Source organism: Capricornis sumatraensis, chromosome 9, assembly GCF_032405125.1.
Source record: "Capricornis sumatraensis isolate serow.1 chromosome 9, serow.2, whole genome shotgun sequence".
NCBI classification, from domain to species: domain Eukaryota; kingdom Metazoa; phylum Chordata; class Mammalia; order Artiodactyla; family Bovidae; genus Capricornis; species Capricornis sumatraensis.
In genome coordinates this window covers 61,198,438-61,333,062 of record NC_091077.1, presented here as the reverse complement: position 1 = coordinate 61,333,062, position 134,625 = coordinate 61,198,438, and the positions used below count along the sequence as shown (strand labels likewise).

The 134,625-nt window shown below is 51.3% G+C and overlaps 2 protein-coding genes and 1 non-coding gene across 5 annotated transcripts; 2 read left to right on the top strand and 1 right to left on the bottom strand.

Moving 5' to 3' along the window:
• Window positions 1-55,148: 55,148 nt before the first annotated feature.
• On the top strand, window positions 55,149-61,663 carry ARSI (arylsulfatase family member I). Its single transcript, XM_068981331.1, has 2 exons — window positions 55,149-55,468; window positions 60,259-61,663. The coding sequence occupies exons 1-2, from the start codon at window positions 55,149-55,151 to the stop codon at window positions 61,661-61,663; spliced, it is 1,725 nt and encodes a 574-aa protein (XP_068837432.1).
• Window positions 61,664-68,857: 7,194 nt separating this feature from the next.
• CAMK2A (calcium/calmodulin dependent protein kinase II alpha) lies at window positions 68,858-130,864 on the top strand. Of its 3 annotated transcripts, XM_068981139.1 has the most exons (18): window positions 68,858-68,919; window positions 84,726-84,820; window positions 92,018-92,077; window positions 100,312-100,366; window positions 101,196-101,261; window positions 101,368-101,440; window positions 104,220-104,322; window positions 105,870-105,953; window positions 106,094-106,188; window positions 107,176-107,298; window positions 107,668-107,751; window positions 109,233-109,275; window positions 111,797-111,837; window positions 116,399-116,431; window positions 117,419-117,467; window positions 124,058-124,133; window positions 126,709-126,803; window positions 130,632-130,864. In XM_068981139.1, exons 1-18 carry the CDS (start codon window positions 68,858-68,860, stop codon window positions 130,862-130,864), a joined length of 1,470 nt encoding a protein of 489 aa, XP_068837240.1. The 3 variants fall into 3 exon arrangements, with proteins under 3 accessions (XP_068837240.1, XP_068837241.1, XP_068837242.1); XM_068981140.1 differs by lacking the exon at window positions 116,399-116,431; XM_068981141.1 differs by lacking the exons at window positions 68,858-68,919; window positions 84,726-84,820; window positions 92,018-92,077; ... (1 more) ...; window positions 101,196-101,261; window positions 116,399-116,431 and having other exon boundaries at window positions 101,414-101,440; window positions 109,233-109,279; window positions 111,807-111,837.
• TRNAC-ACA (transfer RNA cysteine (anticodon ACA)) lies at window positions 83,781-83,852 on the bottom strand. The gene has a single exon. It is a non-coding gene; the product is annotated as a tRNA-Cys (tRNA).
• Window positions 130,865-134,625: the final 3,761 nt, after the last annotated feature.

Genomic DNA, 134,625 nt, shown 5'->3' with positions numbered 1-134,625 from the left:
CTGCGGGGTATATAAGATGTGGCAGCTGCCCTCAACGCTCACAGGGAAGAGAGAGGCTGGTAATCAAGCAACTATGGTTCAATGTCTTCTGCACATGGTCTGGGGCAAGCACAGCCTATGGGAGAAAGGAGGGGCCCCTAACCCCAACAGCGTATCTAAGCTGAGGCTTAAAGACAGAATAGGAGTTTCTAGGTGCAGAGGAGAGGGCTGGCATCCCAGGCAGAGGGCACTGCATGAATATAGACAGGAGAAACCACTCCGGTACAGGCCAGGAAACCCAAACACAAAACGCGGTCTGTGCCGCTGGACTGTTGAGTTGGAGGGCTGAGGGAACCAGTGTGGACACAGAAGGATGGACAAGTTAACAGGGCCTTCAACACCCGCTCCACCTGGTCAGAGTTTGCACTTTGCTCCAAGGGCAATAGCCAGTCTATGCAGGAGGGTGACTTGGGTTTGTGTTTTTTAAAGATTGCAATGGGGACTTCCCTGGTGGTCCAGCAGCTAAGACTCTGTACTCCCAATGCAGGGGGGCTGGGTTTGATTCCTGGTCAGAGAACTAGAACCTGCATGCCACAACTAAATAGTCCACATGCCTCAACGAAGATTGACGATCCTTCGTGCTACAAAGACCCAGCACAGCCAAAAAAAAAAAAAAAAAGATTGCTATGACCAACGCATAGAGGATAGATTTGTGGAGAACAAAACTGGATGAGAGGGTGCTGCAGTTGTGGAGAGGAGATTGGCAGGGAGAGGGTGAGTTAGGCTGGGGAATATTTGAATCAGCTATTCTTTTTTTTTCTTTTAACATATATTTAAAATTTTTATTTGGCTGTTCATTTATTTATCTATTTGGGTCTCCTTATTTATTTGGTCTTCTGCGCTAGGCCATCATTGCTACCGCAGCCTTTCTTTAGTTGTAGTGCTTGGGCCTCTCACTGTGGCGACAGCTTCTCTTCCTGCAGATCAGGGGCTCTAGGGCACTCTAGGGCGTCAGAGGTTATGGTATGTGGGATCTAGAGCATGGGCTCCGTAGCTGTTGGTACACGGGCTTAGTTGCTCCCCCAAAACAGGGATCGAATTCATGCCTCCTGCATTGGCAGTTGGATTCTTAACCACTGGACCAACAAGGAAGTCCTGAATCAGCCGTTCTTAACTTCATGTGTCCATCGAGAAAATGAAGAGAGCAAGAAGCACCTAACGTTTGCTGTAGAAAATCCTAAAGGTGTACAGACACATAACGTTTTCCGTCCAATTTTAGGATACGGGGTAAGCACATACCTGACCACCCTAGGCTTAGGAACGATTGCTCCAGGAAGAAATAGGGACAGGACCAGGTAACTGATGGAATATGGTAAGTGAGGAAGAGGGGGCAGACTAATCTACATTCAGCTATTTAGCAAATATTTATTGAACAACTACTGTTGGAAATAAAACTGTCTCTATGCCAATGGAGCTTATAGTCTAACGGGGAGATGTAACCTAACAAATACATATAATTTGTTACATGTATTTTGTTATTTATATGTTTTTGTTATTTAACAAAAACAAACACATACAAATACATTGATACAAGTGGTGAGTAAGTGTAGAAAAGAAAAGGATAGAGTTTTTTTCTTATGGAAGAGGAGTATTTAAAAGCTATGCTGGAGTCATTCTGCCCAGGTTCAAACTCCTGCTTTGTCTCTTATTAACTAGGTGACCTTCGCTAAGTTACATAACTTCTTGGTGCCTCAGTTTCTTCACTCATAAGATAGAGGTAATTATAATTTCTACCGGATAGGGTTGCCATGAGGAGTAAATGAGTTCTAAGCAGAAACGCACAGAAAATTTCCAAGAATAGTACTGCACTTGTGTGTCCATTAGCCATCACCATGAAATCATCTGACAGGATGACAGGATCTATCTCTGCTTGGGGGTCAGGGAAGGATTCCCTGAGGAAGTGATCTTTGTGAGGACCTCTGAACTATGTGCAGGGGAGAGTGGGGTAGCGGGAAGAATCCTAGGCAGAATAACGGACCTGTGCAAAGGGCCTGAGGTGGAAGGTACCACTGAGAGAAGAGGTGAGAAAATGCCTTCGTGACAGGGCCCAGAGGGAGCGCAGGGGAATTGGGGAGTTTAGAAGGAGGGCAGAGGCAGGTTCTGTATTGAGGATCTTTCTCTTCATCCTCAGAGGTTTAGGAAGCCACTGACAGTGTAGGTCCAAGAAGGATAGGATGACATTTGCATTTTAATGGGATCCCTGTAGGCAGAGAGTGGAATGGGGTATGTGTGTGTGTGAGTAGCTGCAAGATGACAGGTTAGGGTTAGGAGGGCAGGCAGGCATCCGGGGAGACTATCACAGGGGTGGTGCTGGTGGCAGTACAGATGGAGGGCTGTGGAAGGTTCCAGGTATCAGGAAGTAAAATCATCATAGAGATGTGTGGGAAAGGAGGGGATGGAGAGTGAGTGTCAGGATGACCTCTGAGGTTTCCTTGAAAACAGGCAGTGGTTTTTCACTGAGATGGGGAAACCTGAAGGTGAACTGGGAGGAGTTGCTTGGGTGAGTGATGATGGGAGGCTGTGGAGGGGGTCATGAAAAATGCAAGTTCCACTTGAGACGTGTTGAGCTTGAAAGACCTTTGGGACCCTGGAGGTAGATGTTGAATAGGCCTGGGTTTGGAAGCACACGAGGATGGGAAGTTGTCAGGAGACAGATGATCAGGTGGCTGTGGGTGAGGCCCAGACTGGCCAGAGAGAAGAGAAGCTGCCCCAGGATGGAGCTGTGAGGCACACCCACAGGTTGTGGCTGTGAAAATGAGGGTGTACCTGCAGAGGCTGCGAAGGAGGGCCCAAGAGGTGGGAGAAAACCCAGGAGAGTGGGCATAGGGAAGGAAGCCAAGGGAAGGAAGCTGAGAGTTTTGGGAAAGTGGGGAGAGTCAAGGGGCAATGCTCTGAGAGGTCAGAAGGATGAGGATGGGACCAGTGGCTTCAGTTACTGACAGTCATGGGGGACTGTTGGTGGTGGTTTTAGGGAATACTGTTTGTGCAAAGTGCTGGAGAGGGTCAGATGGCACCGATCTGATGAGTGAAGGAGGGGTGAGGGAGGCAGTGGGTCTTTTGAGAAGTATTTGTGTGAAGGGGAGGAGAGAGAGGTTCTGACGGCTCCATGTGTGTGTACGTGTGTGTGTGTGTGTGTGTGTGTGTGTGTGTGTTGGGGGAAGTGAAGTGAAGTCGCTCAGTCGTGCCCGACTCTTTGTGACCCCATCGACTGTAGCCTAGGGCTCCTCTGTCCATGGGATTTTCCAGGCAATAGTCCTGGAGTGGATTGCCATTTCCTTCTCCAGGGGATCTTCCTAACCCAGGGATCGAACCCGGGTCTCCCGCATTGTAGACAGACGCTTTACCGTCTGAGCCACCAGGGAAGTCTCATGTGTTGGGGGAGGGGAAGTATGTCAGAAGGTGGAAGAGACCTGAGTTTGTTTTTAGGCTGATGGCAGATTGAGGGGAGAGATTAATTAAGGGTGTGGAAAAGAGGGGAGGCAAGCAGTAAGCGATGTTCACAAGCATGCGCGAGGGGATGGGATCAGGCACGTAGGTGGAAGGGCTGGTCTTGGAAAGAAGGAGGGATGACTTCTCTAAAACCAAAAGAGGGAACAAAGAGAGGATGGGTGCAGATGTAGATGTAGGTTTGTAGTGGGATGTTAAGGGAGATTTCATCTTCAGCTTCTATTTTTTCTGCAAAGTGGGAGGCAAGGTCTGCTGAGAGCGAGGGAGAGAAGTGGTGAGACGTTTGAAGGAAGGAGGAGAGTGTGCATTCAGAAGAGCAAACTTGCCCACAAAATTTCAAATGCCTGACAGTGTTGACAACCCCAGTGTGTCCTGTCCTGTTGGCTGGGGGATTTCCCCACTGTGGCTCACCAACCCACGTACAAGCAGGGGAAAGTCCTGGGTGAGGTTTATCCAGGCCCAGGGCTGTGTCGGATGGGTGGAGAAAAGGGCATAGGGGTCTAAAATGTTGGCAAAATAGATGCCTAACCTTTGGGCCCTGGCGTCTAGGCTGGGCAATGTGGAAAGTGAAGACAGATACAGTCCATTTTCAGGGAAAGAGTGGAAGCCTTCATGGACTGGGCAGCCACAAGGTCAATTACCAGGAGCCTGAGCTCAGAGAGGATTGGCAACTCAAACTGATGACTATGCCCTGGCCACTGACTGGGTGGCTGGTGGGGCTTCTCACTGAGATGGCAAACAGGGTGATAAACATGTAAATCATTAGGAAGATCAACGTTTTTTTTTTTAACCCTTCCAAGAACCAGTTTCAGCCCCTTGGGGCATTATGGCCCCAGTTAAGAATGCCTGCCTTAGTAGAATGTAAACTTCTTGAAGGCAAACTGGTGGTTCTCTCCTTGGCTGCATTATTCCCAACCTTAATCTATAAATACTGGCCAATGAGAGGGTGGTTACAGCCTGCCTCCTGAGGAAGAGAGGAGGGCAGAGCAGATGGGGCACACATTAGTATAGACCGAGAAGCGGAAATGTGGGAGGCTTCTACAAGTCAGTGGAGAAGAAACTGAGTCTTCTGTCCTTGTATGACCTTGGGAGAAATGGAGAATTGTTATTAAATTAAATAAAAACCAAACCAAGACAGTCTAATACCTTTTGTCTGGCAACAGGTTGTTTGTTTTTGTTTTGTTCCTAATAAAATTCATTTTAGGCACTTATGCTTTGTCCTTGGCTCCTGGGAGGCTGCCTCATCTGTGGACAATTTCTTTATTTCCTTGATTTTCCAAATCATACCCTTCACTGAATTGCCTTGGGGGCCCAAGCATAAAATCAAAACATTAAACTGATAAAATATAACATGGCAATAATTAAGGCAGCAACAAACAAAACAGTGCATTAAAAAGAAAAGAAAAAAAGAAAAAAACAAAATACACACAAAACTGGCCTCAGAGCATTTTTCTTCCACTTAGAAAAAGATGTCTTTCTTAGTGTTAGAAGCCAGAAGCTTCCAGACCACTCAACTGTGAGTGACTCTTGGGTAGGGTAAGCAGTATGCCTGGGTTATCTTGACTTCTTGAGCAGGGCACTCAGGAAATGAGCGAAGGAAGGAATGTTAATAGAAGGGAAGGAAGCTAAACAGGTAGGACTCTACTCCCTTATTTTCCCAGCAAAAGTGGCTCCTGCACAGAGGTGGGAGGTAGCTCAATATAAGGAAGAGGATCCTGGGCCAGGAGTCAGGAAACTGCTTTTTTTGACCTGGCACTGCTGTGTGACCTTGGGCTAATCTCTTGCCCTCTCTGATCTTCAAATTTTCTTTTCTTCTTTGGAGAAACTGGACTAAAACCAACACAAACACTCTCCAGAGAGGCTCCCTTTGCCTCCAGCACCCAAAGTTGGCCCCCTTATCCACTGTGACCATGGGTTCTCCCTAGGCCAAGACACTTGGGCCAGCTGGTTTCCCACAGCTTTCTTCTCTCTTCTAGGATGACAGTTTCTCTGTTTCTTTTTTCCTTCAGTCTCATTGGAGTTTTTAAAGCTTATAAAAGATTGAAAAGTTATTACTGAAGTAACAAGTCAAACAGTTCATAGATATATAAAGACTGAGTTAATCTTCTCTCTTTCATTCATTCCCAGCACACTTCCCCCCATCTAAGTACTAACCAGGCCTGACCCTGCTTAACTTCTGAGATCAGACACAATCAGGCACCTTTTGGATGGTATGGCCATAGACCCATCCCATTTCCTGACACCCAAGTGAGGCCCTGTGGGGCTCCCAGGTACAAAGTCCCTTTTGTCTCCTGTTTCTTATAGACCAGACTCCAGCTTCCATGACTTTCCCTGAGTTCCAAAGGGGGGAATTGAATGGCTGCCAATTAAGAGAGGAGCAGCAAAGTTCAAGGGACCAGAGAATCTCATCAAGATTGGAGGCCAACAGATCAGATTAAGCCCTGCTCACATGTCAGAGACTTCACCTTTGAACCATTGGTATATCACCTTCATCACTTCCTCCCAGGCTGGGGACTTCCCTGGCCATCTAGTGGTTAAAACTCTGTGCTTCAAGTGCAGGGGGTGTGAATTTGATCCCTGGTCTCGGAACTACACGTGCTGGATGGCACGGCCAAAAAAAAAAAAATCCTCCTGGGTTGGAACACATAGTCTTTCAAGGCAGAAACCTGTGTGTCTCCTTTTGCTTGGCAAAGCAATAAAGCTGTCCTTTTCTGCTTCACCCAAAGCTGTCTCTGAGATTTGATTCGGCACCAGTGTACAGAGAGGCTGAGCTTTCAGTAATTTTTGCTATACTCAGCCCACTTCAACCAGTTCAGGGGCCTGGCCTCATGTACTTCCTTGCAGACAGACCCAGGCATCCTTGGCTTCAGTTCCCTAGTCCACTCTCTCTTTTTTGTTTTACACAAGCGGTCATGCTAAACACAAAATCCACAACTTGCTTTTTCAGTTAATAACATATCGGAGCTGTTTCTCCAGATGCTTGGCTCGGCCACGGGCTTTTGAGTAATAGTAGCAGCTCACATTTGTAGAGTGGGTACCAGAAGCCTATGGGATGCACCGTAGGAAGCATAGAGCTAGTTATCAGCCCCTTTTTTGTTCTCGTTTTGTTCACTGCACAGCATGAAGGATCTTAGTTCCCTGACCAAGGAACGAACCCATACCCCCTGCAGTGGAAATATGGAGCCCTAACCACTAGACCACCAATGAAGTCCCTAACAGCCCTCAGGTAAGAAAACTGAGGTTCAGTGAGGTCAAGGGCTCAGCCACACAGCCAGGGAGTGGCACGCCTTGGACAGGCTCTGGCTGCCAGAGTGCCCTAGCCAGCCCCCAGAGGGGCAATTGACAGAGGCAGGAGACAGCATGATACAGTTTAGTGCCTTCTAGTTGTTTGGCTGAGACAACGGTGCCACTCAAAACAGCCTAGTAAATACGTTTGTACAGACTGGAGCTTCAGTTTTTGTAGGATGGAATCAAAAGTGGGCCAGAGGAGATGCATGGGTTTATTTTAATAGCTAAAGCCAGATTAACTGCCCAAAGGCTTGTAACAAACCGCAGTCTCATCGGCATAATTTCTTCTTTATGTGATTTTCTTTCTCAGAGCTGAAAGTGTCCTTGGAGAGCAAGGAATCCAGTTGTCTCTTCTTGCCCATAAAAGTACAAGCCCAGTGGTAGGGACCGACTTGGAGGGGTCCCCAGTGGGATAGGGGCAGAGGTAGGCCCCATCCCTCTTGGCTTGGACCACTGCTACACTGTTCTTCCCTCCAGGCAGTCTCTGCCCTCGTGCTCTTCTCCCCTGTCATTCTCTTCTTGCCTTTCCTTTTATTTATCTTTTAAAACAATATTTATTTATTTGGCTGCAGCAGGGATCTCAGATATGGCATGGGGGACCTAGTTCCCTGACCTGGGATTGAACCCAGGCTCCTTGCACTGGGAACATAGACCAGTGCCACCAGGGAAGTTCCCCTTCCTTGTCTGTTCTTCACACCACATTTGGCATGACACTACTCCTCTGCTTACCAAACCTCCCCCAGATGAACCGCTGACCATGGGACCTATCACAGCTTCCTAATAGACATTCAAGCTCATCCCAGTCCGTTCAGCCTTCAAAGCCAAAGGCAAATTCCACCTCCTCAGTGATGCCTTCCCTGACTATCCCAGCTTCTCATCTTGGCATCGTTAAATGCAGCTAGGCCCGCCCTCCAGGTGGCTCCGTCCAGGTGGAGCCACATCACAGAAGGACCGGCCAGGAGGGGGCAGTGCACAACCAAAGGAAGGTCTCTCTGAAGGTCAAGGTCACCAGGGTGCCTGGAGCCCGTGCCATCCCCCACTGTGGGGTGTACCCCTTAGTCTCTCCAGTGTGTATGCCTGTAGGAATATGAGGTTCCATCCGGTGGTGCGAACAGTGGCAAACGCCACCTCTCCCTGCGTCTCCCTGCATCTCTGTAAAACAACAGGGATGGACTGGTTTGATGTTTCTGAAAAGTGGAGAGAAATAAATGGACATTTAAAAATGGAAATCATTATGTATTTATTTTAAAGTGTATTAGACCAAAAAAAATAACTAGCACATCAAACCTGTTATTTCACAGATATTATTGCTTAAAGTGGGGCTAAAGTAGGCATTCAAGTAAAAAAAAAAAACAAAAAACAGTGAGTCAATGCAAAAGAAGGTATCAATTAAATAATAGTACAGGTAGTAAGATGACGGTGAATGGCTACAATTGGGAAAACACTGGTCTGCCTCTGATGTTCTAGAATTCTGTGATTTGCAGTGACTCCTGTCCTCGCTGGGGGTGGAGGCGGGGAAGAGAGGAAGGAGCTGCTCTAGGAGCTGGGGTGCGGGGTCTTGGAGTGGAGGGGCAGGAATTCGGCAGATGGGCCGGGTCCCCACCACCAGCCCTTCCTTTCCCCGGGGAGGGTAGGGTTCTTGCCCTCCTCCCCGCCTGCTTTCTCAGCTTCCCTGCAGTTACTAAGGAGTGGGAGGCTGCGAGGGGCTGTGTTCTGAGAGCTCATCTGCTCCCTCATTCTCACCCAGCACCCTGTTTTGGCATAAACTATTCAGGGTGATGATTAACAAGGATGCGGGAAGGCACTGGGGATGGGAGAAAAAGCAAGGTGGTGTGGTTAGCGTTTGCTCACAGACGTGGATGTCCAACCTGGAATGACCATCTAAGGATTCCCAGACTTGCCCAGGCATCAGCATCACCGGAAAATTCTTCAGAAAGACGATTCTAGGGCCCCACCTTAGGCATTTCTGATTCTGGGGCCCCAGCGTCCGTGTGTTACAAAGCTCCTCAGTCCCTGCTGAAGCTCCTAGGTTTGCTTCTCCCTCAGTGTACCTGGGGAGACACCAAGGCTCAGAGAAGTTGTGTCACTTACCCAGAGTCACACAGCAACTCAGCAACAGATGTCCTGATGACTCCTAGCTCATTGCTCCCACTCAGTATCCCTTACTGAGCCTGGTCCAGAGTCTGCAGAGAGAATGCCACTGGCAAACATAATTTTTTTGAGCCTCCTTTGCCTCTGGGCTTCTTAAGGATTTTCCACAGAAAAGAACATGCTGTGTGAGCAGCCATCTGCTGAGAGGGCTGGAAGGGTTGATGAGGGGTGGAGGAAGGTGGCAATGGAAGGGGTGGCTGGGAGATGCGGGTTTCTCTCTGCAGTTGCCAGCCTGCACAATTAGCCTGCTGAGGGCAGGAGCCAATTTGGATGATGCCATCAATAGTTGGGTTTTCACATGGGATCCTGAAGGAGCAGAATTAGGAGCAGTGACTAGGATACATTTCAGATGGGATTTTCTAACAGAAATTAGTGACCTGGGAGACAGTTGACCCTGGAGCAACTTCCAGCTCCCTGTTTTTCTTTATTATAAAACATTTAACATGAAGAAATACAGGGCCAAATACATACCATGTTCCCAGGGACCTAGATTGTGAAGCATGACATCACAAATAAACCGGGGCTTCCCAGCCCATTTCCCCAACCCTGCCCACCGCCTCAGCCCGGAGGGTCACCACTGCATTCCCTGAGGTTGCTGTGAATCATTCCTGTACACATTTTCATATTTATGCTATGTATGTATGTATTCATAAAACACATAAAGTTTTGCTTTGCAGATTTTTCAAGTTTTTGTAAATGATATAATACTGTACTTGCCTTCTGCAATGTGTTTTTGTTCAACATTTTGTTTGAAATTTATCCACGTTAATGTGCAGAGCTCTGCAGAGTACATTATCACTGTTCTAATCCTTTTCACTCTAGGTACCACAATTTAGTAATCTTTTTTTTGGCTGATGGGCATTTGTTTCCAGTTTTGGGCCGTACAAACCACACGGCTGTGGACATCCTAGAATCTGAGAGTCTGGCTAGTTTCTCCCATGCCCCATCTAGGCTGAAACTGCGATCTTCAGACTTTGGAATTTATGTCAGTCTGAGAGGGGCCAAATGCCTCTCCTTTATATTTTTTAATTTGTATGTCTCTGATCATTGGAGCTGAAAGATTTTCATCGTTTTATGGGTCTTCTGGATTTCCTCTCCTGTGAATTGCCTTTGTATCCCAGGCTGTGTTTCCTTGGGTTGTTTGTGTCGTTCTTATTGATCTGTGACGGCTCTAATCCTGGGTCTGCTGTCACTGTCTTATGCCAGTCAGTGGCTTGTTTTTTGCTTTATTTATGGAGTCCTGATGCACGAGGGTTTTACATTTTAATATAAGCAGCAGGATCAATCTCTTCCTCTGTGGTCTGGGCTTCTGTTGGTTGTAGAAGCCGAGCCTGTTTCTCCAGTGTAGTGTTCCCTCGGGAGGCCTTGTGGTGGAGTGAGAGGTGGGTGGCTTTTCCAGCTGGGCCGACCTGGGCTGAATTCACCCTGAGAGGTTTATGGGCTAGGGGAACTTGGGCGCAAGTTACTTTACCTCTGGGTTCCAGCTTCCTCACTTTTAAAACTGGGATGAAGGGGAATTCAATCCTAAAGAAAATCAACCCTGAGTATTCATAGGACTGATGCTGAAGCTGAAGCTCCAATCCTCTGGCCACCTGAAGTGAAGAACCTACTCATTGGAAAAGATCCTGATGCTGGGAAAGATTGAAGGCAAGAGGAGAAGGGAGTGACAGAGGATGACATGGTTGGAGTGCATCGCCGACTCAATGGGCATGAGTTTGAGCAAACTCTGGGAGATAGCGAAGGACAGGGAAGCCTGGCGTGCTGCAGTCCACGGGCTTGCAAAGAGTTGGACAATTTAGTGACTGAACAACAACAACAAGTGGTTAGGACTCGGTACTTTCACTGCCATGGGCAGGGTTCAATCCCTGGTTGGGGAACTGAGATCCTGCAAGACTCACAGGGCAGCCAAAAATAAAAATAAATAAATAAATAACAAACTAGGGATGAGGACAGTCTCCAGTTCTTTGGAGGTGGTAGGGGGGAGGGCAGTGGCACGCAGTACTGAGGCCCCCAAGGAGGACTCACTGAGAAAAGTCTCTGGAGAAGTTGACCCCTGAGACCCATCCAGTGTGTCTTCCCCTGCTTTGTCTGGCCCAAAGGGATCAACACAGTCTCCTCCAGTCTAAGTACTGGTACATCTCAGAGTGGGGCTGCACCTTTGGAGGAACTGGACCATGGGGAATCCAGATCTACCACCCCTGGGCCCTGGGCCATGCTCAGCAGCTCTGGAGGCAGGGACGCAAGTGAGTGGCATTCCTGGTTCTGGCAGGAGAGGAGGGAGCACGCACACCACACCGGCCGAAAGCAGCCCATTCAGCGTGCCAGCAGACTTGGGAGGGCATCTGATGGTTCCAAGGGAAATATTTGTTGGGGAAAAAAAGGGGCACACGGGCTGGGTGACTTTCACTCACATGTGACCACATGACGCCCACACAAATGGGTCTCTTGAGGCCACAGCAGAGGGGTTACCCCTGTTACCTCCATCCTGGGTACAGCACCCTGTGGGGGTGGGATCAAGCTGGGAGTGGGTGGACAGAGCCCTCTCAGGTCAGCAGCCTCTTTGATGAGGCCACAGAGCTGTAGTCAACAAGGCCAGAAGATGCCTATTTATTCGTCCTACTTACTGACCCCGAAGCACTACCACTGACACCATTACCGCCAAGGATGGAGGTTTCAGCCTGAGATGACCAGAGCACTGGGATGGCAGTCAGGAACACTTTTTACCTTGAAACTGATTTCTGGAGTAGGCAGTATATACTCATGATGCAAAATTGTAAAGGTGCAAAAAGGATGCAGGGAAAAGTAAATCTCGCAGCTTCCCACCCCTCCCTTAGATTCCTAGCAGGAAGCAACATTACTGCTGAGTATATACATATATGTGTTTACATGACATTGATAGTGGCGCATTATACACACAGTGGTAAACCTTCTTTTTGTTTTCCTACCTTATCTTGTCTCTCCAAATTTCAGGACCTGGAATGTAACAGGCAGGAGTGAAGGTTCTAAGAATGATGGATTAGTGAATGGAGGGTGGTGGATGAGTGAATGATATCCACCCAGGTTTAGGCCTCTTGTACTCGGTATTTTGAGACATATATCCCTACCTTTGGAAGGTTTCCTCTTCCCTTGGCATGTTGCTGCAGGTGGATAAATTCAGGCCTTCTTGACCCTGGCACAGAGCCATAATGGGGGAACTAAGTGAACAAGGCTGCTGAACAGCTTAATTGTCATTTCCACCAGCAGATGGTTACCAGGGAGACTCAAAGAATGTTAGAACCGGGAGGGGTGTTTCAGTGACGTGGAGGCAGCCTGACAAAATCTCCGAATTGGGGTGGGTCATTCCACCAGTTCTGCATGACTTTTTAAATGTTCATCCCAGTGATAATCTAAAACAATTAAAAATTATGTTTTTGGACCATCTGATTGTCTGTCCAGTAATGTTGCGTGGCCATGTGACTATACCCGTGCTGGTGTTTGTGTTTACGATCATATGGGCACTGGGAGAATCAAGGATTCCACAGCCCACTGAATAAAACAAGGATTTCATATAGATCAAACTGAGCAGGTTCTTATATTCTGTGTCTGCAGAGCCCCACGGTCAAGATCCCTTGACATATTCTTAGGATCTTTAAAGGCATCTGGACGTTACTCTAGTACCAGAAACTTGGTGAAGAAAAGAGGATGCCAGGCAAGGGTTGGGAGCCTGGATGTGAGTCCTGTCTCTGCCTCTGATTGATTAGGTCACCTGGACTCTCCTGTCTCTTCTGTTTTAATTTCTCCATCAATAAAACAGGGATCAAAATGCCTTCCTCACAGGATATTACAAAGGCAAAATGAGAGAGTAAATGTGAAAGTTCAGTCTTTATGAGCGTGTTCAGCCCTCTCATTTCATGAAGGAGGGAGATGAGGCGGGAGGAGGTGAAATGACTTTTTCAACATCAATTACTGGCAGAGCTAGGCCAGGAACCCAGGCTCGTAACTTCACCTGGTTCTCCTCCATTGCCCCAGGCACCTAGGCCATTAGCAGTGATGGTGTGATTCTAATTCTGGAAAGTGTAATAATAACATCTCAGAGGGGACCTGCCACTGTTGGGGCAAACACACTATCTTTATCTTTATTTGTTAAAGAGATTGAATTAAGGAAACCAAAACAAATAAATGAGCACACTGAACTCCCCACAACCACACTACTCTTCCTGGAGCAAAAGCAAATTCTTCCTTAGGCAAAAGGTCAGACGGGAGACAGAACACCCAAACCAGCCCTGTAGTGCTTGACACTTTGATTTACCAGTTGGCTGCAGTGAAGGGCCACGGAGCTGGGTGTGTGTTTCATTTTCAGCACCTGCTACTCTGGGAGATGTGGTTTCAGGGTCAGGGTCATCCAGGGCAGGCTTTGAGCTTCAGAAATCAGGGACCATGACTAGTCATTGTTGTTTCCTCCAAGCTCAGCTCAGGGCTTTGCATACAGTAGGTGCTCAATCAGTGTTTTGAGAATGAAGGCATGTGTGGCTAGCATCACATTCTTTGTTTTTAAAGATTTGGAAGTATGGGACTTCCCTGGTGGTCCAGTGGTTAAGAATTCACCTTCCGATGCAGGGGGACACCTGTTTGAGGGGCTTCTCTGGTGGCTCAGATGGTGAAGAATCTGTTTACAATGCAGAAGACCTGGGTTCGATCTCTGGATCAGGAAGATTCCCTGGAGAAGGGAATGGCTACCCACTCCAGTCAGTATTCTTGAGCAACTAACACTTTCACTTTTTTCTTCACAGGGAACTAAGATCCCACATGCTGTGGAGCAACTAAGCCCTCGCATCCCAACTAAAACTCGACATAGCCAAATAAATAAATATATTAAAAAAAAAAAAGATTCAGAGAGGCATCTCAGTGAAGACATGTCTCACAACTCCCTGTTCAAAACTAGGAGGTCAGGAAGCAAAGGAGTCAGGGCAGAAATGGCTTGAATTTGAGGGACCCGGCAAGTGGTAAGCAAAGAGTGAAGCCCAGCCCAGAGGCTGAGGTCAGACACAACAGGATGATTGATTGATCAATTGATTGATTATATTGAGTCTCTGTGCTGAGTATATTCCATATGTCAGGCTCTGGGCTGGATGCGAGGGATCCCCAGTGGAGAATATCTTACATCCCAGGAACCTCCAGTCTGCGGTGATGAGCACGCAATAGTGAAGAAGAGTTTGGGCTCAAGGTCCTACTGTCCAGCACAGGGGACTCTGGTCAGTGTTTCATGGCAGCCTGGACAGGAGGGGAGTTTGGGGGAGAATGGATACCCGTATATGTATGGCTGAGCTTCTTTGAGTCCCTATCAAAACATTGTTAATTGGCTATACTCCAATATAAATAAAAGGTTTTTTTTTTTTTTTTTTTAAGAAGAGTTTGGGCTTTGGAATCAAACAGACAAGAGCACAAACCACAGCTCCACACTGTGTGACCTTGGACAAGCACCTTACCTCTTCTCTACATGTTGGTTTCCCTCCTTGTAAAATGGGATGCAGACTAGTAACTGCCTCCTCCGCTGGTAAATAAGATACAATCCAAAGGCACAGAGCACCTGGCCCAGAGAGATTGCTTCACACCTGCTATCCAGCATGGCCATCTGATGGGGCCTGGACCCGACTAAGCGTGGGCCCAGCTCCTTTTTCTGCCTGAGCCCCCAGCAGCTTCTCTGACCCAGCTGGAGGAAGAAGCTCTGATGGGCATCTCCTGTCCGTGTGCATCAAGTTATTTATAGTTGATTTGTTATTGTGGTTGTTGTGGTTGTTATTTCTACTAAGAACATTGAGCTATGAATAAACTGTGCGTTTCTCTTGATGAATGTGGAAAAGAGTTTCTCTAGGGTGTACATAATAATAATAATAAACAACTGGAAAAATAAGGGCATTGAGTAATCAGGATGAATGCCATGGACCTGGAACCTGGTCTTGGAGGTGTTCTGAGAGGCCAGGTGTTACCCTGGTAGTTGCTGGATCCTGGAGAGGTTGGCGGGGGTGGGGGGGTGGGGTCCCCCAGGGTAGGAGCTGGAGTAGCCAGTGCACAGAGCATCACGTGGTCAAGGGATTGGGGAGAGACTCAGAGTAGTAGCTATTTATCAGTCAATATTGGTTGGTTATTAATAGCAACATGGAATTATTTCAAAATTTTAATAATCAGTGGGGTCAGAATGGTAAGCATTGGTGAATAAATACCTGGGAGTATATATCTCTAAGAGTAGACTTGCTAGGTTGTAGAGAAAGTGACTGTTCAACTTTATGAAATATAATAACAGATCATTTTCCAAATCACTTATCCCCACAGACATTTCTTCTAGCAGAAAGCATCAGGTTGATCCCCATCCTTGCCAATATTTGGCATTGTCGGGTTCCTTTTTTTTTTTTTTTGCCAATCTAATGGATGTAAAATTATATCTCATAAAGGTCTCAATTTGTATTTTTCTGAATCCTAATAAGGATAAATATCTTTTCATATGTTTATGGGCCTAGAGTTGTTTGCTTAAAGGACCTGGGTCTGTGACACCACAGAGAACATTCTGCTTCCTGCCTTGATCAACAGCCAGGTGGAATAGTAAGAGTATAGGGTGGCAAGCCAGGAGACCTAGGCTCCAGCCTCACTATGGCCACACACCCACTCTGTGACCTTAGGCAAAGTAGCTGCCTTTTCTGAGCCTCAATTTTACCATCAGCCATGTTGCTGCTGCTGCTAAGTCACTTCAGTCATGTCCGACTCTGTGCGACCCCATGGACTGTAGCCTACCAGGCTCCTCCGTCCATGAGATTCTCCAGGCAAGAACACTGGAGTGCCGTTTCCTTCTCCAATGCATGAAAGTGAAAAGTGAAAGTGAAGTCTCTCAGTCATGTCTGACTCTTAGCGACCCCCATGGACTGCAGCCTACCAGGCTCCTCCATCCGTGGGATTTTCCAGGCAAGAGTACCGGAGTGGGGTGCCATTGCCTTCTCTGCAGCCATGTTGGGGAGACCCTTATTCTGCTCACAGTTTGGGCAACTGAGAGATCAAGTGAGATCATCTAAGTAAATGTGCTTCGGGGACTGAAAACTCCTGCACCACGCAGGGATACGTATGCATTCCCTCTTTGAAGATGGTTTAAGAAGGCTGTGAAGCCCAGCAGAGCAGGAGCAACCAGCCAGCCTCCTGGAAGCAGAGAGCGCTAGCTCCAAGGCTTGAATGAATGCCTCCTTCCTTCTTCTTGCCTCTACCCCACCCCAGGCACCTCTCTACCCCCATCAAGCAGAGAAGAAACAAATCCCTTCAACTCCTGGCACAAACATGCCTTAGGTACCCCAAGGGGCTTTGGGAATCCAAACTCATGCTCAGGCTGCTCGAATGTGAAGACTGTGGGCCCTCTGGGGCCTGGGGCTAACCTGGGAGGGTTGATGAACAGGCTGCTGGGCCATCAGGTGGCCACGCACTTGGCTGCGCAGGCTGAGACTCAGATGCAGACACACCCCTGCGTCTCACTGAGGGTCACAGCTCTTTCTTCTGCTCCTTCTGGCCTCTCCTCCCTCACTTGTTCAACAGGAGGAGGGTCAGCCAAGGCAGGCACGTCTCAATGTGTGTGCTATGCAACACCAGCCATCATAGGCAATTACTCGCTCGGTCATGTCTGACTGCAAACCCATGGGCTGTAGCCCGCCATCATAGACAGTGGTTAATGAGGGGAGGAAAGGTTCTGTGGTGAATGGAGCATTGAGTTCAGTTATTTTTGCAGCTAACAACATTTGCTGAACGTACCAGGCACTGGGTTCAGCACTTTACAAGCATTTTCTCATTGACCTGTTACAATTACTCTGAGGCCCTATGGCTGGCTGCATTTTACCGATGAGGAAACGAAGGCTTAGCAAGGTTAGATGTACCCAAGGTCTCTCAATTGGTAAGCGGCAGAGTCATGATTCAAACCCAGGTGGCCCATGTCCAGATCTCTTGTTCTCTATCAGGTTGAATTAACAGGGTGTGGTGATGGGTGACATTGTCGGGGGAGAAAGGGGAAGGAAGCATTCACATGCCCCCCCTCCTTCTTTTTTATTCAGCTCAGTGTCATATAGTGTCCTGGTGGGTGGTGGAGAAATACAATGAAAAACAACAACAACAACAAACCACCCACTCTACCCCTTAGAACTTCAGACAAGGAGAAAGATTTAGCAGAGCACGAAGCATACTGAGTTGGGTATGGGGAAACAAGTCTTCCTGAAGTGGTCTCTTTTTAGGCCAAGACTTAAGGGACCATTAAGCATGGGAAGAGGGCAGGAGAAATGGCATGTGCAAAGGCCAGGAGCTGAGGCAGAGCATGGAGGTTCACAGACACAGTGGACTGAAGGGGCCTAGGCCTGGGAGGTGAGAGCCTGGATGTCAGCAGAGGCAGTCACTCGAGGTCTTGACTCGGAGGCTTCTAGATTGGGACTGGGACAAGGGAGGGGAGAGAATTTGAGGAAATACTGGGGGAACAGTGGTCTGCTGGCTGGAGCTGGGATCATGGCTGAGGGCAAAGGAAATGGTGGTAATGAGCTTGGTTTTGGCCTCCCGAGTGCTGAGAGGGGGTCACCGTTAAGGTCTTTTCCACTGCTGACCTTCTCAACTTCCCTGGAAGGAAGGAACATCTCCCTGCGGCCCCTCCACCCCCAAATATTCTGGGCAGGAAGAAGCGGGATCTGTTTTGTCAACGCAGCTTGCAATAAAGAGTCTCATTCAGGGAGGCAAACAGCTGCTTGACTATTAATAGGCAGGGCCTCAGCCACAGCCTGCTGGGAGGGCTCGGCATGCAGTTCTGGAAAGGTGAATCTCTTCCTTCTGCCTGTCTGGAGTTTGCACCCCGTGGTGGAACAATAGGCTGGGTGCTCGCTTCTCGGAAGGTCAGTCACCCTCAGATTTGGCTGGGGCAGCTCCAACACATGTGGCCAGGCCCTGCTTGGATGCTGACCTTCCCCTCGCTTCATATTGGATGCAACTAGAGGGAGAGGGAGCCCCGAGAACCTGGAGCTGACCCAAGAAACAGACATCCATGTGGAAGGGGGAATGTCTGGTTGGGGTCTCCACAGATGCTCTTGTGGCAGATCAGGCACCCGTTCTGGAGGGGGGTTGTGGAGAAATCAGAGTTGGGGCGGCTGGAAGGGAAGGGGGGTGTCAGCCTAGAAACAAGAGAACTGATGAGGGGATTTCCCTGGTGGTCCAGTGGTTAAGACTCCATGCTCCCAATATAGGGGGCCCAGATTTGATTCCTGGTCAGGGAACTAGATCCCACATACCCAAAGTACAAATTCACATGCCACAACCAAAGATTCCTCAGGCTGCAACAAAGATCGAAGATCCGGCGTGCCACAGCTAGGACAGGTGCAGCCAAATAAATACATTTTTTTTTTTAATTTAAGAAAAAGAATTAAAAGAGAGAGAGAGAAAGAGAGAACTGATGAAAGGAACTGGAGGATACAGGAGGTGGAGGTTGAGCCAGGGGTCAGAGTGAGCCCACTCTCAGGGCATCTCTTGTCATAATCTGGGCCAGGGTTCAGAGGAGTCTGGAAGTCCAGACCTCAGAAGGTGAGGCCCAGAGAAGGCCACAGGTCCCTTCTGGCTGTCACCATCGTAATGCATGACCTCATGTGCGGCCAGCCAGGTCGCCCCTCCGAATGAGCCTATGGAGAGGGCGGCTGGGAGCGAGCTAATGGAAACCCGAAGGGCATCCTGGGCCACACAGAGGCCAAGTCCTGCCGTGTGAGCAGCCCCATGGCGCCAGCCCGAGCGGGCGCAGGCCTCACAGGCTGGCTTTGTTCCCACTCTCTCAGGTGGCTGCTTCAGGTGGTGGCCACTTCAAAGAAGCCCCATTTAAAAACAGGGCCTCGCCTCAAGTTTCCTAAGGGTCTTGTCTGGGCTAATGAGATCATTAAGAGGCTCCTTGTTAAATGGGTTTAAATAGGGTTTGCCTGTACGGCCTCTGGCTGAGCCCTACGCTCTGGGTGCAGTTGTTTTAAAAAATTTTTTTTAGTTAATTTTAACATATGTGCATTTCTATCTGCGGATGTACTTAGCAATGAGCTTGAAAGTATAGGCTCAGGCCTTGGACTGCTGGGCCCCTCACTTTCTAGTAGTGTGACCTTAGGCCAGTGACCTACCAACCTTCACGGGCTAGGTTTCCGCATTTGTAAAGGGGGCTGGTAGCTGTACTGCTGGATCATACTGCAGAACCATCCGCTGACTCCCCGTTGCCCCCAGGAGAGTGACAGGCTCCTTAGAGTGGTCAAACTTTCACAGCCTGTGCGTGGCCCCATTCCTTAGCACACCCCCTTCCTCACCCTCCTCATGAGAGGCACATGGACCAGCCCTTACCTATGCTGTTTCCCATCGTGGAAGTTTCTTTGCCTTCATCCTTCCCTGCCTCACCTTCCTGCTCCTTGAAGTCCCCACTAAAGGTCTGCTTTGGTCATTCACCAATTCTGTGTGTCCCCCATGATGGGGCCCACTGCCTTGTACTGAAACGCCCGGCCATTTGGGTGGTTTTCTTCCCTAGACTGTAAGCTCCATCAGGGCAGGGACTCAGCCATGCTCCTCATGGTGTCTTCAGGGCCCAGAGCTGCACATGATGGTTTCTTAAATAGCCTCTGTCCTGTATTTGCAGTTCATTTAAAGGCTAAGGCTGCCTCTGGCTATCCTGTCATTGGCTGCTCCTTGAAGTTGCCCCGCGTCTTCTCACTGGCCTTGACTCAACCCCACTGTAGTGAAGGCTGTGTCAGGTAAAAGGCACAGGGTGGGGCCCTGAAAGCCAGGCCCCCTGGATGTGGCTGTCATTCTTTCATTACCTACCTGAACTCCAACCTCTTGGTTAGGCCTATCTGGCTCTGCTGGGCCTTCCCCTGAGGATAGCATGCAGATTTCCAGAGCATTCTGAATCTTTGTACTTTCCCCGCTCCGAACCCTGCAACACTGGTGTCTAGATTGACAGGGAGGTCCATGTGGGGGGTGCCTGGCTCCAAATGGGAGCTCTCAGGCTGTCTGGCTGGCACAGCAAGAGTGAAGTCAGGATCCTTACTGAGGCGAAATAGGATTTCTCAAGTCAAAGAGGTGAGCAAAGAACAGAGAAATGGGAAGCAGAGTAGGGAAACTAAAGTTGGGGGTGGGACAGTCAAGAGAGCCAGGGCCAGCTTGGAGGACTGAGTGGAGTCTGGTGGTTCAGGACCAAGGACATGAGCAGAGTAAACCCACTTCTATCTAACTTGCGCTGCTGGGCAGAGTTGGGCGGCTTACAGGTGCCACTCAGGCTAAATGCTTATCTTCCCACTAAACCAGGAAGTCCTCAAGGAGACAGACCATGTACTCTTCACATCTCTGTCCCCAGGATAGCAGAATGAATCTCAAATCCTTTCAAGCAGTGAGCATTTAACAGAAGAGTTCTCTTTCCTGGGCACGTGAAATTGATGATACCTCTCCTCTGGTAAAAATAGATGTAATTTGTTGAGCTCTTACCATGTACCAGGCACGATGCTGAGTCCTTCACATCCATCATCTCCAGTGCTGTCAGCTCCATGAGAGCAGGAACTGAGCCTGTATTATCTCACCACTGCGTCCCCAGGGCCCAGCACAAGCCTGACACAGAGCTGCTGCCAAATGTATATTTGTTGAATGAAGGAAATACTCCTTATAACCTGTATTTCACAGATAAAGAGCTGAATCTCAAACAAGCTGAGTAACTAAGGTTACTCAGCTAAGTGAGATGGAGAAGTTAGAATTTGCATTTAGGTTTGTCTGACTGCAAAGTTCACAGGCTTAGCATGCTTGGCAGTCACAGCTGTTACCTGAGACCTCGCCAGCAAAATGTGGCCTGAGAACCAGCATCAGTGGCATCACCTGGTAGCTTAATGGAATTGCAGAATCTCAGTTGCATGCCAGGTCTATTGAATCAGAATCTTCATTGTAACAAGGTACCCAGGCAACTCAGATACAAACTGAAGTGTGAGAAACCTGTTCTCAGTGGTACATACTTCTTCCCTCCTCCCCAGCCAACCCACCCCCAGAGCCACTCAGGGGGTCTATGCCCTTGATTGCCAAACAGCCTCAATCAAACTGCACTTGGCCATTGGGTCCTTTGTCCTTTGCCACGAGACTGCTGGGTGTAATAGTAGTGCTGGCAGCTTTGGACATGACTTTTAAAATGATTACCACTGAAGGATCAAAAGCATATTTTCACCTTTTAAATCTTGTATGCCCATCAAGATTCTAGCACCTGGAGGTCCATGTTCATGAAAATGGAAAAAGAGTTTTTCAGCTGGGGGTCTTGCCTCTGAACAGGGGGTCTCGTCTGGACAGGGGCCCTTCTTGATACTCTGCTGTTCTATATCCAATCACAGAGGCTGTAGATTTTCAGTCCAGTCTCTGTTTATTATGAAGACAATTTAATCCAATAATTATGTTCATAAACAATTCCCCAGTGATTTAAGAGGCTCTGCTCATTTATGTTTTGAAGCTTGTGAGTTTGGTCTTTCAAAACAGCGGACAGAATTGCTTTGTCTAACAAAAGGAACAGGAGAAGAGGGCTCATGGTTTACTTCACCCAGGCTTCCCCCTTCCTTCTCTCTGGCCCCTCAGGTCCCTAAGCCATTGTCCCTGATGCGTCTCTAGCCTCTCCAATAAGTCCTGTGCTGCTCTTGTTCCAGAATTCAATGTAGGAATTTTCTCTAGAGTCACCTGCCTTCTGCTTACAGGCTTATCTAAATCAAGAGTTCTTATCCTCTGGTCTGTCAAATGAACTAGGAGGCCCTTGATCACCAAGAAACTATATATGAGGACTTCCCTGCCAGTGATTAAGACTCCACCCCCCCCCCCCGCCCCCACCCAATACATGGGGCACAGTTTCGATCCCTGGTCAGGGAACTAGATCCCACAAGCCACAACTAAAAAGCCCACATGCCCCAGTGAAGAGTCCACATACTGCAGCTGAGACCGGTGCAGCCAAACTCAGTTTTTTAAAAAAGAAATTGTGTATGAAATTTGGTGCTGGCACGCATTTTCACAGGGGAAGAGTCAGTACTTTTCTCAGATTCCCAGTGGGGTCTGTGGCTTCCAGAAGATCACTGGTCTCTCTGTCTCTGGACTTTCAGGACCTGCGTCTGTTTCTCTCCTTGTCCTCAAGTGACTTGGAGTTTATTTTAATGTAAAACTGCAAATCTCATGTGAGTCAGGACTAGAGCCTGTGCCATTCACATCAGAGGTTCTACCTTTTAACATATGAAGCCCTTTTGCAAAGTGTCTTTTTCTCCTTAATCCAACACATGTGAAGGAGTTGTAACTTCATGTGTTTAGTTTGCAGACAATTCCTGATGCACTGATGACTTCCCAGATCTCTTTAAAAAAAAAAAACAAACTCTGCCCTCCTCCCCATCCTCCTCACCAAGGAATCTGTAGCTCACAGGTTGAGACTTTGGTTATAGATAATAAGAAAGGAAAGAGTCTTAGTTATTATCAAGTCTGCTGCTGCTAAGTCACTTCCGTCGTGTCCGACTCTGTGCAACCCCATAGACAGCAGCCCATTAAGCTCCTCCGTCCCTGGGATTCTCCAGGCAAGAATACTGGAGTGGGTTGCCATTTCTTTCTCCAATGCATGAAAGTGAAAAGTGAAAGAGAAGTCGCTCAGTCGTGTCTGACTCTTAGCAACCCCGTGGACTGCAGCCTACCAGGTTCCTCCCTCCATGGGGTTTTCCAGGTAAGAGTACTGGAGTGGGTTGCTATTGCCTTCTCCGATTATCAAGTCTAATCCGCCCCTCCCCCCCCCATCACCATTTTACAGATAAGAACACTCAGGTTACTAAGAGGAGAAACTACCAGCTTATGGTCAGAGTGCCTGTCAGAGCTGGGACTAAGAATCAAGTGTTCTGACTTACCGAACTCCACATCTGTCCTCCACTGAGGTTTGCATAGCTCCAACTACACAGACATTCTCAAGAAATCTTTGTGAAATAGATGAATGAATAGTGAGCAGGATAAGGAGGCCTGTAGATCTGATTTTCTCTGTATGTTAGTCACTCAGTCATGTCCAACTCTTTGCAGGCCCATGGCTTGTAGCCTGCCAGGCTGCTCTGTCCATGGAACTCTTCCAGGCAAGAATACTGGAGTGGGTTGCCATTCCCTACTCCACGGGATCTTCCTGACGCAGGGATCGAACCCAGGTCTCTTGCATTGCAGGCAGATTCTTTACCGTCTAAGGCACCTGGGAAGTGAGTCTTCTCTACTTAGCTAAAATAAGTTAATAGTCTTTCTCTCCCTCCCTTCTACCCTCCTCGCCGCACCCTCCACAACCTGCCCCCCCCCCCAACACAACAGATGCCTGGAGTGGGCTGATGTAGCAGTTTGAGCCTAGAGGAAAAGCCAGAAGGAATGAGGGGCTTCTCTCCTTGGAACTTAAAGTTAAGGAGCCCTAACTTGATTTCATTTGACTCCAACTGCAGTTTCTAATAATAACCTTATGCCACTTTTCAAGCATACATGCATTCATTTGACTATTATTCACAAAACAATTTTTATGTATTGGGCTCAGCACAACAACACTGTTCTGGGCTGAGGATGTGAGGGTAAATACAGGCACGGCCATGTCCTCTGGATGCCTGCAGAGGTGATGGCTACAAACCTTTGGAGGCCATAGAGTTGATTGTCCCCATTCTCCTGATTGCAAGTCTGATAGATCTTCGTTGATCCAAGGGGGTAAGAGTAGCCAGGATCACTTTCTTCTTGTGGTGGGCACTGCTGCATATTCCAACTCCCTGTGCATGACCAAAAGGGACCTAGAGAACACTGAGCTCAATGCTTTGCTTCATATGGGGACACTGAGGCCCAGAGCAGCCATGGGACTTCCCTAAGGTAATCAGAGAGTCAGGTGTCCACCCAGGACCCTTATGTTAGTCTCGGTGACTGGTCCTGAGGGCTGGATTAAGCCAGGGGCAGAGACGAGGGTAAAGGCACGAGCAAAGGCAGGGGACCAGAGGCGGGAACACACACAGGGTGAAGGGAGCGGGGAGGAAGGCCACCCTGGCTTTTCATTTATTGCTCTGAAGTTGGAGAGAGGTTGCTTTGGATGTGAGGTCAAGGTCACCATCACAGAGAACTTGTCATGCTGCCAGCTGCAGAAGCCGAGCCCAGTTCAGAGACAGATGCTGTCCTCAGGAACCAGGGGGCCCAGCAGGAAAGCATAATTGTTACCAAATTTATGAAGCACTTCCCTGTACCAGAACATTTATATGTTTCAGCACATTGACCTTTTCAATGAGAAAGTTGCTGCTCAACCCAAAGAATTCTTCCCCAAAGAATCAAGAGGATCAAATAATCATTATTGTTATAGCAGTAATGTCAGGAGCCATTTACTTGAGATGCAAACAGCTGGGAGCCAGCAAGCAGCCAGACACAATGGTCAGAGGCAGTGTATCCATCCTGATTTTACAAGGCGGAAGTGACTCCACTGAGGAGGAGAGATTTGCTCAAGGTCCCACTGCGGTCCTCCCCAGAGGTCAGGACTTGCCAGGTGGCGCAGTGGTAAAGAATTTGCCTGCTTATGTAGGAGACACAAGAGACGTGGGTTTGATCTCTGGATTGGGAAGATCCCCTGGAGAAGGGAATGGCTACCCACGCTAGCATTCTTGCCTAGAGAATCTCATGGACAGAGGAGCCTAGCGGGCTCAAAGAGTCTGACACTACTGAGCCACTGAGCATGTGTGCAGTCCTAGAGGTCAGGGTCTGGCCTGATGCCCCTAGCTCTGCAGACAGCCTCAGGGAAGGGGAGCACAGGCTTGAACAGGCCAGGCAGTTCCCACAGCCCCTCACCCTCCCTGACTCTGGGGGTGCAGCCCTACTGGGTCAGTGCCTGCCCTCCCTGCACCCTCTTGGCAAAGTCATTACCCACAAGCCTGGCCAGCTGTCTTCAGCCCTGTACTGAAGCTGGCACACTTCTGCTTGGCTGAGTCCTGCCACCAGTTTCGGGGCCACAGACGTCTCAAGCAGTCTCCAGGTAGCTCACTTTGAGGGTTTCTGGTCTCCCCCTACTTAGCCAGAGGGAGACGAGCAGAGAAAGCCCCAGGCCTAAAGCTGAGGGCCTGGTTTTGCAGTAATGTAGAGGGGACCTCGCATAAAGCTCATAAAGAAACCAACAGGAAAAGTGAGGGCAATTATCTCCAGATGATATATGTGTGTGGCCAGGGAGATGAGGGTTCCCAGTATCTTCATCCACAGAGCAGGGCCAGGAGATCTGAACAGTAAAGGGACTCACTCCTGCGATGAACAGAGGTGATGTCCAGAGACGGTGCTGCACACTGAATCCCTTAATGAGAATGAAATGAAAAATTCCATTATATTTTCAGGCCTTCTCATTATACCATTTTAATTTGATGCTAACATGTCTTTAATACCTCTCTAAGCTTTGCTAGCCTCTCTGTGTGTGTGTGTGTGTGTGTGTGTGTGTGTGTGTATACACATACTAAAATCTTTTTTTTTTTTTTTAAAGCAGGCCTTGGGCTTGGAGCCTTTGGCAGGCAACAGTATCTAGTTAGAATTTAATAACATTGTTTTTATGGTATTTATTTTTACTTTTAGCTCCTATTTATGGCAGGTGAGACTGGTTTTCCATTTGCAGTAGTGATCTAAAGTTTCCATTTTAAAGACATTTAAGTTAAAAAGAGCCTATTTAAAGAAAAATACTAAATGAATAATAATACAGGTGGCTTGCAGACATAACCTACATAGTCAAGGTGGTATGGGTATCCATGAAATTTGGGAAATACTGACTCATGAAATCGTGGAAAAGAAGTCACATATTCTCAGAATCAAAGACCATTGAATTTTAGAAGCCCAGGATTATAGAATCCCAGGACACAGAATCTTAGAACCATAAACCCTAAAATGAATAATATAGTATATGAGATACTATAAAACATAGTCTCTCACAAAATCTTTGCATGTGGAGGAGAGAGCCTTGAAGCCATCTGTTGGTTCAATTCCCTCATTTTGATGTGGGGAAACTGAGGTCCCTAGAGATTAAGGATAGAATGAAATAACATATGTGAAAGAGCCTTGTAAAACACAACATGTTCTTCAAACATTAAGAATATTTGGAAAAGGGTCCCCTAAAGTCATAGGACTTTCTAGCAGGGAACTGGGATTGAAATCAGCTCTCTTAACTCCTGCCCCTGCATCTGGGACTTTCTTTTCCTTCTCAGCTATGACGAATTTCTTTCTCTTTAAATTTACATTTTATTTTTTACATATAAGCACTTCTATATTTATTTGTTTGCTTGGTTTTGACTTTGCTGGGTCTTCATTGCTGCATACAGGCTTTCTCCACTCGCGGTGCTCAAGCTTCTCACTGCGGGGGCTTCTCTTGTCTCAGAGCACAGGCTCTAGGGCGCGTGCGCTTCAGTAGCTGCAGCATGGGAGCTCATTAGCCACGGCATTTGGGCTTAGCTGCTCTGCAGCATGTGGAATCTCCCTGGCCCAGGGATCGAACCCATGTCCCCTGCATTGGCAGGGGGATTCTTAAACACTGTGCCACTAGGGAAGTCTTATGATGAATTTCTTGAGGCTCCACTGGCCCAGGCCCGGCTTCTGCTGGGAGCTGGGGGGACATCTGCACAGGGCTGGGGTGCTGGTACCCCTTCAGAGGTGGGAGCAGAGGAAAGGGAGGCCATGTTCAGGGATCCCATGCAGTGCAGTGGGGTGTAGGTGGGGGAATCGGGGCATATTTAGTCCTCTCCATTCTCTGAGCTGCAGAGGCCTCACCTGCCAGACCAGAATGCTGCCAAATGCCTGCCAAGGGAAAATCCATTTTATGATTCTAGCTCAGCTTTTTTCTGGGGCCTCAATTTCTTCTTCTGCCCAATAGTTAGGAAACCAACCAACACTCTTCCTGATGCCCAGAGCTGCAAGCATAGTTCCCAGGGTCTTATCTGGAAAAGGAAGGGCTCCATCACAAGGGTGTCTTGGAGGATCTCAGTGGGAACCAGGATGTCAACAAAGCAAGATCTTGAGAGCTGTGATTCATCACTTTGTTGAGAAAGACCCCTACACCCCAGCTTCTGCCAGAGTGACCTTCCTTTCTCCCAGGACTGGAAATTTATGGGCTCTCCTTGGCTTGGGGCCAACTGCCCTGAAAACTGGGGCTTCAAGCTACAGCAACAGGCTGGACCACATGGGAGGTCAGACGTGATGACTCAACCTAGTGCCTCTGGGTGCCCTGCTTTTAGAATTGCCTACTGAGCCATGGGCACTAAGTGCGGTGTCATCCAGGTCCCAGCCCTTCCTCACACAGTAGGGAGAGGAGGGTCTCTGGTAGGGATAATGGAGGCAGCCGTTTCCTCTAACCATACAGCCAATGAGCCCTTTTCTCCTGATGACCAGACTGCAGGGAACTCCTTCAGGCTAATTTCCAGGAGATCCAAGGCCACAGTGCTGCCCCCTTCTCATGGGGGGCACCTCATCTGCCAGCCCTACATTTTCACACCCACTTCTGAAGTACGTTCTCTCTCCCTCTCCCCGGGAACTGTTTCATGTGGCTCGTGGGAGGGGAAATGCCATGGGCAGTTGCTTCTCTGTAGCTGCCCGACTGGGGCTGCAGCATCTCTTCTTCCTGAGGTGGCCCGCAGCCCACCTCCTGGGGGCCAGGTGCCCTGGGTGTTCCGTGATGTGGATTCCTGCCCAAGTTCCAGGTGACCCAGTAGCAGCCCCCAGCGACACGCCTGAGCCTTTCTGGCCTCCACCGTCTTCCAGACAGGCGCCTGAAGAGGAGGAAAAAAGGACCACTTCTCCTCACCGTCGGCCCTCAGGAGTATCTAAGCCATTCTCCCTACATTAATCATGGAAAAGACAGCATGCCCCAGCCCCGGAGAGAAAAAGTGCCTTTTTCATCTGTCTGGCTACATGGGTCTCGACATGAAAGTTCAGCTCTGGCTAAGCTCTCACTCTTGACAGCCGTCCCGCCGCCCCTGACCCCTCTCAGGCTCTTTCAACCACACCCGCAAAAGGTAACAGGATTAAGTCAACTTCACTCTGCCGAGAAATCCTTCCATAGCCTGTCTTGTCCACTGTCCCATGGAGGCCAGTTCAGGCTCCTTGGCACCCAGCAGCAGGGTCCCCGCCCTCTCTGGCCGTTACCCTGAGTTGGGACTGTTAAGTATTTCCCCATTAAAGACCTGGCAGCTCAGCTCAGGTCTTCAAGCCAACACCAATAGTTACAACCGCCCCAGAATGTTTGGACAGATTTCTGCAGTTACGAGTTTATGAAGTTAAAAGGTTTTTATAGATGGGGGACCATATTGGCGTTAAGGGAGACTATTTCTCCGGGAGGGGCGGGGGGGGGGGTAGGTGGGTGGGTGCTGGCCCTGAGCCTGCTGCCTTAAGATCCTCGCGGCAGGAAGAGGAGACGAAAGGGCCAGAAGGAACCAGGGAGGCCAACCAAAGAGCAAGCATAATGAGCCCGCACTGCCAGGAGGTGGAGGCAAGAGAGGGGACACTGAGGGGCACTTTCGCCTCCAAATGAGGAAATAAAAACCCCATAGAAGGCAAGCACCAAATCCTGAATGCCTTTTGCAACCAGAGGAAGAGCTGTTTGATCTTCATTATTTTCTCTTCCCAAACTGAAAACCTCAGCAAGATCAGGGAGTCTGGGGTAGCTATCAGAGATACTGAGGACCCCTCTCCCCAAAGCTGTTGCAAATTATTGTGAATGCGCTTTCTTGGGGAGAGGATCCCTAAGCTGCGTTATGTTCGAAAAGACGTCTGTGGCCAGAACTCCTGAGATATACCTACCCTCCCATTATGTTGATAGGAAAATCGAGGCCCATTCTAGTTGATCATCCACCCATTCATCAAATATTTATTGGCTGTCTAAGCACTGAGGCCACAGTTGGAATCAGACAGAAGGTCTCTCTTGGCTCAGTGCTGATTGTCATGGGGAGGGAGAAGGGGAGGGATGCAGACATGGGCTGATAGGATGGGGCTGGAGTTTGGGGAACGCTCTCTGAGAAGTGGCATGTCATTTGGGGTTGTAGATTCAAGGAGGCAGCCATGTGAAGGTATAAGGAAAAGTGTTCTGGGCAGAGGAAATAGCCAGCTCAAAGGCCCTGAGGGTATAGGAGCTTGGTGGAAAGGCAGGGGCCAGTGAGCAGAAGTGGGAGCAGAGGAGGCGAGTGAGATGGGTCATGCAGGAACATGGCGAGGAACTAGGGGTTTATTCTCAGGGCAGTTGGAAGCCACAGAGAATCTGGAGTAGAATACTCTAGATTCTATCCACATGGAGAACCTCCAACTTAGAATTCCAGAAGGCAAGCCCAGCATTCCTCCTGCTGTACCCCACTGCCTTTCCCCAGACTGCCCTGCATCATTCCCTCTCTGCTCTTGGTGGAAAAGAAGGAAACTCAGGACAGGATCTGGTGGGTGGGGTTGCCTCCCTGACCATTGCACTAATTCTGCTGTAGGCCACTCTGTATGAAAGGGCCCCACTGTAACATCAGAACCAGAGAGGGAAAGGGGCTTGTCCTAGGCAACACAGCACATTCCCGGCAGAGCAGGAAGTAGACCTAGTTCCTGTCCTAGAACTGCGGTCTCCCCACTGGTCTACAGGTTCTGCTTTATCACAACACAACTGTGGTCCTGATGGCTAATCATACGCCAGGGCCAGGCTGGGGCCCTGTAAGGGGGCTGGAAAGGGTCTGGAGCCAGAGGGAAGGACAGACAAAGAGGAGCCAAGCTATCCTGGAAGGGAAGCTCAGAGAATGGCCAGGAAACTCCATAAACCTTCTTGTCCTACTGGTAAAACCACCAAAACAGTGAAGCAAAGCACCCACCTCTTTTCTATTTTAAAGAAATTCACACTTATATTAAAAATGAGCTATGGGACTTCCCTGGTGGGCCAGTGGTTAAGACTCTGCGCTTCCATTGCAGGGGGCATGGGTTTGATCCCTGGTCAAGGATGTAAGATCCCACGTGCTGCACAGAATAAAAACCTTAAAAAAAAATTAAAATTTACTATAATTAAAGCTGTTCACATGTCATTATTATTATTATCATTTTTAAAAAGAGTTATACAGAACCTATGGTGTCATCTCCCAGGTAAATCATTGATGAACAATTTGGTATACTGTAGATCTGAATTTTGCTTTCTCTTAACTCCACCATGGAATAGAAAGCAAAAGCATAGCAAGGAAAGAGCTAGACTCTCAGGCCACCTTGCATGTGACCTTAACCTTGCTGTGCCTTCCTTTCCTGAGGGGTCAGATGAGGATACCTGGAGTACCCAGCTGGCAGGCTTGTCGTGAGGAGTACACAAGGTCAGCTACTTGGGGGGCCCGTGGCTGGGCAGGTGTCCTCTCAGGGCCTTTCTGCTCCTTCCTCTGTGGTTCTGGTCCTTCTGTGCCCTCTCTCGGCCCTGAGTGTGTGGTGGTCCCTGCCCTTCCTGGCCTAGGCCAGTGTCCACTCCTCCAAGAAGCCTTCCCTAGAATCTACATCTGGAGAGACCTCCCCTGAACCTCCTCAACACTTGGCCAGTGTCTTGTGAGGTCTCTGTTTCCAGGGTCTCACAAACGTTTTTTCTGTTGCTCTTTTTTCTCTCTTTTTGGCCTCGTGGCACGTGGGATCCTAATTCCTCAACCGGAATCCAACCCACGCCCCCTGCATTGGAAGCTCAGAGTCTGAACCACTGGACCATCACAGAGGTCCCTAAGAGGTTTACACTTCATACTGTGACTGCTTGCTTCCAGATCTTCCTCTCTCCTCAGACCTAGGATTTCATAGACCAGACACATTTCAAAAAACATTTTTAATTAAAAACTGGGAGGCTGAGTCCCTTCACGGTTCGCTTGAAACTATCACAACATTGTTGATCGGCTACACCCTGATACAAAATAAAAAGCTTTTAAAACTCAAACTGGGGTTCTGTACCAACCTAGAGGGGTGGGATGGGGAGGGAGATGGGAAGGAGGTTAAAAAGGGAGGGAACCTGGGTCGGGAAGATCCCCTGGAGAAGGAAATGGCAACCCACTCCAGTATTCTTGCTTGGAAAATCCCATGGACGGAGGAGCCTGGTGGGCTACAATCCATGGGGTTGCAAAGAGTTGGACATGACTGAGCAACTTCACTTTCACTTTCATGGCTGATTCAAGTTAAGATTTGACAGAAAACAACAAAATTCTGTAAAGCAATTGTCCTTTAATAAAAATAATTTTAAAAACACACACAAAAAGCTTTTTTTTTTAAAAAAAAAAAAGAGACTGAAATAGGATTGCCAGCTATTTTCTTTTACAAAATACACTATTAGAAGACTATCGTTTAAGATAGCCATGATTTCCACAAAGAACTTTTTGATACCAGACAAAGCAGGAAGAGCATAACTCCTGAATAAAAGACAATTCTTTAAATTGAGTGACTGAAGCTTTAGGGAAAACTACATTGTTCTTACTCTCATTTTGCTGTAGACCTATGACATCTTCCCCTGGGACCAGATTTGGAGCCGTTCTTCATCAGATTCTGCCTCATTCTGCCTAAAAACATACTTGGCACTGCTCTCTGTCCCAGCGGGGTTTTCCCCCAGACCCTGACAGCTGAGATATTCAAGAGGTTATTTATTTATTTATTTATTCACTTTGAAGGAGCAGCAGGGTTTGTGGATTCCAAAAACTGTCATTAATCCCTTAAAAAATACCATGTTCCAACCCAAATGTGGACATGCTTTTAAATGTTTGGAGTGCGTCCCTCTCCCTGTCAGCTTTCAAGAAGTAAGGACTTCAAAGGCCATTTCCTTGCTGAAATAAACAGTGGGGCTAGAGGTAAGGGAGAGAAACACGGGCTTGTTGAGTGGAAAAGAAAACTGTGTTTTCCTTCTAAAAGGCATCCAGACCCATCACAGAGAAAACAGCCTCTGGTCTGGAGGACAAACGATCAGAAGGCTGAGGACAAGGCCTGGAGGTGTCTGTGCTGTGATGACTGGTCCCTCTACCCTCGTGTGTTTCAGTGTGGAGTGGGGATGAGCCTAGGAGATTCTGTGTGCAAGGGCCACGTTGGTGCCTGAGAAATACTATCAGTTGAGCTAAGAATTCGACTCTGGAGCCTCTTAGTTTTACTTACAACACAATCACTTAATAGCTGTGTGGATAAAACTTTTTCTCTCCTCGGTTTCTTCATTTGCAAAGTGGCAGTAATAATTTTTTTTTTTCAATATTTATTTACTTGGTTGCTCCAGGTCTTTAGTTGCAGCATACAAACTCTTTAGTTGCAGCGTGTGGGATCTAGTTCCTGACCAGTGATTGAACCTGGGCCCCCTGTGTTGGGAGGGTGGAGTCTTAGACACTGAACCACCAGGGAAGTCCTGGGATAGTCGTTTTTGTGACAATCAAGCCAGATGATGCATGTGTAATTGCTTAGGGTAGTGCCTGCCCTAGATACATGGTAGCTGTTGTAAGTGTTATTCATGAAAATGTCCAGAGAGCGGGCTGGCCGCCTAATTCCCTTCCCAGAGGTTTTACCCAAACTTGACTAGTTCTATGGTTCTGTTCACCTTTCAGCCTTATCCCACTCCCTCATCAGGGGAAACAGCTCGATTCCCTGGAGAAGCTTCAGGCCCTTGGCTCACTTGGCAGGTCAGGCAAGCCCCACCATGGGGGTGCAGATTGGGTGGACTCTGCCCTTCTGAAAGGCACGAGGGAAAGGTGGCACAGAGGACTTGGGTGCCGGCACCATGGCTTAGAGCCCCTGCTCAACCACCTACTAAGGTAAGGCCAATGTTGCAGGCCTTCGTCTGTACAATGGGACTGCCAAGAGAGCTCTTGTGAGATGCAGTGAGATGATGCTTGGACAGGGTGCAGGGGAGCGCTTCTCCTCTTCCTCTTCTTTAAACACTTTTTACCTATTCATTCAATTTTTGGCCTGTTTGCTTGCTGTGGCTGTGCTGGATTTTCACTGCTGCCTGGGCTTCCCTCTAGCTGCGGGAGCAGGCGCCACTGCCTCGCTGTGGTGCATGGGCTTTTCTTGTTTCGGAGCATGGGCTCTAGGGTGCTTGGGTTTCAGTAGCTGCAGCTGCCGGGCTCTAGAGCACAGGCGCAGTAGTTGTGGCCCACAGCCTTAGTTGCTCCCTGGCATCTTCCCGGATCAGGGATCGAACCTGTGCTTCCTGCATTGGCAGGAGGATTCTTTACCACTGAGCCACCAGGGCAGCCCCTCTCTTCCTCTTCCTGTCTGTCTCCTTCTTTTCCTGTTCCATCTTTGCCTTCTTCTTCCTCTTTTTCCTGCATGCAATGGCCTCCTTATATATCCTTCAACATAACCTGGGGCCGGTCAGGTCTAGACTCTGGGAAGAAACGTGGGCCTGCACCTGAGACTCAGGGGAAGGGAAGAGATGAGTAAGGAGAGAAAAGAGCAGAAAGGAATCAGAGAGATGACACCCCAGAGGTGAAGCTGGAGAGAGAGGGGCCCAGTCTGAAAGCTGTAGCAGTGCCGAGGTCAGGGAGAGGGTCTAGAGCCTGAACCCCCTGTGTGTCAAATGAGAGAGAGGAGGAAGCGCTCCATGGAGTGGGGGCGGGTCAGGCAGCTGCCAGTCCACCATGAGACAGGAACAGCTCAGAAAGGACCTGGCCACCGTGTGTGCAGAGTAGAGAGAGGGCCTGGTCTTGGTTGCGGGGCAGGAAGGTCCAATCAGGCAGCCAGGGAGACAGGATTCTCAGGAACACAGGTAGAGGAGGCCCAGGCTGGGACGGCTGAGCACTGTCCCTGGATGCCATGGTCCGCACGGGGGACCCAGCCCCCGGCCTTCCTCCCCATCCCCTGTGTGACCAGGCGGGTCCCAAGTCCCTTTCTCTGAGAAGCTTCTCTCTGGCTCCCCTCTGCCCCACGCCTGACCTCAGTCCTCTGTCGCCTGGCGCTCTGTTCTCTGCTTTCGCACTGACTGCAAGCCGAGTTTATTGTTTGGCTCTTCCTCACAGCATGTACGATCTGGGAGTGGACGCCCTGGAGCATCAAGTTCACCTCCATATCCCCTGGGCTCGGCTCCACGCTTTGGGCATAGTCAGCCGGCAGTAAATATTGGTTGAACAGATAAAAACAAGCTAAAAAATATTGCTTAGCAACAGCAATGGTGAGGAAGAAAAGGTTTCTTCGGTGGTCTTGACTACCCCTCCCTCTCTTCCTTCCACCATATATCAAGCAGCTACAATGTGCATAGTGCTATGTTAGGCCCTGGGGTGCGGTGTCGAATGCAATGGAGAAGGTCTCTGTCATTATAAGGCTTGTATTCTAGAGGGGGAACTGGGGAAACAGCAAGCTACAAGTAAGGGTACAATGTCTGGTAAGGATAAATGTTTTAGGGAACAACTGTCAGGGCAGTGTGTACGCATGTGGTCTTAGGCTGGGAAGGAGACACTTTGCTGACTCCTGGAGATGGGAATGAAGTGAAGTGGTGTGTCACACTTACATGGGGGAATGGAGCTACTGGTGGCGGGCATGGCAGGTATTAAGGCTGGGTGGCAAGGACAACTTTGGCATATTCCAAAGTGGTTGGTTGTTAAGCTGTAGAAAGACAGACTTAAAGGGCTTCCATCCCAGCCAGCCTCATCTGTGATGAAGGAGGAAAGACCCTCAAAGAGGGGAAGGCATTGCCCCAGCATGCCAGTGGCAGGGCAGGAAGCAGAAGCAGGAGTCCCGGCCTTTGAACCCCTGCTGCTGTGCCCATCCTCAACTGCTCCTGGTCAGTGTCAGTACCCTCAAGGACCACTTCAGGCTGGAATCACCCAACAGGAAAGCAGGTGGGGTCTCCCAGAGCCTGCACAGCCTCAAACCCTCATTGTGCAGGTGAGAAGACTGAGAACCAGAGAGACGGGAGTCGTTCCCCAGGCCTCTCAGAAAGCCCAGCCAGCACGATTTCCAAACACCAGATGCATCCTCTTAGAAGCCTAGCAAGACACTGAGTAGGGGGCCGCATCGAAGGCTGCAGATGAAGGCATGAATGAGGGCCCAGGGCTAAGGGGAGATGCAATGACTTGGATGCACTGTCTCTATGTTGTATGCGCTGGTTCCCTGTGGTGATGATCAAATCAATATTAATGAATGTTTATTCAATTTACCATGTGTCAGGCACTGTGCTGACTTAACTGCATTGCCTCTAAATTTAATCCTTGCAATTAGCATACGAGGTGGCAACTAATCCTCCTACTTTACAGGGAAGGAAACTGAGACTTAGGGAGCCAAGTAACTGAACTAAGGAAGAGGAGAAAGGGTGAATTCATGAGAGAACCTTGGAGATGGAGAGGGTTGGGGGGCTGACTAGGGCATGTCTAAATAGCAGAGTCAGTAGAAAAGCTGTCACTGCGGTAAGTCTGCCCAGCTCCTGGGAGGAGATGGGAGAGCAGTCAGGAAATCTGATCTGCGCATGGGGTTTCAGGTGGGAAGGCCCCTTCAGGCTACCTCCTACCTTATTCAGGTCTCACAAGAACCTGGTTGGGTGCTTTTCCTTGTCTGACCACGAAGAAGAACGAGGCCAGGAAGGGGAGTGCCCAGGGTCACACTGGGAGCCGAAGCAGGTGTCCTCACGCCCCAGCCAAAGCTCCCCGCTCACCTGCGTCCCAGTTCCTGTGGTCCCATGGGGGAAGTCAGAGGTCAAGAAGCCATGTCTCCCGACTCCTGGCATTTCTGGTTGAATCACGTTCCCCAAAAGATATGTTGACGTCCTGACCTCAGTACCTGTGAAAGTGGCCTGGTTTGGAAATATTCTTGCAGATGAAATCAAATGAAAATGAGGTCATATTGGTTTGGGAGGGTAGGCTAATCCAACAGGACTGGTGTCCTCTATGAGAAAAGGAGAGACAAGCACATGGAGAACACCCTGTGGAGATACAACTCACAAGGAGAATGCCCTGTGCCAGAACAGAGGCAGAGATTAGCGTGACACTCCTGCTCTCGAAGAAAGGCCAAGGTCCGATGGCCACATCAGAAGCTAGGAAGAGGTAAGGATTCTTACCCAGAGTCTCAGAAGGAACATGGCCCTGTGGACACCTTGATTTTGAATATCTAGTCTCCAGAACCGTGTGAGAATAAGTTTCTGTTGCTTTAAGCCACCTCAGTTTGTGGTACTTTGTTATGAGAGCCTTGGCAAACTCTTGTGCTTGGTGTCCAGTCTTTCCACCTAGTATTCAAAAGAACCCTCAGGAATAAGGGGGAGGGTCCCCAGGCCTTTCATGCACAAGCCAGAAGCAAGGCCAGGGCAGGATTCCAATGAAGAGGGAACATACTGATAGCTTGATGCTTATAAATATCTTCTTATGTACCAGGCATTGTTCTTTGTGTTTTACATATATTACCACTTTGAATCCTCACAACAGTTATGCAAATAGAAGAGTTCTGTTGCCATCTCTATGCTATAGATGCGGAAACATCCCCAGGGAGGTGAAGTGATGAGTGTAGACCGCACAGCTGACAATCAGCAAAGCCTGGATCCAGATATAGGCAGTCTGTCTCTTTGCCATGACACTGACCGGGGCAGAGGTGGAGGTGTGTATTATTCCTGCCAGAGACAGACAGACAAGCAAAGTCCTGGGAGGAGGAGAGTCCAGGGCACTTTGGACCGAAGTCTGTTTTCACTAGTCTCCTAAAGCAGTGAGCCCAGGGAGGGAGGCCTGATGAGGGTAAGAGCCTTCCATAAGGAAGACCAAGGCGTGGTAGTGTCAGTACCGCACGGGGATTAAGGCTGTGGGCTCTGAAAAGAAGCCCCCACTGCATCTTCAGCGTGCTTCTGGGCAACACGCTGTATTAGTCAGGAGAGTTAGGTGGTGCTGTGTTAAATAAACAACCTGAAAGCCTCAATGGCTTGTTTCTTGCCTATGTTATCTATTCACTGTGGTTCGCCAGGTGTTCACTTTCCTTGGTTTGGTCCTTACTCAGGAACCTAGGCTGTGAGGCAACCACTTTCTGGAAAAGAGAGTATTGGAGGATCATTTAATCAGCAAATAAATGTTCCAGCCTCAAATAATGTACAGTTCAGGACCAGAACTGGCCATGTGGCCCCATCCAACCACAATGCAACCAGAAGATGTCATCCTTCCTTGAACCTGGAGGGCAAAAATCCAGAAATGTTTGGTGAATGGCACTAATGAGGAGCACATAGCCAAGCTGCATTAAAGGACTGGGTCGCACACCGGGAAAAACAGACTTCCTTTTCCCTCTCATTTTAGCTTTCAGATTCTTTCAAGGAGAAAGCCTCCGTTCAGCGCCAGTGTGTCACAGACACCTACCCGACACGTGTTAATCTCTCCTTCTCATCATTTGAGAGCAACTCTCAGGCTCAGATCTTTGGACTGCAACAGTATTTAGTTAGACTTTCCTCACATTATTTGCTTTTCTTAATATTTAATTTATTTATTTAAGCTGTGTCGAGTGCAGCACATGGGATCTTTAGTTGCGGCATGTGGACTCTTAGTTGTGGTATGTGGGATCTAGTTCCCTGACCAGGGATCTAACCCAGGCCCCCTGCATTGGGTGTGCAGAGTCTTAGCCACTGGACCACCAGGGAAGTCCCCGCATATTATTCAATTTTCGTTGCATTTATTTTTCTTTCTTTATTTATTTTAATTTCTGGCCATGCCACAGAGCATGTAGAATCCTAGTTCCCTGACCAGGGATCGAACCCATGCCCCCTGCAATGGAAGCATGGAGTTTAAGCCACTGGGGCCAGGGAAGGCTCTCATTGCATTTTTTACCTTTGCCTGAGATGGGTTTTTCATTAATAGTAGTAATAAGAAGCTTCCTTGGAGAAAAAAAGATTAATTTAAGTAAATAAAACAAGATCAGGAAAAAAAGAAAGAAAAAAAAAGTCCCAGAGGGAGCTTTAGAGTCAGAAGGCCTAGATTCAGCTCCAGATTCCTCCACTTAACAGTCCCTTGACATCAGGCATGTAATGGAATCCCTCTAAGGCTCGGTTTCCCCATCTGTGAAATGTCAGCAATAGGAGACACCACGTCACAGGGCTGTTGGGAAATGTTGGTCAAGCTCTTATCACAATGCGGGCCCATAATAAGTTCTCGACATGAGCAATTATGATCCAGCTGAGTGGCCTCAGCTTCCCTGTCTCTAAAGTGGGTTCAGGGGAGTATCTACAGCAGGCTGTCATCCCTGCTAAGGACAGTCACATAGATGCCAGTGAGACTCAACGCGGTAGGCGAGTCTGGCAGCCCCCTCCCCTCTCTAGCCTGGGTCCCTCCCTGCAGGTGTTGTGCTGGGCCTCTGGCTGACAGCTGTATTTTCTCTGCTCGGCAAAGGTCTTAACCATAAACAGCAGAAATCCAGTGACCTCCAGCCCCTGGAAAGCCTCATTCCAGGGGCCTGTGCGAGAAAAGGCTCCTTGTGTCTGGGGTAGGGGTGGTTCTGCATTCCTCAGGCCCAACCATTCGGGCAGATCTGCTCCAGGAATGCAGCTGCAGGGCCCAGGCGGCCCCCTCCCCCGCCAGAAATAGTCAGCGCTGGGCAGCTTTGCTGTGGTCTCCCTGCTCCAGGGAGGCCCCGGCTGGTGCTGGGAGGGCTGAGGGTCATAGCATCCTGGACAGGACACAGGCTGTCCCCTGGGGAAAAAGGACAAGCCCTCCCAGCTGAGTTCTGATTCAGGCATTCAGGAGTCTTGCCCTGGAACCCTAGCCCACAGTCATCGAATTGCGTTTAGAAAGAAAAGAACATGTTTTAACACAGCGTGAAAGGTCCTGCCACGCTGGCAGCTTCATCCACCTCCTTGCCCTTCCTGCCCCAGCAGACCGTCAGCGGGTGCTGGGGCTCACCCTTGCTTTCACCCTGGTGGAAGCGCTCCCCCTCCTACCTCTTGAAAAAGCTGGCCCCTCACAGTTCAACCTTCTCATCTAGGTAAACGTCACCCCCTTAGAGAGGTCGCCCCTGGTCACTCCATCTAAGTGGCCTCCCTAAATCACCCTCAACCATATCTATCACTTTCTTATTTATTATCTGTTTGCCTACTTACGATGTCACTTTTCCCCCATTAGAATGTAAGTTCCATGATGGTGGAGACCACGCCTACTGTCACATCTGCGTTTTCTTTGTTCAGCCAAGGTCTCAACCATGAAAATCAGCAACAAGATGACTTCTAGTCTCTGGAAAGCCCTGTTCTCAGCTCTGTAAGTATTCAATAAATATTGGTTATGTGAATGGGTGAATGAATAAAAGAAGAATGCCAGAAAACAGGTTGGATAATATTTGCAATCCTTTTAATAATAGCATTCAGTTCCTAAGTGCTTTCTCTCTGCCCTGCACTGCGTTGAGTGTATTATATACAGTATTTCATTTAGTCCTGTTGCAGCTCTATGAGGTGGGTACTGGTCTTCCCATTTTCAGAGGCCCAGAGAGGTTAAGGGACTTGCCTGGGTCACATGTGAAAAAGAGGCAGAATTGCAGCTCTAGCTGCAAACCGGGTTTGTCTAATGGCAAATTCTGTGCTCTTAACATCCCTCACTCCCCCTGCACCCAGAGGTGGGGAGTGACCTGACCAAAGAGGAGTGGAGGGGGCGTCAGAGAATCTTCTCACTGCCTCCCACTTCGTCTCCCAGCCAGGCCCCTTCCCTGAGAGCACACAGGGTCAGTGTCTAGCATCCGGGCAGCAGAGGCAGCTGAGGTTTCTCTGAGTCATCCGAATCCCTGAGGCCCCCCTACAGGTCAGCTCCCAGGCCGTCAGGCTGTGACCCAAGGCCACTCACCTGGCTAGCTCTCACACCCGGGCTAGCCAGAGGATGCGCGAGGCTCGCCCCGAGTTACAGGGGAGGGCCTGTGGCTGTGCTGCCGTGCGCTCAGCCCTGAAGAATGCTGCTGACTCATGGCCGGCGGGCTGGCTGCTGTGACTCAGGGGCGGTACAGGCATGGCTCCAAGAGGAGGAGGCAGGGTCTCCAGGTGGAGGGCACGCCAAGCCCCAGTCCCGGGACTGACATGCCACGAGGGCTATTAGCCTGATACCCTCCAGTTCCGTGACCTCAGTCAGCCCTAGCCTCAGTGGGCCTTGAACTTCCTTGTCTGTGCAAAAAGCAAAGCATGATCCATGACCCGTGGTCACCTGCCGTGAAGATAATGAAAGTGCATGAGAGCCAGGTGGTGTGGGGCCTTGAGTGTCGGTGTGAGGAGGCTGGACAGGACTGGACAGAGGCCAGAGCCCTGAGCTGGGAGCTGGGAGTCCTGGGTTTGTTGGCCTCTTCACACCAACTCATTGCATGACCTTGGTAAAACTGCCTCCCCGCTCTGTCTCCCTCATCAAAGGCCTGCTTCTAGTGGGCAGAGTGGATGGTCACGGACTTGAATTTGTCCATACGGTTCCCTCTGCTGAGAAAGCCCTGGCTGCTGTGTCTGCCTCCTGATCATTCAATGGCCTGTTCAAATGCCACTTCATCAAAGGAGCCTTTCAGAAACCCACTCAAAAGTCATGGCTCACAGATATTAAAATGATGGGAAATGATGGCATGAATCTACATTTGATGACATTTTAAAAAGTCCAAAATAGATTAAGTGAAAAAAAAACAGGAGACAGAATAAAAAGCATTAAAGACATTTTTATCTATATATGTGTGTTTATAGCTAGAAATGCATTAAAAAAAGGTCTGGAGGATATCTATATCTATACATATTTATCTATATGTATATATATAAAATGTTAACCGTGATAATCTCTGAGTCATGACAATTATGGTGATATTTATTTTTTCTTAATATTTTTCAGGGTTTTCAAAAGTATATGCAACGAGCGTGTTACTTTTATAAACAGACTTTAAGCTTCTCTCCAATTCTCTTTTAGCCCTAATCTTTAAGGGTTCTTTTATTCATTAAACTAAAGTATCATTTTCTCAGAAGAGCACCCTGCCTCCCACCTCTTCAGGAAGTGTAACTTCTCCAGACTGCAACCATGTGACAAGCAATGGGAGTTGCCCTCTTTCAGCAGATCTATCCCTAGTCCCTGTTGATTGGCCAGGGTGGGCACCTATTCCAAGCTAAGCCAATCAGAGCTCTTCTCTGGGACTTTTAAATTTCACTGTGGTAAAATTATAAGAGTCAACAATTCAATTCAATGTTGTACAACCACCACCTCTATCTACCCAAAACCCTTTTATCACAGCCAAAGGAAACCCTATACCAGTTAAGCAATTACTTCTGATTTCCCCCTTCCAATTCCCCTAACCACCACTAATCTACATTCTGTCTATGGATTTACCTCTCCTAGATATTTCACATAGATGGGGTCATATAATATGTGAAATTTTGTGTCTGGATTCTTTCACTTGGCATATTAGTTTTGAGGTTCATCCACATTGTACCATGTATCAGAACTCCCTTCCTTTTAACAGCTGAGTACTATTTCATTGTACGTATTTACTACAATTTGTTTATCCATTCATCCCTTGAAGGCTATTTGGGCTGTTTCCACCTTTTGGCTACTGTGAATAGTGCTGCTATGAATATTTATGTACAAATATATGTTTGAGTTCCTGTTTTTAGTTTTTTTTTGAGTATAAAACTAGGAATGAGATGGCTAGGTCATATGGTAATTCTGTTTAACTTTTTGATTTCCACAGTGGCTGAACCATTTTACACTCCCATTCATGACATAGCCACAAAGTCTCCAGGATTTTTTTAACTTGAACCAAGAAAGAGCAGCTCTGAGTCTCTTCCTGGTGAGTCTGGGGATATGAAAATGACACCCACAGAAGGGGAAAGGTAGAAGATGGAAAGACTGCAAGTCATCCCCAAAGCTTCCTTCTGTCCCACCTCCATTCTCACGGTTACACAAGCCTTGCCTGCACTGGCAGGTTGGGTTTCTGTGCCCCCAAATGTCCTGACGGATCCCCTCTTCTCAGTGCTGCATTCAGAATCTTGATGAGACATCAAGCCCCAGACCCTGGGGCTGAGGGTGCCCCAGACCTAGCCCTCTACACGGGGAGACACTACATACCACCTGAACCCTGAAGCCAAACAGCTCAACCAAAGTCTCCTTCTGCTGCTCCCCAGGTCTTCAGCCAAGAGCCCAGACAGACCCGAAGTAAACGTGACCCTGGCTGGTCCTATAACGAGAGTCAGCGATGAAGGCTGGTGGTAAGGGCGGGTGGGAGGTGGATTAGAGGGGAGAAGCGGGCGGGGGTTCTCCTGAGGACACTGACAAGCTGGGAAAACTGAAGGCAGGCTGGAGGCCAGACCAGGGGTGGGGGGGGCAGTGCGGGGTGGGGGTGGTAGGAGGAGGGAAAGGTGGAAAGAAAAACCCAGAATTGCCAATGTTTAGATGGCCTTTCACAGGGTAATTGAGACAGTGGGTCCATGGCCAAACATGAAGGTAATGTTCCTTCAGGTTCTAAGAGTAATAACTCTGATTTTGTTTTTTTGGGTGGGGAAAAGGGATGAAGAGTGATGGGGAAAGGTGGTTTTGGAGGTAGGATCCATGCCATTCAGACCCCTTCATTCTCAAGAGTCTCAAATCTGTGATCTGGGAACAGAACCCACCTGCTTGCTTTTCTAAATAGGATCTGGGGAACACACGCTGGCCCCAGGAAGAGGGCCTCTGGGGTATGTCCTAGTTGTGGACAATGGGAAAATGTTCTGGATGGCTTGAGTGGTGTAGTATTTAGGGGATGAGGGCAGGCCACAGGGGCAATCTTAGGTAAACTTAGGAAATTACTTAGGTAATCTTAGGAAAATGACTTTGTCACCGTTTTCTATAGAGAAAATGGAAAGGTAATCACTCTTTCCTCTTTCATGGTTAGTTGCATTTTTCTTTCTGCTTCTTTTTAAATATTTACTTATTTGGCTGTGTTGGGTCCTGGTTTCGTCATGTGGGATCTTTCATTGCTCTTTGTTTTCTACAGTTGCTGCACTGTTTTACATTCCCATTCATAATATAGCCACGAAGTCTCCAAGACTTTTTAATTTGAACCAAGAAAGAGTGGCCCTGTAATTCTGGCTCAGTAATTGTGGCACGTGGGCTTAGTTGCCCCTTGGCCTGTGGGATCTTAACTCTCCACCAGGGATCAAGCCTGCATCTCCTGCAGTGGAAGGTGGATTCTTAACCACTGGATCACCAGGGAAGTCCCCCATACTTTTTAATTTCTGATAGTTGGAATGCATAAAACACAGGACTTCACACAGGATGGACTCACTGACTGTGGTACTGCTCCAGGTTGGTGGCCTAGAGACACAGGTCTTCTGTCCAATCCTATTCCATGCGTGTCTTAGTTCGCGTGACACATGCGCTGCCATAACAGAGCGCCACAAGCTGGGTGGCTTAAATGCCAGAGGTGTGTTACTGCCTCCCGTTTCTGGAGGCCAGAAGTCCGAATCAAGGTGTCATCAGGGCTGGCCCTGCTGAGGGCCACAAAGGAGAGTCTGCCCCGGCCTCCCCCTTGGCCCCTGGTGCTCTGCTGATGATCTTCCGTGTGCGCTGTCCTGCAGATGCCTCACTCCATCTCTGCCTTCATCTTTCCACGGGGTCTTCCCTTTGCTTGTGTCTCTGTATCCAACTTCCCCTTTGTGTAAGAACACTGGTCACGCTGGGGTAGGTCCCAGCCTACTGACCTAATTTTAATTCGAGAACCCCTATAAAGACCCCTTTTCCAAACTAGGTGACATTCTGAGGTACTGGGGGTTAGGGCTTCAACATGTCCTTTCGGAGGGACACCACTCGACTCATTGACAACAGGATAATCATCAAAAGGAAATAAAAGGTCCATCCACATCTCTGCAAATGGCACAATTTCATTCCTTTTTATTCATGGCCGAGTAAAATTCCATTGTATGTATGCGCCACATCGTCCTCATCTGTTCCTCTGTTCATGGACTTTTAGGTTGCTTTCATGTCCTTGCTATTGTAAACAAGGCTGCAATAAACACTGGGGTGCATGTCTTTTGGAATTGTGGTTTTCTCTGGGTGTATGCCCCGGAGAAGGCAATGGCACCCCACTCCAGTGCTCTTGCCTGGAAAATCCCATGGACCGAGGAGCCTGGTGGGCTGCAGTCCATGGGGTCGCTAAGAGTTGGACACGACTGAGCGACTTCACTTTCACTTTTCACTTTCATGCATTGGAGAAGGAAATGGCAACCCACTCCAGTGTTCTTGCCTGGAGAATCCCAGGGACGGGGGAGCCTGGTGGGGGGTCGCACAGAGTCAGACACAACTGAAGCGACTTAGTAGCAGCAGCAGCTGGGTGTATGCCCAGGAGTGGGATTGCTGGGTCATATGGCAGTTCTAGTTTTCGTTCTTTAAGGAACATCCATACTGTTCTTCATATGAGAACCTGCTGTATTAGCACAGGGAACTCTACTCAGTGTCCCGTGGTGGCCTAAATGGGAAAGAAATCCAAAAAAAGAGGAAATGTGTATGCCTATTGCTAATTCACTTTGCTGTACAGCGGAAACTGACACAACCTTGTAAAACAACTATGCTCCAATAAAATTTTTTTAAAAAGGAAATAAAAGTTTATGGTACATTTCTAATTGTATAAACTGTATGACAAAGAATATTCCTGACAAGAAATAATTTCCATTGTGTCTAAGTATCTCTGAGCACTAAATCCTCTGCTTACAATTGGCCAGGCAGGCCTGGTAATTGGAAGAATTTTCCATAGCCTAGTTTCTGGCCCTTTAGATTTCAAACTGTTTCTCTTCTCTAAGACATACTTTTGTGGCCAGATATGGGGGGACACGTTCACATCACTGTGTGAGGTCTGAGCCTGTACATCTGGACAGGTGAATGGCCTCCAGGGACAGAAAGAGGGTCCCAAAGATATTTCAATACACAGCTGACTTACCTGTACATGGAACCTACACAGTCAGTTGACGCAGACTAAATATTTCCCCAATTCACCTTCCCTTTAGCCAGACCCCAAAATGCCATGGCCATCCTGACACAAGGAAAATATGACAGTGAGGAAGGAGGTCAGAGTGGAGTCAGTGATCTCAGCCCACTGCAGTTAAAATGACTTGTGCAAATTTCACGGAAGCACATGACCATGTGAACACACGGCCAGGGCTCCTCCTGGGGATTAGGGAAGGGCTCATGCCAGCAAGGGATCCTGAAGCTTATGCTGTACTAGTTTTATGGTCCATCTGCCTCAGAACAGGCACTCTCTCAGTCTTAAAAAACCCCCACAAACATTCATTTGAGGAAAACTTATTCACCTACTGTGTGCCAGACCCTGTGTCAGACACAGATGAGCCAGAGACAGATAAAACAAACTGAGTGCAAATTAAGCATCTAGACATCGAAGCCTCCCCGAGGGGCCCAGCCCTGGAGAGACTGGGTTTTCCCAGGCGTGAGTCATCAAATAAAGTAGAAAAACTAGCCTCAGCTTCGGCTGGAAATCGGGGCCCTTCCCTTTGAAAAGTGTGCTGAAAACTCCTGGGAGAAGAAGCCTTCTCCCAGATTTATCCTACCAAGATAATCTTGATGCTGGACTGCCTTTAACAATCAGAGTTCCAGCTCAAAAGGAGAGGTTATCCATTAAACCAAGAGCGTGGGAGTCAAATCCCCCCAACTCAGACCTCAGAGCCACACTACTCCCAGGAAACTGTCCCCTGCCCGGATCTCTGAACACAGGGGACTAGAATTTCAGCCTCTACATTCAACTTAAGGTCCGGCCCAGAACCTTCCTGCTTTGACCCAGGATGAGCAGAAAGTCATGACTTCCTAAACCAGTCCTGCTGGTAACTGACAGGTCCCAGCTGCCTGCCTCAGCCCCTGCCCAGCTTCACCCAGGACCCTGATCCCCTAAATCACCGTGAACAGCACATACTCTGGGGCATCCCCCTCTCTGAGCCTCAGTCATATGTGAAGTGGGAAGGCAGTAGACTATTTACACCCAGAGGGCCAGGGCATTTGTCCTGTCCACCCCTGTAGCCTCAGGCCAACTGAGTGAAGGGCACACAGTTGGTGCTCAATAAGTGTTCAAGTGAATGAATGGGATGAAGAGATCCTTGACTTCTGTGTGGAGGAGCAGTAGCTGGTACTTGTTCAGATGCAAGTGACAGACATCAACGCAAACTGGCACCAGGAAGACCGTATGGGTTCACATCACTCACGCCCAAGGGTGGTTCTGGCTTCAGGATTCAGATGCTCAGATGCTGTTATTATGGATCTGTCTGCCTCTGCGCTTTGCTTTCCTCTCTGTTAGGCTTAGCCCCAGGCAGGTCCAGGCTTACAGTCCAGTAGAAAAGAGACTATCTTATCAAAAATTCAAATGAAAATCTAAGAATCAAGTCTCGCTGGACAGACTTGGATCCCTTGTCCATCCCTGTGGCAGGGGGACATCTGATGCTCCGATTATCCAAGCCTGCCCCTGGAGTTTACCCACCAGTGGGGAAGAGTAGTTCTTTTTTTTTTTTAACTTACAATTTTTTGCAGAGGGGGAAGAGATGCTGTGTAGGGTCTTAGTTGCCACACGTGGGATCTTCATTGTGTTGCATGGGCTTCTTTCCAGTTGTGGCCCCGGGGCTTTAGAGCCCACAGGCTCTGTAGTTATGGCAACTAAGTACGGGCTTAGTTGTACCATGGCATGTGGGATCTTAGGTCCTCGATCAGAGATTGAACCTGAGTCCCCTGCACTGGAAGAAAGATTCTTAACCACTGGACCACCAAGGAAATAATCTTTTTAAAAAAATAAATAATTTTTCTTTTTTGGGAAGCATTTGTGCAAAGGAAATCTGGGTTCTGGCTCCAGGAGAGGGGAAAATGGCTCCAAGGCAGCCAGCAGGTGCCCACCATAGAACTCGACTGATGTCTGAACATTTGGGCAACTCTTTCCCTCTCTGAGCCTCAGTCTTTTTGTGTGTCCTTCCTAGTGCTTTTGTGGGGTCCAAATGAGACCACAAAAATAATAATAGCTAACATTTATTGAGGCATCACTAGGCCCTGTGCTAAGTAAATCTTTTACACATTTACTTTATTTACAACAATCCATTTTACTGATAGTTGAAAGCTGTTCCAAGGCTTGTATGCTGTCACACAGCTAGCTAGCAAGGGTGGGGCTGGGGTTTAAAGCAGTGCCCTCAAGCATGAAGCTATATATAAACTGTAAATAATTTTACAAGCATAAGGGATTATTAGTAATGGCCTGTACTGTTAATAATAGTAATTTTTTAAAAACCCTGAAAGGGAAATTCAAATAAATTCAAACAAATGTTTGTTTAGCACCTACTATGGGCTGATCACTCACCAGGGGCTCAGAAGGAGACACATAAATAACTGTGAAACAGGCAGGCTGTGATCTAATAAAGCCATAAACACGCCCCAGGGGAGTGTGGGGAGCAAGAGATTGACTCCACATGGGGAAGGGAGGGGTGTGGGGATCTGGAAAGGTCTCTTAGAAGAGGTGGGATTTGAAGCTGAGCTTTAAAGATGAAAGGACTCCAACAAAGGGAGGAAAGAGAAAATCAACTTTATAAGGGACCTGGAAGGATCTGAAGACCCAAAGCAGAGTTCCTGGATAAGAGTTAAGCATTTCTTTGCAAAATAACTTCACACCAGCAGGAGCTTCAAAAAGTGATTGACTAAGTAGAGCGCAGCAGTTGCCATGGGAACAGAGGCAAGCCTTGTCCCTGTCATTAGTGCGCATTCCTGCCTTAGAGCTGTCTAGCCAAGGCCAGGAGGCAGCGGGGGCTGTGCTGTGCTGTCCCCAGAAAGAAAAAGCCCAGCAAGATTGCTGCCCTGAGAGGCTGACTCTTGTTTCACAGGGAAGCAGAGCTGACAGGTGACATCTGGGTCTGAGAAGATAGACAGCCAGGGGAAGCCTGTGCCTTGAAGGGCTTTGGGACATCCTGAAGCTAACTGGAGCTGGCAGTGGGGCCTCAAAGACGGGGGTTTGAGGGCAGGGAACAGGCTTGAGAGCAGGCTTGCCGGGTGGTTCCCTTCCCCCTCGAGGCCTGAGGGGTGAAAACCCTCAGGAGCCAGACCCACCTAGGATGCTGGTGTGAGGGAGCCTCCTAGAGTATGTATCTGTGACATTTCCAGGCCCATTCAGACCTCCCAGAGCCCTTGGTGCCACCAGAGCATTCCAGTACACTGGGAGAGTTGGCGTTTGACCACTCACGTGCAAAGGGGAAAATGGTAGTGAAGATACTATAGATGGACCTGGTGTCTTTAACGGGAGGGGGAATGGACAGCAGTCATTAGATTTTAGACCTAGCTTCAAATCCTGACACTCCCCAGCTGTGTGACCCTGAGCAAAAGACTTGTGCTGTGCTGTACTTAGTCACCCAGTCATGTCCGGCTCACACGACTGAGCGACTTCACTTCACTTCACTTAGGACTGCATGAGATAATGGATGTAAAGTGTCATGCATGGTACCAGGCACATAGTAGATGTTTAATAAACACAAGATATTATTATTCTAACTTCTGAACTTCAAACTGGTAATCATTTAGGGATTTTTCCCCCCCAGGCAGAGTCTCCTTATAAATTTGGGCTAAAAGCCAGTTTCTCCAAGTAGTACAATAGATGATGACAACTGAAATATGGTGATGGTACTCATTTACCTTCCATGTATCCAGTGACTATGATGTAGGGGGAGATCAAAGTTCTCCCCCTAAGTGCTGGACCAAGGGGCCTGGATTCTTTTTTTTTTTAACTGCAGTCAGTGGATAGCCATTGAATGTTTTGGAGGAGAGGAATGACTTGACTTAGAGGGAATGTGGATTTTTGTCCCTGAGGCTGTACACTTGTAGGAATAGACTCTAAATATAATGACAATAGAATCTAAGTATAGTAACAATAATAACAATACCCATCCATTCTCAAGAGCTTATTATGCACCAGGCACTGTGCTAAGAGTTTCCCTTGCCTTGTCTGTTATAATCCTGACAATAGCCTTCTGAGGTGGGTACTATTATTATTTCCATTTTACACATAAGAAAACTGGGGTGCTGAGAGGTTAACTCAGATAACTAAGTCACACAGCTAGCAAATGGAAGGGATGGGCTGTAACACAGGCAGTCTGGCTCTGGCATCTTACCTTTAACCCGAATGCTCTTGCCTTTCCTGAACTTGCAAGGAACGTGGAGCCCTGGGCTGGGAGGAGGGGGCGGCAGTGCTGGTGGGCAGCCTGGCATCCTCTGTTTCAGGAACCCCCCAATTTGACTGGGTTTCAGTGGCCCCCACTCTCTATCTGATTGTCTGAGACTTCACCTCTTTCTTGGAAAGCCCCATCTGGTGTGTGCATATGTGTGTGCACGTGTGCATATCTGCGTGTATATGTGAGAGAAAGAGAAACTTCAGCTGATCAGTGAAGACAGAAGCCTCTGGACATCAAAGTGAGAGGAACCCCAGATAGATAGATGGACGGATAGGCTGGAGGCAGTCCTGGGACCCGTTAGACTAACTTCTCCCCAGGCTGGCAGATGCCACGGCGGGAACTTCTGAGAAGGCGGAGAACAAGTCCTTTCATATGGCCTCCCTTTGAGCTGGCCTCGAGGTGGGGCCGGGGTCGGGTGGGTGGAGGGTGGGGAGTGTGCGGAGAGGCAAGGCCACAGTCGGGCTGGGCAAACAGATTGGGCAGCAACTGTGAGCACAGAGCGCCCATTGTGTACCCAGAGCTCTGCTTTCAATAATCTGCTCGGAAGAATGTTTCATTGAGTGCCAGAGAAAGGAGCCATTGAAATGCCCCAGGCTGGGGCCCTGTGAAGAGTTAAAAGCAAGGGGCTTTGGGTGCATGGGCTCTTGCCACTCCAGGCTCAGATGTCTAACACAGGATCTTGACAGGCAAGGGGCGCTCAGCTAGACCACCAGGAGGTCCTGGAAGCAGGAGTTGGGGGAATGTATCTCCCCCGGAAATGCTAAAGGGGGTGACCTAGCATGAAGGAGGAAAGCACTTTTCCTCCCAGAACCATTTTGCCCCAGTACAGTAATATCCAGCAAGAACCGGGCCTCAGCTGCCCCTCAGCCTGCCCACCAGGGAGACTGGCTCATGTGGGCAGGCTAGTCTTTACCTGAACTCCTTACACACACTTCACTGGGGCCCTGGCAATACATTTTCCTATGGTAGCCAGCTTGGCTTTCTTAGACACCTCTGACCTTACCATTAACACTAATGAATTATAGCTAATGATGCACTAGTTGACAGCATAGGGGTTAAAGCAAGAACCAGTGGTCACTGAACAATGCAAACTATCAGAAACAGCCCCTGGAGTGGAATTCCATGCTCCCACCGGCTTCTTGGACGAGTACCACACACCCTCTCAAGCTGCAGAGGCTTATGGGGCTTGACGTGCAGGGATCATAATGCTGGCATCTGAGAGATGTGAGGAGGAAGCAGGAGGCGGATGAGCTATACTGGCCCCTGGTTGCTGAGCCTGACCTCCAGTATCACAGCTGTGCACACCCTCATCACCATGGAACTACTACAGAAGGCAGTGCCTCCTGAGCCTGCAACTTCCGGGAGGATCCTCTACAAGCTGAAGCTGAGCTTACACCATGAACTTGTCATAGTAACCATTTTGGATGGGAAAAAATAGTTGATGCCTTCCCTAGCTTTCTTAAAAAGAGGATCCTGAACAGGATTGACACTCTGGAGGACAACCCATCATTACTTCTGTGCTCAGCTGTGATTTGGTGATGCCCTTGATTCTGTTTGGGTGGATATGGCTCTTTGTTTCTGCATCAGATGGCTCCAAACTCTCAGGCTTGTGGAATTTATCAGGCTGATTTTATGTGTATTTCTTTATTTCTCCTTAATGTTTTCACTATGAAACTGTATTACTATGAAACAGGCAGGTGCCTCTTGCCACCTTCTTATGTATTCCCTCCGAGCTGCTCCCAATATACTTGGGCTAACAAATGAAATCATTAGCTTTGTAAGAATTGTGTGTGAAGTAAGAGTCAGCAGGCTTGGAGTGAGGAAGGCCTGGGGAGCTCTGCTCCAAGTTAAAGGATTGAACTCTGTGACATTTTTGTCTATCCAGAGGCCTTCTATGTTTTCTTTTAGATCCTTGATTTGGTCCAGCATAGACAAACTGAGTTGCAGAGGATGACAGCATGCATAATCTGTGCATAAGATCTTTGCCAAGGTCAATTAAATCAGAAGGAAATAATATCTGTACTAAGGTAATTTTAGTTCAAAGATGGCTAAACATAACATACACACCTACACACATGCACACATCCCCCCTACAGTAATACACACACACACCTACGCACATACACACACCCCTACACAAATGCACACACACATATATCACGCACAGCAATGAAAGACAAAGCCACAAAAAAAGACTGACCTGTTTTTCACCTTTATATCTTAACATCCTAAATTTTCTGGAGACAAAGAGTTAGAAGTATAACAATTTCCAATTGGAAAGAACTTCTAAAGTCCTTCAGTTTTGGTCCCCATTTTAGTTCAGGAATCTTTCCTATTACCTCCTGGACAGATGGGCACCTTCCCCCCCTGTTGCGTGGTTCCAATAATGAGGAGCTCAGAGCTTTTTGAAGTCTGATTTTATCAATGGAAATCTCCGACACAAGTAATGCCACTACACGCCTGCCACATCTGATCTGCATTTCATGTGCGGGTGTTAGGCTTCTGGTAGGGTTTTCAGATAGCTGTCTTTTGGGGTTGATGGGGTAGGTGTGCTCCTATAGGAATAGGGGAGCAGATTTCCCCTGTGAATATTTCTGCTGTCAATCATCTTCTCAACTAGAAACTGCAAAGGCTGGTTTAGCTGGAGAGGGAATTTCTGTTTCTCTGAGCCTTACTTCTTGGGTCTGAACTTGAGACATCTTGGAGTTCTTGAGAGTCTGCCTGGATGGGGGTAGCGCTGATGGACATTGTTCTAGGGAAGAGGGCAGGTAGGCGCATGGTAGAGAACACAAAGAGAAGAGTGAGCCACCTTCTGAAAGCGACATGACCTGGATTCACATTACTCTGTGTATTAAGCTCCCCCCTTGTCATCCCTGAGCCTTTATAAATGTGTAGTTTCAATGTTGCACCCTGACCCAGTTGTATAATGGCATTAAAGGAAGAGTTTGAGGGTCAGGGTTTATTTCTCTAGAATATCAGAGGCAAGGATGGAACCCTCTGAAGCCACTGTGGGTTCCAGTGATTACTAAGGGACTCTTAAAAGAAATGTGAATATTGGGGAACAAGAGTCCACCCACTCCTCTTCACATGGTGATTCACCCATCACTGCCATCCTTTTATTAAGCAAGCTGCCAGATTTCCTACAAAAGTAATCCCTTAAATTGGCCTGAAATCTGTTTTCCAGTAACTTGCACCCACAGGACTCAATCTTTTCTCTCAGAAGCACAGATAACAATCATCAGAACCACTGACATTCATCGAGTGCTTACTGCGAGCTAGGCATTTACTAAGCACAGTGTTGTATTGCGTTTATATTATCATGCCATTTTACAGATGAAGAAATTGAGGCTGAGGGAGGCCAAGTAATTTGCCCAAGGCCTAACCCCAAATAAGTGACAGGATTTGAACTCAAGCAGCATGATATCAGAGTCCATGGTCTTGAACTCTCAGAAATTCTGCTTGTCTTGTCCCTATGGCAACCCCACAGAAATCTGCAGCCTGTGAGCTGGCCTCCTTGGATTTGTATCTTCAAGGTTGCATCCCCACCCCATCCCCCTTGCTGTTTCTCCTTGTGCCATTTCTCAGGAGGAACTTGGTCAGTTCAGGAACCAAGAACCCAGGTCTGGGACAGACAATGCAAAAAATGCAAAACCCAAGTCCATCTGACCTCCTGTGACCTGTCCCACTTTGACATCCTGGACAGCCTCAGGCCGAAGCCTCCGGAAGCACCATTTTAGCAGCATTCCCCTCAGGACGCTGTATTTTTCCTGTCTGTCCTCAACATTTCTTCTGCCAGAACAACAGGCTCAGTTTTCCCTTCTGATAAATCTGGTCATCCTAAATATGGGGCTTTGAGCAAACAGGAGTGGCCAGCCCCACGCAGCCCTCATTTCGAAATGCAGATTCACTTTGGGCTGCTATTTTGGAGGTCTGGTTTCTTTCCCCACACACAGTGGTTTTAAAGAAAAGAGAAGGGATCACAGCAGAATATTGGCAGGGGAAAGATGCTGGGAGAGAAGACCCACCTGGGCAGTCTTTGTATGTCAAAGTTCCTAAAACACTGGCTCTTAGAGGAGCTCTGTGAAAAAGAGGGTCCTTGGTTACATAAAATTGGGAAAAACAGCTTTTGGAGATCAGCATATTAAAGACTGAAGTTCCGGTAGTAAAAAACAAGGAAAAAAAAAAAACACTAACTAGTTTTGTTTAATTCAGTTCTCCCATTAAAAAATAGAGCCTCGTTAAAATCTAGAAAACAATGATGCAGAGCGGAAGCTGCAAACAGGCACCCAATGGCCTAAAATATTCCCTATACTTTTTTTTTTAAACTGATGGGAGCCAGTCCTTGAAAAGCTGGAAGTAGCTTTAGACAGCAGTATGCAAATCTTCTCTTTCTCTTATTTAAATAAATAATTAATTATTTCTGACTCTTTTTGCTGCTATTCCCAGGTTTTCTCCAGCTGTAGAGAGCAGGTGCTATTCTTTTTTGTGGTGCCTGGGCTTCTCATTGTGGAGGCTTCTCTTCTTGCAGCTTGTGGGCTCTAGCACACGGGCTCATTAGTTGTGGCACAAGGGCTTAATTTTCCTACAGCGTGTGGGATCTTAGTTCCTGGGCGAGGGATTGAACCCATGTCCCCTGCATTGGCAGCCAGGCTCCCAACCACTGGACCACCAGGGCAGTCCCTCCTGATAGGTTTGATTTGGCCTGTACAGTGCTTTGATTTGGCTTTAAACGAATTACTAGCTCTTAACAATCGGAATATTTCTCATAACAATCTAGATTTGGGTGTTCTTGGAAAATCAGAAGATCTGCAAACACTGGTCCACATTCTTGCATAACGAAGGTCAGCTGGACTCAAGGCTGAGGTCCTTTGCCCCATGCGCCTGCTGCCTTCCTCTGGCAACACAGCAGCCTCTCTGCTTGATTCATGTGTGATATTTGCCTGGCCCAGGAGTCCCCCAAGCTTGCCTTCCCTGGTACAGAGATTTTGAGTGGGTGTTAGCCTGGGTGACCCTCGAGGCCCGTTCATCTGTTCATCCCAGCGATACCCGTACTGATGGAGCTTCTGGAGCCTGGGGATAATGAGATGTGTACAACAGCTCCTGTCCTCTGGATACTAGTGCTGCCAGTCTAGCTGTCAACTGAAGAATGAGGAGGGAGAGAGGTTGAGGAGAGAGGTAAGCCAAGTGGCACAGCCTTCCCTATTCTCCACTGCTGTCTCTACTGCTACTTCAGACAGCCACTGTGAGCCCCGGGGAAGAAGCCACCAATTTGTTTGTGATTTAGACGAGTTTCTGGCCACGTCCAGGCCTCAGTGTCTCCAGTGGCGGACTGACCCGGTTGGAATAGAAAATGATGCACATCCCTTCCAGGACCGGCGCTCGGATAAGCTAAGACTCCATGATCGAGGAATGTCTGACCAGACCATTCCAGAGCCATTCCATCGAATTCCAAGCAGCCCCCCTTCCTCCTTTCCCCAGTCTGGGCTAGGGCGGAGGCTGGAGCCGGAGGGCCCAGTCGGCCTGGGCTTCCCGCCCGGGGGGCGGAGCCGCCGCTGGACGCCCCGCCCCTCCACCTGGGGCTCGGCCCCGGCAGATGTTACAACTTTTTCTCATTCTCTCCCGCGGTGTCCCCCACAGACCCGCCCAACCCGTGCGTCCCTCCCCTCTTCTCTTCTGGGGTCCTGCCCACCTCCCTAAGGGGAGCCGACAGTTCTCCCGACTCCGGGCGGGGCGAGAGGCCGGGCCGGGGGCTGGAGGGTCGGGAGGAGGAGAAAGGGAAAGCAGAGGCGAGAGAAATTAGGAGGCGGGAGAAATTAAGGGCTAGAACGAAGAGGGGAGTCAGAGGATGGTCGAGAGCACTTTTTGGAAGCCGCCACACCGTGTCTCAGGCTGGCCTGGCTGAACTAGGGGAGAGGGACACGAGCGGCGCAGGGCGGGCTCTGGGGCGGCGGGAGACTGCGCGGGCCTGACCTCCTCAGAGCGCCCCGCTGCGGCCGCGCAGGTTCGGCCTCATCGTCCAGCCAGTCCCGGACCGACCGCTGGGTCGCCCCCCGGGGACGCTGAGCGCTCTAGCAGCGTCCGGGCTAGTCGGCCGGCGGGCGTGCGGGCCGTGCGCCCTGGGCGCGCGAGGCGGTGAGGCCCTGGGAGCGCTGCGCGCCGGGACGCACGGGCCGGCATGGCGATGCACGCCCTTACCGGCTTCTCTCTAGTTAGCCTGCTCGGCTTCGGCTACCTGTCCTGGGACTGGGCCAAGCCGAGCCTGGTGGCCGACGCGCCCGCGGAGGCTGGCGTGGAGCACCCCTCGGTTGCTCCACCGCAGCCTCCCCACATCATATTCATCCTCACCGACGACCAGGGCTACCACGACGTGGGCTACCATGGCTCAGATATCGAAACCCCCACTCTGGACCGCCTGGCAGCCGAGGGTGTCAAGTTGGAGAATTATTATATCCAGCCCATCTGCACGCCTTCACGGAGCCAACTTCTCACCGGCAGGTAAGCATGACCAATCCACTGATGCCTGTCCAAGCCCCAAATAAACCCAGCTGTAGTTTTCACTTTGTACTGACATTAACACCACTGGGAGCTGGGAAGCCCCGGCTCACAGCCAATTCTGTCTCCAGCTGACTGTGTGATCATTAGTAAAGACCTTTGCCCTTTACGGGACTCGGTTTCCCTACCTGTACACTGAATGGGTTGGATCATCTTTGGGGATCTAATCCCTCTGATGTTCTAGGACATTTAGACTCCATACCATGTGAAGGAGATATCTGATCATCTCTTTGTTAGAGGAACATGGAAGCCTCTGACATCTAGGTTTGAATGTTGCTTCTGTTAATATTTACATACCCTGAGGCCCTGAGCAGGGTGTGTAACTTCTCTAAGCCTCAGTTTTCTTGTCCATAAAATGGGGTGAAGAACAGTTTTTAATCTTGAAAGAGAGTGATGAGGATGGAACCAGTTGCATATAGGCTGCTTGGTTATCAATAAATGGCAGCCACAATGTTACTGGAAGGATTAGGGCCTCCAAATTGTTTAATGATGACATTGGGAAGAAGCCAAGGAATGGATAGGTGGAGGAGAAAGGCACACACAGGATGCCTGACCTGTGTAGCCTTAGGCTAGTTACTTCATTTCTCAAAGCCTCTGTTTTTCCATCTGCAAAATCCTCCCAAGTTGGCTGGAAGCCCCAAGGAGACGTGCTGCTTTCTCTGTAAGGAGTTGTCCACAGGCAAGGTGGTAGGATTACAGGATTAATAGAGCAGGGAAACAGGAGGTGGGTGTGTGGAAGGCAAACTCTGGCCACTTAGGAGAAAATCCTTTGGCAAGGCTGAAGCTAATCCTCCTTGGATGGGGTCCAAGGCGTGCTTTCTCCCAAATTCCAGCCAGAAGCCACTAGTGTGATCTCAGAAACCAGAGCCATAGTCTTCCTGTTTCCTGGATGGGAGAAACTGAGTCACAGAGTCAGGGAGGGCCAAACTCGGTGCCTGTGCCCAGCTTCGGGATGGGTAGGAGAGAAGTCTGAGAAGCCAGGTGCTTAGAGGGGCCCTGGAGCTGGGAATCAAATAGTTGCCTTTTCTTTCTTCAACCTGGCACTTAGCATTTAGCTCTAGGAACTGAGAGAGAGAATCAGAAAGAGGAAGGGGCTCAAGTGTATGAGTTGGGGGTGAGGGCTGACAGTAAAGATCCAATGTGAGCCGGCTTCCAGAAGAGGGAGGAGGAATCTGCATTCCCAAGAGTGGTGCACAAGTTAGCATTTCTCTCCTAGAGATGACTCTTGGTTTAAGCAGGGGAATGAGCAGCATGCAGGGCAGCGTTCCAGCCCTGCCACCTCCCCACCCCCTCATCTGCAGAGTTAGCTGAGTGTGGCCGGGCAGTGTCTGCCCTCTGCCCCCTGCAGCTAGCTGGCTCCATCTGACTGATGCTGACTACTCTCATTAGTGTTTGTTAGTGCATCCAGTCGTGTTTGGTAAAGCTGGAGAGAGCCAGTTTCCCATGTTACTCACTTGCAGACAGACTAGTGACTCTTAGCTGGCCCACCCACTTTACCAAGCAGGGTTCTATGGTGTCCAGCCTCTGCGAAAAAGAGGCCTACTGCCGCTCGGGGCCCTTGGGTACTTCTTGTATCAAATCTAATCGTTCATTAGCTTAACCCAGGGTCTGCAGAGGCCACATCACTGATAGATTTTGAGTGTGAGTTACTGAGACCTGGGCTCAAAGCTCAGTGCTCCTGCTTGCCAGCCATCTTGAACTTGGGCCTGTTGCTGCACTCTTGGGAGCGTCAGTTTTATCATCAGTGGAATGGAGGTAATAACAGTCTTCACTGTAGGTTACTTAGGCAAAGTAAGTGAAATAGTGTGTGCAGCCTATAGTGTTAAAAATGGCAGTAGTAGCTAATGATAGCTGACAACCAAAACAGCTTTAAGATAAGGAAACCAAAACAGAAAAATGCACCCCAGTGACCAGCTTAAAGGTATCAGGAATTTAGGTCATGACTGGCTTAACTCGGATGCCTGGGAGTGAGAAAAAGGTGTGGGGTTCTAATACAATTGTGAAGTTCCAGGCTTCTTACTTAGTCTGGGGTTTGTAAGCTTGAGTGACGGCGACACTCTAAGCAGATAACATGGGCCCCTTGAACACAGAAGAAGAAATGGGATAGAAATGAATAAATGGGGAATGAAGAGTTCTGCTCACCATTTGCTCCTACCTCAGGGTGTTAGCCTGTGTGAGTGACCTGGATCTCAGGGCCACATAAACTTGCAGGCAGGCACCTGAGAACTGGTCTCATAACATCTGCGAGCTGGACGGTTTTTACATGTGTCCCATTCCAACCAGCTCACTCCTCACATGAGCTAACTGGGGCCTCCATGGGGGAAAGAAGTGGCAGCCTAATCTACCAGAAAAGGGCCTGTGTTTGGGGACTCTGATTGGCTTTATGTTCAGGTCCTGGCTCTGCTCCTGACCACTGAGTGAACTTAAACAATCTTTCCCTTCCTCTGAACCTTAATTTCTTTTTAAGTTGAGATGAATAAACTAGAAAATGATTTGAGTTCCTTCTGATTCTAAAATCCTTTGAGTGTCATTCTTCATTTATTCATTTCATAAGTAATTGAGTGTCCTTGAAACATCTCCAGAGCACTAGGAATACAAAGAGGAGTAAGGGGCAGTCTCATTAAATATCATTGGGCCCAAGAACATGTATGTACAGCCAAGTAGAATCCTGTGGCTAAGTGGGACCAGTGAAGGTTTGTACTTAATGCTGTAAGAACCCAGAAGCAAAAGTGGCTCATTCTTTGAGTGAGAAACTTTATAGTGATGGTAACATTTGGGCTGGACTTTTAAGAGGGAATGCTGCTGCCGCTAAGTCGCTTCAGTCACGTCCGACTCTGTGCGACCCCACAGAAAGCAGCCCACCAGGCTCCCCCGTCCCTGGGATTCTCCAAGCAAGGACACTGGAGTCGGTTGCCATTTCCTTCTCCAATGCATGAAAGTGAAAAGTGAAAGTGAAGTCCTCAGTCGTGTCCGACTCTTAGTGACCCCATGGACTGCAGCCCACCAGGCTCCTGCGTCCATGGGATTTTCCAGGCAAGAGTACTGGAGTGGGGTGCCATTGCCTTCTCCATTAAGAGTGAATAGGAGAGGAGAAATATCAATAACCTCAGATATGCAGATGACACCACCCTTATGGCAGAAAGTGAAGAGGAACTAAAAAGCCTCTTGATGAAAGTGAAAGTGGAGAGCGAAAAAGTTGGCTTAAAGCTTAACATTCAGAAAATGAAGATCATGGCATCTGGTCACTTCATGGGAAATAGATGGGGAAACAGTAGAAACAGTGTCAGACTTTATTTTTTTGGGCTCCAAAATCACTGCAGATGGTGACTGCAGCCATGAAATTAAAAGGTGCTTACTCCTTGGGAGAAAAGTTATGACCAACCTAGATAGCATATTCAAAAGCAGAGACATTACTTTGCCGACTAAGGTCCGTCTAGTCAAGGCTATGGTTTTTCCTGTGGTCCTGTGTGGATGTGAGAGTTGGACTGTGAAGAAGGCTGAGCGCCGAAGAATTGATGCTTTTGAACTGTGGTGTTGGAGAAGACTCTTGAGAGTCCCTTGGACTGCAAGGAGATCCAACCAGTCCATTCTGAAGGAGATCAGCCCTGGGATTTCTTTGGAGGGAATGATGCTGAAGCTGAAACTCCAGTACTTTGGCCACCTCATGCGAAGAGTTGACTCATTGGAAAAGACTCTGATAGTGGGAGGGATTGGGGGTAGGAGGAGAAGGGGACGACAGAGGATGAGATGGCTGGATGGCATCACTGACTCGATGGACGTGAGTCTGAGTGCACTCCTGGAGTTGGTGATGGACAGGGAGGCCTGGCGTGCTGCAATTCATGGGGTTTCAAAGAGTCGGACATGACTGAGTGACTGAACTGAACTGATCTATGAGAGGAGGACTTGCTCTGGACCCCATGACTAGTTAGTGCCTTAGAATGTAGGGACCCTGAAATCTGGAGTCAAACTGTTGGGGATACAAATCCCAATTCTAATTACTAATTGTGTGACTCGCTGGTTAAATGATTTAATTTACTGAGCCTCCATTTTCTTATTTGGGAGATGGGAATAATAATAACGATAGGCACCCCCCCCCCTCAGGTTAAAGTGAGGATTTAGTGAAATAATTCCTATAAAGGGCATAGCACCGTAGTACTGAGCATACAAGTGGCTGGCACCAGCCTTTGTTATTGTTGTTGTCATGATTAGCTTGGATTCCACTCTTAACTCCCCAACTTCCTAGCTGTGTGATACTGCTTGAGTGACTTAACCACTTTGGGCTCCAACCTCCTCCTCTGTAAGATGACAAATACCTGCTGCAGTTGATTTTGAGGGTTCAGTGAGCTAATGCATTTGAAGTGCTGGGCACATTTGATAATACCTACTGGGCTTTCCTGGTAGCTCATCTGGTAAAGAATCCTCCTGCAATGCAAGAGACCTGGGTTCGATTCCTGGGCTGGGAAGATCCCCTGGAGGAGGGCATGGCAACCCATCCCGGTATTCTTGCCTGGAGAATCCCCATGGACAGAGGAGCCTGGCGGGCTACAGTCCATGGGTTGCAAAGAGCCAGACCTGACTGAGCGACTAAGCACACACAGCACTAGTTACTTTGCTTTTCTTGCCGGTAGTGCTGGGACCTGAGCTCACCTCGGAGTGAGTGTTGGAGGCTGGGGAGCCAGAACAGTGCTTTCTGCCTTACCAGTGATTTCTGTGTCCTCCCCTCTTCCTGCCAGATACCAGATCCACACAGGACTTCAGCACTCCATCATCCGCCCTCGGCAGCCCAACTGCCTGCCCCTGGACCAGGTGACACTGCCCCAGAAGCTTCAGGAGCTGGGCTACTCTACCCATATGGTGGGCAAGTGGCACCTGGGCTTCTACCGGAAGGAGTGCCTGCCCACGCGCCGGGGCTTTGACACCTTCCTGGGCTCGCTCACAGGCAACGTGGACTACTACACCTATGACAACTGTGATGGCCCAGGGGTGTGCGGCTTCGACCTGCACGAGGGTGAGAATGTGGCCTGGGGGCTCAGCGGCCAATACTCCACTCTCCTCTACGCCCAGCGCGTCAGCCACATCCTAGCCAGCCATAGCCCCCGGCAGCCCCTCTTTCTCTATGTGGCCTTCCAGGCGGTCCACACGCCTCTGCAGTCCCCGCGCGAGTACCTGTACCGCTACCGCACCATGGGCAATGTGGCGCGGAGGAAGTACGCGGCCATGGTGACCTGCATGGATGAGGCCGTGCGCAACATCACCTGGGCTCTCAAGCGCCATGGTTTCTACAACAACAGTGTCATCATCTTCTCCAGTGACAACGGCGGCCAGACCTTCTCGGGGGGCAGCAACTGGCCGCTGCGAGGACGCAAGGGCACTTACTGGGAAGGGGGTGTGCGGGGCCTGGGCTTTGTCCATAGCCCCCTGCTCAAGAGAAAGCGACAGACAAGCCGGGCACTGGTGCACATCACTGACTGGTACCCGACCCTGGTGGCTCTGGCAGGGGGCACTGCCTCGGCAGCTGATGGGCTGGACGGTTATGATGTGTGGCCAGCCATCAGTGAGGGCCGGGCCTCACCACGCACAGAGATTCTGCACAACATTGACCCACTCTACAACCATGCCCGGCACGGCTCCCTGGAGGGCGGCTTCGGCATCTGGAATACCGCCGTGCAGGCCGCCATCCGCGTGGGCGAGTGGAAGCTGCTGACGGGAGACCCCGGCTATGGCGACTGGATCCCACCCCAGACGCTGGCCGCCTTCCCTGGCAGTTGGTGGAACCTGGAGAGGATGGCCAGTGCCCGCCAGGCCGTGTGGCTGTTCAACATCAGTGCTGACCCCTACGAACGGGAGGACCTCGCTGGCCAGCGGCCAGATGTGGTCCGAGCCCTGCTGGCCCGCTTGGTGGACTATAACCGCACAGCTATCCCTGTGCGATACCCAGCTGAGAATCCCCGGGCCCATCCTGACTTTAATGGGGGTGCATGGGGGCCTTGGGCCAGTGATGAGGAAGAAGATGAAGAAGAGGAGGAAGGCAGGGCTCGAAGCCAGTCCAGGGGGCGACGCAAGAAAAAATGCAAGATTTGCAAGCTGAGATCCTTTTTCCGTAAACTCAACACCAGACTGATGTCCCATCGGATCTGATGGGTGGGCCTGAGATACTTTCCCATGCAAGCTGGCCCTGTTCCTCACCAGGGAGGGGCTTCCAGTCAAGTCCTCCTCTTCAGGGAAATGGGGGCCATACAGTCTCTCAGCTGAAGGGTGGGTAGCTTGGTTTGGGGCTTGGGGGAGAATAAACAAGACTGGGATGCCCGGGGTCCCAGTCCTGCCTCTGTTGACTTGCTCTATGACCTTTGGTGACCTGCACGAGCTCTCTGAGCCTCATTTCCCTCATCTGGAGAATGAGCTCTAATGACTTCATCGCTCTGTGGCGTGGATCTGGTGCCTGGGACCACAGTGAAGTTTCCACCAACTTTGTCACCGCCTAGCTCACTTAAGGCCTTGCTCTTGAACCCTGAACCTTTGTGGTACTTCCTGGGTGAGGGGCCACCGGAGGCAGCTCCAGGCCTGGACCCGAGCTGAGGCATGACGATGACCTCTGTCTGAAGCCATGCCCTGAGTACTGAGGTTGGAGGTGCAGGGACCTGGGACCTTCCTGGCTCCTCATGAGACCTGGGCCAGTCCTGGGGACAGACTGGTGGTGGTGAGCTCCCCTTCCTGGGAGGGAAGAGGAGGACTGGGCCTGGCTGTTAGCTGCTGCAGGATCTAAAGTAGTGGAAGCAACTGTGCAAAGAGCCCCGCGCCAACCATCAGAGCATCTGGGTTCTGCTCTGACCTAGGGCCCAGTCCTCTTTCCTGGGCCTCGAATTCCACATCTGCACAAGGGGATGGTAGCCCTGGCTCTGCCTACCTCACAGGCCTGTAGAGAACCGGCCGCAGTAATGGTTGTAGAGGAACCCGTGAACTTGATTAAAACGCAGGAACACAGAAGCGAGGGCTGCAGTGCTGTGAGCTGGTGTGGGTGTGTGCACGTGTGTCCTGGGCCAGGTGTGAGCTCACCATTGGTCCTGAGTATGGTCCAGGGGACAGAACATGTGGGTTCTGGCCCAGTCCTACCCCAGATCCTCTGTGTGGCCTCGGGCTCCCTCTGGACCTCACTGTCCCAGTGTACAGTGAATGAACTGAGAACCCACCCCCTAGGTGTTCTGGGCACCACTGGGCGTGTGTGTATTGGGGGACATGGGCTGGGCGGTGGGGAGGAGGGCGTGGGGGTTTCAGGGCTCGCTGGCTGGGTAGCGGCCTCTATCTGCACACTGCGTTCTACATATCTCCCTTCAGCTTCCAGTCCGTGCAGCGTGTGTAGGCGAAAGCCCTGCTGTGAATTTTGAAAATAGTTATTTTTGTCTCTGGCAAAGGAGGCCTGTTAGGACTCGTCAGCATGTGGATGAGCGGGACGGGTGGGGTGGGGTGGGGTGGGGTGGGGTGGGTGTGGTGCAGTGAGAGGGGTTCAAGACTTGGTGGCAGAGTGACAGGCCTACTGCAGAGTGTGGCTGAGCCCAGGAGTGACAGTCCAGCTGGGGCTGCACAGTGGAGGTGACCTCCATGTTCTGGGCCCCTTCCCCCCAACCCTGCTCTCGTTTCCCTATTCTGGCTTCCCTCAACCAGAACCCTTCTCTGTCTCCAGAATGTCAATGCCTGGGTTGTGATTACTCAGGGGCCACAACCAGCTGAGGCCTCTGGGTTCCAGCCACCCTCAGCGTTTCCGCCTGTTCTGGAGGGGAACTCTGCAGTCCCAGGTCCAGCATACCCCAGGGCTGGCTCATCTATGGTCTGCCACTTACCTGAGATATCGCGGCCCTGCAGGACCCTCGTCCCAGTCATGCAGGCTGGGCCCTTCCAGAGTGGTATGGAGCCAGGACTCTCCTTTGCTGCCCCAGGCTCACACCAGCTGAGCAGAGGCCTCTCGTGTGTGCTGAGTTGGCTCTGTCTGAGCAGCCCCGCCTCCAGCTTCAGCCAGCCCTACTTCTCTGCCTTTGGTGGCCACAAGTGCAGGACCATAAAAAGCCTATTTCTACTTGTTCCTAGGCACCAAGGCATCCCCTCTGTGGCCCACTGGGCCCTAAACATGTAGAGCCCACCTGGGACGGGGGCTTGGGGCTGGTGCCCGCTCCTGCTGCCCTGAGGAGGCCTGATCTTATCTTCAACCCAGCCTAGAGCTCATCAGCCTCAGTCTCCTGCCCAACCCAGAAAGCAGCAAACAGGCCAGGAGCCCTGCTCAAGTTCAGCCTGTGACCCTGTCCATGGCACAGCAGACCCCAAGCCTACCTCACCAGGGTGCTGGCAGCTGACTGGGGTCTAGGACTGGTGGAGGGTCTCAGGATAAGGAGCAACTCAGGGCTCAGGGCAATGTGATGAGAGGCTCAGCCTGCTTGCCATGGCTTCTGCTCTGCCCAGTGAGGAACATGTTGCCCGGTCCCCTTGCTCCTACCGCTTATGGCTCCTACCTTCCCCTGCGGCCAGGGCACCTGGGTCTGGACTCTGTGTCAGGTCTCTGGATGGCATTCCCAGGCAGATGCTTGCAGCACCTGTGGCGGGGAGGGGTAGAGGGTGGGCAGACCAGGGGCAGCTCAGTTCCCTTGTCATAGATCTGGGGGGAGTGGGGCCCGGAGAGGCTAGACAGTTCCCCTCTTTTCCCCTTGACTGGACCAAACAGCCACAGAGCTGCCAGCAAGGTGGGTTAGGTGACCAGGCCCCTGGGATCCAGGGGAGAACCCCAACCTGGCTGGAGGAGCAGAGCTCTGGGCACATCTCCTGCTGGGCCTTGGCACCATGTCCTCCTTTCTGTTGGTGCCTATTGGGCACCTTGGGACCTAGGCAAGTAGCCCTGACTGCAGGAAAGAGGAGGGCAGAGGAAGATAAGGGAAGGAGCACTGTGGTGGGAGTCAGGTGTTCTGGATTGTCATCCTGACAGCTCCTGACTTCAGCGACTGCATGAAGGCAGCTTCCTCTCTCTGGGCCTTAGTCCCCTGTCTGTAAGGGGATGGGGCTGACTCTGGGCCTGTCCAGCTCTAGTGAAGTCCTACAAACAGGGCAGGGGTGCTGAAGTCAAACAGATTTTCGACTAGTAGGTCTTGCCACATCTCTGCAAAGCAGGCGATGATTGTACCAATCTCACGGACATTTGTTGTGAGGTATAAAAATAGTGCAATATGTAAAGTGCTTAGCACAGGGCTTGGCTCTAAAGTGGAAAGAACTATTTTTCATGTCCTTGGAGTCAGTGAAGGAACATCTTGTCTTTACATTTCTCAGGAAGAAACGGAGGTCTCAGTGGGAAAGAAGAACTGCCATAAGCACTCACTGCCAACGGCAGGACTAGAACTTGGGTCCGCAAGCCGCAGGTTGGGCTGTGCAAACCTGGGCCCAGTAGCTGGTGCTACCTCTGTGGGATACCTCAAGGCACAGGGCCTGACCCCTGCCTCCTTTCCCTTCTGAGTGCGAGGCTGGCATTACTCACTGCAGTTAACGAACCAGATCACTCTCCACCCAGACCCTCTGTAGGCTCTTTGCTCTCTTGGCCCACTTTCCACTGATTCTGCCCCCATGCTCACTGCCCTTAATGGGACAGGCCTCACGGGGACCGTGTGGATGGCACGTTTTCTATGGTGCCCGCCCAGGCCCTGCAGGACCCTGAGGCACTCGGGCATGTGCATGTGAGCTCGTGTAGGGGAGTCAGCTGTCACCCACTGCTGTGACCCAGGAATTTGGCCCTGCTCCCCGTGCACAGCCTGTGTTCCTGTTCCCTGTCCTAGCGTGTAGGAGCCAAGCTCAGCACCCTCCAAAGCATCCACTCCTGGCCACCAGGCTGTGGCAAGCAGGCCTGCTCTTGTGTACTGCATGCAAGTTGCAGCTGGGGGGGTGCACATGCGGGTTCTCCTGCCTGCCGCTTCCCTGGGGAATGGGGAGTTTGGCAGAAACAGTCCCCCTGATGCAATCAGAGTCTTGTGCTCTCAGCACCACGCAGGCAGGGCTGGCTCCTCACTGTCCGCCACCACTGGGCACAGCTACCAGCCTCTTGGGCACAGGGGAAGCAGTGAATTAGCAGTCGTGCCTCCTCGGCAGAGTGCCAGTTACAGTCAGGATGGGGGTTGCCTGTCTGAGGCAGTGCCCACACCCATGTTTGAGGCCTTTGAAAGTTCGGAGGTGTGTGTGTGTGTGTGTGTGTGTGTGTGTGTATAACAAGGAGTTGCCAAGGAGACCTTTTCCTCTTCTCTGTTTTCCTGCTCCTTCTTCATCCTCTCCAGTCATCTCTGCAACATCAGGACCCTACAGCCTGGGTCCTGCCCACCCCCTAGGACCGTGTGCACAGGGTCCAGGCCAGCACGGGGAGGAAGAAAACGAATGAAACTGACCGAAAGAGAGGAAGGGAGACAGAAACTTGGAAAAGGGATAAAAAGGAAGAGGAAAGACGGGGATATCTGAGAAGGAAGGGGTCAAGGGGAGCAAGGAAGGATTGAGGAGAGGGGAAAGGCTCAAGCCAGCTCCAAGCCAAGCTGGACTATCATCTCCTTTATTCAGAACATTAGACCCCCATTAATACAACCTCGGGGCACAATTCCCTTTTGTCCTGTTTGTTAATTTCTAAAGCAGCGTTTAAGTTAGTTAGTACCTGACATGCTGGGCCTGTTCTCCTGCCCCAGTCCTTTGTTCTGCAGGAATGCTGCAAACCAGGACAGGAAAGGTGATGTCCAAACCTGAGCTCAGTTCCAGTGGGAACTCAGAGAATGGCACCTGGAGTAATGTGTGGTGTGTCCTTCCATGATTCAGAGGGAGCAGTATAAAGAGGGAGTGACTTTTGAATTTCTTCCTAAGAATCATTTCCCATCTTTTGAGCATTTACAGCATGTCAGACACTGTGCTCATCTCATTTAATCCTTAGAACAGCCTTGGAGTTAGGGAATGTTAGCTCTATTTTGCAGATTAAGAAATCAAGGCACAGAGAAGCTGGGCTACTCATCCCCAATCACAGCCTGTAGGTCATGGAGTCACTCTAACCACTGCCCAACGCTGCCTCTCCTCTCCTCTGGGCAATGACTCAGGTGCCCTCGGTGGTCGCTAAGGGTGGTTCCAGTGCTTTCATGTGTGGAAGCAGTCTCCTCCTGGGGACAGGCTAGCAGGTCTGGGGTACGGGGGTGGCAGTGCAGCCTTTCTTCAGCTCACCTGCGATTGCTTCTAGCCTTTAGATGTATATTCTGTGCCCTGCCCGCTACCCACCAGCTGTGCAGCCCCTGAGCAAAGGCCTCTCTTCTCTGCCTCTGAATTGCAACGTTGGCGGCAAAGCGGGAAGCATATTGTGCACAGAAACAAAACTGAGTGGTTTTTCCTTTTTCTGAAGGTGGTAATGGTGCAATTAGTGGCTAAGCCATTTACCCCCTCCTCCCTGACTCTCCTCCCCTCCTTCCTCTCTGCCTCCCTCCTGTTTCTCTCCTGGGAAGAAGTGGCTGCATCAGAGTCAACTCCATCATTCGCTCCCACTCCCGACTCGCCCAGGAAGAGGGACAGAACTGGAGAGTACCCAGATTTCCCCAGGGGCCCTAGGGGACCTAGGGTTGTATAGTCAGGGATCTGCTGGGGTTGGGGATTACCAACAAGCAGATAATGTATCTACTAAGTGAGGTGACCAGTGAGGCGATTTAGAGATTCTGAGGGAGGGCTGGGCTAGAAACCCAAGAGAGTTGGGATCCTGGATCCTTTTATTGTGTGGTCATTGTGGGCAAGTGCTGGCATGGAGGGCTGCAAAGGGAGCTTGAATGGAGGAGGTGGGTGTGAGGGTCCGAGACTCTGAGTTCAAGCTGCAGTGATGGAAGTAGTCATTGTCTCACTTTAGATCTTCTTTTTGCCGCTTCTAGAAACTAAAAAGAGGCCTCATGTTTACGTACTTCATAAAGGCCTCCACAGCTCTCAGCCTACTCTATCTTCACAGCCTTCCTTTCCAGTGGCAGCTAAAAGGAGCGAGAGGCTCAGAGAGGGGCTGTGACTTACCCAGCGTCACACAGTCAATATATGTTAAGACTGGAATTGAACTCAGATCTTTAAATGCCAGTTCTTTTTCTTCTTAACCCCCCAGGTCTTGGGGTGAGATCTTGGGGCCATAGAGATGGTTACCGCCCTGAAGAGTTGAAGTTGGCAGGGAACGTGCCCTCAGAATTTGGGAATGAGAATTTTAGGGCAGGTCCATGGCCACTCCCCTCCAAGCCAGGCCATGCTCCCCTCCCCACTGCTGCTTCCGCCTCTTTCACCTTGACGTGGAGCACGAGCAGAAACTGGGACATGAGCCCCGGGAGACCAGATCTGCATGGCCCCTCCGGGGGCCTGGGCTAAGAGCGTGGCTAAGTCAGAGACCTCCGGAGGGGACCTGAGGGACAGCTGACTGTCATAGCTGAGAGGGGCTGGGATGAGTGGGCTGCCAGGGATGTTCCCTCCAGAACCCCGATAGCTCCTCTGCACTTCTGCCCCTAGCTAGAGTGCCAGTGTGATGGGCAAGGTGGCAAAGAACAGAGAGAGGGAGAGCAAAATAAGAAAGACAGAGGCAGAGGCAAAAGAAATTAGAAGGGAGCAGAGAGATAGTTAAAGAGGCTATAGTGATCTACTGAGAGAGAGAGATCCCAATGAATTAGCCATCGTTTCCCTGTAAACCTTAGAACCTGGCAGTTGCCAGGGCAACGGGGCAATACCTGTCTCTCCAGAGGAGATGAAGTTGCCAGGGTAACTGCTTCCTGTCTTTTCTGGGGACCATCCGGAACATGGCACCCACTGGCCGTTACCATGGTAACTGCCTTTTTGCCCCACTTAATCCCATCCTGTCTGTTACAAGGGCCCCACAGTTAGAAGTGGGGGTGGTGGGAAGACTGAAGATCACTTGTGGACTAAGTTTGTTCTCTTCCCCTTCTGCCAGCCCCTCCCTAAGTCCATCACCTTGGGGGTGCTGGGTCCACCCACCCCTGGGCCCACACAGGCCTGCAGTATTGTGTGTGGTAGGGCCAGGGCGTCCGGAGCAGGTTTTGCAGTGGTAGGCAGGCAGGTGTTGGGGAGGCAGTTACCGGGGCAACGGGAACAGGGCGTTTCGGAGGTGGTTGCCATGGGGACCTGGATGCTGACGAAGGCTCGCGAGGCTGTGAGCAGCCACAGTGCTCTGCTCAGAAGCCCGGGGCTCGTCAGTCAAGCCGGTTCTCAGTTTGCACTTGGCAGCACGGGCAGGCGAGTGGCCCCTAGTTCTGGGAGCAGCAGCGCTCCGGTCCCGGTCCTACAGCCCCAAGCCTCGCCTGCCCGCCCGGCGCCAGGATGGCCACCATCACCTGCACCCGCTTCACGGAAGAGTACCAGCTCTTCGAGGAACTAGGAAAGTGAGTTGCAGCTCAGAGAGTCCTGGAGGGCTCAGGGGGCTCAGCATCATGGGTGGGGGGCACCTGCACTGCTTTCCGTGCACACACAGGGAGACTGAATGTGCTTGGAGGTGCTTGCATGTGCAGAGTGCCTAGAGTTGGGCACAGGCATGTTTGCCAAGCTGTGCCAAGGCTAGCTGCGTGAGTGTGTGTGTAGAGGGGAAGGGTTGACAGTGTGTGGCCGTGTCTGTGCATGCAAACACGTACATACACACACGACGGCACATGACCTGGGCACACAAAGATTGGCAGAAATTCAGGATTTAAAAGGGTTCTTCCCAGTCAGCTGAGTCCAAGGCTGGAATCCCCTGTTGAGTTTTTTTCTGGAGGTGGCCATCTGGCCTCAACTTGGTTACTTCTGGTGACAGAGAGCTCATCATTTCCTGGGTAGTTCCTCCTGCCTTTAGGCACCTACAGCAGCTGTGCGGAGTGGCCGACTTCTCCTTATAAGCACAGCCCCTCCCCTTCTTCCCCCTGACAGCTCTGCCAAGGGTGAGAGCAATGGTACAGCAGGGGTTAATAAATGAGCCCCTGTTGAGACTTCTTGGGTGTTGGGAGGAGGGGAGAGACAGTCAGTGAGCTGTGGGAGGGGGGATTCTGCTGATGCAGGGGCTAGTGATGTGAGGGTGCACCAGCTCTGGTCCCTCGTCAAAGTTGTCCAGCCTCAGAGCTCATTTCCTGCCTTTGATGACTGATGTGGAGAGAAAGATGGGAGGAGGTGGGGGGGGGAGAGGAGAGCCCCTTGGGATAGCCCCATGGACTGTGGAGTGTCTGGGGAGCACTCCCAGGTGCCGCCAGCTATGTTTGTGAAGCATCTGGAGATAGAGCCACAGCAGGGGTACAGTTTGGAGGCGGAGTTTGCCCTATGGGCAATGCAGCTCCAGTGCCCTGGGTGGCCGCTGGTATAGTAGCAGGAGTGCAGGGGAGAGTCACCCTGTAGGCAGATATGTGCTGCTGTAAGGTCTGAATATGCACATGCAAGGGTGCATTTTGATGTGTGTTGTTGTGTAAGCACTGACTCTGTGGTACACTTGCGTGCACTGAAAAGGTGTGCAAGTGTTCATGTGTACGTGCCCTGGGGGAAGGTACTGGTGTGTGCTTTATGTGGAGGTCCTGAAAATGCAAGTGTGCCCTGCAGGGGTGGATGGATGCAAGTGGCACAAGGAGGTCCGTTGGCTGATTTGCATGAGAACGAAGGTGCATACATGCGTCACTTATGTACACATGGTTGGAGCTGTGTGCACATCAGCTGTATGTAAATATATGTCTGTGTAAGGATGCGTAGGTGGGACTTGGGCTGGCTGATGTCCCTGTGAGGTCTGGATATGGACATCTGTGCGGACTGGGGGCCATACCCCTGGGAAGGTTTATGTGTGTGTGTCTGAGGCCTGGGCCCATGGGCTTGGGTGGGAGTGTGGCTGCTGAAGGCATGTGCGAGCTCAGGCTGGTGTCTGCATGTGTGTGGGAGGTGGGCCCGTGACTGTGTACAAGTAGGCTGCCTGCACACACACATGCACACACACACTTGCACACCAGGCTATCCTGACACCAATAGGCACACACCAGACCCTTGTACAGACACATACCCATGTGCAGACGTGTGTTCAATCCTGTCTTCAGACTTCCTGTCTTTCTGAGTGTGTTTTTATCCTGAGGGTGGGGTGTGGACAGCAGGAATGAAATGTTTGGGGCTGCTCTGGAGGACCCAGGCTGTCTACCACACTTGTGCAGGGACCCCTTCTCAGCTGGGTTCCGGCATCCACTGGAGCCAAGGATTCCCTGATCAGCTGGGCGCTGCCTTTCAGGGTGAGACCAAGGCTCAGTTCTGGGAGGACTGCGTCACAGAGTGCAGTGGAATGGAGTTGAGATGTGACTCAGGCGCTTATAAAGCTGCTGTTTTGCCCTAAGTGGAGATGGCTATCATGAAGACTGGGTGGTCTGGTGGTGACTTGGCAGGGAGAGCCTTCTTGAGCCTTCTTGGCCCCACGGTCTGCCAGGGCTCTTGCAGGGATCAGGGCATGGGCAGAATTTCTGGAGCCCTTTTGTGACCGTGGCAGAAAGACTGAGGGTGGCAGGCAAGGCCAGGCCTAATCTGATCAATTTCCTTCCACAATTACCAGTGCCCTTAACATTTTTAAGGTCACATATTCCTCCAGGAATCTGATGAAAGTCTATCTTCCCTAGAAAAATGCTCGAACCTACGAAATGGTGTGGGCAAGGTCAGGACTCGCCAGACGTCAGGAAGCCTAAGGATGGGGCCTGAGGATGCTTGTATTGGAAAAAAAGATGAGGCGCTACGTCTCTGATGCCTGGGTTTAAAAGGCCAGGGTGCATCACTGGGGAGGCAGGGCTTTCCTGATTCACTTGAAGCTTCAATCCAAATGACCAGGTAGTGGCAGCACTCAGCACAGGGCGCAAGGCCCAGACCTTACCACTGGACAGACTATGGCACCTGTTTCCCACAACCTGTAACCGGGAGACAAAGAGGGACTGGGAGGATGAAGTGAGATGGTTCTTGTGAAGACACAGTGACACTTGTAGCACCCTGAGATCTCCACTGCCCTCAAATGGGGGCTGGCACCTGCCAGGGCTGCTTTTTAACAGGAGTTTGCCCAGCTTGGCAGAAGGGGTTGACCAAGCCCTGCCCCTCACCCACCGGGCTGGCTGGGATGGGACAGGCTCCTCTTCTGTCGGGATGAGCAGCGCAGATGCCTACGGAGACCACCCTTCAAGGGGTGACCCAAGGCCCCGGCCAGCCAGGATACAGTTGTTACCACCTGGAAGCTGCGCTCCCATTTCCAGGAGCCCATTTCAGATCACCAGCATGATGATTGCCAGAGGCAGCTAGGCTGGCCCTCCAAGGGGCCATGGGGGCCTTTGACCTCCTTTTGCAGGGCCCTGGCCTCCTAGCTGCAGAGAAGGACAGGAGGAGGACACGAGCCTCTTGAGGGATTCCTGGCACCCTGCCCAGTGAGGCCTGGCTCCTGACTGCAGGCCTTTGAGGACCCCAGGGTAGGGCTAGCTGAGGATGTCAGAGGAGGGGCTCCTGTCCCGCCTAGGGGGCAGCCAGCTGAGGGGGTTGAGGGGTCGGGGTCAGAATTAGTGCTCTGGGGCCTCTTGATGCTCCTGGATGGAGGTCCCACTGCAGCATACGATTCACATAAGCCAGGAACTTGATTCCAGTTTCCCTAGAGGGTTGGGGTGGGGCTGTCTCTGGGAACCCAGAGACTAGCTCACTTCCTCCTTCCTTGACCCCTCCGGTCCTCCTTCCTCCCATGGGAGAGGGAAACAGAAGCCCAGACCTTAGGAGCACAGAGGCTTATTTGGAGGCAGGAGGCAGGTTGCAGCACCCCCAGCTCCAGGGTCAGAGTGGGCCTGGGGGCTAGGGTCAGAGCTCCCTGCAGACCCAACCTTCTGGAAGACCAGGACCCGGGGTGGGTAGGGCAGCAGGGGGAGGAAGGGGTGAATTCCAGGAGATAGAGAAGGAGGATGCCTCTTCTAGCCCTTGACATTCTCCGGGCTTTGAATCCCAGTCCCAGGAGAGGTTAGTTAGGGAGGCAGAATTACCCTGCAGCCTGTGTAATCACTGGGCTGTACAGAGAGAGCCTGGGAAGGAGATTTTACTTGAGAAGGGGAGGGAGAAGGGAGGGAGGCCAGAGAGAACAGCAACCCAGTCTTTTCTCTCTAGAAAAGGATCTGAAATTGACTCAAGGGTGATGTTGGAGCTGGGGGAAGGGCTGCAGAGGCCAGCAAGATTGCCTGAGGGAGAGGGGAGAGCTGGCTTTGGAGCCCCCCTGGCTTTGTATCATGAACAAGGCTCAGGCTGGGCTGATCAGTGGGGGACACTGGAGACCAGAGGCAGCTCCCTGTTCCGGGGTGGGGTGGATGGGGGTAAGCCAAGGGTCCTGGGTGCTTAGGTTCCTTCGCTCTTGGACACAAGCTCTGACATCTGCAGGATGCGTTTCTCAATCCCACTCTCTTCCTGGCAGGGCTGTTAGGAGGATCCTAGGTGTAATACTGGAGAAGTGAAAATACCTGTGCCATGAGGCACTATCCCCTGCAAAGACGGGACTGTGTTTAATTTTGCTTCTGACAACCTGTCACCTTCACAGCGCTTTGGGGCCAGTGTGGCACTTCTCCACCCACTAGCTCATCCCTGAGGGAGGGAGAGGACTCACTCTCCCATTTTACAGATGAGCAGACTGAGGCTTGAGAAGGTGAAATGACCTGGCTCAGGGGAGTGGTGGCAGCACTCAGGCTTGCGTGTAGGTCCCCATCACCGCTCATATGGAGAGAAGACTAAGGGGGCCCCCTCGTGGTGCCCTGCCTGGGGAACACTTCCAGGGAAGAAGGGTGTGCCCTTGCGGATGAGGGAACTCTGAACTGTCACTTATTTTCCCATCATGATTCTGCCTCTAATTGACTGCACCAGATTCCTTGTCCCTGGTGTACCTCAGCTTTACTATCTGTAAATTGGGGATCAGAGCACTTCTGCAGATGCTGGAAGGCACCGTTAGAGTTGCTACCCTCTTTAGCCTCTGCCTGTGAAAGGCACCTGTGGGAAATTTCAGGCTTCCCGAACACCAGAGCTGGGAGGACCATAGACGTTGTCTCCTCACAGCACCAATGGTGGAGCCAATACCCAGAGAGACGCAGTTTGCCCGAGGCCGCAGGAAGAGCCTGTGGCAACGGCAGCCAGGGTTGGGGGCCAGGTGATGTTCAGGGGCCAGCAGCTAAGGATGGGAAGTTGGGGGCAAGTGGGACAAGGGAGGGGGACAGCCTTCCCCCACTCTTCCTCCAAGCCACCAGAGCGGAAGGCACGCACATGTTCTGGTGCTTGCCGCAGCCCTCCGCCCCCACGCGGCCGCCCCCACACAGGCTGAGACACACTGACACTGCTGAGCCCTGCTCCCGCCTGCCTGCCTCCCTGCACAGGCACGCAGTGACTGCTGCCAGCATCCCTGCAGTCTGCGGCCCCGGCCCCCCCAGAGGGTAAGGGCACAGCCTTGGAACGCAGTGCCTGCATCCTGTTGCTAGTGCACGCGTGCACACACACACACACACACACACACACGGGTGCATATGGATGTGTGTGCCGACACACTGGCTCCAACAAGGCGTCAAGCAAGAGCCTTACCTCCCAGTGCAGGGACAGCAAGATGATGCTGGTAGGCGTCTGGGTTGTCCCCCTGCCGCCACCACCACCTCTCATTCTCCCTTGCTCTTGCTCTCTTGCTCTTGCCGTCTTTCTCTCTCTGTCCTTCCCTGCATCTCTCTGGTCCCTGTTTCTCTCTCTCCTTCCCTCTTTTGTGCGCTGGTCCCTTGGCCACCGTCCACCCCTCCTACACACACGTTGATGTGTCATGGTCTCTTCCGAGCCTCTCTGTGGTGTGGTAGGGAGCTTCCCAGCCCAGGCCAACCTGGCGCAACCTCTGCCCCACCACCCAGCATGTCACAGGCTGCTGAGACCCAGCCCAGGCACTAGATCTAGGTCCCTAGAGGACTTGGCTGCCCACCAAGATGTCAGGTGGGGCTGTGAGGCTGGTGGTACCTTCTGTGCTAGAAAACACTGACGGCCTTGATGTCTCAGCATCATATAGAAGGAGGAACAAGTCTGTGACCCTTGCATCCACTCAACAACTATTTCCTGAGCATAGACTCTGTTCTTGGCCTCGGACTGAGCCCAGCAGGTACCACATGCCAGACTTATGTCATCTCTGCCCATCTGGGGCTCACGATCTAGTGGAAATCTGACATTAACTAAATCACTTCAGATATTGTTATTTAAATGCAACTGGATAAAGGCTATGAGCACAAACATGGGGTTATAAGCTACAAAGAGACCTCAACTGGTTGGGGTGATGGAGGAATCAGGGAAGGCTCCCCTGAGGCAGTGACATTGGGGAGTGAAAGCTGAGTAAGAGCTGGTCAGAGGGAAGAGGGTGGAAGAGTGTTTCTCACAGTGGGAACAGCACAGGCAACGTCTCTGTGATGTGTATTTTGATGGAGCGTGTCAGCTCCAGGGGGTTGGTGGTCTTACTCTTCTTAGGCATTCTCTGTTGCTTTCAACTTTCATTTTTTTGGCGGCACCATGGGGCATGCAGGATCTTAGTTTCCTGACTAGGGATTGAACCTGCGCTCCCTGAAGTGGAAGCGTGGAATTTTAGCCACTGGACCAGCCAGGAAATCCTTGCCTTCGACTTTTGGACACCTAGGGGCTAGAAGGAATATTAGAAACCTGTAGCATGTCTAGAAGGGGTGGAAGGTGGGCCAGGTGGCCAAGGTCTGGAAGTCAAATCAGCTGAGAGTGGGCCAAGAAGCTGGGGACTTTAGCAGGGAAAAGAGACCCCTCAGGGGTATATTCTCTCCCCTTATCCCTGCAGGGACATCTTGAGCCCCAGAGATGAGACAAGACTGCTCTGTATGGCTCTGGAGGGCAGAGCAGGGCCACATGTCTAGAGTAACAGGGAGGTAGATTTCAGTTCAACCTAAAGAACTTTCTCATTGTCAGAACTGACCCTCTACCCGCAGATGAACATGGTCTTGGGAAATATTGAGCCCTGTTCCAGCAGATACACATGTGGAAGCCCTCTTCTCACTGCTGGGTCTTGTTTCCCTCCTTGCCTGCATCCCTGTCCTTGTCTGGTAAGATGCTTTGCTAGAAGCACAAAGTGGGAGATGGTTTAGGGGTCAGAATAGCCTCAGTTGCATACGAATATCAGAATGAAGAGTGCTCCCTTGTCTTAGGGATGGGGAAATAAGGTCCAGAGAGGGTCAGGGGCTTGCCTGAGGTCACACAAGTCAGTGACACATGAGATCTGGGCCCTTCAGCCTCTTTCCATTTCAATTCTTGGCTTTTCACCCCTTGGAGCCTTTCTCTCTGAAAGTCTTTGGGGTGTACATGTGATTGGAGCCAGGCCAGGAGGCTCCCTGAAGCTGGGAGAAAGCAGCCCCTCACCATTTCCCCCTGTTTTGCCTGCTATGATCCTGTCACCAAGCTCTGTGGATATATATTTTTTAATTTTCCTTTTTGTAACCCATTCAAGAAAACCTAGGCACAGCCCAAATAAGGAACATGTTGGAACTTCTGTTGGTTCAATGTTCCCTGCAGCAAACAGACTCTTCGGGTTCCCAGGCCTTCTGTGTCCCCAGCAAGGCTTCTGCTGGGTTGGCGTGGGGCAGGCCTGGGAGTGCGGGACGGCTGGAGTCTGGAAGTGGGCGGCGGCAGCTGGGTGGAGAGGAGGAGGGATGTGTGGTTTCAGGAAAAGGTCCTAGGATTTCCTGGCTCTCAAATGCTAGTTTGTGGAGCTTGGGGAAGAGCTGCTATGCTGAGCTGGGGAGAAGAAAGAGAGAAAACCAAGCAGTGGGGATTCTGAGCCCCCAGCCCCTGCTGCCTCTGCTCTGTTTGCCATTTGGGGACCTGAATAGCTGTGTTTGTTTCTTATTAAGAAAGGATACTATTGCTTAAAAAGAAAAAAAAAAGAGAAGGCTTACAAATGATCAACAGTTGATTTCACAGATGGATAAACTGAAGCCCCCACAAAGTGAAGGGATTTGCTTCAAGTATATAGAGGTGGGTGTTATGGAAACAGGGGCTTCCCAGGTGGCTCTAGTGGTAAAGAACCCACCTGCCAATGCAGGAGACATAAGAGACATGGGTTCGACCCCTAGGTTGGGAAGATCCCCTAGAGGAGGGCATAGCAACCCACTCCAGTATTCTTGCCTGGAGAATCCCACGGACAAAGGAGCCTTTGCAGTCCATAGGGTCGCAAAGAGTCGGACGTGACTGAAGTGACTTAGCACACGCGCACACACACGTTGTGCAAACAGGATGTTCCTTTCATTTCTGAACAAATCTGACCCCAGCTTTTTAACTGAGGAATCTAGAAGCTCTCAGAGGATCTCGCATGAGCCACAGTCACCCCCCAAAGCACACTCATTCCAACTCCCAGGATGTTGCATATCATTTCCCACAAACCCCCCACCCTAATGCCCATCTGTGGACCCCAAGTTAGGGGAGTCTGAGAGGTTAGGGTATTGAAAAGAGCAAAGGATGATGATTCAGGACTCCTGGGTTCACGGTCTTGGCCTCAAATTTCTTTCTTCAAGTTTCTTTAACTGTAGAATGGGGAGAGAGCAGACCTCAATGGCAAGATATTACTGCAGTGTCGGCTGCAGCTCCTTGCAGCCCACCCTCCGGCCCCTCGACTGGGGCTGCTCCAGCGACCAACCCCAGCTCTGCGCCTTCCCCCAGACATTCAAACCCCATCTGCTGCGGGTCCCATGCCCCCAGGCCTTGCTCTGTGCCAAGTGATCAGACCAGCTAACCTGGACTGTGAGTTACTGACCACCAGGAAGTATTGCAAGTTAATCCTCTCACAGGTAACAGGTCTGTCTACCTTTGAGCAGACACTTTCTGAAATCACCCCAGCTCATCTCAGAGAGGTAGAATGCTTAGGGATATTAACCCGGAGTGGTGCGATTTGGAGAGAGAAAACTGCACTTTGATTAAGAGGTGCCGATCACATAGTATTTCTAGTGAGTAGCTAGAAATTTGGGACTAGAATTCTGAAGCGAGGAATGGCTGTGTAGAAGCAGATTTCACCCTTGGGTGACGCTCAGTGGCTTTCATCATTTTGCGGGGTTGGGGGGAGGTGGGCGGGGGCAGTGGTGGTGGTCAGAGAATCCCTTGTGAAGCTAATGAAAACTATGCGTCCTCTCTACAGAACAATGCACAGACCCAGAATAATTTAGTTAAAATTTTAGGGATGTTCACAAATGCTCAGAGCCTCCACAGAGATCCCAGCTTAATGGTCCTGGGTAGAAGGGATGGCAGGGGAAGAGGTAAGGATGGGTGGAGAGAGAACAAGGAGTAGAGATGTTCCGAAGGGGATGGGAGGGGGATGAAGAAGTGATAATAAGTTGGGGGGGCCTGCCAAGGAGAATGCGGTGACCCAGAAATGAGAGAGAAGATGGGCCTCAAACTGGGTAGCCACTGGGGCCAAATGTCACCTGTCGTGGGGCAGGCTAGGCAGATCAGGCCCACAGGGGACTGCAGGGGCGGGGGTGGGGGCCACTGGGTGGGCGGGGCTGGCACAACTTTTCTTCCAGGGAGCCGGGGGTGGGAACCAGATTGTGGTGGGTTCATGAAGGGTGGGAGGTGGGAAGAGGAGGCGGCGAACGTCGGACACTTGCTCTGGAAGTTTGGCAGCAGAGGAAGGAGGAGGAAGGAAGTGGCCAAGGCTTGTGGGTCGAGAGAAAGGCTCCTGGTTTTTCAGCTTTTCAAGTTTGGGGAAGGATGGTTGTTTATTTCTCCAGAATGAGGGAGTCCTGGGTGTGTTTGGGGAAGCAGCCAATGAAAGGAAAACCCTAGAGACAGACGACATTCCTGATAGTCAGACCCCTGAGGAGTGCAGAGTGGCTCTGGGACTGTGCCATCGTAAGCCATGTCTGGCTCCGGGACTGTGCCGTCATAAGCTGTGTCCGTCCCCATCTGCTGATACCCATAGGCATGCCCCGGGCTCTGGAGTGAAGGTGGGGAAGTTGCCTTGAGGGCAAGATGGTGGTAACTGATCTTGGGTCTCAGGGACCTTTTCCCATCCCTGCGTAGCAGATACTTCTCACAAATGGCCCAGGAGGAAGTGGGGCTGCAGCTCCTTGTGTCCATCTTTCAAGTGGAAGGATAAACAAGCTGATAGCCAAGCTGAGTGAGGACCCCAGGTGTTTGGAATTACAGCGAGTCAGCATTTTGGGGTATTTCGGGCCAGAAAGGGTGATGAGCCTCCTGTGGGCAGGCAGCCAGCAACTCCCAGGACACTGTGCCTGCCAGGCAGCCAGAAAAGCAATTTCCCAGTGTAAATCTTGCTTTTCACGGCCCATTAGCATGTTCCCACATTTTCAGCCACGATGGACCCACTATCAGCGTGCTCTCGCTCTTCCCGTCTGTCTGTTGAACCAGGTGCTGCCTCCCTGCCTGCTTACACCCAAGGGCAGGTTGCTTGGGCCTGGGGAAGCACCCCATCCCCTCACGATGGTCCCCACATACCTCCTTCCCTGGCTTGCTTCTTTCCTGAGCTTGGCAAACAAGGTCCATTTTGCTTCTGATGATGCCAGCTGTTCTCATCACTTCGGCGATAATGATGTCTATAAAAGGCGTTGTTTCCTGAGCATTTACTACACTCCAAGGATTGGGCTAAAGCCACTGCATACCTTAGTCTCATATTGAATCCTTGAAACAACTGCTCAGGGTGGGTACTAGTCTTTACCTACATTTTACAGGGGAGGAAAATAGTCTTACTGAGGTTAAATAAATTGCTAGTAAGCGGCTGGACCACAATGTGCACTCTGGTTGGTCTGGTTCAGGACTGCCAGTTCTTACCCACATAGAACTTCACAATCCAACCTGGTGGTCACTAGCCACTTATAATGATGGAAATGAAATAAAATGAAAAATTCGTTTCTTCGGTCCTACTAACCACATTTCAAATACTCTATAGCCATAGGAGGCTAGTGTCTGTCACGATGGACAGTATTTCCATCATCGTAGAAAGTTCTGTTGGACAGCTCTAGTATAGAATATTGAAGGTGGAGGGAATCCCCTGGTGGTCTAGTGGTTAGGACTGGGTGGCCTGGGTTCAATCCCTGGTTGGGGAACTAAGGTCCCACGAGCCATGTTGCACAACCAAAAAAATGAAGAATATTGAAGGTGGAAAGGTCTCTATACTTTTTAGCCTCATGCCCACACCAATCCCCACGAAACCCATGAGGCCCACACTGGGGCACACCCCTCCCCAAGACCTCCCAGCAGGGCTGAGATCTGAGATTTTGTCCCTCCAGTGTCTGTCTATCTCGCACACACTCCTCCCTGCCCAGATTCTGTGACCCTCTCCTAACACGTGTACATACCCAGGGTGACGGCACGTGTCACCACATACATGAGGGCATTGACAGGCTGCTGACACACACTTGTGGGCAGACATGTGCCCCTGAAACCTTTGTACCCAGGATCCACCCGAGGACATCCCCCACCTGCCAGGGCCCTCCTATGCAAGCTTCATCCCTTCCTCCCTGGACCCCTGGTCACTCTCTCCCACTCTGCCCTCCCCATCCTGGCCTCCTCCCCTTTTCGGCCCTGTCCTGTTTCCAGGCTCTGCCCACCCACCCACTGGCCACCTGCTCAACTCAGGGCCGTGGGAGGGGTGGGCTGGCTCTTCCTTTTGCCAAAGCTGCTGGGCTGCGGCCACTTGCTCCCACAGGACGAGAATGCAGAAACATGCCTTTTTTAAAACAAAAGATTAAAAAGAGAGGAAGTTAGGGCTGCGATCTTGCTGCCCACACTCTCATTTTTGCTACAGAATCTCCTCTGCCCCCCCACCCCAGCCCTGATCCCCAGCACCAGAACTGGCAGGGAAGAGCCTTTCCACTCGTGGATGAAGACCTGAGGCCTCATAGGTAGAAAACAGGCTCCCTGGCCCAGACCATTTCCTCGCCCCATCAGTGATCAGTGTGCCCTGGCACTGTGCCCAGGGTTTCGCGTGTGCTGCCTCACTTAATCTCCCCCCAAAACCCAGGACAAAAGTATTATTATTGCCCCCATTTTATAGGAGGAAACAGAGCTGAAGTGCCAAGTTCAGTATCACACAGCTGGGGGTCAGTCACGATCAGATCACAGGGCTTTGTGAGCCCAGAACCCCTGCTTTTGGAGGTCACACTGTCTTGCCTTTGGTGGAGTCAGGAGAACAAGAACAGGCAACCTGGATTCTTGTCACAGCCTCGGGAGGAATATGCCTGCTCCCTTCAGTTTCATGTCCTGAAAAAATGGGGGATCGAAATCACAACTTTGCAGGGTTGTTGTGAGGACCAAGGAGCTTAGTGGTGAAGGTGCATCAGAAGGGAGTATGCCTTCTGGGTTTGCGCGAGCCTGGTGTTCTCTGAATTGGTTTGGATGAACCCCTCCTTCTACGTGCGTGTGTGCCCAGTTGTGTCCGGCTCTTTGAAACCCAGTGGAGTGCAGCCCATCAGGCTTCTCTGTCAATGGGATTCGTCAGGCAAGAATACTGGATTGGGTTGCCATTTCCTCTTCCAGGGGATCTTAACCTAGGGATCGAACCTGCGTCTTTGGCATCTCCTGCTTTGGCAGGTGGATTCTTTGCCACAGAGCCACCTGGGTTAGAACCTGGGATTTACACAAAAGCTTGACACTGGGTTGTGAGGAGGAAGTTCAGCAAGCATGACTTCTCTTATTTGATAGACGTGGCTCTCAGGTCCTCAGTTCCTGGGGTAGAGCCTAGGTTCGTGGAGCCTGTTAAGCCTCTGCACAGAGCCCCATGCATGTGCTACCTGGCGGTGAATGAGACAAACCCTCCTTTCCTGCCCCTCTTCTCCCTGGAATCCTCAGAATCTTTGCCAGAAGGGGCCATTTGAAACATGCTCTCTTCTCTGGGGCTTCTGAGAATCATGGCCTCCCACTGGGCAGGAACCTGAACGTCCCGGTCTGAGTAGGGTGGGCACCTTCCTCAAGTACCTGTTCCTGTTTCTAACACCCCAGCCTGACGCCCTCTCCCTGCCTAAGTTCAGTCCCTCTCACTTAAATCTACCTCCTGTTCCTATAGTAACATTTATGGAGGCCCTGTTGGTCCTTAGGAACTCTGTCTAGTGGATGGACGAGCAGCCGTGGTCCTGGGCTAGCGGGGGAGGTGTGGTGTGCTGTGTCACGGGGAGGGAGCTTCTCAGGGCGGGAGACCCGCTGGGCTGCTCCCTCCACGTGGAGGACAGGCAGAGCCCCCCAGCCAGACGATGGTCTGTAGCTATGCCCATGAGTTCTGGCCTTCACCAGCTTTCCTACAAGGTCATATTTCCTGGCCTCTAGCCCACATCCCAGATCTTCCTTCCTCATCCTTCTCCAGTTTCCCACCCATTCCCTTCATGCTGCTCAGACACGAAGCCAGTGACAGAACGCCCTGGGGCCTGTGAGAACAGGCATCTCTGCCAGCCTGCAGGCTTCCTCGGTGCCTGCCAGCGTCCGCCCCTGCTCCCATCAGCTGCATCTGTGTAGCTGGGACCTGCCTGTGTGCTTGGGAGAGGGGATCAAAGTTTGGAAGATATGGTGGGGCATGGCCATGTCAGGAACCTGGGTGTGCAGGCCCGCAAGCAGCAGGCTTACTGGGTGGAGAAGCCAAAAATCTGGGGCTGCAAATATCTGAGTTCAAAACACAGCTCGCCTGTGTGACCTTGAGCAATCTCCCCTGAGCTACGGGGAAGCTCAGAGTCTTGGGCTCTGCCTCAGACTTAAGGAATCAGAATCTGCCTTTTAACAAGATGCCTGGGTAATTCATATGCACATTAAAACTGGAGAAGGCTGCACAGGAGACTTGTTCCTTGCCATTAGCCTGTGGTTAGGGCGATAATAGACCATGGGCAGTGTCTGGCCCCTTAGGATCCTCCTTTGTGATGTGAAGGGGTTGCACCAGATGATGTTTGTAGTAGAAGATATAACATGGCACCTAGATGCCAGATCTAGCCCTCAAACTAGTTTTGTTTGGCAAAATATTACGTTTAGATTTGTTTTGATTTATTTATTTTTAATTGGAGGATAATTGCTTTACAGTTGTGTTGGCTTCTGCCATCTATCAGCATGAATCAGGCCACAGGTGTAGATATGTCCCCTCCATCTTGAACTTCCCACTCCATTCCACCCCTCTAGGTTGTCACAGAGCATTAGATTTGGAAATTTCCTGTGTGACCCAGGGAGCTAAACTTTTTGGAATAAGATGGCAGTATTTAACGGAGAAGGCAATGGCACCCCACTCCAGTACTCTTGCCTGGAAAATCCCATGGAAGGAGGAGCCTGGTAGGCTGCAGTCCATGGGGTTGCTAGGAGCCGGACACAACTGAGCGACTTCACTTTCATTTTCACTTTCCACTTTCATGCATTGGAGAAGGAAATGGCAACCCACTCCAGTGTTCTTGCCTGGAGACTCCCAGGGACAGGGGAGCCTGGTGGGCTGCCGTCTATGGGGTTGCACAGAGTCGGACACGACTGAAGCGACTTAGCAGCAGCAGCAGCATCAACCAGTATTTAAAATTTGGGAAATGTCACTAAAATATCCAGTTTCTAGTTTTTCTTGAAAAATCAAATAATGTGGAAAATGGGCACGTTCCACATGGCAACAATGTCTCCTATGAGCTGGGAAACCCACAGCCCTTGCTTCAAGTTCTTCCAGCCACAAATATTTTGAAGATAAAAACCCAGGAGCCTCTAAAAACACATGAAAAAAATGCTCAGCTTCACTCTTAATATAAGAATTCCAGATTAAATCTACATTGAGTCGCCGTGCTCGTCTCACTAGTAAAGATATAAAAGTTTGATCACACATTGTATTGACAAAGGCCGAGGGAAATGGTCCCCTCACATATTAGCATGAACGTTGGTACATCTCTAAGATGGATCGTTTCTCGTTATCTTTCAGAAATGCCCTACAACACCTTTGTATTGTTTTGTCACTAAGTCATGTCTGACTCTTTTTCGACCATATGGACTGTAGCCTGCCAGGCTCCTGTCCATGGGATTTCCCAGGCAAGAATACTGGAGTGGCTTGCCATTCCCTTCTCCAGGGGAAAACAACAGCTACCCTTGACCAAATAATACCTGTTCTAGAAGTCTATTTGCAGACACTTGTATACATGAAAAGCGAAAGTGAAGTCACTCAGTCATGTCCAACTCTTTGCAACCCCATGGACTGTAGCCCACCAGGCTCCTCCGTCCATGGGATTTTCTAGGCAAGAGTAGTGGAGTGGGGTGCCATTTCCTTCTCCAGGGGATCTTCCCAACCCAGGGATTGAACCTGGGTCTCCTGCATTGTAGGCAGACGCTTTACCATCTGAGCCACCAGGGAAGTTATGGGAAATGTAATTCTAAGGCACATACATGAGGTTAGGCATTGCAGCACCGTTTGTCATCGCTATAGACTGGGACTAACCTAATTGCCTGTCGATAGGGGACTGGCTAGGTAAATTATAGGACAGCCACATGATTAAATGAGAACTCTTTATGTGATGATATAGGAGGAGGATCTGTAAAAAGATTTCTGAAGAAGAAGAGGGTACAGAGCAGCACGCAGCGTCCAGTATTTGCATGGGGGAGGGGAAGGTATCTGTGGAAAGATGCTCTGGTAACACTGACCACCTCTGCGCAGGGGACCTTGGAGTCTGGGGTATAGGGATGGGAAGGAGTCACTTAACTATCCACACTTTTGCATCTTTTGAACTTTGAACCATGTCAATGTGTTAACTACGCAAAGAATAAAACACTGAAAACTTCCAGGGACCTACTGCTGCTGCTGCTGCTGCTAAGTCGCTTCAGTCGTTTCCGACTCTGTGCGACCCCATAGACGGCAGCCCACCAGGCTCCTCCGTCTCTGGGATTCTCCAGGCAAGAACACTGGAGTGGGTTCCCTTTCCAGAGACCTAGATTCTGTGATTCTAACATTGCATGATTTTAGTGCTTTAGTATTTGTCGAGCCTAATTTAATATGACTGGACAAAGCTCAACTCCCACGAGGCCAAGTTCCTAACAATTTACTACCAGTGGTTCCCATGGGTCTCCAGGCCTGCTCTGTCCCCAAGGTATGCCACTAGCAGCCCCTACGAGCTCGAGCAGCCCTGAGGGAAGGCTCCCTCCCAGCACAGAGCAGCTGCGTGAACTGTGGTGTCTCCTGGGAACACAGCCCTTGGGCCCTCACTCACCCTCTTTGCCTCCTCTGTCCTAGGGGAGCCTTCTCAGTGGTGCGCAGGTGTGTGAAGGTGCTGGCCGGCCAGGAATATGCTGCCAAGATTATCAACACGAAGAAGCTCTCGGCCAGAGGTAGGTGCCAGATCCATGCCTGGCCCGCCCTCCTCCCTTCATCCTTCCTTCTATGTCTTGGGTTAGAGCCAGGACCTGGGTCTCTCCTGGGTGACGCTGCTGTCAGAGGTGGGGGCTCTTCTTCCTGTGGGTACTATGAGAATAGACTCCTCCACATTTCTTCCTTAGGGGATCTAGACTGGATGCCGTAGCCTCTCACAGGCCAGGCTCTCTACCCCTCATCCACCCACCCGGCTAAAGACTAAGCTGCCAGGCAGGCCCTCCTTTCCCTGCTGTTCTGCCATTCACCTGCATTCTCACTGCCAGGCCTCTGCGCCTGCCTCTCTCTCTGCCTAGATGCTCTCACCTGGCTCCTTACAAGGCTGGCCCTTTGTCAGCCTTCAGGTCTCAGTTCAATGTCACATCCTTTGAGAGACTTCCCTGCCCCCCAGATCTGAGGGTGACCTCCCCGTTTTATGTCTCTTGTTACTGTTTACTATCTTTGTGGCTTTCTCCCAATGTGGAGAAAGTATCCCATTTACTGGTTTGGTACCTTGTTTACTATTCATCTTCTTTTATGACCATAAGCACCAAGAAGGTGGGGCTGGGTCTCATTCCCTGTACGTGCCCAGCACCCGGGACAGCGCCTGACATATCCGGGTGCTCAATCAGCGTCCTATGAACACCAGGTGCGCTGTGCCTCGACCGCACCAGTCCACCTTCTGCTTCCTGAATACTCCCTTGGACAGTGGCTTCCCAGCCTGGAATCCCCTGGAGAGCTTCAGACATTCCTCGTGCCTGGATCCCACATCCCAAGGGTGTAATTTAATTAGTCTGGGCTGTGACTTGGGTTTTTGGAAATGATCCCCAGGTAATTCTAATTTGGACGTGGTTCTAAACCCGCAGCATCAGCATCATTAGGAGATTGTTAGGAATGCAAATTCATAATTCCAGATGTAAGGGATCCGAATCTGCAATTTGACAAGATACCGGTAATTTGTATGGACTTTAACCTTTGGAGGGCCTGCTCTGAAGCTATGTTCTTGCCCTTAGCATGTGGTTAGGGTGGTGATGGTGGTGACCACAGTGGCAAAGGTTGTCTTCGAAGATGTCCACCCTGAAGAGTGGGTCTGAGCTGCCTTAGGGACCCTAAGCTGTGGGGGGCATTCTGGCGGGTGAGGCAGGTCAGGAGGGGGCTGTGCAGCCACGGCTTGCACAGCATGGAACGGGCTGGCAGAGTGTCCAGGTGTTTGTCTGGCATAGTGGCAGCTGTCTGGGCCAGGGCCCAGCAGGTGTGGGTTTCGCAGAGGCCGGTACAGGATGTTCACATTGGGCCCCACGGGCCTCCCAGCAGGCTCCGTGTTTCACCGTGTGCTGCTGCCTTTCATGTCTCTGGCTCAGCGTTGCTGGGAGCCTGGCACTTTCCAGTTACCGAACTCCCCCGTAGACAGATCAACATCCTGCAGGGAAAAGAGGCTGGGGTGGCGGCAGTCCTCTGAAGACTGGGGCCTGCCGTGGCACACAGCCTGTGTGAATGCTCGTGCGGAAGGGCGAGCCCTGCGGAAGGTCCAGGGCCAGAGCCTGGGGTGGGAAGCCAGGGCAGGCAACAAGGCCAGCAGGGGCACTGCCTCACACGCAGATGCCGGGACTCGCCCGGCCGTTGCTGGGTGACTAGTGGCTGTCCAGTGCCCTCTCTGAGTTTTATATCACAGATGGTCAAGGGAGATGTCCCAATCCCTGAGATACAGCAGGGGCAGGGCTAGAGCCGTGGCTTGGGGTGACAGGATGGGTTGCCACCCCCCCGCAGGGAGGGAGAATCAAGAACTAGGGTCCTCCCTGGATGCTGGGGAATCTTGAGCCTGTTCAGCACAGTCTCAGAGCCACATCCACACAAGCACGAGACAGAAAGAAACACATGTGGGGGGATGGAAGGAGCATCGCCTCTTTTCTGGAAGGTAACTAAGGGTTTGGGGGAGTGTAGACTCTGGTCTGTGCAGTAACTGCCAAGCCCCCTCTCTGGTGATTTAAGAAAGCTCTGACCTCCTGGGAGGAAGGTGCCCAGGCCTTGGTGAGTGTGAGGGGCTGGGGGGAGGGTCTCAGAACCTTCCCAAAGGAGCCTGCCAACTGCGATGCTCTTCTCCCAGCTTCCTTTAGCAGGTTTCTTTGTTCGTTCCTCCTGCGGCCTGTGGCGGGGAGTGTTTTAATGCTGGATGTTTGGCAACACACTCCAAGCTTCTCCTGCTGGCACTCCTGGGTGACTCTGGCAGTTCCCAGCAGGGGCCATGCCCCCCGGAGCTTCCTCCACCCCCACCCCGGGAGCTATGGCTTCCCCTTTCCCATGGGGCCAGCCTCTTTTATTGAGCAGCTCCCAAACCCGGGAGATGATTTTTGTGTGTATTTTTAAACTACTCTTTTTATGTAAAATGCTCGTACTATAAACAATTCCAAGAAGCCATAAAGACATGAAATGAAAGGTAAAAATGTTTCCCTGTCCCAATCCCTGCCAAATCCCCCTGGGAGCCTTTTGAAAGCTACAGCTGCCCCAGTTCCACCCCTGAGGGTGGGGGATTCAATAGGTGAGGCCCCCCAGTTCATGCCTTTACAAAGTCCTGTCGGCAGTGACAACAGCCGGGAGATGCTCAGCGCTAACTCCCTGCCAGGGGCTCTGGAAGCTTCCTAGCCACAGCCTCACCAGGCAGACAAACAGAAAGAATTCATCAACATTTTAGGGGATGGTGGGCACATGGACCTAGCTAGTGCTGCCAGAGGTGACTGGCCCCCGTCCAGCAACCTCCACAAGCCTCACTGTCCACCTGAACACTGAGGGGTTACTTCCTCGGCTCCCTAATGACCAGTCCCAGGACACCAGGTGGAAAGCATGGGATGAGCTCATTCAGCTGTCCCTGAGCTTCATGTTTATGCAAGGGAGCGTGCAAGGAGGCAGTGAGATGCATCTTTCTTGTCTTTCTCATCTACTTCCCCACCCCTTCCCCATTCTTGGTCCTCCAGATTATTTCTCCAACTGCCCAGGATCTGGAGGCTTTTTGAAGTCCTGTGGAGGGAGGGGACATTTCCTGTTCTGAGACTAGAGGTCTATTTTCTGCCCTGGCTCCTGTTCCTCTAGCCAGAACCCCGCTGCCCACATACCTGCTGGAGCCCACTCACTCTGCTGGCAGAGCCCTCAGGCTTCCCCAGGTTCTGCTCTGCCCTGTCATGCCCTGCTGGTCCTGTCTGGCCCCAGAAACCTCTCCCCAGAGTTCCCACCCACCCACCGCCTGCCGAGCTCTGGGCAGACTTGGCCCCCTTAACCCCAACACCCTGGAAGTCTGCCCCCAGGAAGGGAGGGAGAAAATTCACAAAGCATCTATCACAATGCGTGTTGGGAGCAAGGCTTCCTGGTGACCAAGCAGGAGGCTGCAGACTAGCTTCTCTCAGATCTCTCACCATCATGGGACTGCACTGAACTGGATGGATTGATTTCTCAATTATGAAAATAGGAGGCAATACAGTACAGTAATTATGAACATAGGCTGAAATCCCAACTTTGCTACTTCTTGGGTATGGGAATTTGGACAAGCTGCTTATGACTGTGGGTCCTTGGAACATAGCAGAAACTGGCAGTCAAGGGTCTTGCTGTCATCACACCTGTTTTCTAGGCAGGGAGACTGAAAAGAACATTAAACACACCAGTAAGCTGGGTATTTTCAAGTAGTGATCAGTGTTAACAAAGAAAATAAGACAGGGTTATGGGGGTGTCATGGGGCTGGAGGAAAAGGCAGCTGGGGAAGTTAAGGAGGTGACATGGTGCTGGGACCTGCTTGAGGAGAAAGAGGCAGCCATGAGAAGACCCAAGAGTATTTCAGGCAGAGGGCACAGCAGGTGCAAAGGCCCTGAGGTGGGAAGGAGTTTGCAGTGCCTGAGGCCACAAAGGAGGCTAGTGTTGGGGGGGAGCTTCAAGGCCAAGATGAGGCAGAACTCGGCACCCTGCAGGGTCTTTCTGGATGTTTTTGAGGACTTCGGATTGTATTATAAGTACTTTAGGAAGCTGTTGGAAAGTTTGAAGGCAGGATCTCATTTATATTTTAATAAGGAGTCCTTGTCTACCCTCTTAACTATTGACTGGGGGGCTGGGGGGAGCCTTTAAGAGTGGTTCCTCAAAGTTCTGAGTTGTAACAAGGCTTGACCACACTGATGATTACCTTGATTTTGTCAAGAGACTGCTTAATGGAGCAAGCCTCAAAGGTCAAGAGGAACTCAGCGCCTATATTTCTTGAGGTTCCCTGCATATTAGATAATGAAAACATTTCAGAGTTACAAAAATTATTATATAAAGCATATGTTTACATTCAACAAATTAATGCTTTTAGCACTGAAGGTTGCAATGCAGTGTAATTGTACTATGCACAAGATGATTACAAGATTTATGAAAACAGTTCCTAGCATTTCCAGCAGTGACGTCTTGTAACCAGTCACATGTTTAAAGCTGTGTGACCAGCGTTTTCTTCTTTCAATCCTGTTAGTGTAACTCTGCTCCCAGGTGACCTTACATGGAGAAAAACATCAGAATTCTGGATTTAGGTCCTTTGTCCCCTGAATGTGTAGCCTGAGCCAGGAGTCCCCTCATCCCCTCTGATAGGACCCACTTTGAGTTGCCTGGTTTTTGGTTCTGCTGGGGATGGTGGGTGGGGGGCAGGGTCTGGAGCTGGGGAGTGTTCAGTCATCCTCTGCTTACTGAGGGCTCTTGGCCAGCTCTGGATGGGGATCCCCCTCTTTTGCCTGGGAATCAGCCTTCCTTCCCCTCCACCTCCCTACCCTGAAGGATTTGGAAGGAGACAGAGAGGGAGGAGAAACGAGGATGCCCCCAGCTGGGCCAGCCATCCCCCTCTAGCCTGCAGCTGCCTTCAGCTGGGGAGTGGAGCTTATACTCTACTGAAAGAGGATTGGACTTTATTGCTTTGCTGATGGAAAAGCCACATTTCAGTATTGATCTTGGTTTCTGCAGCCCTTGGAGGACAGCTGGTGATTCCACTAACAGAGAGGGGAGGGGACAGGGGAGCTGGGCAGCCTAGGGACAGGGCTGGGATTTTCTTCCTCCTCATCACCATCCCTGGTGCCCATCTTCCCTGGAGGGGCCATTCAGAGAGCAGGGTTCTAGTCCTGACTCCACCACTGAGTGTCTGTGTGAGTTCCCTCCTGTGGGCCTGAATTTTCCCACTCGGGAATAGGAGGCAGATGGAGATGATAGTGATGAGTCAGGGTGTGGAGAATAGGACAGCATTGGGTTTTGAGTTTTATTTTTATTTATTTATTTTTTGAGTGGTTTTTTTTTTTTTTTGCTGTGCCACGTGGCCTGCAGGATCTCAGTTCCCCTACCAAGGGATGAAGCTGAGCTGTGGCAATGAAAGCCTAGAGTCCTAACCACTTGGCCACCGGGGAACTCCCCGACAGGGTTTTACTGCTCACCCATGGAGTCTGACTACCTGGATACAAAGCGTGGCTCCATTGCTCACTGCAGTGTGACTTTGAGTCAGATACTTAACCTTTCTGAACCTCTGTTTCCTCCTCTGTAAGGCCAGCACAATGGTAATGTTATCCTCAGAGGATTATTGGGAGGGCTTGAGATGTATATAAAGTGCTCTGCACAATACCTGACACATAGTAGATATTCTGTATTTGTGACTGGCTCCTATTATACTGTTGGTTTTTTTTTTTTTTAATTAAGGCATTAAATACCAAATTGTGAGAAAAGCACCACAAAGGAAATTGAAAACTGATCAAAACAGGGACAGTGATGCCCACAGCCCGGGCTTATCAGGAGGACTGAATGGGGTCACGGGTATGATTGTGTTCAGCAGTCTCAGAGTCAGAGATCATGGGTGCAGATCCTGAACAAGGCCTCTCTCCCAGGTGGGCAGCGAAATCTAGGGGGTTTGGACAGAAGTCCCAGGAAGCAGGTGGGAGATCTCTGGGTAAGCCCCCACTACCCTGCAGATTCTTTGGGGCTCTCTGTGTCCTTGGTGCTGACTTCTCCCACAGTAGGCATCTTCTATAAATTAATCCAACCCTTCTCCTGCAGAGAATACCTACTCCCTTAGGAAGATTCATTTATTCAATGATTTGTTCTTTCATTTAGTTATTTCTTCTTTTTTTAAGGTTTAGCTTTAGTCATCTCTTTATTTATGTATTTTAAAAATTGTATTTATTTATTTACTTTTGGCTGTGCTGGGTCTTATCACTGAGCGGGCTTTCTCTAGCTTCAGAGAGCGGGGGCTGTTCTCTAATTGTGGTGTGAGGGCTTCTCATTGAGTGGCTTCTCTTGTGGCGGAGCGTGGGCCTGGGGCCCTTGGGCTTCATCGGTCGTGGCTCCCAGCCTCCAGAGCACAGGCTCAATAGTTGCGGCACAGGGGCTTAGCTGCTCTGAGGCCATGTGGGATCTTCCTGCTTCAGGGATCGAACCCGCGTCTCGTGCATTGGCAGGCGGATTCTTTACCGCTGAGTCACCAGGGAAGCCCATTCATTTATTTCTTGAGCATCTTCCATGGGCCAGGGATTTAGGTAGATGCCAGGGGTACAACAGAGACTAAGTCCTTGCCCTCAGGGACAGCGACATCCCTGAGACAGAGCGGCATGTGCTGTCTAGGGGCCCTGGGAATGCAGAGGCGGAGCCCCCAGCCGCTGGCAATCAGGGTGGGCTGCCAGAGAGAGTGACATCCAAGGATGGCTAAGAGTGAGTGACGGCCAGTGCAGAGCGGGTGGGAGGCTGAGAGGGAGCTTTCCAAGCTGAGAGAATCGCATGTGCGAAGGTCCCAGAGTGAGAGGGCTGGGCAGGGCGTGCCTGGAGAGCTGAGGTTCAGCAGTTCCACCGGAGAAGGTGCAGTGGGAGGGGCAGGGCTGGGGGATGGCAGTTGGAGCCTGATGTGGGGTGGGTGTGTTCCAAGCTGCCTGGAGTTTGGCTCTGATACAGGCAAGAGATGCCCCTCGGTTGAGAACCCTGAAAACCGAGACCCAGAGTGGGGAAGGGACTTCTGCCTCACTGCAGCCTGGGTCTCTCTCTTCCGCTGCATCTCACTGCCTTCTTGGAGAAGCCAGAGGCTCTGCCCAGGCGACCTTGCCCAGGCCCTGGGAGGGAGAGGTCATTAGAGGCTGTGAGGAGGGAGAGATGGGGTGGGTGGAGATGCCTCCCTCCCCTGGACTCATCTGGGCATCTGTGTGTTTCAGACCACCAGAAGCTGGAGCGTGAAGCCCGCATTTGCCGCCTGCTGAAGCACCCCAATATTGGTGAGCATGGGGGATGGGCGAGGGGTGTGGGTGGGACCTGGCCCAGCTCCCCTGCCCGCCCTGGTGGGTGTTTGTTGAGGGAAGGGGGCAGCTGCTCTCTTCTTGGGGACGGCAGCAAATAGAGGTGGGAAAGGGGGTGTCTTTCATGGTATCCATACTCCTCCGCGAGCAGCTTGGTTGGGGGGAAGGTGAAGAAGGGGCCCTTCCTCCCAGCCCACGCTGCCGGCAGCCTCCTTCAGAAAAGCTGTTTCAGGAAAACTTCCGAAGCTCTGAGAGACGAAAATAGGCCAGGCTTAGCCTTGACCAGTGTAGCCCACTCCCCAAGCCCACCCCCATGCTGAGTCAGCCTGGCACCATGGCCCTTCCCACCTGCAGGGACCTGCAGTGCCGGTCTCTCCAAGCCAGCCCCAAGGTGGCCCCTGCCCCAGAGTGGACTGAACGCAGGCTGCATGGAGTGGCTGTGCCCAGGGCAGGCAGGATGGCTCTGAAATAGCACCTGGCTGCCTGACCTCCCTTCCCCCGTCCCTGCACAGCTGAGGGGCTGTCTCACTGCGTGGCAGGGCTCTGAGTCATGATGGGGAGGGAGTGCAGATTCTAGATATAGTTCTGTCAGGGAATGGCTGTGTGACCTTGGGTAGGAGCACTACCCTCTCTGAGCCGCTTTCTCCCATCTTTGCAAGGAGAGGGCTGTCTGGACCAGCTGGGCATCTTGTTAAAAGGTAGATTCTAGTTGAGTGGGTCCGGATGGGGCGTGAGGGTCTGCATTCCTAACACACTGTGAAGTGACACCAAAGCTGCTGGCTCACCAGTCACACTTGAGCAGCAAGATCTAGGTGCTCTGTAAGGAACATTCCAACTCCGACAGCTACCATGCCTTCTCCCTCAGGAGGGGAGCATCTCTCTGTGTCCAGGGCCCCAACAGTTAACTCCTCTGCAAAGAGTAGCATCTCCATCTTCTATTTATACCCAGAAAGCACCTCCCCTTCCCGTGCCTGGGGAAAGGAGCAGAGCTGCACAGACAGCAGCTGGAAGCTTGGGGCTAGAGTTGGAGAAGGGGCAGCAAGGCGACTGGCGGGGAGCTACCCTGGTTGGCCCCTGACCTGCTTATGACCATGGGCAATTCCTGTCCAATCTGGGCCTGCCTCCAGCTCCCCAGCTGTACAATGGAGGGAGTCATGAGTGGTCTTTGACTAGAATCCCACGGTTCTTAGAAAGCCCTTTAATCCTGGAAGAGGGAGATGGTTGTGTGTTTGTGCCACTGCGCAATTGCAGTTGTCTGCGGTCAACACTTCCCCATCCTTCAGTCGCTCACTCCCAGCTCTAGTAGGGAGCAGTAAGTTATGGGCTCTGGGGCTGACAGACTACAGTCAGATCCTGGGTTTGCTGCTTAATTGCTGTGTAACCCAGGACATGTTGCTTAACTGCTCTGAAGTTCAGTTTTCTCATCTGGAAAATGGGAATGATAGATACCTTGTAGGCTTATGATGATCAAACAAAGCATAGCACAATGAGAGGCCCCAGGGAAGGGCTCTGGATCATTTAGCTGCTCCACCTTTTCTCAATCTACACCCTCCAACAGAACAACCTTACCGAAAGACTTACCTTTCGTCTGAATCTTTGTATGATTCTCATTCCTCTGAGCCATCAAGATTTTGAATCATTGGTTTGGGGCACTATATATAATATGCTGGTTAAGAAAATGGAATTTTAAGTCAGACACACCTGGGTTCAAATCCCAGTTCTACCCTTTATTTGGTATCTGAGCTTGGGCAGGCTATGAACTTCTCAGACTTAGTACTTTCCAGTGTGAAATAAGGATAGTCATGGTACCCACTTTCTAGAACTGTTGTGAGGGTTAAGTGATATATTGCAAGTAAAGTACTTAGCATAAGCCTGGCAGGTGGTAGAATCTCAGAAATGGCAGCCATCATCTTCATTATCATCATCACTTGAGTTATGACTCCTTCATTCATTGACCTGATGTCAAGGACATCTGAGACCCCACCATGTGCCAAGGCCTCTGCTAGTCTCTGAGGACGTGTGGAAGAAATGAGGGTGGGAGAGGAGTGGGGTAGCCAATGGACAGGGCAGTAGAGAGCGGGGCTGAGATCCAGAACGAGAAGACGCTTAGAAGAACCTAAAGCTATTGTCAAGGCTGGAAGGGTCCTTGGAGGGGATCACTTTCTGAGCCTCCAAGCACCTCAGTTCAAAGTAGTTGTAATCTGTCTAAAAGAGAGCAGATCAGTCCAGATGTGGCTATAGAACCTGAGAAGTGGGTCTGTGCCCAAAGAAACTGGACTATTCCACCTGCTTAGTGATCCCAGCCAAGCTCACTGCTCTCTGCCCGTGTGTGGCCACAGCCCAGCCCTAAGGGACTAAGTCAGGGAGGTCGCTGGCTCAGCACAGGGTGAACAAGCTGTACCATACACAAAGCATTTCCCTCCTAGATCTTGCTTCGGGGAGGACAGCACTCTGCTCTCTGTACCATTAGCACCTGCTGATGAAGTGGACCCCCACCCCCACCTTAAAAACCACCCAAGGAGCAGGAGGAGATAACCTGAGAGTTTAGCAGGTGATATGGGGTGGCAGAGGGAAGTGAGGTTAGTGAGGAAGATGGCGATGTCTTCATTTATTAAGTTTTTCCTAGTGCCAAGCACTGTGTTGAGCGCCTTACTAGCATCTTTGAGTTAACTCCTGACACCAGTCCAGTGTAGTGGTATTGGCTCTGCTGCTAGGAAAGGAGGCTCAGAGAGGTTACATAATTTGCCCAAAGTCACACAGCTTCTAAGAGGTGGAGCTGGTAAGCAAAGTCAGAGAGTCTGACTGCAGAGCCCATGTTCTCAGTCCTTCTGTGACCATCAGGGGTGTCTTATTGGGGGGCAGTGGCCAGAGGAACAAGTATGACCCTTCAATTTCTGAGAAAGAAATGGTAACTGTTGGAAACAGGACAGAATGTCAGAAGTTCATGAATCCAGCTACACAAATGAAAACTAGGCTCCAGATTTGTTTGTTCTGTGGCAGGGGCAGCACAAATGCCCATGGGCACAGACATGCCAGTCTCCCCACCAGGTAGTGGCGCCACCACACAGGCCATAGCCTTGGGATCCTTGCCTCTCTTGGGCTCTAGGCTGAGTTTTTCCTCAGGGCGGCCTCCAACCACAGGAAGAGAGGTTTTATGCATGAAAACAGCACTGAAATGAGGAATCCTGTCTCCTGTGCTCTGAGCCAAGATTTAGCCACCTCTTGGGGACTGAAGCCAACTCCAGGATCATCCCGCAGGTGGGGACTGGAATCCAGCCCATATCCCCCTGCTCAGAGGGCCAGCCTTCAAAATCAGCACAAAGGCACCATCGGAGCTAGAGGAAGCTCTGGAGACACCCTCTCCCATTCTGTCCATTTCCCTGAGCCCCAAGGACCTTCTCTAAGAGAGGCTGAGGCTTCTGGCCAGAGGGAACCCTAGTCTTCTTGGAGCTCCTCCCAAATGGCTGTTGACCTGGTTCTAAAAGCCCTTACTTGAGATGCTTCTGGACGCAGCTTGGCTTCTCAGAGATTCTCACAATCACAAAAAGAAAAAAAAAAAAAAGGAGTTAAAACCTCAAACACCTGAGCAGAGTAGAGGAGAAGGAGTTTGCTCCTGAAGAATCCTTTGGGAATAAAGGGTCTTTCTCAAAACTTTACCTTGTTACACCATTAAAGCAAGTTTACGGTAGATAAATGATAAGACAAATAATTTTAAAGTATTTCCTATAATCTCAGCATATGGAGCTAATATTGATAATATATACTGCCATGTGGTATCTGATGTCTGTAGCTTCCTAAGTACATCTAAACATATCAGGTCAGGTTTCCTACAAGCAGAGCCTGAGGCCAGGATTCAGGTGTGTGTGGGAACATGAGGGCGTGCTCTCAGGGGAGACCTGTAAGCATAGCGAGAAGCAGGATGGAGGAAGGGGAAAGGAACCGAGCAGAGATGTGGCTTCAGGTCAAGTCTAACTCTGACCTGACCCCAGGTGAAGGGTGCAGTGGGGAGGCCTCGGGAACATAAGCCCTGTCTTGGAGCTGTCCCTCCTTTAAGGCAGACTGGCCCTTTGCATGGCCTCTGCCTCCCCACATTAGTTCATCATTGCCTGAAGGCTGTCGGCAATCTTGTGGGCAAAGTGGGCAGTTCCATCAGCAGTGGGCAGTTCTCCAGAGAAGGAGGGCACCTGCGCATGGTTAGCCAACCCCCCAGCAGCTGCAGGATGGCGGCACCACCTTCCTACAGGAGGTCTGAGCAGGGAACCAAAATAGGGCTTTCAGATTCTGCACACACAAAATATAAGACACTCAGTTCAAAACACACAGACATTTCGAAAGTCTATTTTTGCTTTGAAATGCATTTAAAAGTTGAAATAGATTGAAGGATGAAGGGATGGATAGAAATATAGTAAGGCATATAGAAGAAATGGAGTAGGAAATGACAACCCACTCCAGTAACCTTGCTTGGGAAACCCCACAGACAGAGGACCCTGGCGAGCTACAGTCCATGAAGTCACTGAGTGAGACATGACTGAGAGATTGAGCATGCACACACATATGAGAAAACACTGGTAATAGAATCTAGGTGGTATGTACATAGGTATTCACTTGACTGTATTTTGAAATTTTTTATTATAAAATGTTGATTAAAAAATTAAAGCAGGATTAAATTATACGTACTCAGGCTACTTAGTTTTTCAGTTCAGCTCAGTTCAGTCGCTCAGTCGTGTCCGACTCTTTGAGACCCCATGAATCGCAGCACGTCAGGCCTCCCTGTCCATCACCAACTCCCGGAGTTCACTCAGACTCACGTCCATCGAGTCAGTGATGCCATCCAGCCATCTCATCCTCTGTCGTCCCCTTCTCCTCCTACCCCCAATCCCTCCCAGCATCAGAGTCTTTTCCAATGAGTCAACTCGTCGCATGAGGTGGCCAAAGTACTGGAGTTTCAGCTTTAGCATCAGTCCTTCCAAAGAAATCCCAGGGTTGATCTCCTTCAGAATGGACTGGTTGGATCTCCTTGCAGTCCAAGGGACTCTCAAGAGTCTTCTCCAACACCACAGTTCAAAAGCATCAATTCTTCGGCGCTCAGCCTTCTTCACAGTCCAACTCTCAACATCCATACATGACTACTGGAAAAACCATAGCCTTGACTAGACGGACCTTAGTCGGCAAAGTAATGTCTCTGCTTTTGAATATGCTATCTAGGGTTGGTCATAACTTTTCTCCCAAGGAGTAAGCATCTTTTAATTTCATGGCTGCAATCACCATCTGCAGTGCTTTTGGAGCCCCAAAAAATAAAGTCTGACACTGTTTCCACTGTTTCCCCATCTATTTCCCATGAAGTGATGGGACCGGATGCCATGACCTTCATTTTCTGAATGTTGAGCTTTAAGCCAACTTTTTCGCTCTCCACTTTCACTTTTATCAAGAGGCTTTTTAGTTCCTCTTCACTTTCTGCCATAAGGGTGGTGTCATCTGCATATCTGAGGTTATTGATATTTCTCCCAGCAATCTTGATTCCAGCTTGTGTTTCTTCCAGTCCAGCGTTTCTCATGATGTACTCTGCATATAAGTTAAATAAGCAGGGTGACAATATACAGCCTTGACGTACTCCTTTTCCCATTTGGAACCAGTCTGTTGTTCCATGTCTAGTTCTAACTGTTGCTTCCTGACCTGCATACAGATTTCTCAAGAGGCAGGTCAGGTGGTCTGGTATTCCCATCTCTTTCAGAATTTTCCACAGTTTATTGAGATCCACACAGTCAAAGGCTTTGGCATAGTCAATAAAGCAGAAATAGATGTTTTTCTGGAATTCTGTTGCTTTTTCCATGATCCAGCAGATGTTGGCAATTTGATCTCTGGTTCCTCTGCCTTTTCTAAAACCAGCTTGAGCATCAGGAAGTTCACAGTTCACATATTATTGAAGCCTGGCTTGGAGAATTTTGAGCATTACTTTACTAGCGTGTGAGATGGGTGCAATTGTGTGGTAGTTTGAGCATTCTTTGGCATTGCCTTTTTTTGGGATTGGAATGAAAACTGACCTTTTCCAGTCCTGTGGCCACTGCTGAGTTTTCCAAATTTGCTGGCATATTGAGTGCAGCACTTTCACAGCATCATCTTTCAGGATTTGAAATAGCTCCACTGGAATCCCATCACCTCCACTAGCTTTGTTTGTAGTGATGCTTTCTAAGGCCCACTTGACTTCACATTCCAGGATGTCTGGCTCTAGATGAGTGATCACACCATCGTGATTATCCGGGTCATGAAGATCTTTTTTGTTAGTTTTGCTTTAAAATAGTTTAAAAACATCTTTCAGTCATTATTTGTAAATATATTCTATTTAAGATTTTAAAAAACATTTTATTTAAATTTGTATCCCTTCATCTTCCATCTCGGGTCCCCATCTGTGGAGGCACCCACTCTCCAAACTTTATGCAGAGAATACTTTGGCTACCTGATGTGAAGAGCTGACTCATTGGAAAAGATCGAAGGCAGGAGGAGAAGGGGATGACATGGGATGAGATAGTTGGATGGCATCACCAACTCGATGGACACAAGTTTGAGCAAACTCCGGGAGATAGTGAAGGACAGAGAAACCTGGCGTGCTGCAGTTCATGGGGTCACAAAGAGTTGGACACGACTGAGCAACTGAACAGCGACATGAGAGCCATATGCTTTAAGGGACTCAATATTGTGTGTGGCAGAAATTCAGATGGCCCTGGGGCTCACAGTGAAAATTCTTACCCGCCCACAACTCCAGCTGTTCTAATTCCCTTCCCCAAGGCCACCTCAGTGCCCACATCACTGGATCATTCCAGAGAGACAAATGCCATACCCAAGCTGAAATGCAGCCTCCTTTTTAGAAAGGACTGTGAATACTGCTTTGCTCTTTCACCAAACAACAAAATTTAGATATGATTCCAAACTAGTGAATAAAGAATGCTGCATTATTTTAACATTTTCCATTGTGTGATGTACCGTAACTCTTTGAGCCCACCCTCCCTGCTGCCCATGGACCTGTTTAGGTTGTGGTACAGGGAAGGACATGAACTTGACCTGGGAGAACTTGCCCTTGGCTGACAGGGTACAGGCCCCCTAGACTCAGCCCCAGGCCTTGGGCTCTCCCTCCTTTTTTTTTTTTTTTTGAATGAAGCTTAGGGGGTAATTTTGGAAGCTCTGGGCTCCTGGGAGCTTTGCCTCTGTTCTTGGTAAATGAGGTATGAAAAGATGACAATTTCTCAGCAGGCCAGAACTCTGGGATTGCTGTCATTCCCTCGTCCACCAGCTCTGTTATCTCCTCAGACCGGGAAGTGGAGGAGGGCTATTAGCGCAGGGCCAGCACTGAGTCAACATGGATTATGTGCCTCATGGAATTCTCACAACAAGCCTCCCATTCCAGGAGTTTCATTCTCATTGTCCAAGCAAGGAAAATGAAGTCATGTCTGACTCTTTGTGACCCCATGGACTGTAGCCTACCAGGCTCCTCTGTCCATAGAATTTTCCAGGCCAGAGTACTGGAGTGGGTTGCCATTTCCTTCTCCAGGGGATCTTTCCAACCTAGGGATCCAACCTGGGTCTCCCGCATTGCAAGCAGACGCTTTACCATTTGAGCCACCAGGGAAGCCCTCCAAGCAAGGAAAGAGGCTCAGAAAGGTATAGCAACTTGGTCAAAGATGCACAGCTAGCAAGTGGCAGAGATTTGAGTCATAGGCTCTTCCCATGACCCTGGCCTTCCCAGCAGGGAAACTGAAGGTTGAAGAGGGAAGGGGTCTAAACTCTGACCAAAGCTGGGGTCTTTTGTCTTTATGCTCAGGCTTCTTTGGGTGATGCCTGAGATCAGTGAAGGCTTCCCTGGTAGCTAAGGCAGTAAAGAATCCACCTGCTAATGCAGGAGATGCGGGTTCAGTCCCTGGGTTGGGAGGATCCCCTGGAGTAGGAAATGGCAACCCACTCCAGTATTTTTGCCTGGAGAATCCCTTGGACAGAAGACCCTGGCGGGCTATAGTCCATGGGGTCGAAAAGAGTCAGATGTGACTGAGCGACTAAACAACAACAAAGGTGAGCCTTGGTTCATGCTTTGTCAAAGCACCTGGTAACCAGCTTGAGCTCAGTGACTTTCAGAGAAATTGGAATGTTGGCTATCTGAGGGGTGAGAGGGGGTGAGTGGGGAGCCCTGTGTCCTGCATAACCAGCTACCTTGGCCCCTCCTGCAGTCCGGCTCCACGACAGCATCTCTGAAGAGGGACACCATTACCTGATCTTTGACCTGTAAGTCTGGCTTCACCCTGGGGTGTCCAGTGGGGATGGGGACAGCCCTGGCAGGGGTGACTTCACTGGGTCCCTTGGTTTGAAGTGTCCCCATAGCCCCCAGATTGGGCTGAATTCTCTCTTCTGAGAGAGTTTCCCAAAATGTGGTAGGCCTGCCACCCAAGCAGTGCAGGCTGGCTTTCCTGACACACCAACAAACACTTTTAACTTTCATCATCATATATTTAGTTTTGCTTCTATTTGTGGACAGTGATGCTGGTTTTCCATTTCTAGTGGTGCTATGAAGTTTCCTTTCAGAATAAATTTAAAGTTTTTAAAGCCAGGCAATTGAATGAAAAGCAATCACGAACTGAGAGGCCTCAGTGGCTCTCGGCCTCATCTGTAAAGAACAGCACTTGAGACAGTGGGGGAGGCTGTGCATGGCTGGGGTCGGGGAGTTGGGCGGGGGGCAGTGGGGCTATTGGAAATCTCTGTACCTTCGGCTCAGTTTGATGGGAACCTAGAGCTACTCTTTTAAAAAGTCTATTAAAAAACAACAGCAACAAAAAGCTCCAGCCCTTGGATTTCCAAGAGCCTGATGAATCATAGTGACATGTTCTGAGTGTCCCACCCCTAGTCCTGACCTCAGCCTGGCACTGATGGAGGGGAGGGTGGACTGGAAGTCAGGAAGGGAGTTATATCAGGGGACATCCCAGTGGCCTCTGGGGCCCCTCTGTTTGGGGCTGAGGTTCTGAGGTCCTTGGGCCCCATCCTTAGCTTCCTGGAGATTTCCAAAAGACGCGGCACGTGGGGCCTTTGTGGGAGGGTGACTCTGTGCCTGTCTCCCCAGCGTCACCGGCGGGGAGCTGTTTGAAGACATTGTGGCCCGGGAGTATTACAGTGAGGCGGATGCCAGGTGAGTGAGAGGTGCAGCCGGGCTGCGGTGCCCGGGGGCAGGGCACTCTGCCCTGGGGCCTCCCGGGGAGGCCTGCCCTCACCCACCCCTCTTGCTCTCTCCCCAGTCACTGCATCCAGCAGATCCTGGAGGCCGTGCTGCACTGCCACCAGATGGGGGTGGTGCACCGGGACCTTAAGGTGAGTGACCCCCACCCCCACCCCAGCGGCCGGCTCATGTGATCCCAGCCCCTCCCTCAACCTGCAGAGCCGGGGCTATGATCATAGCCCCTTTAGCTATCCTGAGTTGGGCTGCGTGGGAAAAATTTTCCCCACTCTTCAGATGAGGAAACTGAGCTCAGGGAGGTAGAACACCTGGACCCGGGACCCAGGTCTCCCGACTCCCAGCCTCAGGTGATTTGTCCCAGGCCAGGTGAGAGGTGGCTAGACTGCCAAGGCTGGCTCTGGGGGGGGGTGCAGATTCCAGCAAGGCCACCTTCTAGCTGCAGGGCCTCAGCTTCATTATAGTGAGGGTTGCCATAGCAACCTCGGTACAGGGTCAGTGAGGATGTCAAAGGAGACAGCACAGTGCCTGGAACGTAGAGGTGTTGTTAATCTTGCTTCCGGTCTCTGGAAGGGAGTGATGGGTAGGAAAGCAGGCTTTGAGGCCTTCCGAGTCTTGGGCCTCACAGCATCAGTGACTGGTAGTTGCCTAGCATCATCTCCATTTTGCAGAGCAGGAAACGACGGCCCAAAGAGTCCAAGGGGTTTTCCCCGAGAACATGCAGTTCAGTTGTGCTTGAGCTAGGGCTGGAGCCCTGGCCTCCTGACCCCGGTCCCCTGCCCTCACTGGGCTGGGGCTAAAAAGCCACTGACTGAGCCTCCTGCTTCTGTAGCAGTCCCTTCTAGGTGACCCTGCCGGGTGTCCATCAACCGTCTGCTTTTTGACTTTCGGTGACTATGAACTCACTTTTTATGGGGTAACCCCTTGAACTGTTAGGAAATGTTCCTCCAATCTTTCCCTATGGTGGGGGCTTCACCTGTGAACCCCAGTTCTACCCTTTGGGGCCACACAGAGGTCAAGCCCCCCCGCACAGAGCAGCCCTGGAGGCACGTGGGTGGCTTTGCAGCAGCTCCTGCGGCTTCTGCAGGCTGTTCTCCATTCCCCTCAATGGAATTCCCAAGCCTTCCTCGTCCTAGCCCTTCCCTGGCCCTCCTCCTGTCAGCCCAGACCCCTCTCTGGGGTTCAGTGCTCTGACCAGAACCCCTGCTCACCCCTGACGGTCACGAGCCATATGTGGCTTCGCACCCGAGCCCAGGTGAGCTCCTCGCGTCTCAGTCTAGACCCGCAGGCAAGTGTGCACGCAGAGAGGGTCTCGAGCCAGATTGCAGGGCAGCTCTCCCCAGGGGCCTGTTCCCATTATAACCACAGCCCCTACCCGAGAGGAGGAACAGGGAGAGAGGCAGCACAAATTCAGGCCACTCTGGGTAGATTAATTAGTGGCACATTCATCAAATCAGGGCAGAACAGCTACCAAGACCCAGGACATGCTGGGAACACAGTCCCCAGAGGACCAAAGAGGCCTTAACCAGGAGCAGATGAAGCTATACTTGTTTGTGTCCTGCCTAGCTTTGGGCAGTGAAAGGTCAGATGTGGAACCCCTCCTAAGTTCTAGTGGGAAAGCGGGTCAGAGGAAACCAGCTGTCTGCAGAGACTGGGAGCCCACACCCCCCATCTACAAATGAAAAGTATGAGTACTGATGCCTATCAAACACTTGTAGGACACTGGGAAGTGCTTTACAGGGATTTATTGCAATTAATCCATATGCCACCCCATGAAGTAGGTATTATTCCCACTTTTGTAGAAGAAACTGAGGCCAGAGAAGTGAAATGAATTTACCCAAGTTCCATAGCATAGAACGGCAGCACTGGGATCAGAAGCTAGGGCTTTCTAAATGGAAAGTCCCCACTCTTACTACCTCTCTGTCCTGAGGAGAAGGATTTTCTGTCCTCAGACTCAGCAGAAGATGGCAGCCTTCATGCCTCCATAGGACAGGTGGCACGTAGGAGGTCCTGCAGCAACCAGCCTGGAGGGGCTCAGAGCACATCTCTAGTCAGACTGTGCCTTGATCTGGTTCTATCATCACCAGCTGTGTGACCTCGGTCAAGTGACTTAACCTCTCTGAACCCGTTTCCTTATTTTTATTCATACTTCAGTGCCGTCTATGTGCTGCCCACTGTTTTAGGTCCTAGTGATACACTGGTGGACAGAAACTCATATTGCACAGAGGTGACAGATAATGAATAAGCACATAGACAGATGGGAAAACACTTAGAAATTGTGATGAGATCTATGAAGGTAACAACAAGCTGCTAAGACAGAAGATACTGGGGAACTCCTCCTTTAGTTAGAGTAGTCATGGAGGGCTTCTTGAAGGAGGTGCCATGGTGAAAGCTGGATGATGAGAAGGAGCCACACCTGTGAAGCTCAGAGGGAGAGCAAATCACGCAAGGGGAGCAGGAAGTACAAAGGCCCTGAGGTGGAACGAGAGTGACTGTCTCTGAGGATGTAAGAAGGCCACTGGAGAAGGGGAGGGCTTGCCCTAAAGGATTGTTGGGAAGACAAATCGAACGATGCATGCAAAACCCTTAGCCCAGTGACTGGCGTATAGTAGAAGCACTGCCCCACTCCTCCTCAGCCCCAGAACCAAACCCTGCTGGAAGCTGAAGGAGGGCTTGGCAGGCTGAAGAAGGGTCTTCCGTTTGCAGCAGATGGAGGGCTGCAGTGGAGTAGTCCCGTCTCTGGGAAGTGCAGGGGTCCTGTGGTTGGGGCTGGAGGGAGGCAGGGGCAGGGAGCCTCTGGATCGCTCAGCTGCTCCTCCTGAAAACCCAGACCTCTGGAGGTGAGATTCTGAATCTGCTCCCTTTCCCCTGACTTCTTCCTCTCTCACGTTTCCTCTTCTCTCTGGTCCTGGGAAGCCGGAGAACCTGTTGCTGGCCTCCAAGCTCAAGGGCGCTGCAGTGAAGCTGGCGGACTTTGGCCTGGCCATAGAGGTAGAGGGCGAGCAGCAGGCATGGTTTGGTGAGTGGGGGCAGGGGGTGGCAGGGGTGTGGACGGCCAGCCTGGAGTTGACACAAGGGCCTCTAGGAACGCTGTGCCCAAGCGGGGGCTGATTGGAGGTGGCTGTTGCTCCAGCCAGGGCTCAGGGAGCAGAGGGTTCCTTACCCAGACTCTTTGCATCAGTGGTTGTCACCCATCCTAGCTCCCTGGGGTCCAGGCCTGGGACTTGGGTTTCCGTTAAAACAGTACATGACTTCTTCACACGCGCATCCAACACTGTCGGCTGGAGGCTTCTGTGAGTTCCCCAGCAGCCTGGGTGCTAGATTATTATCTTGATTTTACAGGAGGAACAGAGGCTAAGAAACTAAGAACAGGTTACAGGAAATTAAAAGGGGTGGAGTCAGTTGACCCAGCGTACTCTTGAGATTTTGGCATAATTGAGTCCTTTCAGCTATCTGGGAATACTTTTTAGTGAGCAATGTTGATCAGTGGTTAAGAGCTTGAGCTCTGGGCTCATATCCTGACTGTGCTATTTACAAGGTGTATGACTTTGAGTGAGTCATTTCTCTGAGACTTCATTTCCTCGTCTGTAAAATGGGGATAATAAAATATGTTCCTTGGGACTGTGTGAAGATTAAATGAGATCAGGCATAGAAAGTTCTCAGTCTTGCTTAGCATACATACTCCTTAATAGGAGCTATTCTCAAAATAACTTACCAAAACATTTTGGGTGTCCATTATTTTAAATAGTTCTCCCAACAGTGCTGGGAGGTGTTTAGGATAGAAATCCCTAATCCCTTATTTTACAGATGAGGAAACTGAGGCCCCAAAGGAAAAGGGACCTACCTAAGGGACTTAGGGCAAAGCCAGTGTTAGGGATAGGCCTCCTGCCACCCCAGGACCAAATCCTGATGGAGTGGAGAGGGTGAGGGTTCAGCTCAGCCTGGAGCTGACAGGCCAGGACCTTTCACCTCGAGGACCACCAGGACTTGACTGGTGGAGGCTTCAGGAGGATTCTGCCAGACATCTGTGACTCTGAGGCAGGGCCCTGTGGGAAGGACCCTGGGATGGATGGATCAGTGGCTCCGCCATGAGGCCCTCAAGGCAGATGGGAAGGACCCTGGGATGGATGGATCAGTGGCTCCGCCATGAGGCCCTCAAGGCAGATGGGAAGGACCCTGGGATGGATGGATCAGTGGCTCCGCCATGAGGCCCTCAAGGCAGGTGGGAAGGACCCTGGGATGGATGGATCAGTGGCTCCGCCATGAGGCCCTCAAGGCAGGTGGGAAGGACCCTGGGATGCATCAGTGACTCTGCCATGAGGCCCTCAAGGCAGGTGGGAAGGACCCTGGGTTGCATCAGTGGCTCTGTGTCCTTGTCCACCCTGGTCTAGAGGTGTTGCTGTCTTAACAGGTCAGGGCTTCCAGCCCTTGGCTGGCTCTAGGGGCAGGGGGTGTTTTCCCCATCTCCAGGGAAGCCTTATCCCTCTTCCAGCAGGACCTTGCTCCCAGTTACTTATGTGCCAACCTCTGTGTATGTGTCTGCCTGTCTGTGTGTCTGGGGAGCAGGGTTCGCAGGGACACCCGGATACCTCTCCCCAGAAGTGCTGCGGAAGGACCCATACGGGAAGCCCGTAGACCTGTGGGCCTGCGGTGAGTCCATCTGAAGGCCCCTCTGTCCCCCTGGCTGCCTGCCCTCTGGTGCCCTCTCCCTCCTTTCCCGTCACTCTCCTCCATGTGCCCCCCATCCCTCCTACTCCTGGGGCTCAAGGTTCTCCTGGTCCTCTCCCCAGGGGTCATCCTGTACATCCTGCTGGTGGGGTACCCCCCGTTCTGGGATGAGGACCAGCATCGCCTGTACCAGCAGATCAAAGCTGGCGCCTATGATGTGAGTGGTGCTCCTGTCTCCAGCCTCCTTGCCAGCCCCTGGGCCCCATCCAATGAGAGTCAAGGGCCAGTGAGGCCAGAGACCCAAGGACGCCTCCCTCCTGCCCTCCTGCCACTCTCTAGCTTTGGGGTGGGGGTGACCAGCAGGTGGAGCCTGAGGGCTGACTGGAGCCAGACAATGAACTGGCCATGCTAGTGACTGGAACATCTAAGCGATGGAGATTTAGTCCATGGGGCCCCAGAAGGCAGAATTAGAACAAAAGTAGGGTGAGATATAGAGGGGGCAGGCCCCAGAAGCCAGATTATCTCTCCATAGTTATACACAGTTATATAGCTAACACACATAGCAGTCTTCTCAATGCTTTCTATTATTATAATCTTCATACCAGTCATGACATAGGTACTGTTATCACTGCTTTTTTACAGATAGGGAAGCTGAGGCACAGAGAAGTTAAAGAACTGGCCAGACCACATAGCTAAGAAATGGTAGAGCTGGCTTTAGTGAGCCCAGGCAGTCTGGCTTTGGCGTCCATGCTTCTGCCCTCCAAGTATACTGCTTTTCTGCACAGCTGATATCTATCGAGCCATGTGCCGTGCATTTTACATCATATTTAATCTTTACAACATCTCTAGGGATAGCTTGAGGGGTCACATGTCCAAGGTGACTTGTCCAAGGTCACACAGCCCAGGAGGCTGAGCTGGGACTTGAACCCAACCTTCCGATTCTGAAGTCTGGGCTGTCACCACTGACCTGCTGCTCTCCAGATAAGACATGGCCTCAGAAGAGCAGAGGGAGGCCTCCTTTGCCCCAGCCATTGCTCTGATTTGTCCCGGGGTCAGGGGACCTTGCCCCAACTCCTCCTGGTTGTAGATGCCCGAATGGATGGGCAGTAGGACCCCTGCCTGCTCCCCTGCCAGTCAGGGGCTGGGGGATCGCAGGGGTGGCCTGGGGTAGGCTGGGCAAACTTGGCCCCTCTGCCCCTTCCAGTTCCCATCACCAGAATGGGACACCGTTACCCCGGAAGCCAAGGATCTGATCAATAAGATGCTGACCATCAACCCATCCAAACGCATCACAGCCGCTGAGGCCCTCAAGCACCCCTGGATCTCGGTGAGCCTTCCTCAGCAAAGCCCTTCCTGAGGATCCCTCCAGACCTCAGGATCAAGGCCCTTACAGAATCCTGGACCTGCCCACTGCCCCTAAGGCCCAGCTTGGGGCTGAGGGGGCTTATTCCAAGAGACTGACCTTGCTGTGTTTCTCAGGTGGAGAGTGGCAGTGGGAGGCATTCTGAGTTGGCACCATGACTGGTGGGGGGAGCTATTGGCTTCAAATGTCTCATGCCAGGATGTTTATACCATGCCCTAGAACAGAGAACTGTTCTTCACAAGATACCCACCCCATCCACAGGATATTCTGGGAGTGGGGGGACCTCAGGTGGGCCTGCCTTCCACTCACAGACCTCTCCCCTACTTCCTCCAGCACCGGTCCACCGTGGCCTCCTGCATGCACAGACAGGAGACCGTGGACTGCCTGAAGAAGTTCAACGCCAGGAGAAAACTGAAGGTAACAGCAGGTCCTCGTCCTCCATGCCCCGCAGACAAGGGAATAGGCTGGCCTGGGTCTGCACAGAGGCCAAGAGACCCGCTCACTAGTTCTTTCCTTCACTGAGTCAACAAGCGTTATTGACTGCCGCCCGTCTGGGCTGGGCAGTGAGCCGTGGCGAGGACAGACAAGTGACCAGGACATTACGGGGCAGTGGTGAGTGCTGTGACCGCCTGCCAGAGGGGACAGAGAGGGGAACAGATCTGCATGGACTAGGGAAGGATCCCAGAAGTCTTTCTGGGCAAGTGGCATTTGATCTGAGATCCCAAAGGATAAGCAGGTATTAACAGTGTAAAGTCAGATGGGGCAGGTGTTCTAGACACGGAGAATAGCCTGTGCAGAAGTCTGGAAGCATGAGCTTGACCCCTTATGGGGACAGCAAGTGTTTCAGTGGGGCAGGGAGAGGTTTCCAGAAAAGATATGCGACCATGGTAGGGGTGAGAGACCCCAGCTGCCAACCGCTGGAAAGGAACGGCCAAGGGACTTGACGGCTGTGCCCCGAGGAAGTCACAGTGTGCCCGAGGCGAGCCCTGAGCCGCCAGCCTCTCAGCAGGTCTGTGTGTTCTCCGGGCTGCGACAGGTCCTGTCCTGGACCTTGCCGGGGGCCCTGTGAGCAGGTAGGAAGGATGACCGAGGGGCCCCCAGCTGGCTGGAACAGAGAAGCCATCAGCATGCTGAGTGACAGATGCTGAGGCTCTGGCTCCTTCAAAACTTCCTCACCAGCTGCACCCAGGCCTGGTGTGGTGGCTCAGGACAGGGACATGGGCCAAGGGGGTGGTGGTGAGCGTGATGCCATAGGAACTGAGTCTCACCCCCAACCCCCAGTGGGAGCTGTCATAGATGTAGTCTCAAAATGTCACAATCAGGGAGTCTTGAAATCATGGACCGCTGGACTCAGAGAATCTGAACTGGCCATTGGTCTCCAGCCCCCTTGTTGATAGGGGAGGGTTTTTCCTCATTAATCCTCCAAGGTTCTGAGCCCAGGAACTACAGAGAGGGGGATGAGCCAGTACTAGAGTGGGGAGCTTTGTGTCCAGGCAGGAGACGGAGACAGAGAGAGCTGAGGGGTGCAGAGCCTAGTGTCCTTGCCCCAGCAGGAAACTTCCTTGGCCTTTAGGAACCTCCACTGACAAGCGTGCCTGAGCACATCCACCAGCTCTGGCCAGGCCGGTGGGATCTATTAATATCTGCTCCTTGGATGGCCCTATCCCCTAAGCAGTGCCAGTTAAGGCCTAGCTCACCTCTGCCTCACCCTTCTCCCGGGAGGCAGGGATGGTCTCAGGGCTGTGGGATGGGAGAAATGGAGGGCAAGGAGCTTCAGAAGGTTTTTGTGTCTGAATGGAGCCCCTTCCTCTCCTTCCCCACCCCTCCCATCTCTGTCTCTCCTCTCCCCTCACCTCTGGCCTCCTCTCCCCCAAACTGCCTTCTCTTCTCTGTTGCAGGGAGCCATCCTCACCACTATGCTGGCCACCAGGAACTTCTCTGGTAGGTGGTAGGACCTCGGATTCATCCTCACATACATCCTGCAGGAGGTGGGGCCATTGTCGGATGGGGTATCTGAGTGCCCTCAGGCCAAAAGGCCTGGGGAGATGGGGGCTGTAGAGAATTCAGTGACTAAGGGCTTAGCTCACCTGGTACCACCTGCAGAAGTGGTAAAGGTCAAAGATCATCAAGCCAAGGGCCCACAAGGAAGAGTTAGAAGTTAACCCTTACCTTCCCTACCTCACAGTGGTGCTGGGTTCTCAGGCTGGGCCAGCTGTGGGGAGGTTCCCCATATGTCAGGTCCAGATGTGGGAGGGACAGAGCCAGGCCCAGGAGGAGCGGCATTCCTGTTCCCCACAGTTACCAAGCAGTTCCCATGCTTTCCCTCATGTGGCCTTTGTGACAAGGCGATTGCCACCCCTGTTTTCTGAATGAGGAAGCAGATGCTCAGGGAGGTCAACTCTGACACACCCCAGGTCACGCTGCTAAAGGGAACTTTCAGGGCAGGTGTGACCTGTCCAGAGCATGTGCTCTTACTAGGCTGAGTCACCAAGGAGTCCAGGGTCGGAGCCTTTGGCCTTGGTCAAAGCCAGGCTGGTTAAGGGAGGGAAGGCCCAGTGAACTGTGGCATGTGGCCCCGAAGAGAGAAGGGGAAGGGATTAGCATCAGGGCTTAGCAAGATGCTCTCCTTGGCATGCTGGAGAGTGCCGCGGCCAGCGCCCGCCAGAGGCGTCTCCCTGGGGAGCCCAGGATGGCTGACAGGGCAGCTGAGCAGATATAGCAAAGCTCACCCGAGGGGCCCTCTGGCTGGGGCTGGTGCCGGGCCCGGCCAGGGAGGGCTGCTGTGGACAGGTGGCCAGCCCCACCACGAGGGCTTGGCTCTGGGAGCTGCCAGCCTGGCTTCTCTGAGAGGGCCCACCTGCCCATTTAACCAGCTGGCAGAATAAGACCCAGGCCTGGGAAGGCCCTGGAACTTCAGATTTGGGCTTTCCCCACCACCCAGATCTGCCTTCCCACGCGCTCCCCAGACAGGGATCCTGCAGTTCCTTAAACTGAAAGATGAGCCACCCAGGCAGTCAGAGTCTTTTTTTAACAACTGAAGGGCCCCTTGGGCACTCTAGTCCAGAGCTCACAAAATGGAGCGCATAAGTTATTCCCTCTCTCTCCATGTGCTTGGGGGGACAGTGGTGTTTAAAAAAAATTTTTTTTGGGGGGGCGGACAGTGGGCAAGAGTTTCCAGCATTTAAAAACCAGGAGATTTCACAGAAAATCTCCTGAAAATTAGAATATGTGGCCTCTGGGGACCCCCAGTCCTGTCATAGTGGGCTGGAGTGAGGGGGGAGGCCCTTGGAGGCATGAGGGGCAAGTCCTCCCTTTGCTTGCTGTGTATCCTGGTCCAGCCCACAGAGTACATGGAGGATGGAACAGCTATTCCTCTCGGCTTTGGGATACAGAGGTACCCCACCCCCAACTTTCTTTGCAAGGTGGAAACTTGGCAAGAGGGGGAAAAGGCACAAGAGCCTGAGAGGGGTCATCGGTGGGAATGTGAGGATGACTGGCGGGCTGGACCAGCTGTGAGTCCCATCCTTCCGAACCTCCGGGGCATCAGTGTTCAGTACCGCCCCTCCTCCCCGGTTTGCTGTCACCCGGTGAAGGATTTAGCATGGCTACTGTTTACTGAGCATCTATTGCATACGTGTCAAGTGCTGTGTCTCATTTAACGTAAAGCCATTTGCTTGAAATCTGGAGCTGCCAGAAGTCAGGCTGCGCAGGGCTTGGCATCCATGCCTTGTCCTGCCTGGTGCCCTCTCCAAGGGCTCTGACCAGCAAGTGAGAAGGAAGGAAATGGGAAAAGCCAGGTGAGGCCTTCTTGGGAGTTGTCGCTCTGCTTTTCCTGGCCACCAGGGAGATGGCCAGCCCCAGTGCAGAGCTCTAGAGTCTGAGGACGGGGAGGCCTCTTCAGGGAATGAGTGCTCTGGCTGGGGTGGGCACCAGAGGAGCAGGGAGTCGGGGGGTGGGGGGCATCTGCTTCTTATCGCCAGCAAAATGTAGCCCGCAGCTGTCCAGAGTGAGTAGGCAGGGCTGACACATGACCTCCGCAGCAGCATGGGGCTAAAATTAGAGCCGGCCGGGGCAGGGAGGGAGCGTCCAGCCCCGGGCTGGGGAGCCGGGCCTCCGGGTTGGCCGCCACCAGCACGAGTGGTGACCGGGATCTGGAGGGAATCCCCAGACTGAAAGCGCTCCCACGGTCTGGGGCACAGTGGGCACCTCCTCAACCCATGGAGCCAAAGGGTCACGCCTGACACTGCTGAGAACCAAGGGGAGCCCAGGCCCACCTCTACGCGGTGGGCCACCGGCAGTCCCCGGGCCACCCCACAAGGAAGAAGAGCAAGAGGAGGAGGTCTCCTCACATAGCTGCTGCGGCTTGGTGTCCTCCGCGGCCCGTGGATGTTGCTCTTCCTCGCACTGTGGGCCCTGGTGCCCTGCCTGGTATTGATAACCCTCTACTTTTTCTCCTCTGCAGGCGGGAAGAGTGGGGGAAACAAGAAGAACGATGGTGTGAAGGTAAGCCCCAGCCAGCTCAGCAGGGCCTGCCTCTGGCTTGCAGGGCCTGGCTTGCAGGGCTGGGGTGAGAGCCAGGCTTGCCAACGGGGTTCTTGGCAGATGCGCTCACCCGTGCAGCCTGGGGTCCCCAGACCCAGAGACCTGGGCTTCTGTGCCCACCCTTCCACCAGCGTGGACGGGGGCAGGTGGGGGAAGGGAGGGTTGAAAGAGGGTGGGAGAGGCAGGTGGCTTGGGGTTGGGGTGGGCATAAGGGTAAATTAAAGGAGATTTCTGTGATTCTGGAGGACTGGTGAGTGAGAGGGCACAAAGAAGGGACAGAGATGTTATGAGGGGTGACCTCCTCCTTCCCAGGTGTGGGCTGGCTGGAATGGGCCCCTGACCCAGTGCATGCCCCAGTCCAACCTACAAAGCCTGCAGGGGATGGACAGCCAGTCCTCTAGGCTTTGACATCCAGAGGTACCCACCCCCATCAAGGCCTGCTGGTTCAGTGCTAAGAATCCCCTCCTCCCATACCCCCACCACACCCCACCCCCAACCCAGGCCTGCCCCGTCCCCACCCCTGATGCCCGTCCCCACCCCTGATGCCCGAGTTGCTTCCCTCCACACCCCACTCCCCATCCCTCCCTCCTTTCTCTTCTCCCTCTGCTCTCTGGGGCCTGGTCCCCTGCTCTCTGCAGCTCCCTCCTCCCCTGCCACTGGCTCGCCTTGTGGGTTCTCCTCTCTTGAGACCCTGCCTTTTTCTGGGCTCAGAGCCCTGCCTGGCCAAGGGCCCCAGGGCTGGTCTATGCCCAGAACACTGGAAGGTGTGGGATGCTGTCCAAACACAGCCACCCAGGTGGTCTGGTGGCTTCATGGCTTGGTTCATAGTGGCATGTAGAGTCTCAGGCCCCTGGCTTTGATCTGCCAGGGGTTGCATGGAGGGTACTGGGCTGTTTGCCTGAAGCCAGGATGTGGGCCTTCTCTCTGCTCTTAGCCCTCTGAAGGCTTTAGTTTCCCCATAAGTACAGTGGGGAAGCTGGGCGATGTGAACTCCATGATTTCCAAGATTTCAGCTTTAAAAACAAACAAAAAATCATTTTCTCTTCTCATCTTGGGTGCTGGAGGAATATGTAATTATTTGGTTATCAGTCAAAGCCCATGATTTTCAAATGAAACTCCTTCGAGCCCAAAGCTTCTTGGGAGGCACCTCTGGCAGCAGCTGGGGAGGGACTAAACAGTGGGAGACTGAGCAGAGAGGGCTGGGCCTTGCTCACCTACTTCAGCCAGAACAGCTCCATGGACCAGCCATCACAGTGGTTGAGAGAGCCTGGGTGAGCTTATGGCCCATTATTTGAATCTCTTGAGTCTGTCTTTCTTTGTTCAAGCAACGGGTAGAAAGGGTCTTCCACCTCCCAGAGCTGTCTGTGAGGATGTACTGAGATACTGTGTTTTGAGAACTTAGCACAGTCCTGGCGTATGAGACCCATGCATGAGAGGCTAGTCAATGGTGTTATCTTTTCTGCTCTATGTGTTGGATTTTTGGGTAAGATTTTTTCTGAAGTTTGCTCAAAAAAATATTTGGAAACCACAGATCTAAAGCCAGCCTAATTTGCAAAGTTGACACGCATCCGTCCCAGATGCTGTAATGGAATCCAGGATTGAGTTTGGCTTACTTGCTGGGGTTACCCATGAGTCACCCCCTCCCCTTCTGATTTGAAAGGGTGATGGAGGGCTGTGCAGCGTGTGGGGGGGGGCAGGCATGGAGCAGCTGGGGCTCAATCTGGCCCTTGTGTGTAGACACTGGGGGCACTGGGTGCCATGGGAAAAATCCTATTTGGGGAATATGAGGCAGAGGCCACAGGTGATGATGGGCTGAGGCCCATGTAGGAGGAGGGGGAGGAGGGGCCCAGACAGGGCTGCCGAGGTCTGCTTGGTACTCGGGTATGACTCTGGCAAAGTCTTGGTCAGGGCCTCCCTCAGGCCAGGTTGTGGAATGGAGCTCCAGTCTGGCTCCTCTCCGGTCGTGGCCAGGAGGCAGAGGCTGTCTGAGGGCAAGGACATCCTATAGCATGGCAGGGCTCTGGCCGGCCACTGCAGGACCTTCCAGCGGGCACCGCTGAAGAGCGTGCCTCTGCTCCCTGTAGAGCAGGACAGACCCTGGGTGACTCTTCAGGGTGGCCTGGGTGTGGAACAAGAGACACACAAAGGTTGTTCCTGGCCCGACCCTTTCTCTGCAGCTCAGCCTCCTCCCACTGCTTGGGATGAAGGAGGGGGAACGTCTATCAGGAAGATGAGAGTGACCCAAGGGGCTTGGCCTAGGAGCTGGCTTACAAGATGTTGTTCTGGGAGGTCCATTCATGTTTTTACTCTGACTGAAACCGGACCTCAAGTCAAGAAGCCAGGGTTTTGAGCATGGGCCCCACTGTTCCCTCCCCTGGGGCTCTGGGTCATCAGTTCTGTCATCTGTGCAAAAGAAGAGCTGTTTTCGGGGAGCTGGTGAGGGTCTCCCACTGGGGCGGGCCTGGTGGAGTCACACCATGGTGCTTTCTGGTAACCAGCACGTGCTCAGCCAAAGTGGGAAACACACATTCCTCTTCCAGCTCAGTCCTTAGAGACAAACCACTGATTCCACTCAGAGCTTAGTTGAAGAAGCACTGACTGGTTCCAACGCTGGAGGAAAAACTGGCTGGTTCAAGATATGACACAATACAGAACTTTATAGGCTTTTAAGGGCTTTTCAAGGCTAATTTTGACCATCGTCCGTTTCTACTATCCTTGCCAACCTTAGAACCATCTTCTCCATGTGGGTCTAAGAGATGTGACTACTTCTGGTGACAGCCCACCTTTGAAATGAAACTAACATGCTGGTTGGTGTGGGGTTATTACTAGTATCATCATCATCTTTGTGATTCAGAAAAACTGAGTCTTTCCATTACCAGGAAGCAATGCCCCCTTGTCCCAGCCACTACTAGGCCACTACTTCCACGAAGAGGGGCTGCCGCTCCCACCCCTCAACCCCACTCACTGCCCCTGTTGGTGTCCCATCCGTGCGTCATGACCCCACCCCTCCATGTCCCATCCTGTAACTGTATGTCCGAATCTGACGCAGTCTCTGCTCTGTGTTCCCCCCCTCGTGTCCCGCCTGGAACCTCCTAGCCCCTACGCCATTCTCCGGTTTCTGCTGACAGCCGAGCTGTGTGGGCCTGTCCCATCCGACACGCACTGTGCCTGGCCCGGCTCCAGCCAGGAGTAGGAGGAAAGGAGAGGGGAAGAGATGAGAGGGGAGGGGAGGAAGGACTGGCTGCCGGGTGCGGAAGTCACACCGCCCGGGCCAGCTGGGGCAGAGGCAGGGGCTGTGAGCACCAACACTGGGAAAGCCCAGTGAGCCACCCTGGCCACCTCTGCAGAGGCCCTGGGTGGAGAGGAAAGGATCTCAGGCTCCTGGATCTTGGAGTCAGAAAGCCCAGAGTCAGACCCAAGGACCCTCAGAGAATACCCAGGGTCTCCCCTGGCAAAGGCCTACCCAGAGGGCATCTCAAGTCTCCCCGCTGACCCCCACACAGAGCAGCCCAGGGAGCAGCCTCCTGGCCTCTCGGATGTAAGTGCTCCCAGGATGAGCCATAAGGAGCCATCAGGCTGTGGGTACCTGAAGACCTAGACAGGGCAGAGGGCCTGCATCGGGGGTTCCAGCCTCTTCATTGCTAGTTGCTATCAGAGCCACCAGAGCCCCAGTTTCCCGCCTGTGCGATGCGTGTCAGTCTTGACCTGCAACCTCCTATGAGTGTGAGTCTTTAAGACTCCAAGCTTAGAACTGAAAGAGGGAGAAGATAAGTTACATGTTCCTCTTTCCTTCCCTTGATTCCCACAGGTCACATGACAAATCCCTGCAAAGTTAGAATAGGCTGAAGGGAGGACCCTCAGGACTTTTGAGGTCACTTAGGGGACTGGTTCCCACCCCTGTCTCTGCTTTGAAATCACCTGGGAACACCATTTAAAATAAATATGCCCAGGCTCTGATGCAGACCTAGTTATCAAACTCCTGAGCGGGGGCCTGGTTATGTGTATTTTGGACAAGCTTCCTGAGTGTGACACTCAACCAAATCAGGAGTGGGGTCCTTTCAGCAGAGACACAGGGGAAGCCTAGGAGGAGACATTGAGCCTCATCTCCAGACCTGAGCTGAGACAAAAGGTCTCCAGATGTTTTGTCCCTCAAGAGCTTTGGATTCTGGAGGCCTTAGGCAACTAGTATCTGAGACCCAGGATTTGTTTCCACATCCCAGTTTGGCATAAGGGGAGCCCTGGTCCAGAAGAGGCTTGGCCTGGAGCTTGGTGGTTGGGTTGTTGAGACCCAGGCAGCTGTGCATAAGGCTCCAGAACTCCAGGCTGGAGAGGACTGTCCCTGCTGGGTCAGCTGCTGCTGGTGGCCCTGACCTTGTCCTGACACTGTGGCTGGCAAGGGACCACAGAGAATGACCCCAAGGCCCATCCTCCTTCCAACCCTCCCCTGTTGTTCGTTCCTCTGCTCCCTGCCGTTTTCACGCTGTGTCTTTTCCTGTCCCATCTCTTCTCCTTGTTTTTCCAGAAAAGAAAGTCCAGTTCCAGCGTTCAGTTAATGGTGAGTGTCTGCCGTCTCCCAAACGCCGGTAAATCCTGGGCCTCGAACCCTCGCTCCTGCCTCCCTCCTGCAGGCTGCAATGGGAACCCGGGGCGGGGAGAGGGGGCTCAGGGCGTGCTTGGTACGTGTGCCTCGTGTGACAATATGTGTGTTGTGTGTGCGTGTTGTTGGTGTGTTTCTGTTGACACCTCCAACTCCATGGCCCAGGCCAGCAGCCTGACAGCAGACCTGGGAACTCCCTTGGAAGCAAAGGTTGATTTGAACCCCATCCCACATCCAGCCGTGGCTTCTCGCTTCTCCCCACCCTGGCTCTGGAACTCAGCTCAGGGCTTGGTTTGTGCCAGTTGTGGCCGCTGGGGGGCTTGGTTTGGCCAAAGCCGTGGAGGCCCTTGTTGAGCTTCCGCGAGGCAACCCAGGGCCTGCCGGTGGCAGAGGAGCCACCAGCCCCTGCCTCTGTCTAGGGGTTCCTGCGGTGGCATGGCCCACACCCCTCTTCTTCTGACTCCATTGCTGTCTCCCTCAGCTGTGTGGTTTTTCTCCCCCGGAAAAGCCCAGGCTCTCTCACACTGGGCCTCCCCGTCTCTCTCTTCCTCCCCTGCCAGCGTGTGCGCTCCTTCCCCACCCCGTGGCCAGCGTGTGCCTCTCTGCCCTCCACACCCCCTCTCTGCTCCCTCCAGCAGACAGGGCTCAGGACAGCCGCCCCCCCAACCGCCCCACCCAGCCCTCCCAGAAAGGCCAGGGCTCTCCGTGCATCCACCCCTTCCTTCTCACCCCGCTCCCGCCACCAGCCGCCTGCTGAGTTGGGCCCGTCCCCTCCTTAGGCTCGGAAGGCTGATGGGATTTTTCAGTGCAGCACCTGGACGGCGGAACCGATGAGGCTTACGGAAACGGGGCCGCAGCATCAGGCAGCTGGGGCAGCTCCCCGCTGACCCCACCTCTTTCTGCTCAGAAAGTGTGCCTCACCACCTCCTGTATTCTTTTTGGCAGGAATCTTCAGAGAGCACCAATACCACCATTGAGGATGAAGACACCAAAGGTAGGAGGGGCCTTGCCTTCAGCATCAGGGCTCCCAGGCCTCCTGGTGGGCCCCCTTCACTGACAGTCTCCTGCCTGGAGGGGCCCCTAGGCCAACTTTGTGTCCCATTTCTCTACAGAAAGCCTCAGTTTGCTCCCTATAGGCTGGGTACATTGTGGGGCAGCATTTCCCTGTATGGTGTGCCTGGCCCACTAGTGGTACCTGGATAGACTTTTCTTATGGCATGTTGACTTTACATGTTGACTTCAATACATGTTGACTTTAACAAGTATTAAATTAATTCAATGTGAAAAAATTAACATAGTCAAGTCATAAATGTAGTATACATTTTCCTTTGGAAGTGTTTTAGAAATTTAAAAACAAAAGAGTTGATTTTTAAAATTCAAAGTAAAGGAAGGGAAAGCAGAAATGTAGAAAGTTCAACAAACTGGAATATGGGAAACACTGCCTAGGACCAGCCCAAGGACTCCGATGGTGGTCCAGCGGTTAGCACTCTGCGCTTCCAACGCAGGGGGCACAGGTTTGATCTCTGGTTGGGGAAGTTCTGCATACCCCTTGGCATGGCCAGAAAAAAAAAAAGATCAACCTAAAATGCAGGGGCTACTGTAGCCAGTGACTAATAGTGTTCACCACACTCAGATGGAAGGGGGAGCAAGACCCCAGATAAGTGGGATTTGATAGTAAGAGAGGAAATCATAGGATGGCAACAGGAATAAGAATGGCTTTTATGGGGCACTTGCAGTGGGCGAGACGTGTTTCAACTGCTTGATATTCACCTGAGCTTTACAACAAGCCTAGGAAGAAGGTACTGTGATAAACCCCATTCAACAGCCCAGAACCTGAGGGGTTGAGTAAATTTGCCCAAAGTCCCAGAGCTCATAAATGGTACAGTTAGGACATGAACCGCACCTCAGGGCCTGCCCTGTAACCTTGGCTGGGGAGGCCTTGCCCGGTGGCAAGTGTGCTTGGAGCTTAGAGGAGGGAGGGTGGGGTGCTGACATCTGCACCAAGTCCTTGGATGAGTCAGTGATGTCCTGCTGTTCTGCCTGTACCCGGCCCTCCTTATTGCCCCAAGATAGGGAGACCCAGCAAGGCTGGGGGTTCTCACACTCGGGCATGTATCTGAGATGCCTGGGTAGTCTCTGAGACCTAGAAAAACAGCACCAACCTGGAGAGATCACAGTGGTACCAGTCGAGATATTTTCAGGAGTTTAGACGACTTGCTTCTAAAAGAATACAGTCATGAGGAAAAGAGCATTTTCTTATGTAATACATATTCTGCACCACTGCAATTCAGGCTGATTTAAGGCAGTTTTAACACAACAAACCCTGTGAGGCTGCCTCCTGACTCCACCAGGATGTTTGGAAGACTAGGCCCACCCTGCGTGTATTCCTCTCTGGGCATTCCCAGCTGGGAGTGGGGTGGGGTTGGGGGTGGTCACTGCATCACCATTGCCTGGTGCCAGAGCAAATCAAGTTTCTACCATGGCATTCGGGACAGCCTTCAAAACGCATTATCTTGAAAAATTCTTTGGGATCAGACCAGCATTCTCAGCCCCTCAAGTATGATTTATAACCATATTCCTGGCCCTGCTCTTGTGGATTCTGATTCCATAGGTTTGTGGTGGGGCAATAGAGGGTGTTTCTGAGACATTTGCTGTATTTGAGGCTCCCTGTCCCAGTGGTAAGAGTTAGGTGCTGGGTGTTTTGAGGAGCTGGTTGTGGCCTCATAATCCTGGTCTCAGAGCAGACACGGTCTGTGGAGGCAAACAGGCCCTATGATTGTTCACGGGAGTCTATTTGCTGGGTGACTTTAGGCAACTTACTGAACCTTTCTGAGCCTCTGTTTCCTTAACTATAAAGAGATGACGATAATAGCACCAAGCTCAGAGGACTGCTGTGCAGATGAAACAAGAGGCTGTGTCTAAAGTGCTTACACGGTGCTTGAAATATGGTCACTGTTTAATAAATCTTAATTTCTTTTCTTTCAAACTGGAGCTTATGGTTGAATGACTGGAAGCCATACAGCATTTTCCTGGAGCGTCAGTTTTACTCAAAGATTATTTTAAGATAAATATTTATATGTTAAACAGACAGAGAAATGTTTGAAACAGAATATAAAGTTTGTATGCACTATTAACATAATGCGCAATGTGCAGACCCGTTAAAGACATTTTCCACCTGGAGTAATGGCTCTGGGTTGTATCCCCAAGGCCTGACATTTACAATCATTATCCTCTGCTTTAGAGATATCAGGATGGGAACATTTGTGAAGTCTTGAATTTTAGTTCATTTATGTCCCTTTTAAAGAGAGGAGGAATGAGTTGCCCTGGTGGTCCAGTGGTTAAGACTCCGCACTTCCATTGCAGGGGGCATAGATTTGATCTCTGGTTGGGGAACTAAGATCTCACATGCCTATTGCATGGCCAAAAATAAATAAATAAAATAAAAAGAGGGAGGCTGAAGCCCAGAGAAGAGATAGGGCATGTCAGTGTTATTAATGTAGGACTTGGAGCCCATTTCCTGCCTCAGTTTCCATACATGTAAAGGGCCATGTCTGCTGGAAAAGATGCTGGCCCAACCAGGAGCTTCTCCTGCTGTTTGGCAGGAGAGAGGAGCCCTGTGCCTCCCCCAGGTTCTTCAGGCCTCAGAAAAAATTTCCAGAGAACCATTTTCTTGTGTTAATTTGTTAAGTCTTCTTACTAAGTGAGAATAGCAGCTGGTAGGGTGGATTCTGACCTAACATTAAAGTTAATTAGAAATGTCATCCTCCAGGGAACATTTCCCCCTGAGCAAAGAAGGGGACATGAATATTTCAGAGCCCCTCAGGATAATACACAGGCCTCTCACCCTCTGAGCTGCACAGGACTCTGCTAGGCTTCCTCCCCACCGCCCTCCTTCTCCTGGTCAGCTTCTTAAAAACTTTTCCAAAGAGCTGCCTCCGAATCTGGGCAGAGACATTCTGGGAAATTTCAGCCGGGAATGCTGATCTCATCTCAGCCGCCATGTGCTGTGTGACCTTGAGAGAGTGTCTTAACCTCTCTGGGGCTTCAGCTTTCCCAGCTATGAGGGAACACTCTTGGTTGTCTGGGTGAATGCCTAGAAGATTAAAAATGCCAGAGTTGCTACTGAGCAGCTGCTGGAGGAATCTTTCATAGAGCAGTGGATCTGCTGAGGACATGAGAGGGGCTCAGAGCAAGAGTGAATTTCTCCAGATCTAAGGAGCATTGGAGTCCCAGATCTTTGGTCTCAGAGAGTGAAGCGAGGGAGATTCCCGCCTGCCAGGCTTTAACCATTGGCAAACTTGGTATCCTACGTGGCTGAAGGCCAAGTTAGGCACTGTCTCAGGCTGCATTAATAGAGGTATAGTGTCCAGAATTGGGGAGGGGATACAGAGTGCTACCCTAGGCCTGAAATTCTGCAATATTCAAGCTACGTCAAGGACTGTGTGCTCACACTCACAGAAGCATCTAATAGCCTAAGTACCCCAGAAGAGTAGATAGACAGCTTGAGTGAGATCCTGCAAACCACACGCTGGAGGCTTTCAGCCCTGAGAAGAAAAGGCTGGCAGGTGGAAGGCATAAAGTCTGGGATATCAGGTACACAGTGTAGGGCCCCAGAAACTAAGGGGCTTTCAGGGGAAGATTTTAATGTAAAAGAAGGATATGGGTGCAAATGGAAGATGCTCTCCAGCAGTGTGGTGGCCTCCTAGGCAGGCTGCAAGCCCCAAAGCTTCAACCAAAACTGAAGCATCACATATCAGGCTGCTGGGAAGTGTCCCGGCCTGGCTAGAGGCTGTCCTCAGGGGGAACTTCCAATTCAGAGCTTTCCACTGAGGATAATCACAGCTTTCAGTTATGGAGCACCGGGCACTGCTCTCAACACTTTTACATAATGCATCATTATTTACATAAATGACTTGATATAAAGGGCTTGGAACAGTAGCTGGTTCTGAGTGAGGACCATATGTGTGTTAGTTATTTTCGTTGATATATTCTTAACTCAACCCTCAGAACCACCCTATGAGGTAAGTACTATTAGTAGCTCCATTATACATATGGGAAACTGAGGCAGGGGGAAATAGCTTGCCCAAGGGCACATGGTTACTGAGTAGTAGAGCTGGGGTCTGGCTCCAGAATCCGTGCCCTTGACCACTTGGCTAGTCTTTCTGACACTCTGGGGAGAAGCAGCCCACAGGAGACAGAGTGTTAAGCAGAAGCTCATGGAATGTCAAGCGGGAAGGGCATGTAAAGCCGTGCAGACAAAGCAAGGGGGGTGGCTCGGGCCCCAGGGCCTGCCAGGGCCCCAGGCCCTGCGGGGTCACTGTGATTCCACGTGGGAGCGGCTGGAATGAGGTGTCTCCTGATAGCAGTTTGTTTCTCTCCATCCTCAGTCTCTAGCTTGACCAGGAAACTGGGTTGTTGGGCTCCAAGGGACAGAGGCCACTAGGCAACTTGGGCAGTTCCAGGGGACAAGGCAAAGACAGCAACCCCAGACCCTGATTTGGTTTATCTACCCATTCATTCATGCTGCCTGTCTCAGTGCCAGGCAAGACAGGGTCACCCGGCAGAGCTCCTGGTCTAAGACACTCATTCCCAGTCCTGGTGATTCTTAGAGGAGCCAGGAGACAAAGACTGTGTCGCTCACTGTGGTGGCTGACACTGGAGATGGTAACTTCCAAGATGGTGATGTCTACTGAGCACTCACCACGTGCCAAGAGCTGTGCTGGGCATGGGGCCCTGCCCTGAGGGGCACGTGGTGGGGGGGTGCGGGGGGGCAGAGACAGTGATGATGGCTTTGTTGCTGCACAGACACCGGAGCAGACGATTTCACCTGTCGCCTCCAGTGTGGCTGGAGCTCATCTCTGAACGGGGAGTGAGCAGTGTAGGAAGCTGTGCTGGGAGGCTTCAAGCTTCGAGGCTTGACTCTGGCACGCTCCCTCGTTCTGCAAGGAATGTCTGTGGAGCCAGGCCTGCTCCAGGGGCCAGTGAGCCTTTGCAGTGCTCATATTAAATATTTGAGTTGGGGAAGAGACAGGCCATGGGCCCAACGTGACAGGGAACATGTTGGAGCTCCCAGGTTCTGGGAAAGGCCCTGCGCTGGAAGCCAGACTGCACACCCGGGATGTTCTGTGTCCTTCAGCGGGCCGCACCTCTTTCCAGGCTTCTGTTTGCCCAATAGCTGGATAAGGAGGCTGAGTCTGTGGTCGCCGAGGTTCTTGCGGCTTGGGTGCTCTGTGATTCTGTGTCCTCTGGGCCTGAGGCGAGCTCCCCGTGTGAGGTGGGCCAGGGTGGCCCCTGCAGTTGGTAAGGAGAGGGGCAGGCCGGGTCAAGGGCTCTGATGGGAGCAGCCTCCTTCCCGCGCTCCCGGCCCGAGAGACGGGCAGTATGTCCTCCATCTCACCTGAGGCTGCCTCCAGCTCACTGACCAGGTTTGAGGTCAAGCTTGAGCCTGGGGAAGAAGGGAAGGAGGACCCGGGAAACTGAGTCAGGCTTCTGGCAGGACAGCCCTCCTGGAAGCCGGGACATGTGACTCCAGTTCCTTCATTGCTGAGGCTTGGTCTCTTCATGTATCAAATAGGAGGAAACTGGCCTTGCCTCCCCCCACCCCCAGGGGGTGAGGAGCAGATACAACGGTGCATCTGGGAGGATATAGGTGTGTACCTACTGTGTGCCAGGCTCTGATCCAAGTGTCTCAGGCATAGCATCTCATCCCGTAGTCATAACAACTCTGGGATGAGGGCAGTATCGTCTCCATATGATGGATGGGAAAACAACCTGTGGCCCACGGCTGAGCAGCTGATAACGACCCAGGCTGGGATTCAGATGAAGGCTTGCTGATACTGAAGCCTGGGTTCTTTACGCTGCTTGTTCAGCACTGAGTGTATAAGAGGTGATAGCATCCCCATTTTACAGATGGGAAAGCTAGGGCACAGAACGTCACACACCTAATAAGAAAACTGATATCTACTCCTCTACCGGAAAGACAGCAGCTGTTTGTGGTGTTTCAGTGGCAGACAGGGGAGGCCAGGTGTCAGTAACTGGGATTCATTATGCCTGGAAAGTACTGGAAAGCTCATGCCTGAATCTTGTAGGTATGCAAATGGAATACAAACTCACCCAGATCCAAGGGATAGATAAGCCCTAAGCCCTTCCTTAGTGCCCCTGGTTTGGACCACAGGGAAACCTCTGGTTTTTGGCTGCCGGTGGTGATCGTCACAGGTAACCTTGCTTGGATTCAGGTGGCAAAACAAGGTGATGGAAAAGGTGTATTTTGGAGTCAAGACTTGGGTTCAAATCAGACCTAGAGCCAGAACCATGCTCGCTGTCTGGAAGCAGAGGCTGCCAACTAAGACACAGGCTCTGCCCTTTGTGGTCGAGGGGACTTTCACACCCTGCCACCTTTCTGAGCCTGTTTCTTCTTCCATGAACCGGGAGTGATGACACCCAGGGGCAGCGTGAGGACAGCTGAGACAATGTGAGGCCCTCAGGATGGGGGCTGGTGCGTGGCGAGGGCTCAGGACCCGGTGGCTGGCGCCACACCTCCGTCACGATCACTATTATCTCTCTGTGTCCCCTCCTGCCTTCCAGTGCGGAAACAAGAGATCATAAAAGTGACAGAGCAGCTGATTGAAGCCATAAGCAATGGAGATTTTGAGTCCTACACGTGAGTCGGCTGGGTGCATCCTGCATGTCCTGCCTGAATCGGGGGCGCTGATGGCTAACGCTGGGGGTCTTTGTGACCCTCATTCACTCACACTGCATGTGCCGTGAATCAGGCTGAACTCATTCAGTCTGGTGTGCCTTCTGACTTTATGCTTTCATTGAGTTTTTTGCTCACAGTAATTGTCTATATCTCAGTCCTGCTCCTCTCCCTGCTCCTATCTTGTTGTCTAGGAAGAATTCCAACAAAACTCTTTTCCTTCCCCAAGGGAAGAGGGGGTGGCTTCCAATGCAACATGGGCCTCCTCGGGAGATAAGCTGGGAAGCAGGGGAGGGAGGCGGGCCCTTCTTCAGTCTGACCATGTGGGCCTGGGCTACACTGGACTTCCTCTGACCTCAGATGGGCAGGAGCAGGCAGAAAACCAAACTTCAGTGAGCAGGCAGGGGGCAAAAGAACCTCAAAAAGCAATTCTGAGCCATCCAGGGATAAGGCAGAGTGCGCAAAAATAGCATGATATGAAACAAATGGTATGACACATTCGCTACACACCTGGGCCAGCCCTTGGAGAAGCGACCAGTGTACAAAGACTGGGCTGGAGCGCCCCCTGGTGGTCATCTTCAGCCTTGCTGGTCTAGGCCAGGAGCGGACCTCACTGGGCCCCCAGGAGAGCCAGGATTCTGGGCTGAGGCCTCAACGTCTTGGCCAGGGCTGACAAGGCCCGGGTCTGAAGACCCCACCTATGCTTTTTGGTGGACAGAAGCTGCAAACTAAGGGCAAAATGACCCTTGCCTGTTGGGTGAAGTAGGAATGACCTGGGTGGGCTTTGCTCCTTGGGCAGCCTGATCCTGGTTACTGCTATATGCCCAGGAGATGAAGTTTGTTTCTCAAAGGCTGGGCAGGCCAGGTGCATCCTGGTCGTGGGAGGGTTTCAGCAGCAGCAGGTGACAAAGCCCCAGCAATCTGCTGATTATCTCTGGAGAAACAAGGACCTTGGAAGGTGCAGGTGTGAGACGGAGGCCGCATGTACTCGTGAGTGTAACGTGCACGTTTGTGACTGCGTGCATAAGGGGTGTGCATGGGTGTGTGTGCATGTGTGCCCCTGAGGGTTGCATAAAGACACGGAAATGCACTGTTGAACAGATTTTGCCTCTGGCCCTGAAAAGAATTAAGTCAGTGGTGAGAGAGCCTGAGAGTGGCTCTGGGGACACAGCTGCAGGGAGGGAGGGAAGGAGAGGTGTCTCCTGTTGACCCAGACCCCCCGAGTCTTCCACCTCTGCGATACCACTTCCTCTGTAGCCTAGGTTTCGACCCCTTGCTATGACCTCTGGGGCCTGTGGTGCTGAGTCTGACTCTGTGTCACCCTGGATAAGCCCCTTCGTCTCACCGAGCCTGTTTCCCTACAATGGAACTGCAGCAGATGGTTTCTGAGTCCCTTCGGAGGTCCAGAGACCTCCTGCAGAGGGGTTCCTTGGGGAGAGCGAGGTGGTGCTTAGTCTTCCAGATGGTCAGGGCTCAGAGCCCCACCTTAAAGGACTCTGGATCTGGAAGGATCCTGGGAATCTCACATGATCTGAGAACAACCCCGCTGGCCAATCCGTCAGGAGAACCTGAGGTTCTGAGTGGAGAAGCGAGTTGTCTGGAATTACGCAGACAGAGCGGTTAGGGCAGAACAAGGGCAGGGCGCCCTGCACTCACCACAGCTCCGGCTCACATGAGGCTGGGCCCTCCGCCATTATCTTCAGTCCCTCCCCAGGTTGGGATCTTTGTCTGTCCTGGGGTACTTCCTGTCCCTGGCTTCACTGTCATTGCCACAGGGGTCCACGTTGTGTCATAGACGATCTCAGGGACCTAGGGATGGGGGAGACAGTTTTTTCCTCCCTCCATCTGGCTATTAGGGTCTCCCAGAAAGCAGACGTGAGTGGGAGCACTGAGCTAAACACACACAGCAGAGGGCCTGCTCAGCCACACCCCAGCTCCTTCCTCCCAGGCGCCGCTTCTTGGACGGCTATTTTCCTCATCTCACAGAAGAGGGAGCTGCGGCTCCCAGAGGACGCTGCTGCCAACAATAGGATGCCTTCATTTAATGCAGCAAAATGCACCCCTCCAGGGCCACGCCTGCTGTGAACAGAAGCCAATTTAAAGTGAAGGAAAAGGTCCCCCTGCCCAAGGAAGACAGATTAGGAAAGCCCCCTCTGGATGGATCTGCTGCCTGAGGTGGGGGATGCGATGTAATCTGGAGAGTTGTGTACAGGCTGAGTTATCCCTGCTGGCATCTTGGTATGGCCCTCTTGCTCAGAGACGTTAGGGGGCAGGGGGCATGGTGGTCTCATGACGTGTAAGCAGCAGAGCCATGGTTTGGACCCAGGCTTCCCAGTTCCCAGTAGCACCTGCCAGTCAGCAGCGTCCACACTGTCCCTGTCCCAGCCCTGTCCCCTCCGCAGCCTCATTGATCCTATGAGGTGGGTGCAGTCACTTTTGATTTCACAGGCTCACCTTCCTGGGGTCCAGGCCCCTGGAATTAGAGGGGGCACCCGAGAGGCCACCCCAGCCCATCTTTCCTCTGACTTCCTCCCCCCAGGAAAATGTGTGACCCTGGGATGACGGCCTTCGAACCCGAGGCCCTGGGGAACCTGGTCGAGGGCCTGGACTTCCATCGATTCTATTTTGAAAACCGTGAGCAATCCCTTCCCTCTGGGCTGCCTGTTGTCTGCTCTATTCGGTGTCCTGCCAGATGGCACAGCAGGGTGACGGGCAGGGCCCCCGGGGCGGCTCAGGAGCCAGTGAGGAGGAAGGGCCTGTGTGGACAGGGCTTGGTACCGCCTTGGTTCTCTCTCCTAAGCCTGGTCCGTCCAACCGCTGTGGCTGCAGATGGGGACCTTGAATCAGTGTGACAAGCCCTCTCAGCTCTCGCCTGCCCATGACCCTGGGAGAGCCTGGGGAAGAACTTTATTCCCTTTCTACAGATAAGGGAGCCCCCCCAGGGGCACACCCCCAAGTTACAGTCACCTGAATGCCTGTAGCCAGCCCAGCTGACCAGCTGGTTGCAAACTGGCATGTAGGTTGCTGTCCTGCAGGTGCCCTGATGAGTGGGCATGGAAATGCACTCTTGGGGGAGAAAGGGGGACCAAGCTCACACTGCTGTGCCCTGCCTGTCTGTCTAGGTCTCTGTCCGCATGTCTGTCCTTCCCAGGCCTCTCTTTGCAGGAGAGACCCTGGCAGCTTTGCACCCTGGGGCTGTCAGGGGGCTGAGGCTGGGCCTGACCTAGGGCGCTTTCTGCCTGCGTCTGTGTCTCGCCTTGGCCTTGGGTCAGACAAGGATAAACCAATGCACACGCAGGTTAGACTCATGCAGCTTAGGACCCAGAGGGAGGCCCTGAGAAGAGGCATGGCCAAGGTCCCCCAGAGGGGAGGCACTGAGGCAACGCTCTGGGATCTGGTGCTTGTGGGCACCCATTGAAACAGCGCTGGTTCACACAGTGAGCAAGTTGGTCCCTTTCTAACAGTGCATCTGGCTCTGCCAAGAGGAAAGGCTCAGCGTAATGTCAGTCTCTCTTAAATACCTACTGACTTTCTAACTCACCTCTTTATCAAAAAGAGAGCGGTCTCAGGCCCAGGTGCCTTGCAGGAAAGAGCATGGAGCTAAGATTATATAATTTGATTTCATTTTCATTGGGCTTATTAAAAGTGTATTCTGTAAGACTGGTTATTCATTAATGATTGTTTTAGAAAGTTGTCTTTTAAAATAAATGTATCTACATTAATAAAGTGAATCAATTTAAGGAAATATTTTCATAAAGTAAGTATGTGCACATGCTAAATCGCTTCAGTCATGTCCGACTTTTTGCGACCCCATGGACTGTAGCCCACCAGGCCCCTCTGTTTATGGGATTCTCCAGGCAAGAATACTAGAGTGGGTTGCCATAAAGTAAGTATAGGTAGATGGTAATAACAAAGGTAGTACTTAAGCAACTGAAGTTGGCTCTAGTCCAACTCTTCATTGTACAGAGGGGAAACTGAGGTCCAGAGAGAGGAAGCGACTTGTCCAAAGGACCCAGATTATTGGTGACAGAACCTGGTCCTGACTGCCTCCAGTGCCTCCTCCCTTCCCCGTGTTATCCCCTCACCTGGGCACCAGAGCTGGGCATTCCTCTCCTGTCTGCACACAGACTAACAGAATCTTGCAGAGTACAAGGGCTTAAGAGCATCCCCAAAAAGCTGTGAAGAAGGAAGTTACATTTTTCTTTGACAAATCAAACTCTGCTTTTCCAAGGCTAGCAACAGAAGCAGAGTGTGAAGAGAGGTGGCTGGACCCTACAGTCAGTCCCGCTCACCCTGGAGCTCCCTAGCTGATGACCAGAGGCACCTCTCTACTGGTCTGTCCTCTGGGGGGTTCTGGTTCCCCACAATGAACACCACAAGCCCCACAGAGCAGAGATCAGGCTGAGCTGGCTTTTAAGACTCAGGGATGCAAAAGGGGGAGGAGACACGGAAGGCCGTGTAAGCCCTTGACCTAAACTCTGGCAGTGAGTCCCATCATAACACTGGCTCCCCGGACTCTGGGCTTGAACACTTGATCACATCAAAGGATCGAAAAGAGCAAGACACAGGGTAACTGCCTGCCCTGGTGCAAGTCTCACCCTCCTGGCTGCTTTTTCCTGCTGGAGGACCTGGCCCTTTCTCCCATGCTATCCATGAGGTAGATGTTGGGAGCCTAGTTTCCATTCAAGAAATGCCACGTTAGGGTGACCATTGCTTTACAAATGACTCTCAGGACCCCAGCCCTGGCAGACAGCAGTAAGGCCCAGTGCCCTCAACGGTGCTAAATTCTATCCCTTTGGGGATTGTTTTAGATTGTCCTAATTCAGTCCCACGTAGAGACTGACTTCTTTAGGTTCTACTGCATTTCTTTCAGAGACTGGCCCAGCTTTGGACAAGTCCAGTTGCTTCTCTGGACCTCAGTTTCCAGATCTGCTAAATGGATGCATTGAACTAAACAGTGTTGAGAGCCTCCAGCCTTGAATGCTGTTGAGGATGCTCACAGAGGCCTCCTTGCATTTTGTGGGAGGGCCAAAGGGTGACCTCTGATCTCTGAGGTCATTCCGAAGCTTATATGCAAAAGTTCTTCACTCTTGCTATACAAGAGCCCAGAATTATAAAAGCCTCTTAGTCTACATATCCAAGACTCGGTGACTTGGGGTCATTTATCTAAAACTTGGGTATAATGTGAGGATCATATTTAGGAGCAGATATTATTGGATGCTTTCCGAAGTTGTGAAAAGAAAAATTTTTTTTTACATTTTTCAGGAAATCAGTGGCTCACAAACCTGGCTGGGCATCAGAATCAAAGGATGGGAGAAGGGAGGGAGCTTTTTTAATATGACAGATTCCTGAACTGGCATCTCCAAAGGCGGGGCTGGGCAATCTATATTTTGCATGAGCTCTCCTGTGGGATTTGGGCACGTTTGGGCTACACTGAGGGAAGCTGTGAGGGTTCCACTGAAGCCCAAGATCCTAGTGACCCCTGTCCAGCCCCTCCCGAGGTGACTGTCTTCCTGTGTTTTGTTTTCTGTCTTGCTGAGAAAAATTGAGAGTTCCTAAATCCAAGCTGGTGGTGATGATGATAGTAATAATTGTGGCTCACATATTACACAGAGAGGGCTGGTTTTGTCAGTTCTCTCATGATTATAAGAGCTGTGCCGTTCCCCCTAACTCTGGAAAGCTCCATGACCACATCCCATGGCCACCAGTACCTCCCTACAATTCCAAGATTCTACAGTTTTAATGTTCTTCAAGTTTCCATAATTCTATACGTTGAGAATAGAGGTGGCTAATGAGGTGCCCATAAGGTGTGTCTGACTACACATGTTTCATACAGTCTGCATGATGTTTTAAATTTGAAAGTCATCATTAAAACTGAGGCATTGACATAGAAATCCAGATTTCTAGATTCTCTTGAAAAATGAGGTGTGGCAACATGAGTCCCACTTACATAGCAAACGCCAAGGAAGCTGCGCACAGGGCGCCTCCCCAGAAGGGACACGGTGCCCTGTTCGCCACTGTCTCCACCACTCCCTACTGGCCCCTCACCCCGAGATACAGGGTCTGTAGTCATCTAGCATCTCATACCCAGTTCAGCCCCCTTGTTTCTGTACTCTCCTGGCCTCTGTAGGGATCTGGGTTGAGACTCTGGTCTAAGCTCACCTGACACTACGTTCACCTGTTATGTCTGAGATACCGTGATTCTCAATTCCATTCCCCTGAGTGTGAAGAATTCACCTTGTCTTGAAGTCCACTGTATCTCCCCTGGGGACTGATCTAGGCATCTACAAGCCGTGCCCTGACTCCCAGGTAGCTGAGCCCTGTCGCAGAGACCCGCTCCTCTGGAAATGAGGCAGGCAGAGGTGCTCTGCTGAAGCGGTTGCTGAGAAGTGGGGGAGGGAAGGAAGCGAACCGGAGGCCCCCAGGTGCAACTCCTCCGCCCCCTCCCGTCCCCGCCTGCAGTGTGGTCCCGGAACAGCAAGCCTGTGCACACCACCATCCTGAACCCCCACATCCACCTGATGGGTGACGAGTCGGCCTGCATCGCCTACATCCGCATCACGCAGTACCTGGACGCCGGCGGCATCCCCCGCACGGCCCAGTCGGAAGAGACCCGCGTCTGGCACCGCCGGGATGGCAAATGGCAGATCGTCCACTTCCACAGATCCGGGGCGCCTTCCGTCCTGCCGCAGTAAGAGCCCCTCCTTCTGATGATCTAAATGAGCGGGGTGGTGTCGGTCTGGAGGTGGTACACTCTGGGGAACCTGGGTGCTGGACGGGCCCTGAGCCAGAGGTGGGAAGACCACTGGGAGGAGACCAGGCCTGTGGTTCCCAGGGGGTGGGGGCAGGAGCCGCGGGTGGGACCCACGGGAGGCAACTTGAACTTCATCCAAGGAGGTGGGCATGGTGCCCTGAGAAGCACCCACGTTACCCACTGTGTCAACCGTGTCTTGCAGCTGAAGGACCAGGCTGGAGGCGCTGTACCCCAGAGATCCACTCTTTGTCCGTGGAATGTGGCTGCTGGTTCTCCCACTTGGATTTTGCTGGAATTCCCCCAATTGCATCATCCCACCACCACCACTATCACCATCACCTTTATACCTGTGTCAAGAAAACCTGTCCACTCGCAAAAGCCATCACAACTTCAGAGCAAATGGCCACATCTCCCCGTCTCCACCTGTCACTCTTGCTCTCTGTCCCCTGCCAGGGTGGGGCTTCCTCAGGCCCAGGTGCCCTGGGTGCTGGCCCCGAGGACCCCCCTCCCAGCTGTCATTGGCCTGGTCTTGCCTTGGCCAGAGGCCAAGGTCCCAGCTGTGTGTTCACCCAGGGGCTGGGGAGGAGGGGCAGAGCCGGGAGGAAGGTGGCATCCGCCAGAACCCCCTCCCTGATCTCCCCTCTTCTGGGTCCTTGGGGAAGGGCAGAACAGCCAGCCCCCTGCACCAACCTCCCCCGTGGGGGAGGGCAAAAGAGGAGCAAGATGTCAGGAGCCTGCTGCCTCAGACCTCCGTCCCAACTCTTCTCCCATCCTGTCCTGCCCTCTTGTTCTCGACCCTCCTCCCTCAGTGTGGGGGGCTCGATCCTCTCAGGGTGCCCCCACTTCTTCCTTTCTTCCTTCTGCCGATGTTTACTTCCAACACTAGCTGCCCATTCCACCCATCCATCCCGCCTGGAGAATTCCAGCTTCATCATATCCGAAGGGGAGAATCTGATTGCTTTTCGAGGGCAAAAGAAAACAACCATTAGGTATCGCTTCTACTCGGACCGCATGCCTTTTTATAGCCAAACTTCTGTGTGTTTCGTAAGTGGATTTCGCGTTAATGGATATTTATGTAATAACTAGACCTCTCAAATTATTGTGAGAAGGTTTGGGTTGGGAAGGGAGGTGGGAAGAGGGCTGAGGGGTAGTTTTTCTTTTTTTCCTGTTCTAGGTCTTTTTTTTTTTTTTTTGTCATCTCTGAGATGGACTTTGTCACTTGTGGGTTATCTGGGGCTGAGGTAGACTCAGCCTGACAGGGAAGGATCTCTGACATTTCAGTCCCCAGGTTCCCTTGGGAACTGGACAAGCATCAGATGTTAGTGCTGATAAAGAAATAGCAAATCTGGGCAGAGAGAGTGGGGGAGGTTGTCAGGGTGGCAGTATCTGGACTTTATCTTGCTTGCCTCCCAAACTGAGATCCTTTCTACCATGCTGCCCAGGATTTCATTACATCTGTGCACCACCCTCAGCGCCCCCCCATCCATCTCTGGGGGGTTCACGAGCATGTGTCTTCATGCGGGTCCAAAAAGAACACTGGGAGTTCTCCTCTTCACACCTCCTGCTGCGGCTGTGGTTTGCATCTCTCTTTTCCTTTCTCTTTCCCTCTTCCCTTGGGATTGACTCTGATGTGGAATGCCTTGGCACGTCCACCTGGATCTACTGTCTGCACTGTTTTCTTTGCATGACTTTATATGCAGTAAGTATGTTGAAATAAAAAAAAAGAAGACGAAATAACACTCAGCAAAACCAATCTACATGTTTTGGACAAAAAAAGAAATAGAGGTTGTATTCTCAGTGTCCGACTCGGAATTATGTTGCTGCCTCTCTGTGCTTTTGGCCTCTGTGTGGCCGTGTTTTGCCAGCATGAGATACTGTCCCCTCTGGAGGATTTTAGGGGAGGAAGAGCCACATCTCCAAAGATCTGGAGGAATCTCTCTGATCCCTCCAAACCTCTGGGGTATGCTGGGTGTTGAGTGGAGCAGGACTAATGGGATGTGACCCAGTATTTCCTGAGTTTTCCCTGATCGTGAGCTGTCTGCTGGGCCCATTCTCTTGCACTCTTGCCCCCGGGACAGGTGAGGCAGGCTGGGCAGGGGCCGCAGGTCAGGAGAGAGGCTACCCAGCCCTCCTGGTCTCCAAACTGGTTGATCACTGGCCTTTCTCCTTGGCAGAGACCCTGCTGCCGAGGCCCAGGGCAGGCACTTGGTCTGTCCCAGGTCCAGAGGGCTTCCCAGTAAGGCCCAGTGATCCCAGTGTCCCAGCAGCAAAACTGTTTGCCTCCCTTGCAAGCTGCCAGCTCCCACAGCCATCCCCAAGCCAAAGGTGAGGGATTGCTGCCATTACCAAGGCAAAGTCTGGTCCTTTTTTCAGCCTCAGTTTCTCCCTCTGTTAAAAGGGTTAATATTGCTGCCCAGCCTATGTTACAGGGCTGATGGGGGATCAGACAGAACACTGGGGTGAAGACTGAACCCTGAATACACCCATGAGAATCGACAGGGTGAGTCACTGGCTGGATTCCTGTCCTTTTCTGGGCCGGCCAGTCCCCCTGCTCTCCCCCAGCTGCCCCTCAGCCCCGTCTTTGTGCCTGTCCTCTGCTTATCAGCAGAGGACTGCGGGGGAAAGAGCCACGTTTGGGGGGTTATTAGGATTTCATTCCCAGCTCTGACCAGACTTGCTGTGTGACCTTGGGAAAGTCCTTTCCCTGCTCACCCCTCGGTTCCCCACCAGAGGGAGCTGAGCTGGAGGACACCAGCATCCTGCCTTTCATCTGCTGACACGCCTCCTGTCCACTGTGCCCCTCTCTGGATGCCAGAGAAGTGGAGGCTGGTCCCTACCCCACATTGAGATGGCTCCACTGCGAAGGCCATGCCTGTGGGTGTGCAGCCAGCTGGTGTGGACCACAGGGCATGGCGTGATCCTGAGACAGCAGGCAGGGAGACTGGCAGACAAAGTGGCCCAGAGCCCAATACCACCAGACAGTCAAACATCCTGTAGATGCAAAAAAGTCCAGACCTAAGACAAGTCCTAGGCTCCGGCATGCAAACACATCCACGGGAAAGCATTCTCCCGTGTGTGCGCCCAGCAAGCGCTGATCCTGACCCCTGGTCTCCTGTCTCCCTTCAAGGGGAGACCCTTTAGGGGATGTATTTGCCAGACTCCCCGTGCTGGTATCTTTGTTACTATTTGTTTGGGGGTTTGTTTCAGTTCTTTTTTAAAATATGTGGCTGTGAACTTGAATGACCACTGCTCAAACTTTCTGCTATTGTGGGGTTGGGGGGAAGAAGGGGTGTCTGTTTTATTCTTGGTGTTTTCAGTGCAATAAATAGCTACCAACTTCTGTGCACTTGCTGTCTCTCTGTCTTGGTTAAGCAGAGCACTGGGGGAGTATGTCTGTTTCCTGTTCTAGTTCCTCTCCGTTGCAAAATAAAGACCCAGGTCTTTATTCTGATTGGACTAACTTGGTCACAAGCTCAAGGTTGAGCCAATCACTATGGGATTATGCCTGGACCTGTGTGTCCTAGCCTTAGAGCCAGGGATGGGGCTGGGGTGCCCTTAACAAGAGCAATGAGTTGCCACCAATGGCCAACAGAAAGTCTCTCTTAGGGACCTGGGGCAAGGCTCTTCTCCTCCAGACCTTGGTTTCCTTGTACAATGAAGGAATTGTTCCAGAAGTCCCTCCCTACCCAATATTTTTCCTCT

Bases quoted from the DNA above. Each gene is read 5' to 3' on its own strand.
- CAMK2A (XM_068981139.1), top strand. From the start codon at position 68,858: ATGGCCACCATCACCTGCACCCGCTTCACGGAAGAGTACCAGCTCTTC. The intron at 68,920-84,725 runs GTGAGTTGCAGC...CCTCTGTCCTAG, and splicing joins CTCTTCGAGGAACTAGGAAA to GGGAGCCTTCTCAGTGGTGC. The intron at 126,804-130,631 runs GTGAGCAATCCC...CCCCGCCTGCAG, and splicing joins TCGATTCTATTTTGAAAACC to TGTGGTCCCGGAACAGCAAG.
- ARSI (XM_068981331.1), top strand. From the start codon at position 55,149: ATGGCGATGCACGCCCTTACCGGCTTCTCTCTAGTTAGCCTGCTCGGC. The intron at 55,469-60,258 runs GTAAGCATGACC...TCTTCCTGCCAG, and splicing joins AGCCAACTTCTCACCGGCAG to ATACCAGATCCACACAGGAC.